Source organism: Gorilla gorilla, chromosome 15 (assembly GCF_029281585.2).
Source record: "Gorilla gorilla gorilla isolate KB3781 chromosome 15, NHGRI_mGorGor1-v2.1_pri, whole genome shotgun sequence".
Taxonomy (NCBI): domain Eukaryota; kingdom Metazoa; phylum Chordata; class Mammalia; order Primates; family Hominidae; genus Gorilla; species Gorilla gorilla.
The window spans coordinates 90,430,940-90,552,835 of NC_073239.2; the positions used below are offsets into that span (position 1 = coordinate 90,430,940).

The 121,896-nt window shown below is 44.1% G+C and overlaps 4 protein-coding genes and 2 pseudogenes across 6 annotated transcripts in view; 5 read left to right on the top strand and 1 right to left on the bottom strand.

Moving 5' to 3' along the window:
* ACOT2 (acyl-CoA thioesterase 2) overlaps nt 1-4,551 on the top strand; it is a 6,764-nt gene extending 2,213 nt beyond the window's left edge. The window contains exons 2-3 of the mRNA XM_004055418.5: nt 2,264-2,466; nt 3,800-4,551. Of these exons, the coding sequence (XP_004055466.3) occupies nt 2,264-2,466; nt 3,800-4,405 (809 nt within the window). The 3' untranslated portion in view covers nt 4,406-4,551. The remainder of the gene's footprint in view (nt 1-2,263; nt 2,467-3,799) is intronic.
* Nucleotides 4,552-20,507: 15,956 nt separating this feature from the next.
* On the top strand, nt 20,508-24,596 carry ACOT4 (acyl-CoA thioesterase 4). Its single transcript, XM_004055419.5, has 3 exons — nt 20,508-21,264; nt 22,538-22,740; nt 23,879-24,596. Exons 1-3 carry the CDS (start codon nt 20,808-20,810, stop codon nt 24,482-24,484), a joined length of 1,266 nt encoding a protein of 421 aa, XP_004055467.3. The 5' UTR covers nt 20,508-20,807; the 3' UTR covers nt 24,485-24,596.
* Nucleotides 24,597-39,713: 15,117 nt separating this feature from the next.
* Nucleotides 39,714-46,185, top strand: ACOT6 (acyl-CoA thioesterase 6). 3 transcript variants are annotated; one of them, XM_055360869.2, is made up of 5 exons: nt 39,714-39,848; nt 40,323-40,404; nt 40,877-41,828; nt 43,286-43,488; nt 45,531-46,185. In XM_055360869.2, exons 3-5 carry the CDS (start codon nt 41,387-41,389, stop codon nt 46,134-46,136), a joined length of 1,251 nt encoding a protein of 416 aa, XP_055216844.1. In that variant the 5' UTR covers nt 39,714-39,848; nt 40,323-40,404; nt 40,877-41,386; the 3' UTR covers nt 46,137-46,185. The 3 variants fall into 3 exon arrangements, with proteins under 3 accessions (XP_055216844.1, XP_018895562.2, XP_055216845.1); XM_019040017.3 differs by lacking the exon at nt 40,323-40,404 and having other exon boundaries at nt 39,745-39,848; XM_055360870.2 differs by lacking the exons at nt 39,714-39,848; nt 40,323-40,404 and having other exon boundaries at nt 41,697-41,828; nt 43,404-43,488.
* Nucleotides 46,186-55,731: 9,546 nt separating this feature from the next.
* On the top strand, nt 55,732-58,363 carry LOC101149117 (NADH dehydrogenase [ubiquinone] 1 beta subcomplex subunit 8, mitochondrial-like; annotated as a pseudogene).
* A 13,214-nt stretch (nt 58,364-71,577) lies between these two features.
* Nucleotides 71,578-121,557, top strand: DNAL1 (dynein axonemal light chain 1). The gene is made up of 8 exons (XM_019009859.3): nt 71,578-71,683; nt 80,421-80,459; nt 84,416-84,525; nt 87,555-87,610; nt 97,057-97,112; nt 112,753-112,879; nt 114,867-115,007; nt 121,384-121,557. Exons 1-8 carry the CDS (start codon nt 71,681-71,683, stop codon nt 121,422-121,424), a joined length of 573 nt encoding a protein of 190 aa, XP_018865404.1. The 5' UTR covers nt 71,578-71,680; the 3' UTR covers nt 121,425-121,557.
* LOC115930631 (uncharacterized) lies at nt 85,131-85,224 on the bottom strand (annotated as a pseudogene).
* Nucleotides 121,558-121,896: the final 339 nt, after the last annotated feature.

Below are 121,896 nucleotides of genomic sequence, written 5' to 3' on the forward strand. Positions count from 1 at the left end.
CATTGCTCCAGCTGCAGCTGCTGCCCCCTGCAGGGCCTGTTCGTTCCTGCTGCCTAGCTCCCTGCTGGCTGGCTATGATCTCCCTCCTGTTACCATTCCAGGAGAGCAGCCGCGTCCCTATGCATGGCAGGACCAGGTACTATTGTGGCCTCTCCTCTTGGCCTCGAATGGTATCCTTGTCATCAGTGAGCAAGTCCCCAAAGACCACGGTCTTGTCCATTGTCAGGATAATTCACTCCACAAGCTGGGGCTCCAGGTGCTGCTCTACCCAGCAGTGCTTCTCACCCACACAGTGGTCATACTTTGGCAGGGGCTGGTGCAGTGTGACGACCTCGGTGTTTTGCATGTGCTTCATCTCCTGCAAGGTCCTCCGGGGTTGGGCTTCAAGACTAGGGAAAAGCCTAGGGCTTCACACCCATGGGCCACTTTATCCACCAGGTCCGGCAGCAGGGTGCAGTACTGCTTCCAGACCAGGAAGCTGAGGTGCTGATGCAGTGTCACATGCAGCTCCCTGAGAAGCAGCGGCTGAAGCCCCGCAGGAGGCCGTCTGGAAGCTGCCAGCACGCGGTCCCTGTCCATCAGCACACGCATGGGCTGTGCTCATTGCTGCTGGGGCACTAGGGTTTCTCGGGATCCTAGGGGTATGGGGCCCAGAAATGTTCTTTAAAAGTTTCTCATTTTTGCAACTTTTCTTTGAATTCGCACAGTATGTTAAGATTTATGTAAATTAGCATTTACAACAGGAAAGCCTCTTCCTGTCAAATGGAAATTTGAGGTTACTGGATACTTTTATATTACATAAAGAGCAATCAGCCAGTGTAAAAATGAAACGATGCTTATCCTTAATAATCAAAGAAATGCAAAATAAAACAGTATATTTCACACCCTCAGAAGTGGCCCACTTTTAGAAGCTAGCATTATCAATTGCTGACCAGTATGTGGAGGAAATGAAACTCACTGCTACAAGGAGTCAACATATTCATCTGCTCTGGGCAACAATTTGTCTTAACTTATAAAGTTAAATATGTTATTCTACTTGTACATGTGCACCAGGAGGCATATTCCTTATAAGAGGAAAGCCATTGCAGATGAGCAGTCTGGATTAATTTAAAAAAAGAGCAAAGCCAACTGGAAACAGTCCAAATGTCCATCAATAGAACAGATTAATAAATTGAGGTATATTTCTAGCAGTCAAAGTGATTGAACTACAGCTACAAGAATCAACATCTATCAAGATATACAAAAGAAAAGAAAAAAGAATCAATATGGATGAATCTCCAAACCACTGTTGAGTGAAACAGTCAAACCCTAGGAGAACACATTCAGTATCATTCCATTTAGATACAATTCAAAAACTAGGCAAAATAAAATATTAAGGTACATAATCTAAGTGGTAATACTATGAAGAAAACCAAGAGTGACACACAGAAAGTCCAGGATACTGGAAAGGGCACAGGGGTCTGTGGGACGTTGATGGTTTGCGGGTATCAGCACTGAACTATGTCTTAAAAGTGTTGCCTGTAAGGTGTTTGCATTCTTTTTGAGACAGTGTCTCGCTCTTTCGCCCAGGCTGGAGTAGTGGCACAATCTTGGCTCACTGCAACCTCCACCTCCCGGGTTCAAGCGATTCTCCTCCTTCAGCCTCCCGAGTAGCTGGGATTACAGGTGGTCGCCACCACACCCGGCTAATTTTTGTATTTTTAGTACAGACGGGGTTTCACCATGTTGGCCAGGCTGGTCTCGAACTCCTGACCTCAGGTGATCCACCCGTCTCAGCCTCCCAAAGTGCTGGGATTACAGGCATGAGCCACCGGACCCAGCCTGCGTTATTATTTTTGTGTGAAACACAAAACCTTTAATGTAAATGATAAAAATATTCAGTAAGTGGAGTCATTCAGAATGAGTAGCCTTTTGAGTCTGTCTCCATTGAATAAGTGCATTCTGTTGAGTGCACTGGAGAGGAATTTGTGCTCTTCTAAGTAGCAGTCTTTCTTTTTGTTTCTTGGTGGTGCACCATTAAATGGATTCATTCACCAGTTAAAGGACATTTGGGTTGTTTCCAGTCTTTGGCTACAATGAGTAAAGTCACTATAAACACTTGCCAGAAGTTTCTGGATGAACACAGGTTTTCATTTCTCGTGGGTAGATACCTAGGAGTGGGATTGCTGGGTCACATGTGTGGTAAGTATATGTTTAACTTGATAAACCATCCAACTGTTTCAGGAATAGCTTAGTTTTGCATTTTGTTTTGTTTCTTCCCAAGAACCTGGGCCGTTTCCTGGGATTGTGGACATGTTCGGAACTGGAGGTGGCCTGCTGGAGTATCGGGCTAGTCTGCTGGCTGGGAAGGGTTTTGCTGTGATGGCTCTGGCTTATTATAACTATGAAGACCTCCCCAAGACCATGGAGATGCTCCATCTGGAGTACTTTGAAGAAGCCGTGAACTACTTGCTCAGTCATCCCGAGGTTAGTTCTTCTCTCAGATTTATGGGCTATGATGTATTAGGTCTCTTCTTAAATGGTCTTGGTTTTCACAGAAGTTAGCTCATTCATGTCAGCCATTCCCTACCCCAACACACACTACCTTTTTTAGTCACTTCTTACAGACAGTTTCTTTCTTTTTTTGAGATGGAGTCCCACTCTGTTGCCAGGCTGGAGTCCAGTGGTGCGATCTTGGCTCATCGCAACCTCCACCTCCCAAGTTCAAGTGATTATTGTGCCTCAGCCTCCCGAGTAGCTGGGATTACAGGCACCTGCCACCATGCTTGGCTAATTTTTGTATTTTTAGTAGAGGCGGGGTTTCACAATATTGGTCAGGCTGGTCTTGAACTCCTGACCTCAAATGATCCACCTGCTTTGACCTCCCCAAGTGCTGGATTACAGGCATGAGCCACTATGCCCAGCCTAATATTTGTATTTTTTTTTTTTTTAGTAGCGACCGGGTTTCGCCATGTTGGCCAGGCTGGTCTCAAACTCCTGACCTCAAGTGATCTGCCCACCTTGGCCTCCCAGAGCGCTGGAATTATAGGCATGAGCCACCACACCTGGCCTCTTATAGACAGTTTCTATTCAATTCTATATTACTATATTTCCTGCTAGTAAAGAGATTCATAGTTGTTGTTATGCAATTTTAAATTCCAGTATGTTCTGTTTTTTTTTTTTTTTTTTTTTTTGAGATGGAGTCTTGCCGTGTCAATGAGGCTGGAGTGCAGTGGCATGATCTCGGCTCACTGCAAACTCCACCTCCCAGGTTCAATTGATTCTTCTGCCTCAGCCTCCCACGTAGCTGGGACTACAGGCGCGTGCCACTACTGCCTGGCTAATTCTTGTATTTTTAGTAGAGATGATGTTTCACCATGTTGGGCAGACTGATCTCAAACTCCTGACCTCAAATGATCCACCCGCGTCAGCCTCCCAAACTGTTGGGATTACAAGCGTCAGCTACCACGCCCGGCCATGAGATGATGTACTTGCTGATGATGACTCAGTTTAGTTATGACAATGGGAATGGGTGGCTCAGGTGGGAGACAGGAAAAGATCATGGGAGATGCGAGACTAAGGAACTGAGAAACCAGAGTAATTGATAGATCTTCCACATGGTTATCACCAAGAGTGGTGATGGACAAATTGTGGAAAGGAAGAGATAGAGGGGAGGTAAATTCCCAAAGTTGCAAATCTGGGTAAATGGTAGAACCTAGATTCAGACTCACGTTCAACTAACTTCCAGGGTGGACACAACTCACCATATTCCACTGTTTGTGGAATCATTTTTCTTCTTTTTCCTTTGTCCCTTTCTCAGGTAAAAGGTCCAGGAGTTGGGCTGCTTGGAATTTCCAAAGGGGGTGAGCTCTGCCTTTCCATGGCCTCTTTCCTGAAGGGCATCATGGCTGCTGTCGTCATCAACGGCTCTGTGGCCAATGTTGGGGGAACCTTACGCTACAAGGGCGAGACCCTGCCCCCTGTGGGCGTCAACAGAAATCGCATCAAGGTGACCAAAGATGGCTATGCAGACATTGTGGATGTCCTGAACAGCCCTTTGGAAGGACCTGACCAGAAGAGCTTCATTCCTGTGGAAAGGGCAGAGAGCACCTTCCTGTTCCTGGTAGGTCAGGATGACCACAACTGGAAGAGTGAGTTCTATGCTAATGAGGCCTGTAAACGCTTGCAGGCCCATGGGAGGAGAAAGCCCCAGATCATCTGTTACCCAGAGACAGGGCACTATATTGAGCCTCCTTACTTCCCCCTGTGTCGGGCTTCCCTGCATGCCTTGGTGGGCAGTCCTATTATCTGGGGAGGGGAGCCCAGGGCTCATGCCATGGCTCAGGTGGATGCTTGGAAACAACTCCAGACTTTCTTCCACAAACACTTGGGTGGCCACGAGGGGACAATCCCAGCAAAACTGTAATTTTTATTTGATCCTGTGGCCTCTCTGTTGCTAATCTCTCCTGGAAACATCTCCCACATTTAGTGTGTGTATGTGTATTCATTCTTTTGTTTTTAATAACTACTTAAAGTTTTTTCCCCTCATTATTAAAATGAATTTACCAGTAAGAATGAGTTTTTAAGATTTTTATAAACTGTATACTTTATCAGTTTGGGAAGGGAGTAACTGTAGAAAACACAAGAAGTGGAAAAAGTCTCCTCTTCCTATCTCAACACACAACTGATAAGGCTTGAGTTCTGAAAGGAAAAGTGAGTAACATCAATTAACAGTGTCTGGTACGTAAATGGAGTTCAATAATTATTTGCTGAATGAGTATAAGTGAGCCAGGCGTGGTGGCTCACACCTGTAATGCCAGCACTTTGGGAAGCTGAAGTGGGCGGATCACTTGAGGTCAGGAGTTTGAGACCAGTCTGGCCAACGTGGTGAAACCCCGTCTCTCCTAAAAACACAAAAAATTAGCCAGGCGTGGTGGCGGGCACCTGTAGTCACAGCTACTTGGGAGGCTGAGGCAGGAGAATTGCTTGAACCTGGGAGGCGGAGGTTGCAGTGAGAAGAGGTTGCAGTGAGAAAAGATTGTGCTACTACCCTCCAGCCTGGGCAACAGAGCAAGACTCTGCCTCAAAAAATTAATTAATTAATTAAATGATTACCTACTGTGGAAGAAAAGCACATAATATAAAAAGTGTATCAGATTTGAGTTCCTCCTTTAAGAATGGAAGTTAACATCTTGCCTATAAACTGATTACTAGTTAGATATAAAACTACTAAAAATTTTCAAAACCAATACATATTTAGTTCTTTGATATCTTCTCCTTGGATTAATAAGGATTCTCCTAGTGCAAATAAATTTTACATTCCTGTTTATACATATGGACTTTTAGGATTTGTTTCAAAAGCTGATAAAACATTATTGAGATGAATTACATAAGTCATTTTAACAATGACAAATGTGAAGTTAAATAACAATTTAGGCTTGGCGTTGGTGGCTCACGCTTGTAATGCCAGCACTTTGGGAGACCGAGGCCAGTGGATTGCTTGAGCTCAGGAGTTCAAGACAAGCCTGGGCAACATGGCAAAACCCCGTCTCTACAAACAAATAGCCAGACATTGGTGGTGCATGCCTGTAGTCCCAGCTACTGGGGAGGCTGAGGTGGGAGAACCACTTGAGCCCTGGAGGCAGAGGTTGCAGTGAGCTGAGATCGTGCTACTGTGCTCCAGCCTGGGCAACAGCAAGACACAGTCTCAAAAAAAAAAAAAAAAAAAAAAAGAAGACAATATTTATATCACTTGATATAAATAGTTCCACAATAAACTTGTTTTTTTTAAACCTTAGTTGTATTTAAAGGAAAAAAAGCCTTAATTTATTCTTTTTTTTTTTTTTGAGAGAGGGTCTCATTCTGTTGCCCAGGCTGGAGTGCAGTGGCACAGTCACAGCTCACTGCAGTCTGAAACTCATAGGTTTAAGCTATTCTCCCACCTCGGCCTCCCTAGCAGCTGAGACCACACAGGCACACACCACCATGCCTGGCTAATTTTTAATTTTTTGTACAGATGGGGTCTCCCAGTGTTGCCCAGACTAGCCTTGAATTACCGAGCTCAAACAATCCTCCTGCCTCAGCCTCCCAAAGTGCTGAAATTACAGGTGTGAGCCACCGCTGCCAGCTTCCGGCACCTTTTTTCTAAAGGAATTCATGGTCTTGTAGCAGTAGCATATAACCAGATCTACAGTAGAGAGATGATATCCTGAGATGAAGCTACCTCCTGTGTTACTCTACAACCCAGGAATGCAGCTGGTGCCATGTCTCCAAACTTCCGCAAGAATGCCAGTGCTGGGCACGGAGCCCCATTTAGAGTACACATGACCTGAGGCTCTGAAAACTCTTAGAGATGATGCAATCTGGGACAGTTGCTCATAGCTGGCCTGGCCAAGTCCCACCCCAAGATGCCAGGCCACAACACAAAATTTCAAGTCATATTGTTTTATCTTTTCTCGTGCAATTATATAGTATATGACTCTCTTAGAAAAGTGCAATAGGTAAAACTTGTTTTAGTAGATGCTAGATCCCAAACTTGAGTCTGCTGAAGCCCTTTTGAGACCTTAGGGACCCTATTCCCCATTCTTAGAAATTTGGGCTGGTGAATATTAAAAGCACTACAGATGAGCTGGTGGGTGTAGAAGCACATGCCTGTAATCCCAGCTACTTGGGAGGCTGAGGCAGTAGGATTGCTTGAGCCCAGGAGTTCAAGTCAGCCTGGGTAACATAGTGGGACATGATCTTATAAAAACAATTTTTTTTTTGAGACAGAGTCTCACTCTGTTGCCCAGGCTGGAGTACAATGGCTTGATCTTGGCTCACTGCAACCTCCGCCTCCTGGGTTCACATGATTCTCCTGCCTCAGCCTCCCAAGTAGCTGGGAATACAGGCACCCGCCACCATGCCCAGCTAAATTTTGTATTTTTAGTAGAGATGGGGTTTTGCCATGTTGGTCAGACTGGCCTCGAACTCCTGACCTCAGGTGATCCACCCGGCTTGGCCTCCCAAAGTGCCAGGATTATAGGCGTGAGCTACCGCACCTGGCAAAAAAATGTTTTAATAACATGAAAAATTTTAAAAAGCATCACAGGGGTTCAGATTACCTATCAGCCTCTTGACATTTCATCTTTTTTTTTTTTTTTTGAGACAGGATCTCTCACCCAGGCTAGAGTGCAGTGGCAGTAACATGATCTCGGCTCACTACAGTCTTGATCTCCAAGACTCAAGTGATCCTCCCACCTCAGCCCCCTGGGTAGCTGGGACTGCAGACACATGCCACCATGCCCAGCTAATTTTTGTATTTTTGCAGAGACAAGGTTTCAGCATGTTGCCCAGGCTGGTCTCAAACTCCTGGTCTCAAGCAGTCTGTCCATCTTGGCCTACCAAACTGCTTGGATTATAGGCATGAGCAACTGGGCCCAGCCTAGTGAGTCTTTATTAGTTATTTGACAGGCATTTTTCTTTTTATTTTCAACCCATGCAAGCTGTGAATGTGGTGAAAAAAACCGAAAAGTTCATTAAACTAACATGCTCCATAATGATTGATTGACTGATTGATTTTAAAATAGAGGCCGGGTGCGGTGGCTTATGCCTCTGTAATCCCAGCACTTTGGGAGGCCAAGGCGGGCAGATCACCTGAGGTCAGGGGTTCGAGACCAGCCTGACCAATGTGATGAAACCCTGTCTCTACTAAATACAAAAATTGGCCAGGCGCGGTGGCTCACGCCTGTAATCCCAGCACTTTGGGAGGTTGAGGTGGGCGGTCATGAGGTCGGGAGATCAAGACCATCCTGGCTAACATGGTGAAACCCCGTCTCTACTAAAAATACAAAAAATTAGCAGGGCGTGATGGCGGGTGGCTGTAGTCCCAGCTACTCGGGAGGCTGAGGCAGGAGAATGGCGTGAACCCGGGATGTGGAGCTTGCAGTGAGCTGAAATCACGTCACTGCACTCTAGCCTGGGCGACAGCCAGCCTCTGTCTCAAAAAAAAAAAAAAAAAAAAAAAACCAGCCAGATATGGTGGCATGCGCCTGTAATCCCAGCTACTTGGGAGGCTGAGGCAGGACAATCGCTTTAACCCAGGAGGCAGAGGTTGCAGTGAGCCGAGATCACGCCATTGCACTCCAGCCTAGGCAACAAGAACGAAATTCCGTCTCAAAAAAATTAAAAAAAAAAAAAAAAAGGCTGGGTGTGGTGGCTCATGCCTGTAATCCCAGCTCTTTGAGAGGCCAAGGCGAGCAGATCATGAGGCGGGAGTCTGAGACCAGCCGGGTCAACATGGTGAAACCCCACCTCTACTGAAAACACAAACATTAGCCGAGCGTGGTGCTGGGCGCCTGTAATCCCAGCTACTCGGGAGGCTGTGGCAGGAGAATCACTTGAAACCGGAAGGCAGAGGTTGCGGTGAGCCGAGATCGTGCCACTGCACTCCAGCCTGGGCAAAAGGGCAAAAGCCGTCTCAAAAAAAAAAAAGTAGAGATGGGGTCTCCCTATGTTGCCCATGCTGGTCTTAAACGCCTGGGCTCAGGCAATCTTCCCACCTTGGCCTCTCCCAAAGTGCTGGGATTACAGGCATACACCACTGCACCTGGCCATCATGAATAATTTTAAAGGGAACCACTACGTAAACAATACCCATGTCCAATGGGCATGGTTTTTAAAAGCATATTTAAAGTGTATAACATGGACCAGGCACAGTAGCTCACGCCTGTAATTCCGTCACTTTGGGAGGCCAAGGTAGGTGGATCATTTGAAGTCAGAGGTTCGAGAGCAGCCTGGCCAACATGGTAAAACTCCATCTCTACCAAAAAATACAAAAATTTGCCAGGCCCACATGGTGGTGTGCACCTGTAGTCCCAGCTACTTGGGAGGCTGAGGTGGGTGAATCGCTTTAACCTGGGAGTCGGAGGTTGCAGTGAGCCAAGATTGTGTTACTGCACTCCAGCCTGGACAACAGAGTGAGACCCTGTCTCAAAAAATAAAAAGTATACAAAGTGATGGGTGGGGCAGGGGGTTGTTTTTGTTTTAAGAGACAGGCTCTGGCCAGGCTGGAGTGCAGTGGCGCCATCATAGCTCATTGCAGCCTCAAACTCCTGGGGGCTCAACCCATCCTCCCACTTCAGCCTCCTGAGTAGCTGAGACTATAGGTATTTGCCACCATGCCCAGCTAATTTTTAATTTTTTGTAGAAACAGCGTCTTATGTTGCCCAGGCTGGTCTCGAACTCCTGGTCTCAAGTGATCCTCCTGTAATCAGTAGAAGGGTGCAGCTGCTTGCCACTTGTAAAAAGAAGCCAATATAATAAGAGTGAAGTGTGATAAAGAGAGTGAGTTTTATTATCCATGCTAGCAAGGGGAGGAGTGAGTGTAGTTATTTGCAAATATTTCCACTTTTCAATTTGTGGAGGGAATCCAGGAGCTTTTGAAGAGAGACTCTGGAGTGCAGAATAGGCAGCGGAACTAGGAGTTGTCGGGTGGCGTGACCTGCTCCAGTGGCTTGTTTTGAAGTATTGTTTCATCTGGTGAAGGAGCCAGTGCCATCATGGTGGCTAGAGGTGTCTGGTCCATATCCAGATCCAGTCCCTGAAGCTGAAGGAAATATATGACCAGGTAATGGTGTGTACTTAAGAAGCATCTAGGTAAATACATGTGCATAAGGCACGGAAGCATAGAATGGGAAAAGAAAGGGCGTGGAGGTTCAGCACATTCTGAGGGTGTATTTCAAGATGAAAGGAAACTCATATGCAGATGGTCTCAGAGTTCTATCTTGAGACTCGTTGGGGGAGGAGAAAGGGGAAAGGAAAAAAAGTCTTAAGGTTTGAGGCTAAGCTGCTAACCTGCTTAGTTACACTCCCACCTTGGCCTCTCAAAGTGCTGGGATTATAGGCGTGAACCACTGTGCCAACCCAACATAGTGTTTTGATATGTGTATATTAACACACTGTGAAAGGATTCACAGGTAATTAACCAGGTAATTCCAGGTAATTAACCTATCCATCACCTCACACTTTTTTTTTTTTTTTTCTCTTTTCTGGTGGTGAGGACACTTGTCTTAGTCTCTTCAACTGCTGTAACAAGATGTGTTAGACTGGGTAATTTATAAACAACAGAAATGTACTGCTCACAGTTTTGGAAGCTAGGAAATCCAAGATCAAGGCACCCACAGATCTGGTGTTTGGTGAGGGCCTGTTCCTCATAGATGGCACCATCTTGTGTCCTACCTAGTGGAAGGAGCAAGGCAGCTCTCTTCAACCTGTTTTATAAGGGCACCAATCCCATTAATGAGGGTTCCACCCTCATGACAGTCACTTCCCAAATGCCTCATGATGTGTGTGTGTGTGTATCTCAGGGGCTCCAGGCCTCAATACAATGGGTATAACAACAATCCCATCTTGTTGATTAACGATCATGCATCAAGCCCTGGGCATCAGGCTTCAATGTGTTAGCTATTAGAGCTAATTATTATTTAATGTTTTAAACACCCCCAGGAAGTAGAGAACATTCCTGTCACATTCTGCAGAAAAAATTGAGGCAAGGGGTAAAGCCATTTGCCAAGGTCATAGATCCTGCAAGCCAATGGCAAGGCAGGATCTGAACCTGGGGCTTCAGATCCTGGGGCTTTATCTGATTAAATACCAAGAGAGAGTGCTGAGATTTTTTTGGTGGTGGACAGTCCCTGAGGCAAGCCATTTTTAGAGCATCTGGGCCACTTGGGGAATTGAATCTTTACCAGGGCTTCCCACCTCCTGTTGCCCCTTCTCTGAAGGTGACCCCCCTCCCACAGTAGCACCCCAACCACTCAGAACCCCCAAGCCGCCTTCTTTGCACATGCTGAAGCTAATATTGCCCTCCACTCCACCCCAACATCAGGGACCCTGGCCCAAGCCCTTCCCTGGGAGCCCTTCCTCCTCTCATGAGGCCTCCTTCCCAGCCCCTCAGAACAGCCTCCTTTATGAGAGTGGCCAAGATCCCACTGAAACCTTCCCTATCAACTTTATAAAATTAATCAGGGGAGAATGGAGGGGCGAAATGGAAATCAGCCCAGCTTGCAGCACGCACAGCATTGGTCATGAGGTCAGCTGCTCTCTGACCCACTTGCTCAGAGTTGTTTGCTGCCTGTTGCTCCAGAGTCACATAGATCCTGTCACAAGGTCATAGTTCCCCTTCACTGCTCATAGATAACAACTGGAACATTATAAAACGTTAACTTTTCCATTTGAGATATTCTTTCAGGTCCTGCGTAGCAATGAAACTGAGGCAGGATAGGTAGTTAAGGGAGTGACCGTGTTCTCGGGATGCAGCGACCATGGCACCCATAGAGTCAACACAGTGAGCCTCAGCATTCGCATTGTCATTGCGCTCACTCAAGCAAAGCTGTCTTCATTAGGGAATTTCCCCTATAGACAGCATGAACATTTTAATTTTACCTGTCCTCAAACTGACATTTTTCTCATTATAATAGTAGAAGATAGCCCTACATGGAGATGTAATATGCTAGTGAGACATGTGACATATGAACCAGCATGTACAGCTACTGTGCATGTGCACCCAGAAGACCACCCGGAACATGCTTACTAGCAACACCTCTTCCCACCACCTTATGAATAATCATGGAAGACTCCCATAAAGGGAGTCTCCCTACTGCCAGTCTCTGCTGTCTCACCCTTATGAGCAGCCTGCCTTGAACCCTCTCTCACGGTATACTGTCCATTCTGCATGTAACTTCCAAAATATTCTTCTTCCTTTGCAATAAATTACTCTATGCTGCACTTCTTTCGCTGTGTGTCTCGTTTAAATTCTTTTAAACCAAGACGACAAAAACCGAGGTGTCATATCAGCCGCCAATGAAACTGCTGATTCCAGCTTCTCTGAAGGACCCCACAGGAACTCACTCACTAAAGAATGCAGTTTTGGCTGCGCGTGGTGGCTCACACCTATAATCCCAGCACTTTGGGAGGCCGAGGCGGGCGGATCATGAGGTCAGGAGTTCAAGACCAGCCTGGCCAACATAGTGAAACACCGTCTGTACTAAAAATACAAAAATTAGCCGAGTGTGGTGGCATGTGCCTGTAGTCCCACCTACTTGGAGGTTGAGAGGCTGAGGCAGGAGAATCACTTGAACCCGGGAGGCAGAGGTTACAGTGAGCCGAGATCGTGCCATTGCACTCCAGCCTGGGTGACAGAGTGAGACTCCGTCTCAAAAAAGAAAAAAAAAAGAATGCAGTTTCCACCTCCTGAAAATGTAATCCCCTTTACCCCAACCAATCAATAAGCCCAATTTTCTAGCCCTTTACCCTCCATGATCCCTTTAAAAACCCTGTTATAGGTAGTTACATAGAGCTGAGCAGGGAAGGAGAGGGCTTTTCTCCCTCACCCACTAGGAATGTCAGGTGATGGTTTGACAGTTATCACATTGCCTCTCTAAACTGAAAATTGGCGGTTGGTGCCAGAGGGCCAGAGTGAGACAAGCTCCTGATGTTCCACAGCTGTTAACATTAAAGTGTTAATTGAATGCAGGCGCCAGGGAGAAGCAACTTCCTGGGCACGTGCATTAAGAGACAAAATGGCAGGCCAGGCGCGGTGGCTCACGCCTGTAATCCCAGCACTTTGGGAGGCTGAGGTGGATGGGTCACCTGAGGTCAGGAGTTCGAGACCAGCCTGACCAACATGGTGAAACCCCGTCTCTACTAAAAATACACAAATTAGCCGGGTGTGGTGGTGCGCACCTGTAGTCCCAGCTACTCAGGAGGCTGAGGCAGGAGAATCACTTGAACCACGGGAGGCTGAGGTTGCAGTGAGCTGAGACCATGCCATTGCACTCCAGCCTGGGCAACAAGAGCAAATCTCTGTCTAAAAAAAAAAAAAAACGGACAAAATGGAAATGTATGACCTCTCCAGGACACTCCACTGGAAAGGGGAAGAAAGCCTCAGATGGGCATGTATACAACTTCCTACACACACTGTGCATGCTCACTTCCGAAAGGTAAAGAGAGCACAGAGCATGAGGGCAGCTCACCCTCAGAGAAGAATCATGAGAAAGAGGCAAGCCTATAAAGTCCTAGGATCACAGTTAAACGGGGCTCTTGACCTTCAGGTGCCCGGTCAGGTCTCTTCCAAGTGAACTTTCCTTTCTTTCATGTCCTAAAGACTTTTTAAATAAACTTCCACTCTGCTCTGAAACTCACCTCCATCTCTTTTTCTGCCTTATGCCCCTCAGTCAAATTCTTTCTTCTGAGGAGGCAATAACTGAAGTTGCTGCAGACCTGTACAGATTCGCCACCAGTAACTCAGACACTTTCCACTGGTAACAACCCCAGCCCAGAATTCTTCAAGGAGATGGATTTGAGGGTCTCCTCCCATCTCCTTGCTAGGTGCCCTGTGATCATGAAGCTCTTTCTGTGCTGCAAACCCTGCTGTCTCAGTGTAATTGGTCTGTAACAGCAGAGTGGGCATTCTGCAGCCTCTCCCTTGCCCGGGGCCTGTTGGGAGCCCCCAGCACTGCCTGTACCATCATAAACCCACCCTGGCCCCTTTCCCAGGCTCCAAGCTCAGAGGAGGCAGAGCCTTCATTCTAAACTACAGCATCCCCTCCCTAATCCTCATTTGCCTTCTCCTTCTGAGCTTGGGCCCCATTTTTTGAGACCCTACCAGCCCCCATTCCCACAATCCCCTGTGCCGACACAAATCAACCTCCCCATGTCCCAACCACTGTCAACCCCAACTTAGACCAGTGCATCCCACAGCTATTCTAGCACCCCATAAACACTCCAGTGTCCCCCACTTCCTGATCCCGTAACACCTTGGGCCCTCCAGATAACCCGCTGCTCCAGCCTGGCAGTTTGTCAACCCCTCACCCAGACCCCCAACACCTCATGCCTGTCTTATGCCATGAGTCTGGGGCCCCTGACCCCCACACCTCTTGGGTGCCACCCAGGCCTGTCTGTGTGGGCAGCTTCCCCACCAGCTCCCTTCCATCCCCCATGGGCCCTATCCCGGGTTTCCCCGACCCACACACTATTCGGCATTCCTGACTCCCACTGTTCCTGGCTCACGGCCTGGCCACCTTGTCTCGCTCATCTGCCATAGCCCCTGCCTGGCCCAGCAGGACAGGCCTAGGTCAGGGCAAGGTCACAGGTCAGCACCAGGGCTGGTGCTCCACCCCCTAGGACACAAGCCTCCTGCTCAGGACACTTTCTGGGGTCCTGTGCCTCCCCTTCTTCTCCCCCAGGTGCCAAGTCCCCACCTTTTAATACTATCGCATTGAGGCTGGGCATGGTGGCTCACACCTGTAATCCCAGCACTTTGGGAGGCTGAGGTGGGCGGATTACCTGGGCTCAGGAGTTCAAGACCAGCCTGGGCAACATGGTGAGACCCCGTCTCTACTAAAAATCCAAAAAATAATTAGCCGGGCTTGGTAGCACTCGCCTGTAATCCCAGCTACGGGGGAGGCTGAGGCAGGAGAGTCACTTGAAACCCAGGAGGTGGAGGTCCAATGAGCCGGGATAGCACCACTGCATTCCAGCCTGAGCAACTGAGCGGGACTAGAACCCCAAAAAAATTAAAATAAAAAAGTACTATCACATTGGGTATTAGGTTTGTTAAATAAAAATTATTGCTGTGGAGGATACACTGGGAAGGGAATGAAAAAAAAAAAAGTATAGGAGACCACTGTTTTGTCTTTTTTTTTTTTTTTTTTTTTTTGAGATAGAGTCTTGCTCTGTCCCCCAGGCTGGAGTGCAGCAGCGCAATCTCGGCTACTTGGGAGGCTGAGGCAGGAGAACTGCTTGAACCTGGGAGGCGGAGGCTGCAGTGAGCCAAGATGGCACAACTGCACTCCAGTCTGGGCGACAGAGTGAGACTCTGTCGCAAAAAAAAAAAAAAAAAAAAAAGTAAACTGCCAAACCAGTATGATTTCTTTTCTCATGGAAAACATTTATTTTTTATTTTTACTTAAAAATTTTTTAGGCTGGGCACGGTGGCTCACACCTGTAATCCCAGCACTTTGGGAGGCCGAGGCGAGTGGATCACCTGAGGTCGGGAGTTCAAGACCAGCCTGACCAACATGAAGAAACCCTGTCTCTACTAAACATAGAAAATTAGCTGGGCATGGTGGCGCATGCCTGTAATCCCAGCTACTCAGGAAGGCTGAGGCAGGAGAATCACTTGAACCCAGGAGGCAGAGTTTGCCGTGGGCCGAGATCACGCCATTGCATTCCAGCCTGGGCAACAAGAGCAAAACTCCGTCTCAAAAAGAAAAAAAAATTTTTTTTAGAGGCCAAGCTCAGTGGTTCATGCCTGTAATCCCAGCACTTTGGGAGTCCAACGCAGGCAGATCACCTGAGGTCGGGAGTTGGAGACCAGCCTGGCTAACATGGTAAAACCCCACCTCTACTAAAAATACAAAAAATTAGCCTGGCGTGGTGGCATGCACCTGTAGTTCCAGCTACTTGGGAGGCTGAGACACGAGAATTGCTTGAACCCAGGAGGTGGAGGTTGCAGTGACCCAAGTTGCACCACTGCACTGCAGCCTGGGAGACACAGTGACTGTCTGGAAAAAAAAAAAAAAATGTTTTAGGGACAGTCTTGCTCTGATGCCCAGAGCTGGAGTGCATTGGTGTGATCATAGCTCAACTGCAGCCTCAAACTTCAGGCTCAAGCCATCTTCCCGTCCCAGCCTCCCTGAGTAGCTGAGACTGCAGGTATGCACTACCACACCTGGCTAATTTTTTGTAGAGATGGAGTCTTGCTCTGTGGCCCAGGCTGGTTTCAAACTTCTGGCCTCAAGCTGTCTTCCCACTTGGGTCTCCCAAAGTGCTGGCAAAACATTTTATGTTTTAGTTCCATACTGAAGTCCACGAGTGTTCAATTATTTGTTTGTATTTTTCTCTTAGTTTTATGGTGATATTACCACAGAATATTGAGTTTACTCAATTTCCTCCCTAATATAGAAAAATTAAATGATTCCCTGCCTGGTGTAAAAACAAAACAAAACAAAAAAAAAGATGATTTCTTCAGCCCCATGAACAGCTGCCAGTCATTCTTGGGCATTTTTTCTCTGCGTTAGCTTCAGGGTGTCAAGATAGACCGTTGATTGAGCCTACTGACAGGAGTATTTGCATACTTGTTTGGAGATTTATCAAAAATAGGATATATTTTGACACAGACTTCTTGCTCCCCCCGCTCCCCTTTTGGCAACATCCACTTTTTTTTTTTTTTTTTTTTTGAGACAGAGTCTTGCTCTGTCACCCTAGCTGGAGTGTAGTGATGCCATCTTGGTTCACTGCCACGTCTGCCTTCTGGGTTCAAGCAATCCTGTTGCCTTAGCCTCCCGGCACATTGCTGGGACTACAGACTTGGGCCACCGCACCCAGCTAATTTTTGCATTTTTAGTAAAGATGGGGTTTTGCCACATTGGCCAGGCTGGTCTCAAACTCCTGGCCTCAAGTGATCTGCCCGCCTTGGCCTCCCAAAGTGCTAGGATTACAGGAATGAGCCACTGCACCTGGCCCATCCACTTGTTTTTGCTTTATTTCAATACTTATTACTATCCTGATTATCAGTAAAATTTCTGCTAGGAACACAAGTGGATTTAATTTATCTCCCCTGACTTGTTTCCACGGGACCTCCCATTCCCATTTGATTTTGAGGATTGAAGACAAACTGGGAGAGAATTATCTATATATAGCAAAATACTGCTAATGTGCTTAATTATTTTGTTTTCCAACACATATTTTATGTCAAATTGTGTTCAAATCTAAATACAACATAGTCTTCTCAAAGTCAGTCTCCAACTTCCAAATTCCTTAATTTGCCCCATTAATAATCATAACTCCTATTAGACCCACATTTTATTTCTCTAATTTTTTTTTTTTTTTTTTTTTGAGACGGAGTTTCGTTCCTGTTGCCCAGGCTGGAGTGCAATGGCACAATCTCGGCTCACCGCAACCTCCACCTCCTGGGTTCAAGCGATTCTCCTGCCTCAGCCTCTCCAGTAGCTGGGATTACAGGGCCGTACCACCAGGCCAGCTAATTTTTGTATTTTTAGTACAGACAGGGTTTCACCATCTTGGCCAGGCTATTCTCAAACTCCTGACCTCAAGTGATCCGCCAGCTTCAGCCTCCCAAGGTGCTGGGATTACAGGCGTGAGCCACCGCCTGGCCTATCTCTCTAAATTTTAAAAGCGTCCTTTCCTGCCCTAGATTTCAAAAAGCCATCAGTACCGTCATGAGAAGTTCCTCCATTACACTCATTGTCAGGTACCTGCTCAGCATATATTACACTTCTTTTAGGAGAATTCCTGATTTCACTGCCTCTCCCCCTGCAGCTATGGGTTCTAGGGAATGCTAACTCCACCCTGATCCCAGGGGCAATGGTGGCAATCTCCATTTGGTTTAAGCCAACTTCAACATTCAATGACAGGAAAAAATATGTGACTTGGACCTTTCTTAGAAATCTGAATCTTCTCCCTTCTACTCAACATAAGCAAAAAAGGATGAGGCCCCAATTACGCTGACAGCCACCTTATCATGTTATTAATGGCAGAGAAGACAGAAAGAAGAGGTTCCTGGTGTCATCATTTAGCCATTGGATCAATCAAACGTTAAGCCAGACCCACTCCTGATTTTCCATCCAATACATTTACTTTTCTTTTTTGTGTTTAATTTAATTAAAAAGTTAAAAAAAATTAACGAACAGGGACATGAACCCTGGACCCTCAGATTAAAAGTCTGATGCTCTACCAACTGAGCTATCTGGGTTGTTTACTTTTTTTTTTACGTTTTATATTTTAAAGCAGTTTCAGGTTCATAGCAAACTTGAGCAGAAGGTAGTGATTACCCATATACTCCCTGTGCCCCCCAAAACTTGCATAGTTCCCTTATCTCCACTATCAACATCCCCCACCAGAATGGTACATCTGTTACAATTGATTAACCTTCACTGACATACCGTTATCACCCCAAATCTCTAGTTTGCTTTAGGGTTCGTTTGTTCTACATCTACAGTTTTGGACAAATGTTTAATGACATGTATCCAACATTACAGTATCATACAGAATAGCTTCACTGCCCTAAAAATTGTTCCAACTATTCATCCCTCCCTCCCCACAATCCCTGGCAACTACTGATCTTTTTACTATCTCCAATAGTTTTGCTTTCTCTCTTCCTTCCCTTTTTTCTTTTCTCCTTTTTCCCTTTCCTTTTTTTGAAAGTTTCGCTCTGTCACTGATGCTGTAGTGCAGTGGTATGATCTCAGCTTACTGCAACCTCTCTCTGCCTGCCAGGTTCAAGCAATTCTCCTGCCTCAGCCTCCCAGGTAGCTGAGACTACAGGTGCGCATCACCATGCCCCACTAATTTTTGTATTGTTAGTGGAGGCGGGTTTCACCATGTTGGACAGGCTTGTCTAGATCTCCCAACCTCAAGCGATCCACCCAACTCAGCCTCCCACAGCGCTGAGATTACAAGTGTGTGCCCCTGTGCCTAGACTACTTTATATTTCATCAAAAAGCTTTTTTTAAATAAACTGACATGTACGGCCAGGCACGGCAGGTAGCTCCCACCTATAATCCTAGTGTTTCCAGACTGGTCTTGGTCTCACTGACTTCAAGAACGAAGCCACAGACCCTCGCGGTGAGTGTTACAGTTCTTAAAGGCGGCGTGTCTGGAGATTGTACCTTCTGATGTTCCCATGCGCTCAGAGTTTGTTCCTTCTGGTGGGTTCGTGGTCTCGCTGGCTCAGGAATGAAGCTGCAAACCTTTGCGGTGAGTGTTACAGCTCTTAAGGCAGCATGTCTGGAGTTATTCGTTCCTCCCGGTGAGTTCGTGGTCTGGTAGGCTTCAGAAGTGAAGCTGCAGACCTTCGCAATGAGTGTTACAGCTCACAAGAGCACTGCGGGCCCAAAAACTGAGCTACCTTTATTACAAAACGAAATAGAACAAACCTCCCTACCACATGAAAAACAACCCCAACGGGTGGCTACTCTTGGCGCTGGCAGCCTGCTTTTATTCCCTTATCTGGCCCCACCCACATCCTGCTGATTGGCCCATTTTACAGAGAGCCGATTGGTCCGTTTTGACAGGGTGCTGATTGGTTCGTTTACAATCCCTGAGCTAGACACAAAAGTTCTCCACCTCCCCACTGGATTAGCTAGATACAGAGTGCCGATTGGTGCATTCACAAACCCTGAGCTAGACACAGGGTGCTGATTGGTGTGTTTACAATCCCTTAGATAGACATAAAGATTCTCCAAGTCCCCACCAGACTCAGGAGTCCAGCTGGCTTTCACCCAGTGGATCCCGCACGGGGTTCGCAGGTGGAGCTGCCTGCCAGTCCCGCGCCGTGCGCCCGCACTTCTCAGCCCTTGGGTGGTCGATGGGACTGGGCGTTAGTGGAGCAGGGAGCGGAGCTCGTTGAGGAGGCTCGGAGCGCGCAGAAGCTCACGGCGGGGGCGGGGGCTCAGGCATGGCGGGCTGCAGGTCCCGAGCCCTGCGCCGCGGGGAGGCAGCTAAGGCCCGGCGAGAAATCGAGCACAGCAGCTGCTGCCCCAGGTGCTAAGCCCTTCACTGCCTGGGGATTGCGGGCCGGCCGGCCGCTCCAAGTGCGGAGCCGCCGAGCCCACGCCCACCCGGAACTCGCGCTGGCCCGCAAGCCCCGCGGACAGCTCCGGTGCCCGCCCGCGCCTCTCCCTCCACACCTCCCAGTAAGCTGAGGGAGCCGACTCCGGCCTTGGCCAGCCCAGAAAGGGGCTCCCACAGTGCAGCGGCAGGCTGAAGGGCTCCTCAAGCGCGGCCAGAGTGGGCGCCAAGGCCGAGGAGGCGCCGACAGCGAGCGAGGGCAGCCAGCATGCTGTCACCTATCACTAGCACTTTGGGACTACAGAGGCAGGAGGATAGTTTGTGCTCAGGAGTTCGAGACCAGCCTGGGAAACAGGGTGACACCTCCTCTCTAAAAATAAACATTTAAAAATTAACGTGGCATGGTGGTGCGCTGTCTGTAGTCACAGCTACTCCGAAGGCTGAGACAGGAGGATCACTTGAGCCTGGGAGGTGGAGGCTGCAGTGACCTGTGATCGAGCCACCGCCTTGCAGCCTGGATGACAGAGAGAGACCCTGTCTCAAATACAACAAAAAAGCAGGCCGGGCGCAGCGGCTCACGCCTGTAATCCCTAGCACTTTGGGAGGCCAAGGCGAGAAGATTACTTGAAGTCAGGAGTTCAACACCAGCCTGGCCAACATGGTGTAACTCCCTCTTTACTAAAAATACAAAAATTAGCGGCATGGTGCCGCGCGCCTGTAATCCCAGGTACTCGGGAGGCTGAGGCAGGAGAATCGCTTGAACCCAGGAGGCGGAGATTGCAGTGAGCCGAAGCGCCACTGCACTCCAGCCTGGGCGACAGGAGACTCCGTTTCAAAAAAAAAAAAAAAAAGTTAAAAACAAAACCTTCCATGGAGCCCATGAAAGGCTGGAATTTGGCTTGATCTCATTGGCTTCTGGTTTCACCACAAATTGATCATCCAACAACTTTCATTCCAACAACCGAGGGTGGTGTGAGGCAGAGAGGCTTTCTACGGGGTGGGTTGGGCGCCACACCTTGCGCGCCCCGGGGCCCAAGGAGACGACCCTGAAGAGGAGCCTGGCTACTTTTGCCTCAGACGAGTCCGGAGCGCCGGGTTAACCGGTCTGAAGTCCCAGGGGCTTTCTGGGACTGCTCAGCCACCGGCAGCTTCCGGCACCAGGGGACGCCGGACGCCGTCCGGACATTCGGCGCGCTTGCCACGATCTTGGACGGGTCTCGGGCCTCGACCTTTGAATTCCCCGCTCCGGCTCCGAGATGTCAGCAACGCTGATCCTGGAGCCCCCAGGCCGCTGCTGCTGGAACGAGCCGGTGCGCATTGCCGTGCGCGGCCTGGCCCCGGAGCAGCGGGTCACGCTGCGCGCGTCCCTGCGCGACGAGAAGGGCGCGCTCTTCCGGGCCCACGCGCGCTACTGCGCCGACGCCCGCGGGGAGCTGGACCTGGAGCGCGCACCCGCGCTGGGCGGCAGCTTCGCGGGACTCGAGCCCATGGGGCTGCTCTGGGCCCTGGAACCCGAGAAGCCTTTTTGGCGCTTCCTGAAGCGGGACGTACAGATTCCTTTTGTCGTGGAGTTGGAGGTGCTGGACGGCCACGACCCCGAGCCTGGACGGCTGCTGTGCCAGGCGCAGCACGAGCGCCACTTCCTCCCGCCAGGGGTGCGGCGCCAGTCCGTGCGAGCGGGCCGGGTGCGCGCCACGCTCTTCCTGCCGCCAGGTGAGCCGGGCTGCTGGCGGGAGGTGTGAGCGTCAGTGGCCTGAGTCTCCGTTTGTTTCCAGTGCTGATTTAGCACTGGTTTGGTTTCGGAGCAAGATCAGAGAAGCTAACATTGACTATGTCAGTGGCCACTCTACCAAAATAGAGGGTTTGGTACCGGGCGTGGTGACTAACACCTGTAATCCCAGCACTTTGGGAGGCCGAGATGGGCGGATCACTTGAGATCAGGAGTTTGAGACCAGCCTGGCCAACATGGTGAAACCCTGACTCTACTGAAAATACAAAAATTAGTCCAGCCTGGTGGCACACGCCTGTAGTCCCAGCCACTCGGGAGGCTGAGGCACGAGAATCGCTTGAACCTGGGAGATGGAGGTTGCAGTGAGCCGAGATCGCACCACTGCACTCCAGCCTGGGCGACAGAGTGAGACTCCGTCTCAAAAAAAGAAAAAAGAAAAAAAAGGATTTTTTGTTAGGCTGTGTACTACGGTTTTTACTTGCATTCTATCAGTTAGTCTCTATAATATCCCAATGAAGTTGGTATTGTTATTCTGCAGATGAAAAAACAGGTTCAGGTCGTCAGGTACATTATCCACTTTGCTATTAATCACTACCCTACAGATTTCTACAGGCATCAGCCTGACTTGTCTAAGGCAGAATGATGACAGTGAATGAAGCTATTACCATGTCGTCTTCTCTAGTGTTCTAGGCACACTGTCTCTTCTCCACTTATTCATGTGCTGCTTTATCACAGGTCACACTTCAGACTCCACTGCCTTTCTCACCTAAAACCATCTCTGGGTATTTCTTTTTCTTTCCTCCCTTTCTACATAGACACCTGAAATATCAGTACACTAAAAACCAGAGGGCTGATGCAACAGAACATAAAGTTTTGTTTCAATTTTTTTCTTTTCTTTTTTTTTTTTTTTGAGACAGTGTCTGTCTCTGTTGCCCACGCTGGAGTGCAGTGGTGTGGTCACACCTCACTGCAACCTCGACCTCCGGGGCTCAAGTGATCCTCCCTCCATTGCCTCCCAAGTAGCTAGGACTACAGGCATGCAACACTACACTGACTAATTTAAAAAAAAAAAAAAGATTGTAGAGATGGGGTCTCACTACATTGTCCAGGCTGGTCTTGAACTCCTGGCCTCAAGCAATCCTCCTGCCTTGGCCTCCTAAAGTGCTGAGATTACAAGCATGAACCACTGTGTCCAGCCAGGAAAGCAAATTCTTTAAATTGTATAATGGCTTACATTTATAATATTTTGTTCTCTAGGACCTGGACCCTTCCCAGGGATCATTGACATCTTTGGTATTGGAGGGGGCCTCTTGGAATATCGAGCCAGCCTCCTTGCTGGCCATGGCTTTGCCACGTTGGCTCTAGCTTATTATAACTTTGAAGATCTCCCCAATAACATGGACAACATATTCCTGGAGTACTTCGAAGAAGCCGTATGCTACATGCTTCAACATCCCCAGGTTCTCCTCATGTCCTTTATTTAATCAGTCTCTCTAGAAATATCTCCATAGAGAGTGTAACCTTTACCACGTGCAGAAATGCTGCTTTGTTCCTCTTTCACAAAGATTTCTTCTGGAGACTTCCTTGGCTTAAGGTGCTATTTCCACTTTTTCTGTCAGATGAATTTTTTATATAGAATTAATTGTAAAATCCACATGAGATTTTATTTAGTAATATTAAATATTATCTGTATATTGCAAATTGAATTTCTAATCTACTGTCTTTGCATGCTTGTTTTTAAATTTTAATTTCCTGGTGTCAGAGTATGTTCTCAGATTTTGGTCAGAACTTGTCCACCCCTTTCAGAAGCCAAGAGCAAACTTACTTACTCTGAAGTCTTGCTTTGTAATCATTTGCCAATACATATGGCAAATGATCTGATGAATGATTCACATCTTGAAACAGAACTTGGTTCCACACTATTGGATGCATTGCCACATGAAGACTTCAGTCAGACCTACCTGAATGTGGCCCTGAACTTGATGGGCTCTGTGGCTCAGCATTCTCTAGTGGATAATTCTCTGAAATGCTTATAATCAGTTTCCAAGTTTTTCAGTGATTTTAAGATTTGTTTGCCATGTGTTCAGCCAGATATTCTGCACATGGGAAGAAACTCCCCTGTCAGCTGAGGTTGATTTTCTTGTGGATGATTCCCAGATTAAAGCTAGCAGCATCTCTGTTTGCCTTTTAGAAAAGTGTTTTTGAATTGGATAAGTTATTTATTTATTTATTTATTTATTTATTTATTTATTTATTTATTTATCTTTTGAGACGGAGTCTCGCTTTGTCACCCAAGCTGGAGCGCAGTGGCGCAATCTCGGCTCACTGCAACCTCCGCCTCCTGGGCTCAAGCAATTCTCCTGCATCAGCCTCCCAGGTAACTGGGATTAGAGGCGTGCGCCACCACACTCGGCTAATTTTTTTGTGTGTTTTTAATAGAGACAGGGTTCTGCCATGTTGACCAGGCTGGTCTCAAACTCCTGACCTCAAGTGATCCGCCCGCCTCCGCCTCGCAGAGTGTTGGGATTACAGGCATGAGCCACCGCACCCAGTCTGGATAAGTTATTGACTCAACTCTCCTCTCTTCTTTTCTTCCAGGTAAAAGGCCCAGGCATTGGGCTTTTGGGCATTTCTCTAGGAGCTGATATTTGTCTCTCAATGGCCTCATTCTTGAAGAATGTCTCAGCCACAGTTTCCATCAATGGATCTGGGATCAGTGGGAACACAGCCATCAACTATAAGCACAGTAGCATTCCACCATTGGGCTATGACCTGAGGAGAATCAAGGTAGCTTTCTCAGGCCTCGTGGACATCGTGGATATAAGGAATGCTCTTGTAGGAGGGTACAAGAACCCCAGCATGATTCCAATAGAGAAGGCCCAGGGGCCCATCCTGCTCATTGTTGGTCAGGATGACCATAACTGGAGAAGTGAGTTGTATGCCCAAACAGTCTCTGAACGGTTACAGGCCCATGGAAAGGAAAAACCCCAGATCATCTGTTACCCTGGGACTGGGCATTACATCGAGCCTCCTTACTTCCCCCTGTGCCCAGCTTCCCTTCACAGATTACTGAACAAACATGTTATATGGGGTGGGGAGCCCAGGGCTCATTCTAAGGCCCAGGAAGATGCCTGGAAGCAAATTCTAGCCTTCTTCTGCAAACACCTGGGAGGTACCCAGAAAACAGCTGTCCCTAAATTGTAATGCATTTGTCTGTTGTTGACATGAGAGATTCAAGATCAGATTCTAGTGTTCAATAACCCTATGTGAATCAGATGTCTCCTGGATAACATTAAAGCCATGTCTTTGTCATTAATGGTGTATTTTACGTAACTTTGTTGAATAAGCTTTGTCGTTAGTTTTACTAATGTAACTTGCTTGTTGTAGAAGATTAAGAGGCATATGACACATATAAGTGAAAAACATTCCCACCAGTTAACATTTGTGTTTCCTTCTAGATTTTTTTAGTTAATGTTTTGAGTCATAGGTGAGCTTTAAAGCTGGTGACTTTTTCCATCACTATGAAAGAATGGTCACTTAATGTTTGCTGTTCAACCATCAGTAGCAGGGTAGAATTTTCTTTGGCCAGAAACATACAGAGGGGTGTTAATATGAGGAAAGGCAGCTGACCTTTTCATTATAAACGTCAGAGAAGAATCTTTTGACAGGAGGACATGAGATCTGTCTCTAGAATAGTTAAGTCTATACTCTCTTCCAAGGGTGAATTACTACGATCTATTTTCCCTCTCACTTCCTGTCTCTAAGAGCAGACCCTGGGGCCGAGTACAGTGGCTCACACCTATAATCCCAGTACTTTGGGAAGTCAAGGGAGGCAGATTGCTTGAGCTCAGGATTTCATGACCAGCTTAGGCAACATGGCAAAACCCAATCCCTACAAAAATTAGCCAAACATGGTACACACCTGTAGTCCCAGCTACTCGAGAGACTCAGGTGGGACGATTGCTTGAGCCCGGGAGGTCAAGATTGGTGCAGTGAGCCGTGATTGCACCACTGCACTCCAGCCCAGGCAACACAGCGAGACCCTGTTTCAAACGAAAAAGAATAGAACTTGGAAAATCATACTGTGGTAATCCTAGAGGAATCACTCCTTTGTCTCCTTGACATTGACACTACATAGCATTTATTATTATTATTTTTTTTTTTTTTTGAGACAGAGTCACTCTGTTGCCCAGGCTGGAGTGCAGTGGCATGATCTCAGCTCACTGCAACCTCTGCCTTCTGGGTTCAAGCGATTCTCCTGCCTCAGCCTCCCGAGTAGCTGGGATTACAGGCATGTGCCACCATGCCCGGCTAATTTTTGTATTTTTAGTAGAGACAGGGTTTCACTATGTTGGCCAGGCTGGTCTCGAACTCCTGATGTCAAGTGATCCACCTGCCTCGGTCTCCCAAATTGCTGGGATTACAGGCATGAGCCACCGCGCCCAGCTTACATAGCATTTATTAATATAAGTGTATTTGAAAAGATAATGGCTGAGAAATTTCCAAAACTGATGTCAAAGACATCAAGCCACATATTCAAGAAGAATTGTAAATGCCAGGCAGAATAAATACAAAGAAAAACTATGCTTATCACAGTAAAACTTTATGGTAATTTTATTTTATTTATTTATTAATTTTTTATTTTTTTATTTTTTTGAGATAGAGTCTTGCTCTGTCACCCAGGCTGGAGTGCAGTGGCGCAATCTCAGCTCACTGCAAGCTCCGCCTACCAGGTTCATGCCATTCTCCCTGCCTCTGCCTCCCAAGTAGCTGGGACTACAGAGCCCGCCACCACACCTGGCTAATTTTTTGTATTTTTAGTAGAGACAGGGTTTCGCCATGTTAGCCAGGATGGTCTCGATCTCCTGACCTCATGATCCACCTGCCTCGGCCTCCCAAAGTGCTGGGATTACAGGGGTGAGCCACCATGCCCAGCCATTATTTATTTATTTATTTGAGACAGAGTCTTGCTGTGTTGGCCAGGCTGGGGTGCAGTGGCACCATCTCAGCTCACTGTAACCTCTGTCTCCCGGGTTCAAGTGATCCTCCTGCCTCAGCCTCCCAAGTAGCTCAGACTATAGGCATGTGCCAGCACGCCCAGCTAATTTTTGTATTTCTTTTTCTTTTTTTTTTCTTTTTTCTTTTCTTTTCTTTTTCTTTTTTTTTTTTTTTTTTTGAGAAGGAGTCTTGCTCTGTAGCCCAGGCTGGAGTGCAATGGCACAATCTCGGCTCACCACAACCTCTGCCTCCCAGGTTCAAGCAATTCTCCTGCCTCAGCCTCTTGAGTAGCTGGGACTACAGGTGCCTGCCACCATGCCTGGCTAATTTTTGTATTTTTAGTAGAGACAGGGTTTTACCATATTGGCCAGGCTGGTCTCAAATCCCTGACCTTGTGATCCATCTGCCTCGGCTTCCCAAAGTGCTGGGATTACAGGCATTAGCCACCGTGCCTGGCCTTTTATTTCTTTTGTAGAGATGGGGTTTTGCCATATTGGCCAGGCTGGTCTTTAACTCCTGACCTCAAGTGATCCACCTGCCTCAGCCTCCCAAAGTACTGGGATTACAGGTGTGAGCCACTGCACCAGGCCTGTTTATGGTAATTTTAAAACATAGCTGTAAATTCATTGGCATTTCCCTCATCAAAAGATGGGAGACCTGCCGGGTGCAGTGGCTCATGCCTGTAATCCCAGCACTTTGGGAGGCCAAGGTGGGTGGATCACGAGGTCCGGAGATCAAGACCATCCTGGTTAACATGGTGAAACCCCGTCTCTACTAAAAATACAAAAAAAAAAAAAAAAAAAAATATAGCCAGGTGTGGTGGCAGGCGCCTGTAGTCCCAGCTACTTGGGAGGCTGAGGCAGGAGAATGGTGTGAACCCGGGAGGCAGAACTTGCAGTGAGCCGAGATCATGCCACTGCACTCCAGCCTGGGCGACAGAGCAAGACCCCGTTTCAAAAAAAAAGAGAGATGGGAGACCTATGTCCCCTTCCTTCAAATCTGGATGAACTTGTGACTGTTTCAGTCACTAGAGTAGAGCGGCAGTGACTTTGCAGGCGAGGTCATAGAACGCCATGAGGATTCTACCGTGTTTGCCAGGAATACCTGCCTTTGGAGCTTGAGCCACTATGTAAGAAGTTTGGGACAGGCGCTGTGGCTCATGCCTATAATCCCAGCACTTTGAGAGGCCGAGGCAGGCAGATCACCTGAGGTCTAGAGTTTGAGACCAGCCTGACCAACATGGTGAAACCCCATCTCTACTAAAAATACAAAAATTAGGCCAGGCATTGTGGCTTACACCTGTAATCCCAGCACTTCGAGAGGCCAAAGCAGGAGGATCACCTGAGGTCGGGAGTTCGAGACCAGCCTAACCAACATGGTGAAACCCCATCTCTACTAAAAATACAAAAAAGTAGCCAGGTGTGGTGTTGGGTGCCTGTAATCTCAGCTACTTAGGAGGCTGAGGCAGGAGAATCTCCCAAACCTGAGAGGCAGAGGTTGCAATGAGTCAAGATCACACCACTGCACTCCAGCCTGGGCAACACAGCGAGACTCTGTCTCAAAAAAAAAAAAAACAAAAAGAAGTTTGACTACCTTGAGGATGTGATGCTGTGATGCTGTGAGGAAGCTTAAAATACATGTATAAGCCAACCACAGGCACTCCTGTGACAGTCCCAATTGTGGTCAGCGTCTCAGTTATCTCAGCCCAAGTGCCAGACATGTGAGTGAAAAACACCTCCAGATCATTCTAGCCCCCAGCCATTTAAATCTCGGTGGAGACTTCACATAACCTCCACTGAGCAGTGATGTCCCTCTCAAGCCCTGTCCAAACTGCAGATTTGTGAGCAAAATAGATTGTTTTTGTTTTATGTGACTATGTTTTCAGGTGTGTTTCAGTTATCTATTGTTGTGTAGCAAACCACCCTAAAACAGCAGCTTAAAACACTAACCATGTATTTTTCTCAAGAGTCTGCAAATGGGACAGGACTGGGTAGGAATGGATCACCACCGTTCGAAGTGACACGGGCTGCGGTAATTTGACTGAGGGGTTGAAACTCAGCCCAAGTAATTAGCAAGAAGGCCCAGATGGAGAGAAATTGAGAACCCCCTAAATCATATCCCTTCCTGAGTTCCCAATTGACAGCCAGCACCAACCTCCCTGCCATAAAAGTAGAGTCTCCAAGAGAGCCTAGCAAGCCTAGCAAGCAATTCTGCATGATCTTTGTTCAGCTTTGTCTTGGAAGCTATTATACATACTATCACTCTCCCATGCTCTATTGAACAAGGCAGTCAAAGGCTAACCAAAGTTCAAGGAGAGCATAGTCTGCCTCTTGAAAGGAGAGTGGCAAGGTTCTGGAGAAGAGCATGTGGAATGGGAAATAATTGTAACCATCTTTGGAAAATACAGTCTGCCTTCTGGCCATATATTCCTCCACATGTAAAATAACACCCATTCCTCTTCTATACCCTCTCCCCCAAAAATCTCATTTCATTATAGCATCGCACTCAGGCTGAAGGTCCAATATTTCATCATCTATATCAGATCCAGGTATAGATGAGGCTCAGAACAGTCCCTTGGGTATAGCTCCTTGAATATCCTTCTTCTCAATCTGAACGGCTTTGAAAAAAACAAGTTAGCTATCCTCACAGATGCATGTCCATAATACAATGGTGGGAGAAGTATAAGATAACTCCTATAGACAGTCCTGTTCAAAAATGGGGAAAATGTGGCACACAGCTGTCACTAGCCTGTAGCAACTCTGAAACACACCTGAGAACACGCTGCCAATTCCTTCATTAATGTTCAATTTACTCTCTGTGAGTTGTTCTCTGTAGCTTTTGGTTCTACCTCCTGAGTTGAAACCTTTATTTTCCATAAGAAAATGAGTTAGCAATTAAATTTAACCTGCCTCCTAGATGGAAAAGGGGAGTTCAAAGTTCTCTTTTAATTTTGTATTCTCTGCCTTTTAAGTTCCAGCTCATTGTGGAACTGGAATTATTCTTCAGCCAGAACAATTTTCTTTTTTTTCCAAGATGGAGTTTTGCTCTTGTTTCCCAGACTGGAGTGCAATGGCGTGATCTCAGCTCACTGCAACTTCTGCCTCTTGGGTTCAAGCGATTCTCCTGCCTCAGCCTCCCAAGTAGCTGGGATTACAGGCACCCACCAACACACCCGGCTAATTTGTTATGTTTAGTAGAGACAGGGTTTCACCATGTTGGCCAGTCTGGTCTCAAACTCCTGACCTCAGGTGATCCACCTGCCTAGGCCTCCTAAAATGCTGGGATTACAGGCATGAGCCACCACGCCCAGCCAGCCAGAACAATTTTCTTAAAAACTTTGTGGGGTTTTCTAAAAATCTCAGTGGGTTTCACTCCACTAGACAAAATACACCTATAGAAATCTGTTTAAGAACTTCTCAGCCAGGCGTGCTGGCTCACACCTGTAGTCCCAGCACTTTGAGAGGCCAAGGTGGGCGGATCACCTGAGAGGTCAGGAGTCCGAGACCAGCCCGGCCAACATGGCGAAACCCCATCTCTACTAAAAATACAAAAATTAGCCAGGTGTGGTGGTGCGTGCCTGTAATCCCAGCTACTTAGGAGGCTGAGGCAGGAGAATTGCTTGAACCCAGGAGATGGAAATTGCAGTAAGCCGAGATTGTACCACTGCACTCCAGCCTGGATGACAGAGTGAGACTCTGTCTCCAAAAAAAGAAAATGACAATTAAATGAAATATTTTTGTAAGTGTTTAAATGACCCATCAGGTAAATGTACCTGAAGCTTTGACTGTCTTCCCAAAAATATGGATTTGACAAACCAAACATTGGTTATAAACTACTTTAGCAGGTCAGTGTGGTGGCTCATGCCTGTAATCCCAGCACTTTGGGAGGCTGAGGCGGACAGATCACTTGAGGTCAGGAGTTCGAGACCAGCTTGGCCAACGTGGTGAAACCCTATCTCTACTAAAAATACAAAAATTAGCTGGGCATGGTGGCGCATGCCTGTAATCCCCGCAACTTGGGAGGCTAAAACAGGAGAATTGCTGGAACCTGGGAGGCAGAGATTGCAGTGAGCTGAGATCGCGCCACTGCATTCCAGCCTGGGCAACAGAGCGAGACTCTGTCTCAAAAAAGAACTACTTTAGCAATTTATAAGTCAGCAAACCAATACATATTTAAATTGGATCATTTTGTCTTTTCCATGATGAGTCATAGAAAGCATAACCTTTAATAACAAAACCTTTAGGGACTCAGGAAGGACAAGGCAGCCATCCTGGTTCTCCATGAGTCCGTGCTTAACATTGGACTTACGTCCTCTTGAATACCAGTTGTGTCTCTAATTTAGGTGCATAGCACTGATAACCAATGGGTTTTTACAGATAATTTATCTTAGACCATGGAATTCAAATGATTTTAAATAGTAATAGTTAAAACACTTCTGACAAGGAGAGCTGGTTATTTCTGTGGTCTACAATAACAACATAATTATGCTTTTTTTTTTTATCTTATTTCATTTTTTTGAGACGGAGTCTAAATCTGTTGCCCAGGCTGGAGTGCAGTGGTGCAATCTCGGCTCACCACAACCTCCACCTCTTGAGTTCAAGCGATTCTCCTGCCTCAGCCTCCTAAGTAGCTGGGACTACAGGCACGCGCCACCACGCCTGGCTAATTTTCGTATTTTCAGTAGAGACGGGGTTTCACTATGTTGGCCAGGTTGGTCTTGAACTCCTGACCTTGTGATCCGCCCGCCTCGGCCTCCCAAAGTGCTGGGATTACAGGCATGAGCCACTGCACCTGGCCTAACAACATAATTATGTGTTGGGAGCCAAAAAGGTCAAAGGGATCATGACCAACCTAGCATTCCACTGGAGGCTATATGATTTATCATGAATGCAGGAGGTGGGCAAACTCGCTTCTGTGCCTGCCCCAGAAGATTTGCTGAAGGCAATCGCTTCCTGGTGCCGAGCTCCTTGAAGTTATTTACTGGGACATCTAGAGAATGCAGTCTTGCAAGACTACTGTAGACCAAGCAGCTGGTCCCTTCTTCCACCCCGCTTCTCACTGTCTTTTTTGCCTAATAAATACAGAGGGCTGTGTAAAGCTCAGGGCCCTTGTCCACTAGAGGCAACATGCCTCCTGACTCCTTCTTCCAAACATATTCTTTTGTCTCTTTATTCCCGCGTTCTCCCCGCTTTGTTCAGTCCCCCAGGAATCCTGGCAGGCTACAATTATGATTGATACCATATACTCAGATGTATTAGAACGTAGAAATTCCATACAATTTTGGAACATATATTAATATCATTCACTAAAATATAACTTGAATAAGAGTAAATCTTTTTTTTATTTTGACAATGCTTCCCGTGTAACTAACCACGTCAAATAATCCTGTTTACCTCTCTTTTAAATGCTTCAGGGGCCCTCTGTAGCATCTCAAATTTAGAGATGAGAAAAGACAATTCTGAGGCTGAAATTTGATTTTGGGAAGCCTGTTAAATATGTTAAAGGTTTACAAAAATGTACATTCCTATGCCTTCTTACAATCTTTTACCAAAAACACATTTTACTCTCCTCACACACCATGCATGTAAAACTATTTTTAGTAGTCTTAATTATATGTTACAATGATGACTTAGCAATTTTTAATTTTAATGTAAAACCTGGTAAGTTATTTTAATTATGTACTAGGTGCAAATATGGTCTGACTCTTTCCAGCACAGCTGGGGGCGTGGTTAATTCCATATGTCCCCAGGCCTTACCAAGCTGTAAAGCAGGCAAGTTGAACAATTTTCAAAAGCCAAAGAAGCAGTTTATGACCTTAAATAACTTGGCAAACCTAATATTTGAATGTAATTTAGAACACATGTTTACATTTTGAAGACATTTGCATTTTACCAATAATCTGGTTTTTTTGTTTTTTTTTTTTTTTTAGATGGAGTCTCGCTCTGTCGCCAGGCTGGAATGCAGTGGCACATTCTCGGCTCACTGTAACCTCTGCCTTCTGGGTTCAAGTGATTCTCCAGCCTCAGCCTCCTGAGTAGCTGGGACCACAGGCACACGCTACCATGCCCTGCTAATTTTTCTATTTTTAGTATAGACAGGGTTTCACCATGTTAGCCAGGATGGTCTCGATCTCCTGACCTCATGATCCACCCACCTCAGCCTCCCATATTTTACTAATAATCTTTAAAACTGCTTTTATTTCCCAAAGACTACTAAAGTCACGTGAACTAAAAGGCATTATAGTTTTTTTCTTTCAAAACATTTGATCGAAGTGCTTATTTTTCTTTTCTTTTCTTTTTTTTTTTTCAGACGGAGTCTTGCTTTGTTGCCAGGTTGGAGTGCAGTGGTGCAATCTTGGCTCACTGCAGCCTCTTCCTCCCAGGTTCAAGCGATTCTTCTGCCTCAGCCTCCTGTGTAGCTGGGACTACAGGTGCGCAGCACCACACCCAGCTAATTTTTGTATTTTTAGTAGAACAGGGTTTCACCATTTTGGCCAGGATGGTCTAGATATCTTGACCTCATGATGTGCCTGCCTTGGCCTCCCAAAGTGCTGGGATTACAGGCATGAGCCACCATGCCCGGCAGGTGCTTATTTTTCTTTAAGCCAATTAATCAGAGTCCTTTTATGCAAACATCACACACATAACACATATATACAACTACACAAACAGACAGAAGAAAATCCAGTAGGTGTAAGATTTTTCATTTGCTAGTTTCTTTTTTTTTTTTTTGAGATGGAGTCTCGCTCTATAACCCAGGCTGGACTGCAGTGGCTCAATCTCAGCTCACTGCCACCTCCACTTTCTGGGTTCAAGCAATTCTCCTTCCTCAGCCTCCCAAGTAGCTGGGACTACAGGCGCCTGCCACCATGCCTGGCTAATTTTTGTAATTTTAGTAGAGATAGGGCTTCACCATGTTGGCCAGGCTGGTCTGAAACTCCTGACCTCAAGTCATCCACCCGCCTCGGCCTCTGAAAATGCTGGGATTACAGGCATGAGCCACCGCACCTGGCCCAGTTTCTTGTTTTTTTGTTTTGTTTTGTTTTCTGAGCCGGAGTCTTGCTCTGTTGCCCAGGCTGGAGTGCAATGGTGTGATCTCAGCTCACTTCAACCTGCACTTCCCAGATTCAAGTGATTCTGCTGTCTCAACCTCCCAAGTAGCTGGGACTACAGGCATGCGCCACCACACCTGGCTAATTTTTTTGTATTTTTAGTAGAGAAGGGGTTTCAACATGTTGGTCAGGTTGGTCTCGAACTCCTGACCTCAAATGATCCACCAGCCCTGGCCTCCCAAGTGCTGGGATTACAGGCGAGAGCCACCATGCCCAGCTAGCCAGTTTCTTAATTGGATTACTGGCCTCAGGGTGGAGCCCTTCAAGAAACAGGGGCAAGGAAAACATGCAGTTTCTAAGGTCTAATAAGCAGGCACAGCTGGAAGACAAAAACAGATTTTGAGAGGGATCTATCCACTTTTAATTCTTGGGGTTTCATGAGGAAAACAGAGGGTTTCCTAAAACAGGGTCTTGTGGCACCTCCTGTTTTTCCCAATGAGTCCCAGGCTACCAGAAGTTATCTTAGTGCTTCTCATGTGTGCATAAGAGTGGCAAGACAAAACGGAGAAAAATAATTCAGTTAACTGAGAAGAAAAAAAAAAAAAACTTTTTTCCAGCAAAACAAGATCCAAGAAGAGAAAAAAACATAAGGGCCCTTTAGATATACCTATAGTTTGGATATCCACTTTCAATTAAGCTGACTTTTAACCATAGTGCTCTTTTAAAAAAAGTCCTTTTAAATGTCTTATTACCTGACTCTAGCCATGCAAGATTGAAACTGCCTTTGCAAAATTATGACTGAGACAGTGAAAGAGATCTAACTTAACCGACTCCACCTTGCTTCTAACCTCCAAGCTGTCCTTGTTCATTCCTTGGTGTAGGCTGAACTAACTTTGGGAGGAACTTAGTTTATAGGTTATAGTTTAAAACAAAGGTGATAACAGCCCTTTCCCAAAAGCAAACCTCCTCGCCTGGGAACTAGACTACTAACATCAACCACAAGATTAAAAATTATGGTTTAGGAATCATGCAGCTGGAGGCTGTAAGATTCTTTTTTTTTTTTTTTTTTTTGAGATGTAGTCTCACTCTGTTGCCCAGGCTAGAGTGCAGTGGTGCAGTCTTGGCTCACTGCAACCTCCATCTCCTGGGCTCAAGCAATTCTCCTACCTCAGCCTCCCAAGTAGCTGGGATTACAGGCGCCTGCCACCATGCCCAGCTAATTTTTGCATTTTTAGTAGAGACAGGGTTTCACCACATTGGCCAGGCTGGTCTTGAATTCCTGACCTCAGGTGATCCACCGGCCTTGGCCTCCCAAAGTACTGGGATTACAGGCATGAGCCACAGTGCCTGGCTGGGGGCTACAAGATTCTAACCCTCCCTAAACTGTTCCTAAGATCAGTGCTTGAGATACTTTGCAGACCCTACACTTCAGGGATCAGCTGGCACCACCCAGATCGATTAACCGGCTCATCTGATCTTGTGGCCCCCACCTAGGAATTGACTTGGCACAAAAGAACAGCTTCAATTCCCTGTGATTTCATCTCCTACCTAACCAATCAGCACTCCTGGCTCACTGGCTTCCCACCACCCACCAAGTTGTCCATAAAAACTGTAATCCTCCCTGAGGTCGGGAGTTCAAGACCAGCCTGACCAACATGGAGAAAACCCGTCTCTACTAAAAATACAAAATTATCCAGGCATGATGGTGCATGCCTGTAATCCCAGCTACTTGGGAGGCTGAGGCAGGAGAATCACTTGAACTCAGGAGGTGGAGGTTGCGGTAAGCCGAGATCCTGCCATTGCACTCCAGCCTGGGCAACAAGAATGAAACTCTGTCTCAAAAACAACAACAACAACAACAAAAAAACTGTGATCCTCAAACACTCGGGGAGACTGATTTGAGTAATAATAAAACTCCAGTCTCCCACACAGCTGGCTCTGTGTGAATTACTCTTTCTCTATTGCAAATCTTGAGAAATAGGGTCTATCTAGCAGTGGCCAAGGTGAACCCATTTGGTGGTTACAAAATCAGCTCTCTCTAGGAAGCAGGCAAGGTGAACCCATTGGGTGGTTACAAAACTGCCAATATGTCTGGCTTTTGAGCCTTACCAAAGGTAACCTCCCAGGTGCACAGAGAAAGGAAAATTCAAAATGGTTCATGGAGGGGAAGAGAATCAACAAATGGTAAACATCACTCAGATATCAAACCAATCAGGACTCCTTCCCTGAGCCCGGAATTGAACCTAGGCCACTGTGTGAGAGATCAAAACCTTAGCTACTGAGCTACAGCACTGGGCAGTCTTCATTCACCTTCCCAGAAGGAGTCTAGAGTAGTTGATTCTGAGCTTGCAAAGGCTTTTAACTACTCAATAATTTTTAGAGCTAACTATAACATGATCCCCCAAATTCCTGTTCACTGGAAGGTGGAGACCAAGAGGAAGTACCACCTTGTGGTTACAAGGTCAAGCTCTCAAGGACATAAAACAAGATGGAGACCAGGCACTGTGGCTCACGCCTGTAATCCCAGCACTTTGGGAGGCCAAGGTGGGTGGATCACGAAGCCAGGAATTTGAGACCAGCCTGGCCAACATGGTGAAACCCTGTCTCTACTAAAAATACAAAAATTAGCTGGGTGTCGCGGCACGTGCCTATAATCCCAGCTACTCGGGAGGCTGACGCAGGAGAATTGCTTGAACCTGGGAAGCAGAGGTTGCAGTGAGCCAAGATTGCACCACTGCACTCCAATCTGGGTGAGAGAGAGAGACTCAGTCTCAAAAAACTAAAAAAAGAAAGAAATGTCCTGAACTGTACCTTGGCCCCTTTTAGCCAGGGCTGGAGTGGCTGGGACACAGGGCACCAAGTCACAAGGCTGCACACAGCAGGGGGGCTCTGGACCCAGACCAAGAAATCATTTTTCCCTTCTAGGCCTCCAGGCCTGTGATGGGAGGGGCTGCCATGAAGGTCTGTGACATGCCCTGGAGACATTTCCCCATTGTCTTGGTGATTATCATTAGGCTCCTTGTTACTTATGCAAGTTTCTGCAGCCGGCTTGATTTTCTCCCCAGAAAATAGGGTTTTCTTTTCTTTTCTTTCTTTTTATTTTGGAGGAAGAGTTTCGCTCTTGTCACCCAGGCTGGAGTGCAATGGAGCGATCTGGGCTCACTGCAACCTCTGCCTCCTGGGTTCAAGCAATTCTCCTGCCTCAGCCTCCCAAGTAGCTGGGATTACAGGCATGCACCACCACGCCTGGCTAATTTTTGTATTATTAGTAGAGATGGGGTTTCACCATATTTGCCAGGCTGGTCTCGAACTCCTGAACTCAGGTGATCCACCCACCTCGGCCTCCCAAAGTGCTGGGATTATAGGCATGAGCCACCATGCCCAGCGGGGTTTTCTTTTTTCTTTTTCTTTTTTCTTTTGAGATGGAGTCTTGCTCTGTTGCCCAGGCTGAAGTACAGTGGTGCAATCTCGGCTCACTGCAAGCTCCACCTCCTGGGTTCAAGCGATTCGCCTGCCTCAGCCTCCCGAGTAGCTGGGATTATAGGCGCCTGCCACTGTGCCTGGCTAATTTTTGTATTTTTAGTAGAGATAGGGCTTCACCATTTTGGCCAGGCTGATCTTAACCTCCTGACCTTGTGACCCACCTGCCTTGGCCTCCCAAAGTGCTGGGATTACAGGCATGAGCCACTGTGCCCCGCCAGGGTTTTTCTTTTCTATAGCATAGTCAGTCTGCAAATTTTCCAAACTTTTATGCTCTGCTTCCTCTTGAACGCTTTGCTGCTTACATATTTCTTCTGCCAGTTACCCTAAATCATCTCTTTCAAGTTCAAAGTTCCACAGATCTCTGGGGCAGGGGCAAAATGCCACCAGCCTCTTTGCATAGCAAGAGTGACCTTTACTTCTGTTCCCAACAAGTTCCCCATCTCCATCTGAGACCACCTCAGCCTGGACTTCATTGTTCATATCACTATCAGCATTTTGGTGAAAGCCATTTAATGAGTCTCTAGGAAGTTCCAAACTTTCTCACATCTTTCTGTCTTCTGAGCCCTCCAAGTCTCTAGGCAGTTCTAAACTTTCCCGCGCTTTCCTGTCTTCTTCTGAGCCCTCTAAATGGTGCCAACTGCTGCCTGTTACCCAGTTCCAAAGTCGCTTCCACATTTTTGGGTATCTTTACAGCAGTGCCCCACTCTCTGTGATACTAACTTACTGTATTAGTCTGTTCTCACACTGCTAATAAAGACCTACCTGAGATGGGATAATTTACGAAGGAAAGAGATTTAATTGACTCACAGTTCAGCATGGCTGAGGAGGCCTCAGGAAACTTACAATCATGGCAGAAGGGGAAGCAAACATGTCCTTCTTCACATGGCGGCAACAAAAAGTGCTGAGCAAAAGGGGGAAAGCCTTTATAAAACCATCAGATCGCATGAGAACTCACTCACTATCACCAGAACAGCATGAGACTAACCACCCCCATGATTCAATTTCCTCCCACCAGGTCCCTCCCAGGACATATGGGGATTATGGGAACTATAATTCAAGATGAGATTTGGGTGGGGACACAACCAAACCATATCAGGTGTAATGCTAACCCTCTGTGTACAGGTTTCGTGAACGATATTGATTGTATGGGGGAGACTGAGCTCATGTCACTATGCCATCAATGAGAATTGGCTGGTGAATACCAATCCTCCATAGCCATGACTGGGTCGCTGAATAAAATGATGCAGTGTGCATCCAAAAGCTGCCTCTTCCTCTGTGGGTGACCTGGGAGTGAGCCAAACATGGGATGGACAATGTCATACCTGGAAAGCTGGCAGATGATGGGATCCTGGACATTGGGCATGCTGGGGGTGCTCCTGCATATCACCCCTGGGTATAAGAAACATTATTGGGCCAGTAGCCTAAAAGTATGCACCATGCTTATTAGGAACCTGCCAGGTCATGGCTGATTCTAGGTTTAGGTCCTCTCTGAAATTTTTGGTACCATACAGAGGAGTCAGTGCTCATGAAAAAAATGATAAGAAAACTGTGCCTGATATTGCTGCTTCCAGTGCCACTGCCTTGGCAGCACAGGGACATCCTTCAACTCCCTTGGGAAGGTTGTTCTATTATTTATTTTATTTTTATTTTTTTTGAGACAGAATCTCGCTCTGTTACCCAGGCTGGAATGCAGTGGTGCGATCTCGGCTCACCACAACCTCTGCCTCCCGGGTTCAAGCAATTCTCCTGCCTCAGCCTCCCGAGTAGCTGGGACTACAGGCACGCACCACCATGCCTGGCTAATTTTTGTATTTTTAGTAGAGACGGGGTTTCACCATGTTGGCCAGACTGGTCTCAAACTCCTGACCTCGTGATCCACCCGCCTCGGCCTCCCAAAGTGCTGAGATTACAGGCATGAGCCACCGCGCCTGGCCGGGTTGTTTTAAACAACAGAATTCCTCTAGTCTTTTTTTTTTTAGACTAATTGGGAGGAGTGTGTGCCACTGCCAACACCTCCTGGTGAACCTGGATAAACACCTCAGGCATGGTGGAGACATAGGTAGAGGATCTGGAAGCAGGCCTACTGGTTGCAGTCAGAGTGGCTACCTAAAGAATCTTTCTTGGACCTCAAAACTTCTTACCTGGATCACTAGGACTTGGGGGTAGGCCACAGCTCCAAGCAAGCCTGATCATCCTGCTTATTATAGTAGTCTCCTGGGCCTAATGCAATATATTCTGGCCATGGCTTAACAATGTTGCACCGAGATCGTGTCAGTCAAGTGTTGCTTTTTTTTTTTTTCTTTTAGAGGGAGTCTTGCTCTGTCGCTCAGGCTGGAGAGCAGTGGCGAGATCTCGGCTCACTGCAATCACCACCTCCCGGGTTCAAGCAATTCTCCTGCCGCGGCCTTCTGAATAGCTGGGATTACAGGCGCGTGCCGCCACGTTCAGCTAATTTTTGTATTTTTAGTAGAGACAGGGTTTCACCATGTTGGCCAGGCTGGTCTCAAACTCCTGACCCCAAGTCATCCGCCCCCCTCGGCCTCCCAAAGTGTTGGGATTACAGGCATTAGCCACCGTGCCCGACCAAGGTGACATATTAATATGATCAGACAAACCTCTGCCTCCAGATCCTGGGGGTCTGGAGGGCATATGAAATGTACTAGGTTTACTAAAAGAGGTATCTGGGTTGGGGATGGACTGCAGGGCAGTTCTCTGGTTGGCCTTGGACTGACTCAGTTCTCCCCTCTTCCTCACTAGTAGTTCTCAAGCATAGAACGTGCTGGGAATGTAACATCCTGAGATAGGGACGGACTGGCTGGAATAGCCCTGGCTCTATTCCAGCCCCTCCCTACAAACAGGATGTCTTTCAATGCTTTAACCCAGCAGTCACATGACCCCAGAGTACAAAACTCAGGGCAGCTGCAGTGCAAGTGGGGCACACACACATGAGATTCCATCACCCAGGCAGCATTCCTGAGCCTTGGGGGACTGGTTTCCAACGATTCTTAGGCTTCTGTCATTCTTTGCTGCCTATCTGTAAGTAATAAATCCAGTTCATGTAAATTGTTGTATTAAATATATGAATGTGTTTTCTCACTGGACTCAGACAAGTTGGTAACCAGCATACAGTGAACTTGCTTCATAGAGTCTAATACCTTTTTGTTCAGTTTATACTTGTTTACTGAGCTGGGCATCACTATATGCTCTTCTCCCTTCTCCACCCTGCTATGTTCCCAGCTAGGTTGAGCTGTGTGGTTGGGTTTGGCCAAAGAGAGGCATTAGCAAGATACTGAAAAACAAGAGGAGAGTCAAGGGACTTATAGTCTCCTCCTTCCTGCCACAAACCATAGATTCCTTCTAGAAAAGGTGCAACTCCTATCAGACTGCCCCCTTCCCTTGAATCTTCAGATTCAGGGTTCTACACCGAATCTTGTTTCATTGTTTTTGTTTTTAAATCTTGCCCATGCCTTTGTAGATAGTACCTTTATAAAACTCTCCTTAATTACACAGGCTGAGAGTGCCACTTGCTTACTGCCAGAACTCTGTATGCATACAACCCAAAACGGACTCTGCCAGTGATTAGATTTGTGAGGTAAGAAACAAAACAAAACTTTCACTGGGTACTAACCTACAGGTGTGTCAGTGTAGTGTTTTTACATGTTAGCCCATTTAATGGTCACAATAAGCCTTTTCAGATAAGAAAACTGAATTTAGAGGGTTATGTTTCTTGCTAAAGATCACCAGGTATTAATATTAAGGATCAGGGTCAGACCAGAACTCGGCTAGGTCTGCCTCCCTAAACATCTGCTTTGCTCCAGGTACCATTAGCCCTGGAAAAAAGGCTTGGTAAGGGACTGAGGGGTAAAGGACGGATTACGACCATGTTTCTCCAAGGGGTCACCTGAGTACAATCACCTGGGATGCTTTTTCAAAATCTAGATTCTTGGACTGTATCTCTCTCAATCCTTTAGCTCTCAGTGGTTTTTGTGCCTCTATTTCGACACTCACCACACTGGATTGCAGGAATAGTCATTAACTCTTTTTTTTTTTTTTTTTTTTTTTAGACGGAGTTTTGCCCTTGTTGCCTAGGCTGGAGTACAATGGTGCAATCTGGGCTCAATGCAACCTCTGCCTCCTGGGTTCAAGCAATTCTTCTGCCTCAGCCTCCCAAGTAGCCGGGATTACAGGCATGCGCCACCACACCTGGCTATTTTGTATTTTTAGTAGAGATGAGGTTTCACTGTGTTGGTCAGGCTGGTCTTGAACTCCTAACCTCAGGTGTGATCCACCCACCTCGGCCTCCCAAAGTTCTAGGATCACAGGCGTGATCCACCGCCCCCGGCCGGATTGGTCATTAACTCTTATTTCAGCAGATACTCTTTCATTTGGGACACTGGTGTATTTGCACAAATTCTAGGCGCCCCACGCAGCGGCCTGGAGCCTGTCCCCAAGTCCAACCAACGGGAGTAGTGTTAAGGGCTCCGCCCTCGACTACTTTCCAGCGCTGGGCAAAGGCGCCGGGCCCGCCCACTGACTCTGCGGAGCTGGGTCGCCCCTGTTCTACCCAGATCGGGATGGCAGCGACGCTGATCCTGGAGCCCGCGGGCCGCTGCTGCTGGGACGAGCCGCTGCGCATCGCAGTGCGCGGCCTGGCCCCGGAGCAGCCGGTCACGCTGCGCACGTCCCTGCGCGACGAAGAGGGCGCGCTCTTCCGGGCCCACGCGCGCTACCGCGCCGACGCCCGCGGCGAGCTGGACCTGGAGCGCGCGCCCGCGCTGGGAGGCAGCTTCGCGGAGCTCCAGCCCATGGGGCTGCTGTGGGCGTTGGAGCCCGAGAAAGCCTTGGTGCGGCTGGTGAAGCGCGACGTGCGAACGCCCTTCGCCGTGGAGCTGGAAGTGCTGGACGGTCACGACCCCGAGCCCGGGCGGCTGCTGTGCCGGGCGCAGAACAAGCGCGACTTCCTCCGGCCGGGGGTGCGGCGCGAGCCGGTGCGCGCCGCGCTCTTCCTGCCGCCGGGTGAGTAGTCTGCCCAGAATTTGGTCGAGCTCTGCGACCCCCACCGGCCCCTTTCCTGTCCTGGGAATCGCGTGATTGTGGAACATCCCTGAACTTGTTCCTTCGCTCCAGAGTCTGACATGGATTCTGAGTCTGGGCGTCCGCTGTTGCCCAGGCTGGAGTGCCGTGGCTGGATCGTAGCTCACACTGCAGCCTCGAACTCCTGGGCTCAAGTCCTCTCGCCTCAGCCTCCTGAGTAGCTACTCCAGTCTTTCCTTTTTAAGTTTCACGTCCCTCCCTGGAGGCACCACCACTTTAGCTATGTGCTGAATAGTGCATTCAACTTATTATATATTTATTGAGAGCCACTATGTGCCAGCCATGTGGTTTTGTTTGAATACGATATGGGCAAAACCTTAAGCTGATGTGCAAGAAGGATGTTTGCATCCTTTCACATCAAACTTCCAAAGAAGCTAAAATCCACAGTATTGGCAATGCCCTTTAATTGTTTAAAAACACACACAAAACTGCCTGACAGTCCTCTCCCTTCTATCATAAACATGCTGTACGTGGTTCTCAGCCTGCAGTGATTAGCCGCCCTCCCTGGGGGAAATTTGGCAATATCTGGAGACATTTGTGGTTGTCATATCTGAAGGGAGAGGTGCTATTGGCATCTAGCAGGCAGAGGCCAGAGATGCTGCTAAACATTCCACAATGCACAGGACAACCACCAGAACAAAGAATTATCTTGCTCAAAATGTCTGTACTACTGAGGTTGAGGAACCCTAGTCTAAGTAAACACAGGATGTTTGCTAGGTAAAGGTAGCCCAGAAAGAAGACTCCTGATTAATCCCTTCTAACTAAATTCCTGACTTAAACCTCTACCACATAAAAATGATGAGCCGGGCACAGTGGCTCAGGCCTGTAATCCCAGCACTTTGGGAGGCTGAGGTGGGCAGATCACTTGAGCCCAGGAGTTCAAGACCAGCCTGGGCAACATGGCAAAACCCAGTCTCTACTAAAAATACAAAAAAATTAGCCAGGTGTCTGTTGCATGTCTGTAATTCCAGATACTTGGGGGGCTGAGGCAGGAGAATTGCTTGAACCCAGGAGGCAGAGGTTGCAGTGAGCTGAGATTGCACCACTGCACTTCAGCCTGGGCGACAGAGTGAGACTGTCAAAAAAAAATTTTTTTTTTAATTTCAATACCTTTTGGTGTACAGGTGGTTTGGGGTTACACGGATGAACTGTACAGTGATGAACGCTGAGATTTTAGTGCACCTGTCGCCTGAGTAGTATACATTGTACCCAATATGTAGTTTTTTATCCCTCTATATTATCATTATTGTTTGAGAAAATAAGACATTTTGTTCTTTCTCTGCCAATTTCTCTACCCCCAATCTCCTTGGCTTCAAAAACTTGTTTGCTTACTGTCTTTTGAGAAACTAAAGCTCCGTGTGATTTGTGATGTTCTCCAGGCAGGGGGCCCTTTCCTGGGATCATTGATCTGTTTGGGAGCGGCGGGGGCCTTTGTGAATACAGGGCCAGCCTCCTGGCCGGACATGGTTTTGCTGTGCTTGCCCTGGCTTATTTCAGATTTGAAGACCTCCCCGAAGATCTGAATGATGTACATCTGGAGTACTTTGAAGAAGCCGTGGACTTTATGCTGCAGCATCCAAAGGTGGGTTCTGGTGATCACCTGAGTGCAGAAGAGAGGGGATAGAGCTGATGCAGAGCTGAATCCAAAAGCCCTGCCAGAACACTGGGAACTAGAAACATGCCAGGAGATACCAAGTCTCCTTCAAAGGTTACTAGGGTGGAAGCTGGGCATGGTGATGTGCACCTGTAGTCCCAGCTACCTGGGAGGCTGAGGCCGGGGGATTGCTTGACCCCAGGAGTTCAAGACCAGCCTGGGCAACATTTAATGAGACCCCTGTCTCAAAAAAAGTTTTTATACTAGTATTATTATTTCCATTTTCTCCCATCTCCCTCTAATCCCTTAAGACTTGACTATTTAGTTGTCTTTGTAATTGTGGACCAAAATTCAAAGAGCACAGGACTAAAAAAAGTTCCAGCTCTGCATCTACCACAGAGTGGCCTTATGATTCTGAATAAGGCAGTTACTCTCTCTGGAGTTCAATTTTCCTCCTTAATAAGATTAACGTAAATGTATATAGAGAAAATGACTATAAAGAGATATTTTTTGAGACAACTGGAGACATTTGAATGAGAATGGTGTATTCGATTATATGAAGTAATCATTAATTTTGTTGGGTATGATAATGGTATTATGGTTTTGTGAAGAAAGTCCTTATCTGATAACAGAAATAATTAATTAATTAAAACATTTTGGCCAGGTGCGGTGGCTCACGTCTGTAATCCCAGTACCTTGGGAGGCCGAGGTGGGCAGATCACCTGAGGTCAGGAGTTTGAGACCAGCCTGGCCAACATGGTGAAACCCCATCTCTACTAAAGATACAAAAATTAGCTGGGCATGGTGGTGCACACCTGTAATCCCAGCTACTGGGGAGGCTGAGGCAGGAGAATTGCTCGAACTCAGGAGGCAGAGGTTGCAGTGAGTCGAGATTACACCATTGCACTCTAGACTGGGCAACAAGAGTGAAACCCCATCTCAAAAAAAAACCCAACAACAACAACGACAACAAATTTTGGTATAATTAAAAATGGAATGATATATACTCTTTGTTATCATCCAGGTTTAAAGAGATCCAGACATTCTAATGTTAAGATATAAGATGTTCTGCAGGGTTCTCTCCCCCACAACCCCTAGTGCTCTTGGGATCCGGCACCCCAGAATTCTCTGCCAAACAGCTCTGATCCTGCTTCCAGGCCCTAAGCCTCTTTTCTGGGTTCGTCAGTGTATATATACCTAGGCCTTAAACATGCAGGCTGGGGTGTCCACACATATGTGTGAGAGGCCCCTTAAGGTCCATGAAGGAGCCAGTGATGGAAGAGAAGGAGTGTGGTGCAGGGCCCACGGGCTGACCTCTCCCCTATGTCACTTTCCAGTACAGAACTCCAGTGGATTCCAAGATTTTAAATTTGAGCCTGACCTTATGAATTGTTATGGTGGTATATTTATCAAGGCAGGAGAAAATAATATACTATATTTAACAGTTTGTTCATTTGATTTATAATTTTGAAATATTTAGGTATAGGGTGTCTGGGCCTCTGTGTATACTCCTGACCCGTCCTCATAAATATTAGGGGATGACCCATTACTAGGAAATCAGTTGATTTGCTTATTAGAAGACATATTTGAACTTTGCAGGTTGTTGGATAAGGAAGGAAAGCAAATGATAGTTAAGAAAGCTACTGGCGGGGCACGGTGGCTCATGCCTATAATCCCAGCACTTTGGGAGGCCAAGGCAGGTGGATCACTTGAGGTCAGAAGTTTGAGACCAGCTGGCCAACATGGTGAAACCCTGTCTCTACTAAAAATACAAAAATTAGCCGGGCGTGGTGGTGGGCGCCTGTAATCCCAGCTACTCAGGAGGCTGAGGCATGAGAATTGCTTGAACCCGGGAGGTGGAGGTTGCAGTGAGCCAAGATTGCACCACTGCACTCCAGCCTGGGTGACAGAGCGAGACTCCATCTCAAAAAAGAAAAAAAAAAGAAAGCTACTTGGAGAATGTAAAATCACTGTCTGTGTCCTCCATTTATGAATTCTAAGCTTGTTTTCCTTCTCTTTTTCCTCAACAGGTGAGAGGTCCTAGTATTGGGCTTCTTGGATTTTCCAAAGGAGGTGACCTGTGTCTCTCAATGGCTTCTTTCTTGAAGGGCATCACAGCCACTGTACTTATCAATGCCTGTGTAGCCAACACAGTAGCTCCTCTACATTACAAGGATATGATTATTCCTAAACTTGTCGATGATCTAGGAAAAGTAAAAATCACTAAGTCAGGATTTCTAACTTTTATGGATACTTGGAGCAATCCACTGGAGGAACACAATCACCAAAGTCTTATTCCATTGGAAAAGGCCCAGGGGCCCTTCTTGTTTATTGTTGGCATGGATGATCAAAGCTGGAAAAGTGAATTCTACGCTCAGATAGCCTCTGAAAGGCTACAAGCTCATGGGAAAGAAAGACCCCAGATAATCTGTTACCCAGAAACTGGTCACTGTATTGACCCACCTTATTTTCCTCCTTCTAGAGCCTCTGTGCACGCTGTTTTGGGTGAGGCAATATTCTATGGAGGTGAGCCAAAGGCTCACTCAAAGGCACAGGTAGATGCCTGGCAGCAAATTCAAACTTTCTTCCATAAACATCTCAATGGTAAAAAATCTATTAAGCACAGCAAAATATAACATTGTGGCCACAGACCAGATACCATTAATAAAAATCCTATTCATACAACTTGTGTTGGGTTTTCTTTCTTTCTTTTCTCTTTTTTTTTTTTTTCTGTATCACTCTGTCACATAGGCTGGAGAGCAGTGGCGTAATCTTGGCTCACTGTAACCTCTGCCTCCCAGGTCCAAGCTGTTCTCCGACCTCAGCCTCCCGAGTATCTGGGATTACAGGTGCACACCACGGCACCCAGCTAATTTTTGTATTTTTAGTAGAGACAAGGTTTCGCCATGTTGGTCAGGCTGGTCTTGAACTCCTGGCCTCAGGTGATCTGCCTACCTCAGCCTCCCAAAGTGCTGGGATTACAGGTGTGAGCAACCACACCCAGCCTGTGTTGGGTTTCCCAGAGCCCGTAGCAACCTTTTTTGTGACAAAGCAACCAGCTCAGCTTCTTTGTCAGGTCCTCCCTGATTCTCAACCTTTGCAACCTGCCTTCCATCACTGCTAGGTCCACATAGGCTTAACCTTGATCTTATATGTAGGACCGGTCTTCACCTTAAGCAAGAGAAATGTAAGAAGTGCTTTCCCAACTCAGTTGCTGGCCCAGCTTTGGCCTCATGTCCCCTTTCTGAGGACTGACCTTTGGTATTGCTCTGGAGTCTCATATCCCCTTTGGCCCTAACTGACCATGTCTGAGTCTTGGGAACCTGCCCACTCGATTGCCTTAAGGAATGGACTCTGCCTCATTCTTTTTTTTTTTTTTTTTTTTTTTTTTGAGATGGAGTCTCGCTTTTGTTGCCCAGGCTGGAGTGCAATGGTACGAGCTCGGCTCACTGCAACCTCCGCCTCCCACGTTCAAGCGATTCTCCTGTCCCAGCCTTCCGAGTATCTGGGACTACAGGCTCGCGCCACCATGCCCAGCTAATTTGTGTATTTTTAGTAGAGACGGGATTTCACCATGTTGGCCAGGCTAGTCTCGAACTCCTGATGGCAGGTGATCCACCCACCTCAGCCTCCCAAAGTGCTGGGATTACAGGCCTGAGCCACCATGCCTGGCTCTACCTTATTCTTGCCCATACACATTGCTGAACATTTACTCAAGACTTCTCCCTGGGCCAGGCACGGTGGCTCACGCCTGTAGTCCCAGCACTTGGGAGGCTAAGGCGTGTGGATCACCTGAGGTCAGGAGTTTGAGACCAGCCTGGCCAACATGATGAAATGATGAAACCTAGTGTCTACTAAAAATACAAAAAATTAGCCAGGCAAGGTGGCAGGCACCTGTAATCCCAGCTACTTGGGAGGCTGAGGCAGGAGAATTGCTTGAACTCAGGAGGTGGAGGTTGCAGTGAGCCGAGATCGCGCCACTGCCCTCCAGCCTGGGCAACAAGAGCAAAACTCTGTCTCAAAAAACACTTGTCTCTGAACCCCAATCTGAAGACCAGGAGCATTATACCTGTGGATATACTTCCTTTACGTTTGCCAGGGGATTCCCAGTCACTATATGGTCATTGCCTGCCTGGAGGAATGCCTTGATGCCAAGATTTTCAGGACAATACCTTGCACGCCATGGCCTTCATCTTTGATGTCATGTTATACCTACCAAATCGGACTTCCTCTCACAACCATCTAGTCCAATTACCCTCCTACTGAGAAGGACTGGGACCTGTCTGCCTCAACCTACTGCAGTATACTGGGCACTATCTAGAGTCATAACAGACCAGAGCAGAGAGTCTTCCTTGAGCATAAGAAAGTTTTTCTGTGATTTCACGGCACATCCCATGATTTTCTGAGTACGTACAAAATCCTTCACCAATTTCAATCTATCCAAGCAGGTGCCCATTAGATCTTAACAATGAAAAGTTCCTTAGAGGTAACTTAATTTTGATCAGTTGTTAAACTCTGTGTTGAGTATAGTCATTCACCTTGTAGTATAATTTTCCTTTCTTTCTTTCTTTTTTTTTTTTTTTGAGACAATCTCACTCTGTCATCCTGGCTGGAGTATAGTGGCATGATCATGGCTTACTGCAGCCTCAACCTCCTGGGCTCAAGTGATCCTCTCACCTCAACTTCCCAAGTGACTGGGACTACAGGCATGCACCACCACACCTGGCTAACTTTTTATTTTTTGTAGAGATGAGGTCTCATTACGTTGCCCGGGCTGGTCTCCAACTCCTGGGCTCAAGCGAACTGCCCCCCTAGGCCTCCCAAAGTGCTGGGATTACAGGCATGAATCACTGCGCCTGGCCTGTGTAGTATAATTTTCTATGATGTGAATTCTGGGAGCCTGTGCTTTAACTCACTCCCAAGTGGACCTGCTACTGTGGAGATGCTCTTGGGGTGGGAGATCACAGGAGGAAGATATGAGGAAAGTGGCAGGGAGGATGAGAAAGCAAAGGCCAAAAAGGTAGTCCCAGAAGTCATGCAGGAGAATGATGACTCCACATCTATATGTATTGAAGCACTAGGGCAAGACAGCCCTAGACCTCGATTTCTTCCTTACAGATAAAGCAACCTAGAAATGGCATACACTGACTGAAGATATTTGCTTGCTTTTCCCTGAGAGGTGACTGTATGTGGCCACCTGTCTCATATATATATATATTTTGACACAGAGTTTTGCTCTTGTTGCCCAGCCTGGAGTTCGGTGGTGCGATCTCGGCTCACCGCAACCTCTGCCTCCCGGGTTCAAGTGATTCTCCTGCCTCAGCTCCCCTAGTAGCTGGGATTATAGGCGCGCCACCACACCCAGCTAATTTTGTACTTTTAGTAGAGAAAGGGTTTCTCCATGTTGGTCAGGCTGGTCTCGAACTCCTGACTTCAGGTGATCGCCTGCCTTGGTCTCCCAAAGTGCTGGGATTACAGCCATGAGCCACCGCGCCTGGCTTGAGATTTTTATTTCAAAAAGAATCTCAGGTTGTTATCAAGCCATTTGAAATGGAGTAAAGCAATATGAAGTAGAAGGGAGAAAGAGAAAAGTTATCCATAAAGTTAAGCCAGAAATGAGGCTAATATAATAGTGCTTATTATGGAATCCTATGCCCTTGCCTGGATTGACCACTCATTCAGTCATGTATTTTATAGTGGTTTTTTTGTTTAGTTTTTGTGTTTTTTGAGACAGAGTTTTGCTCTTGTTGCCTGGGCTGGAGTGCAATGGTGCAACTTCGGCTCACTGCAACCTCCGCCTCCCGGGTTCAAGCGATTCTCCTGCCTCAGCCTCCCTGTAGCTGGGAATACAGGCATGCACCACCATGCCCGGCTAATTTTGTATTTTTTTAGTAGAGATGGGGCTTCATCATGTTGGTCAGGCTGATCTTGAACTCCTGAGTTCAGGTGATCCGCCCACCTCAGCCTCCCAAAGTGCTGGGATTACAGGCATGAGCCACCACGCCTGGCCTTATAGTGGTTTACGCAAAGAAGGAAACCTAATTAGTTACACAAAATTTACAACTTTCATAAAATAAAAGCCAAACTTAGAAATCAGTTTCTTCCAAAGACAGTCATACTAAGAAACATTAAGTGATATAAAGGGTAGTGCTATAGTTTAGATGTTGTCCTCTCCAAATCCCATGTTGAAACTTGATCCCCAGGTGGGCATGGTGGCTCATGCCTGTAAGCCCAACACTTTGAGAGGCCCAGGTAGGAGGATTGCTGAAGGCCAGGAGTTTGAGACCAGCTTGAGCAAAGTAGCAAGACCCTGTTTCTACTAAAAATGTTTTTAAAATTAACCAGGCATGGTAACGAGCACCTGTAGTCCCAGCTACTTGGGAGGCTGAGGCAGGAGGATTGGTTGAGCCCAGGAATTCTCGCTATGATGATGGCACTGCATTCCAGCCTAGGTGACAGAGCAAGATCCTGTCTCTAAAAAGTAAAGAGAAATTTGCATCCCAATGTTGGAGGTGGGGCCTAATTGGTGGTGTTTGGGTCATGAGGGCCAACCCCTCAGGAATGTCTTGGTGCAGTCCTCTCTGTGAGTTCCCACAAGAGTTCCCCTGAGAGCTGGTTGTGAAAAAGAGCCTGGCACTTCCTTCCCCTCTTTCCTGCTTCTCTCTCGCCATGTGATCTGCACACGCTAGGCCTCTGTCCCTTCTGCAGTGAGTGGAAGCAGTCTCAGGCCCCCACCACAAGCAGATGCTGGCACTGTGCTTCTTGTACAGCCTGCAGAACTGTGAGCCAAATAAACCTCTTTTTGGCCAGGGCCAGTGGCTCATGCCTGTAATCCCAACATTTTGGGAGGCTGAGGTGGGAGGATTGCTTGGGACCTGGAGTTTAAGACCAGCCTAGACAACATAGTGAAACCCCATTTCTACAAATTTTTTTTTTTTTTGATATGGCATCTTGCTCTGTTGCCCAGGCTGGAGTGCAGTGGTGCAATCTCGGCTCACTGCAACCTCCACCTCCCAGATTCAAGTGATTCTCCTGCCTCAGCATCCCGAGTAGCTGAGATTACAGGCACACACCACCACACCCAGCTAATCTTTTTGTATTTTTTTTAAGTAGGGATGGGGTTTCGCCATGTTGCCCAGGCTGGTCTCAAACTCCTAACCTCAGGTGATCCACCTGCCTCGGGCTTCCAAATTGCTGGGACTACAGGCATGAGCCAACGCGCCCCGCCCAAAAAAATTTTTTTAAATAAAAATTAGCCGGGTGCAGTGGTACCCACTTGTAGTCCCATCTACTCAGGATGCTGAGGTGGGAGGATAACTTTAGTGTAGGAGGACAAGGCTACAGTGAACCATGATCACACCACTGCACTCCATCCAGCCTGGGTGACAGAGCAAGACTGCTCCCCTCTACCCCAACAAAAAAAAACCTCTCTTTAGTAACTCTTCTTTATAGCAACACAAATGCACTAAGACAGGTAATATTTTCAAGGATGCTTCTACAGCAGACGTAAATCCCAGCCTAATCCAGACTCACACAGTTTAGTAAGTAGTGCAGCCTGGGGTTTCTGTCTATATGCCTCATCTATGAAATGGGCGTAATAATAGTAACTACTTCATGGGGCTATTGTGATTAAATTAGATAATCTGTGTAAAGTACTTAACATATTTTCATTTTCAAATACAGGTACACTTTGTTTTATTGGGCTTTGCTTTATTAAATTTTCCACAAGTTAAAGGTCTGTGACAACCCTGTGTCAAGAGAGTCTATCAGCACCATTTTCAACAGCATGTGCTCACTTTGTGTCTCTGTGTCACATTTGGTAATTCTCACAATATTTCGGTCTTTTCATTATTTTATTTATTTATTTATTTATTTATTTATGAGATGGAGTCTTGCTCTGTTGCCCAGGCTGGAGTGCAGTGGTGTGATCTCGGCTCACTGCAACCTCCGCCTCCTGGATTCAAGCGATTCTCCTGCCTCAGCCTCCTGAATAGCTGGGACTTACAGGTGCGCACCACCGCACCCAGCTAATTTTTGTATTTTTAGTAGAGACGGAGTTTCACCATGTTGGCCAGGATGGTCTCGATCTCTTGACCTCATGATCCACCCGCCTTGGCCTCTCAAAGTGCTGGGATTACAGGTGTGAGCCACCGCGCCCAGCGTATTTTATTTATTTTATTTTTTAGACGGAGTTTCACTCTTGTTGCCCAGGCTGGAGCGCAGTGGCACGATCTCGACTCACAGCAACCTCCGCCTCCCAGGTTCAAGCAATTCTACTGCCTCAGCCTCCCAAGTAGCTGGGATTACAGGTGCACACCACCATGCTCAGCTAATTTTTGTATTTTTAGTAGAGACGAGGTTTCACCATTTGACCAGGCTGGTCTCGAACTCCTGACCTTAGGTGATCCACCAGCCTCGGCATCCCAAAGTGCTGGGATTACAGGCGTGAGCCACCACATCTAGCCTTTTTCATTATTATTATATCTGTTACGGTGATCTTTGATGTTACTACTGTAATTGTTTTGGGGCTCCCAGAACTGCACCCACATAAGATGGTGAACTTAATAAATGTTGTGTGTGTTCTGACTGCTCCACCAACTGGCCTTTCCCATCTGTTTCCCTCTCCTCAGGCCTCCCTATTCCCTGAGACAAAACAATATTGGAATTATGCCAGTTAATAACCTTACAATGGCCTCTAAGTGTTCAAGTGAAAGGAAGAGTCTCGGGTCTCTCACTTTAAATCAAAAGCTAGAAATGATGAAGCATAGAGAAAGCCAAGATAGGCTGAAAGCCAGGCCTCTTCCCCTAAGCAGTTAGCCAAGTTGTGAGTGCAAAGGAAAAGTTCTTGAAGGCAATTAAAAGTCCTACTTAAGTGAACACAGTAAAACATCCTTATGGCTGATTTGGAGAAAGTTTTAGTGGTCTGGATAGAAGATCAAACTAGCCACAACATTCCCTTAAGCTAAACAGCAGGGGTGTCCAATCTTTTGGCTTTCCTAGGCCACATTGGAAGAAGAAGAATTGTCTTGGGTCACACATAATATACAACAACGCTAATAATAGCTGATGAGCTTTAAGAAAATCACAAAAAAAAATCTCATAATGTTTTAAGAAAGTTTACAATTTTGTGTTGGGCCACATTCAAAGCCATCCTGGGCTGCATGGAGCTCACAAGCTGTAGGGTGGACAAGCTTAAGCTAAAGCCCAATCCAGAGCAAGGCCCTAATTCTCTTCAATTCTATGAAGGCTGGGAGAAGTTAGGAAGCTGCAGTAGAAAAGTTTAAAGCTAGCATATGTTGGCTTATTAAATTTAAGGAAAGAAGCCATCTCCATAATGTTAAAGTGCAAGTTTGCCAGGTGTGATGGTGCATGCCTGTAGTCACAGCTACTCTGGAGGCTGAGGAAGAAGGATCACTTGAGCCCAGATGTTCAAAACCAGCCTGGGCAACATAGTGAGACCCTGTCTTAAAAAAAAAGTTCAAGGTGAAGCAGCAAACGCTGATGTAGAAGCTGCAGCAAGTTATCCAGAAGACCTAGCTGAGATAACTGATGAAGGTGGCTACACTTAACTACTAAACAACAGACAAACAGCCTTTTTTTTTTTTTTTTTTTTTTGAGACAGAGTTTTGCTATTGTTGCCCAGGCTAGAGTGCAATGGTGCGATCTCAGCTCACGGCAACCTCTGCCTCCAAGTGATTCTCCTGCCTTAGCCCCCCAAGTAGCTGGGATTACAGGCATGTGCCACCACACGCCGCTAATTTTTGTATTTTTAGTAGAGACAGGGTTTAGCCAAGTTGGTCAGGCTGGTCTCGAACTCCTGACCTCAGGTGATCCACCTGCCTCGGCCTACCGAAGTGCTGGGATTACAGGTGTGAGCCACCATGCCCGGCCAAAACAGCCTTTTATTGGGAGAACTGCACCAGGCATAGACTTCTCCTCACTAGCTATGAAAGTCCCAGTCATCTAGGACTTTCATAGTTAGTAAGGAAAAGTCTATCCCTGGTGCAATTCTCTCACTCAACACAACAATCAACACAGAATACTTCTGTGACCAAATGTGGGAGGTTTCTCCCCACACACCAGGCAAGCAAACAGTTCTGCAGCAGACACCAGCTGGGTGTCCTCCAATTCAACTCTGACACAGTCTACCTGGAAATAACATCAGATCCCACAGGTTGAGGAGTAGGTCCCACAAGACCAGTCTCTTCCCACCAGTCTTAAGTCTAGGTTTTCGGAACTTCTGACTAACTGGCTTCACGTTGGGGTTCCAATGACCTCCTTGTTGGGTTTGATTTGCTGGAGTGACTCACAGAACTTGGGAAACACTTACTTCCACTTACTGGTTTACTATAAAGGATATTACAAGTGATACCGATAAGGAGATGTATAGGGAGAAAAGACACAGAGCTTCCATGTCCTCCCGGGCATGTCACTCTCCAGGAATCTCCATGTGTTCAGCTATCCAGAAGATCTCTGAACCCATTTCTGGGTTTTTATGGAAGCCTCATCATCTAGGCACGATTGATTAAATCATTGGCCATTGGTGATCAGCTTAACCTTAACGCTTTCCCTCCTCCCCAAGGTTTGGTAGGGTTACAGTGGGGCTGAAAGTCCCAACAATTTTTTTTTTTTTTTGAGACGGAATCTTACTCTCTGTTGCCTAGGCTGGAGGGCAGTGTTGTTCACTGCAACTTCCGTCTCCTGGGTTCAAGCGATTCTCCTGCCTCAGCCTCCTGAGTAGCTGGGATTACAGGTGGGTGCCACCAAGCCTGGCTAATTTTTATATTTTTAGTAGAGACGGAGTCTTGCTATGTTAGCCAGGCTAGTCTCGAACTCCTGACCTCAAGTGATCTGCCCGCCTTGGCCTCCCAAAGTGCTGGGATTACAGGCGTGAGCCACTGTGTCTGACTTTCAACTGTTTAATCCTGCCTTGGTGTTTCTGGTGACCAGCCCCCATACTGAAGCTACGTAGGCGCTGCCAGCCATTAATCAACTCATTAGCACACAAAAGACAACACGTTGGAGATTCTAAATCTTTTAGGAGTTGTATGTCACAAAACAAGATTATGACCAAATATATATTTCATAATATCAGATAGTCATTTTTTTTAATTTAAAGAAAATTGATAGAGATGGGATCTTGCTAGGTTGGCCAGGTTGGTCTTGAACTCAGCCTCAAGCAATCCTCCCACCTCAGCCTCCCAAAATACTAGGATTACAGGCATGAGCCACTGTGCCCAGCCCATAGTCTTAGTTTTAAAAATTGCCACAGCCTCTGGGTGTGGTGGCTCACACCTGTAATCCCAGCACTTTGGGAAGCCGAGGTGGGCGGATCATCTGAGGTCAGGAGTTTGAGACCAGCCTGACCAACATGGAGAAACTCTGTCTACTAAAAATACAAAATTAGCCAGGCGTGGTGGCGCATGCCTGTAATCCCACCTACTTGGGAGGCTGAGGTAGGAGAATCACTTGAACCCAGGAGGTGGAGGTTTCAGTGAGCTGAGATCGGGCCATTGCACTGCAGCCTGGGCAACAAGAGTGAAACTCCATCTCAAAAAAAAAAAAAAATTTGCCACAGCGGTGGCTCATGCCTGTAATCCTAGCACTTTGGGAAGCCGAGGCTGGTGGATGACCAGAGGTCAGGAGTTTGAGACCAGTCTGGTCAACATGGTGAAACCCCCGTCTCTACTAAAAATACAAAAAAGTTACCTGGGCATAGTGGTGGGCGCCTGTAATCCCAGCTACTTGGGAGGCTGAGGCAGGAGAATTCTTTGTACCCGGGAGGTGGAGGTTGCAGTGAGCCGAGATCATGCCACTGCACTTCAGCCTGAGCAACAAGAGCGAGAGTACGTTTCCAAAAAAAAAAAAAAAGAAAGAAAAAAAAAATTGCCACAGCCACACCAACCTTCTGCAACCACCACCCTAGTGAGTCTGTGGCCTTCAAATGGAGGCAACACTATCAGCAAAAAGATTACGACCCACTGAAGTCTCAGATAATCATTAGCATTATTAAGCAGAGGTATGTTTTTTCATTAAGGTATGTACTTTTTTTAAACATAATGCTATCGCAACTTACTACAGTATACTGTACACCTTTTATATGCACCGGGAAACCAAACATTCATGTGACTCACTTTATTGCGATATGTGCTTTATTGCAGTGGTCTGGAAGCAAATCTGCAATATCTCCCAGGTATCCCTGTATTAACAATTATTATTTCAGATGAGGAAATGGAGATCCAAGAGAAGAAACATGGCTGGTTAGTGGGAGAGCTAAGTCAGTCCAAGGCCGAAGCCCATGCCTTCACTGACCACTTGGCTCTAGTGCCTTCCAGCTTGAGGAGAGACTGGAAGAGTGCAGAGCTGCATGAAGGGGACTATAAGAAAGTTAATGGTATGTTAGGGTCACATGATGCAGGCTTCATAACCCACGGTGGAAAGTTTAGATTTTTTTTTTTTTTTTTTTGAGACGGAGTCTCGCTCTGTTGCCCAGGCTGGAATGCAGTGGTGCAATCTCAGCTCACTGCAAGCTCTGCCTCCCGGGTTCACGCCATTCTCCTGCCTCAGCCTCCCAAGTAGCTGGGACTACAGGCACCCGCCACCAAGCCCAGCTAATTTTTTTGTATTTTTTAGTAGAGACGGGGTTTCACCGTGTTAGCCAGGATGGTTTGGATCTCCTGACTTTGTGATCCACCCGCCTCGGCCTCCCAGAGTGCTGGGATTACAGACGTTTGCCACGGCACCCGGCCCCAGATTACTTATTTCTTATCATTTTAAATTGGCTCCACTGCATTCCAGCTTGGGCGACAGAGCAAGACACCATCTCAAAAAAAATAAAAAATAAAAAATAAAAAAATTTAAAAAAAAAGAAATATGATTGGACAAAAAATGTACGTGGAGTCCTAATTAGACAAAGGGAGTCAGGCTGGTGAGAGCAGGGGAAAGCAAAAAGAAGACGCAGATAAGCTACCAGTCTGCCTTTCTTCATGGTCCAGGACACAGCCCTCCTGCACAAATAACTGATAATCTTCCTCCGCCCAACTATCACCAGACCCCTCCAAGTTAGCTCACTGCAACCTTGGTGTTATCACTACTGCACAAATCCCTCTTCAACAGACAGCATAAACATTATTCTATAAAGTCCCCAGCAAGCCTTTGTTTCTTTACAGTAAACTTCTCTTCTGCTGGCCTGCCTGTTGCAACGTTCTCGCAACGTATTTTCCTACTTTCTCTAATAAATCTGCCTTTCTTTACCTACAACCGTCTTGGTAAATTCTTTTACCCCATGCCACCATAGTGTTCGCTCCCCCAGTAAAATGCTACTAAGCTGAGTGGGGAAACCCAGCAAGGCCTGTCTGTCTAGATTCTTCTTGGCTTCTCTGAGCTTCACTCCTTCCTTCTGGGTGTGGGGCAGGTCCCTCTTTAGAATGGGAATCACGACTTACAGTCAAATAAGGTAGATCAGATCATTTGTTTATGGCCAATTTTTACACAGAAAGGCAGAGGGAAAATTACAGTAATATTTTGAGGTTTTATCACTGGCTTTAGGGAAAAGGAGTTCTGGTTTCTATGATCTGCCTGGAAGAAAAGGGATTCTAGTTTTTATGGCTAGCCTCAGGGAAGAATAGGACTCAGAGCAGCGTGGCAGGAGAAGGGCAAAGAAAAACTTTCGCTTCTGAGGCCTTCATTTTGGGGTATTGTTCTCTGAGCTCCAACAATATTTATGGCGAAAGGACCAAAGACAGGACTTTAACAAGTCCTTGCTTTTCAGAGAAAAGTACCTTGCAGGTACTTACTTTTCAAAGAAAACAGGGTTGTTGGATGGCTCTAAACCAGAAACTCTTGGTCCAATGGCCATGTGTTTTCAGTGGCAAATACATTCTATCCAGAAATATGACACATGACAATTATTTATAGATAAGTGGGATAAGATTTGAAAATGGGATTGTTTCTCCCCAAATTTAGGATTTACATACATACCCCTCTTCCTTGACAAGCAGTTTAATAAAATATGTTCACCTGGGTTAATTCACCTCATTTTACACATGCGTTTTAATTAAGATAGAATAGTAGAAAACAATTTTTTTTTTTTAATTTTTAGAGACCAGGTCTTGCTCTGTCACCCAGGCTGGGGTGCAGTGGTGCAATCCATAGCTCACTGCAACCTCTAACTCCTGGGCTCAAGTGGTCCTCCCACTTCAGCCTCCTGAGTAGCTAGGACAACAGGCATGAGCCACCATGGCCAGCTATTTGAAAAAATTTTGAAGTAGGTGAAGATAGTGGCGGCCAGGGCTGGGGTCCTGGGAGTCCAGTGGCCGCAAAGGGCATCCCAGAATGTGATGCCACTGGGTGCACAGACAGCCTCCCACATTACCAAGGGCATGCTCCCGGGGCCCTAACCTAAGACCCCAGAAGAACGGGTCACTGCCACCAAGAAGTATAAATATGTGTGTGGAAGACTACGAGCCTTATTCGAATGACAGCATGGGGTATGGGGACTACCTGAAGCTCCCTGACCACTTATAGCAGAAGAGGGATCTGTGGTATAACTGAGACCACCTGGCCTGAGGTTGAACTGGGGATACACTGGCACCTAGACATGCATATCAGGAACCATGTAGCTATGTCCCCCACACCTGTTTCTTGGAATATCATGTGTATACAGCTCTTCGGCTCTGTGGCTTTCATGATGTTCATGTTCTGGGTGGGGGTGATTTACCCTGTCTACCAGCCTGTGGGACCAAAACAGTGTCCTTGCGATAATCTGTACCTGGAACAAGGTGGCGATCCCTCCAAAGAACCTGAGCCAGTTGTTGACTATGGATACCAGGAGGCTTTGTGGGCTTTTGTGCCCTCTAACTAAGACTCCCTCATTCCTATAAATTTAACCTTAATGAAATCCCTAATAAAACTTAGTGCTGTGGTGGTTTAAAAAAAAAAAAAAGAAAAGAAAATTTGTAGAGATGGGGGTCTCGTTATGTTGCCCAGGGTGGTCTTGAACTCCTGGCCTCAAAGTGATCCTTCTGCCTCTGTCTCCCAAAATGCTGGGATTACAGGCATGAGCCACCATGCCTAGCCAGAAAACAAATTTTAAATTACATATATCAATACTTTCTTCACTGTGAAAGATTCAAGTAATACAGATAAAATAAAAGGTCCTCTTAACTCATTACCCAATCTCAGTCTTCTCCCAAGGGTAGTTACTATTACCAGTTTGAAGTGTTTCCTTCCAGAACCATTCCAGAACCATTTTGTATATATATACAAAATACAACATTCATATGTATGAATGAAAAACTATGGTTTTATTTTGTGGGTTCAAGGCCTTTTCTCTCTCTTAAAAAAACAGAAATGTAATATACTTGGCTGGGGGCAGTGGCTCATGCCTGTAATCCCAGCACTTTGGGAGGCCAAGGCAGGTGGATCACCTGAGGTAAGGAGTTCAAGACCAGCCTGGCCAACATGGTGAAACCCCATCTCTACTAAAAATACAAAAATTAGCCAGATGCAGTGGTTTGCGCCTATAATCCCAGCTACTAGGGAGGCTGAGGCAGGAGAATCACTTGAACCCGCGAAGTGGAGGTTGCAGTGAGCCGAGATCACGCCATTGCACTCCAGCCTGGGTGACAGAGTGAGACTCCGTGTCAAAAAAAAAAAAAAAAAAAAAAGAAGAAATGTAATATACTTGTAAGCGTTTTTTCTGCATACAAAAAATATACATTGTTAACACTTGTTCCAGTCCACAGGACAATAGAACTTATTTCCTTAGGGTATATATCTGTAATTCAGCTTTCTCTCTCTCTCTCTCTTTTTTTTTTTTTTTTTTGAGATGGGGTCTCATTCTGTCCCCCAAGCTGGAGTGCAATGGCACAATATCGGCTCACTGCAGCCTCCGCCTCCCGGTTTCATGCGATTCTCTCGCCTCAGTCTCCCGAGTAGCTGGGATTACAGGTGCCTGCCACCACGCCTGGCTAATTTTTGTATTTTTAGTAGAGATTTGGTTTCACCATTCTGGCCAGGCTGGTCTCGAACTCCTGACCTCACGTGATCCACCCGCTTCGGCCTCCTAAAGTGCTGGGATTACAGGCGTGAGCCACTGCGGGCTGTCCTGTAGTTCCACTTTCTGAATGAAAAAGCAAAATTTATGCTCCCTCCTGCGCTCATCCCCTATGTCCCCGCTGGGCTCGTTTTAGGTCTTTGCTGGCATTCAAGTTGGGGAAGTGTCTCTCCACCAGTTTCTATTATCAATCTCTACTATTTTATAGTTCAATTCACTATCTCATCGGAAACGTTTAAACTTTAACTTTGATAGTCTTTCTTAATCCAGGACAAAGATTACTTAAAACGGAGGAAAGGAATTTGTTAGGACCCTAGCACACTTGGCCTCCTTCAATCAGGCTTAGGGAATAGTGACCCCTGGTGGCCAGTGAGGAAATTCAGAGGCGGCCAGAGGCCGGCACTTACTGTTAAAAATGCTTAACTTTATTCGACACACGTCCGGGGTAAACTCGCGAGGGGATCCTACCTCTTCCAGATGGTTCCACACGGGACCTCTAGGAGCTCAAAGGACCCTGGGCCCTCCGAAGTCGTCTCTTCTTGCAGCCCGTTGCTAAGTGGCGCCGCAGGGACCAGCCCAGGTCCCATCACGTGGCCCTGCAGGGTTTTGCCCCACAGGGCCACGACCTGCCAGGCCGGGGCCCCCCTCCTCCCTCCTCTTCAGCGCGGAACCTCGGCCGCCAGTGCCAGGCCGCCTCGACCTTGGCGGAGGTCAAAGCCGCGACAGTCCCGGACCATGTGGCCGGCGGTCCGGGCAGCGCTCCGAGCCTCTGGGGTCCCCCTCCAGGCCTGGAGGCCGATATTCACATCGTCCTTTTTCTCCCAAAAGGCCGCGACCCTGACCGTCACGCCCAAGACTGGGCTGGCCGACAAGTGCCTGGATATGAAAGCAGAAGGCTTGGGCTCGGGGGAGCGGGTGACCCTGCAGGTGTCGGGCGTCAGCCACCGAGGCCGCCTCTTCCACTCCCTTGCCCACTACGAGGTGGACAGCGGCGGGGGGCTGGACCTGGCCAGGGACCTGGCTCTAGGAGGCGACTTCACGGGCGTGGGGCCCATGGGGCTCCTGTGGAGCCTCATGCCGGCCGCTTCGAAGGATCCACGCCTCAGTCGAATGCCGAGGGCCGCCTTGAAAAACCCCCTCATAGTGGAGGTGACCATCCACCTAACGCCGCTGCAGCAGGCGGCGCCGCTGAGTCCGGCGCTGGCCTCGGCCCAGGTGCAGCGCTGGTTCTCCATCCCCCAGCTGCGCCGCGCGCCTGCGAGCCGGCCGCCTGCGGGGGGTCTTCCTGCTGCCATCAGGTGCGGGGCCCTTTTCCGCAGAGTGCCTGACAGCAGAGTGAGGGAATCGACTGGCCTGCTTTGCTAGCTGGTTTGTCATCTGAAAACAAAGCGAGCTCCTTAATCCCTTTATTTTGTCTCCTAGACTTGAAGTGGAACATTCATTCCGCTAGATGGTGGCTAGGATCTAAATTTCATCTGCTTATGCACCTTTCTTCTACCAGCTGCTCACCCGCCAGTCCTAGTGCTGCATACGCTATTCCTTAGGAGCATAGACCCTGCGTGTTTGCTATATTAAGCATAAGATTGCTGCAAAGTTTCTAGCATTAAATGCTTTTGTTTGCTTACAGCAGTCTCAACCTCCTGAGCCCAAGCGATCCTCCTACCTCAGCCTTCAGAGTAGAGTAGCTGGGACAGCAGCCATGTGCCACCCAGGTAAATTTTTTTTTTATTTTTTGTGGAGGCAGGGTTTCCCTACGTTGCCCAGCCTGGTCTTGAACTCGTGGGCTCCAGCGATCCTCCCACCTTGGCCGCCCCAAGTGTTGGGATTACAGGTGTGAACCACCACACCCAGCCATCTTTCTTTTTTAAATTCTTATTTTTTTAGAGACTAGGTCTTGCTCTGTCACCCAGGCTGGAGTGCAATGGCATCATGATAGCTTATTGCAGCCTCGACCTTCTGGGCTCAAGTGATCCTTCCACCTCATCTTCTCAAAGTGCTGGGATTACAGGCGTACATGGCCTCATTTTAACCTTTTTGTTTTTTTAGAGATAGGGTCTTGCTATGCTGCCCAGACTGGTCTTGAACTCCTGGCCTTAAGCAGTCCTCCCACCTCAACTTCTCAAAGTACTGGGATTACAGACACACACAACTGAGCCTGGCTTTATTATTATTATTATTATTATTATTATTATTTGAGACAGGGTCTCACTCTGTCACCCTGGCTGGAGTGCAGTGGCACTGTCACGGCTCACTGCAACCTCCCTTCCAGGGCTGAAGCGATTCTCCCACCTCAGCCTCCCAAGTAGCTGGGACTACAGGATCTCACCACTCTGCCCAGCCACTTTTACTTTAATTGGAATAACAAAGGAATATATCTGAAAAATACCAGGAAACAATTGGCCGATAAATTCTTCTCTTGGAATAGTGAAGGAATAAAACATCCCCAACAGGAATGTTGAAAGAGAAATAATAGACCAACGTTGGGAGGATATTAGTTTGACATTTTACTATTTCTTCACACATGTAGTTCATTTTATAGTACACCTTCATTAGACCTTTAAAACAGTTTAATCCCTGTCGAATTATGGATTCTGGTGACTCTGACTATATCTTAAATTTATTGAAAAAATCAAAGGGCCCTTTAAATTTGGATGTCTGGGTTTGTTTTTGTTTTTTGATTCTTTGTTTGTTTTTTGAGACGTAGTCTCACTGTGTTGCCCAGGCTAGAGTGCAGTGGTGCGATCTCAGCTCACTGCAACCTCCGTCACCCAGGTTGAAGCGGTTCTCCCACCTCAGCCTCCCGACTAGCTGGGATCACAGGCATGCACCACCACAACCAGCTAGTTTTTTGTATTTTCAGTACAGACGGGTTTTTGGGGTTTCACCATGATGATCAGGCTGGTCTCGAACTCCCGACCTCAAATGATCCGCTCACCTCGGCCTCCCAAAGTGCTGGGATTACAGGCATGAGCCACTGTACCTGGCTTTAAAAATCTCATGCTAAAAACCAGACATCCTGCCAGATGCAGTGGCTCACGCCTGTAATCTCAGCACTTTGAGAGGCCGAGGCGGGCAGATCACCTGAGGTCAGCAGTTTGAGACCAGCCTGGCCAACACGTAGTGAAACCCCGTCTCTACTAAAAAATACAAAAATTAGCTGGGCATGGTGGCACACACCTGTAGTCCCAGCTACTTGGGAAGCTGAGGCAGGAGAATCGCTTGAACCTGGCAGGCGGAGGTTGTAGTGAGCTGAGATCGCACCACTGTACCTTAGCCTGGGCAACAGAGCAAGACTCAGTCTCTCAAACAAACAAACGAACAAACAAAAGCAGACATCCGGCCAGCACGGTGGCTTACCCCTGTAATCCCAGCACTTTCGGAGGCTGAGGTGGGTGGATCGCCTGAGGTCAGGAGTTCAAGACCAGCCTGGCCAACATGGCAGAAACCTTGTCTCTACAAAAATTAGCAGGGTGCAGTGGGGCACAAGAATTGCTTGAGCCCGGGAGGTGTGGAGGTTGCAGTGAGTCCAGACTATGCCACTGCATTCCAGCCTGGGCTATGGGAGTGAAACCCTGTCTAGAAAAAGAAAAAAAAAAAAGGAGATTTTTATTCTTACATAACTCAAAGCTTGCAGAACTATTTGCTTAGACTTATCAGGACTTGTACTTCAAACCAAAACACTTTCCATATATTTGGTGTGATTTTTCTTTTTCTTTTTTTCCATTTACCAGTGATTAACTCACAGGGAAAAAAATATAAAAATATTTTTACATTTATAGAATCAAAATAGCTCAAATAAATGTCTATTTCAACCACAATAATAAATCCATTTCCACAAAACAGATGTTTTCTTTTCAAAGCAAGTAGGTAGTTTTTTTAAAAAAAGATAAATTATACAATCTAATTTTCATTTAGAAAATGTTGGCTAGGTAAATGTTCTGTCATCTAACCCAAGATTCATTCCCTTTCCTGGGTTATAGGTGATGGTCCTTTTGCTGGTCTCATTGATATATTTGGTGATGGAGGATTAAGTGAATCTCGAGCAAGTCTCCTGGCTTGTTGAGGTTTTGCTACTCTGCTTTGCCATTTTTTGGCTATGAAGATCTACCTCCAGCCATGAAAGACTTAAACTTAGATTACTTTGAAGAGGCAGTTAAATTTGTGCAAAGTCACCCAAAGGTGAGTGGTATGAGAGAAATGAACGAATTACTCCAGAAGAGAGTGAATAAAGGAAGTGTTACTAATGGGTTGGAAAATACCTGCAACAAATACCTGTTGAATTAATAAATAAATACTAGAGCTGTCTGATAACTCTAAAAAACTCATAAAAGACTTTCTGGCCAGGCACAGTGGCTCCCGCCTGTAATCCCAGCACTTTGGGAGGCTGAGGTGGGCGGATCATCTGAAGTCGGAAGTTCAAGATCAGCCTGATTAACATGGAGAAACCCCATCTCTACTGAAAATACAAAATTAGCCGGCTTGGTGGAGCATGCCTGTAATCCCAGCTATTTGGGAGGCTGAGGCAGGAAAATGGCTTGAACCTGGGAGGCAGACGTTGCAGTGAGCCCAGATTGCGCCATTGCACTCCAGCCTGGGCAACAAGAGCGAAACTCTGTCTCAAAAAAAAAAAAAAAAAAAAAAAAAAAAAAGGACTTTCCTTTATTGAGGACTTTGGTGATCCCATTAACAATTATGCTTCATTTTTCCTTTGTCTCTTTCCGTGTTTGCCTTCTTTTTCTTCAATCTGCAGGTCAAAGGTCCAAACATTGCAGTGATTGGCTCAGGCAAAGGGTCAGAGTTGGCATTTTCCATGGCTAGCTTTCTCCCAAATATAGCTGTGGTCGTGACCATCAGTGGCTGCATCTCAAACACAACTACGCCCTACCTGTGGTAGCTTGATCCTGCTAGGACTGCCTTTTAACCTAGACAGAATCTCTGCCACTGATTGAGGAGTATACGGTTAAAGAAGCACTGGAAGACCCCTTGGACAAGCCTATCAAAAAAGCTGTATCCCTCTTAAAAAAGCCAGTGCCGGCTGGGCGCAGTGGCTCACATCTGTAATCCCAGCACTTTGGGAGGCCGAGGCGGGTGGATTACCTGAGGTCAGGAGTTCGAGACCAACCTGGCCAGCATGGTGAAACCCTGTCTCTATTAAAAATACAAAAATTAGCCGGGCATGGTGGCACATACCTGTAATCCCAGCTACTCGGGAGGCTAAGGCAGGAGAATTGCTTGAGCCCGGGAGGCGGAGGTTGCAGTGAGCTGAGATCGTGCCACTGCACTCCAGCCTGGCCTACAGTGCGAGACTCTGTCTCAAAAAAAAAGAAAAAGAAAGAAAGAAAAGAAAAAGAAAAAAGAAAAAAAGAAAAAGCCAATGCCCATTTCCTTTTTATTGTTGGAGAGGATAACAGGCGTTGGAAGAGCTCTGTTTATACTGACATAGCTGTGAAGTGTCTCAAAGAACATGGGAAGACAAATTTTACTCTTTTAAGCTATTCCAATGCTGGCCACAGAATAGATTCCCCCTTACAGTCCTTTTTTCTCTGTAGCCCTGGATCCTGTATTGAGGGTGCCTATTTTGGGAGTGGGGGCAGCTCAAAGCTCATGCTATTGCTCAGATTGAGTCTTGGAAGATCTTGGAGTTTTTGCAGTTGCACTTAGGGTAAAGGCTAACTAGACAATTAAATTTATTATTCATTTATTTAAGAGGCAGGGGGAGTTTTGCTCTGTTGCCCAGGCTGGTCTTGAACTCCTGGCCTCAAGCAGTCCTCCCGCCTCACCCTTCCAAAGTGCTAGGATTACAGGAATGTGCAGCCTCACTGGGCTAGACACTTAAATTTAGTTATGCTTCAGAGCAAATCCAGAGACAGACTGAGTATTTTTATCAAAAAATGACTGAGATCTGAACTCTTCATGGTCATCTGCAAGCTTTTAAAAGAAATAAAAATGCTAAATTCAAGTTCATCACAGCCTGCAGCTTTGGAACTATCCATATTTCTCTATGTTTGGTTTGTTTGAGCTTTAACTCAAGGTAATTGCTAACCGAAAGCCAGCTTTCAAGCTGCCACTTACCCACCTTTCCCACCTACTCTTCCTGCCACCTTCTGTACCTTCAAAGATCTAAAAAACCGGTGTATGACTATTTGTTTGCTGTATCTGTTCCAGAAGTTTTAGATATGTGTTTCTTTCTTTCTTTCTTTTGAGATAGAGTCTTGCTCTGTTGCCCAGGCTGGAGTGCAGTGGCTTGATCTTGGCTTACTGAAACCTCCACCTCCCGAGTTCAAGTGATTCTCCTGCCTCAGCCTCCCAAGTAGCTGGGATTACAGGTGCCTCCCATCACGCCCAGCTAATTTTTGTATTTTAGTAGAGATGGGGTTTCACCATGTTGGCCAGGCTGGTCTCAAACTCCTGACCTCAAATGATCCACTCACTTCAGCCTCCCAAAGTGTTGGGATTACAGGCGTGAGCCATCGCGCCCAGCCGCTTTAGATATGTTTTGACCAGGGGTGAATACATGCATATAGGCCCCTGGTTTTGTGATGAGGAACAACTGGGTTATGATAATTTTCTCATAATAGTCAGAGGCTAGAGTGAATTCTAGTAGGATGACTCAGAGGCTAGTTGGTGGTGGACTGAAGTCACAGAATATTTTCTGCTGTTAATCAGATTTTGATATGTGTCTAGCTGCAACTTGTTCCAGGATCTTTAGAGAAAGCTAGGAACTCTAAGATATTTGTCTTTAGAATGGCAACTAATTACTGAGAAACACTTGCTTTGATTCTCCAAAGTTCCCTTATCTTGGTGTAATTTTAAAAACTTTCCTTCACACTTTTGTTTAAAATTATATTTTAAAACAGGCAGGTCCTAGGTTCTAGTTGCAAATTGATAATTACACATGTAGACAATGTAATTATCTCAGGGAAAGACAGAGTTTATCCCTTCCACCTTCCACCTTCTCCACCAAAAACTTAATTACAGTTTGTGGGTGAACTTTAACTTGTTAGAATAATCTTAGATGAAGTTATGAGTTTTTATTCTAAACACTTAAAATGTATAGAATTGAAACATGTTAAAAGTTCTGGTCCTCATTATAATTTAGTTTTAGTTTTGCAGTTGCCATTTGTCTTTACGTATTTGAAGGGAAAGGTAACAATATTAATTACTAGACTTTGATTTTGGTTGATCAGTAATCTTGTGCTTACGACTGGTTTGCGGCTGGGCACGGTGGCTCACACCTGTAATCCCAGCACTTTGGGAGGCCGAGGTGGGCAGATCGCTTGAGCTCAGCAGTTCAAAACCAGCCTGGGGATCATGGCAAAACCTCGTCTCTACCAAAAATACAAAAAATTATCCAGGTGTGGTGGCACACTTTTATGGTTCCAGATAATTGAGAGGCTGAGGTGGGAGGATCACTTGAACCTGGAAGGCCAAGGTTGCAGTGAGCCGCGATTGGTCTACTGCATTCCAGCCTGGGTGATAGAGTGAGACTCTTAACTAAAAAAAAAAAAGTGGTTTGCGAGGCGTCTTGTTGGCAGAGGTTGAAGAGTTGTTGCCCTAATTTATAGTATTATTAAATAGTTTTCCCCAAATTAACATTATTTTTAAAATTGAATACAAGTTTCAAATTATTAACATCAAGAAAAAATACAGGCTTTGGTGAGGTGGTTTAGGCCTGTAATCCCAGCACTTTGGGAGGCCAAGGTGGGAGGATTGCTTGAGCTCAGGTGTTCAAGACCAGCCTGGACAACATAGCAAGACCCCAGTCTCTACAAAAAAATTTAAAATTTAGCTGGGGGTGGTAACACATGCCTACAGTCCTAGCTATTTGGCAGGCTGAGGCAGGAGGATCGTCTGAGCCTGTGGGGTTGAGGCTACAGTGAGCTGTGATCACACCACTACATGCCAGCCTATCTAGCCTGGGCAACCAAGTGAGACATTGTCTCCAAAAACTGAAAAAAAAGGTGTGTGTGTGTGTGTGTGTGTGTGTGTAAACACCACTTTGATTTCAGGGGTTTTTGTGTAAGATTTTGTTTTTTTTTTTTTGAGTCTGAGTCTCGCTTTTGTCACCCAGGGTGGAGTGCAGTGGCGCGATCTCGGCTCACTGCAACCTCCACCTCCCGGGTTCAAGCGATTATCTTGCCTCAGCCTCCTGGGTAGGTGGAACTACAGGTGTGCACCACCATGCCCGGCTAATTTTTGTATTTTTAGTAGAGATGGGGTTTCACCACGTTGGCCAGGCTGGTCTCAAACTCCTGACCTCCAGTGATCCACCTGCCTTGGTCTCCCAAAGTGCTGGGATTACAGGCGTGCGCCACCATGCCTGGCCCTTGTGTAAGATTTAAAAAAGAGGTTTATTGTTGCCCAGGCTGCAATGCAGTGCATGAGCCATCATGCCTGGTCAAGGTTTATTTTATTTTATTTTTATTTTTTATTTATTTATTTTTTTGAGACAGAGTCTCGCTCTGTTGCCCAGGCTGGAATGCACTGGCATGATCATGGCTCACTGCAGCCTTGACCTCCTGGGCTCAAGTGATTCTTCCACTTCAGCCTCCTGAGTAGCTGGTACTACAGGCTCATGCTGCCATGCCCGGCTAATTTTTCTTTTCTTTTCTTTTTTTTTTTTTTTTTGTGTTAAAGATGGGGTCTCGCTATGTTACCCTGCCTGGTCTTGAACTCCCAGCCTCAAGCCATCCTCCTGCCTTGGCCTCCCAAAATGCTGGGATTATAGGTATGAGCCACTGCACCCAGTCAGCTAATTCTATTTTTTTTTTTTTTTTTTTTTTTTTTTGAGACGGAGTCTCGCTCTGTCGCCCAGGCTGGAGTGCAGTGGCACGATCTCGGCTCACTGCAAGCTCCGCCTCCCGGGTTCACGCCATTCTCCTGCCTCAGCCTCCCGCGTAGCTGGGACTACAGGCGCCCGCCACCACGCCCGGCTAATTTTTTGTATTTTTTTAGTAGAGACGGGGTTTCACTGTGTTAGCCAGGATGGTCTCGATCTCCTGACCTCGTGATCCGCCCGCCTCGGCCTCCCAAAGTGCTGGGATTACAGGCGTGAGCCACCGCGCCCGGCCCCAGTCAGCTAATTCTAATTTGAATTGATAAACTTCTCTATTATATAAACAACCTTAAGAATTAGTGCCTATCCTAGGGTTTAAGTTCTTTTTTTAAAATTTTAAGGTATGTAACTTTTAACTATTTTGCTTAATCTCTAACTCATTTCTTAAATGTGACAATTTTTTCTTCTCTTTTGTTTGGTCCACATTTTTGCTTAAAAATTAAAGATTTCTTTGTTTTGTTTTGAGACAGGTTCTCGTTCTGTTGCCCATGCTAGAGTACAGTGGCGCGATCTTGGCTCACTGCAACCTCTGCCTCCTGGGTTCAGGCAATTCTCCTGCCTCAGCCACTCGAGTAGCTGGGAATATAGGCATGAGCCATCGTGCCCAGCTAATTTTTGTGTTTTTAGTGGAGACGGGGTTTTGCCATGTTGGACAGGCTAGTCTCGAACTCCTGACCTCAAGTGATCTGCCCGCCTCGGCCTCCCAAAGTGCTGGAATTACAGGTGTGAGCCACTGTGCCAGGCCCTAAAAGTTAAAGATTTCTTAACATATTCTATTTGGTTCTGTTTTGTATCATTTAACACTATTTTACTTATACTTTTCAAAGGGTCTGCTAGATATTCTGAATTAGGGAACACTGTTTCAATACTATTTATTTATTTATTTATTTTTGAGACAGAGTTTCACTCTTGTTGCCCAGGCTGGAGTGCAATGGTGCGATCTTGGCTCACTGTAACCTCCACCTCCAGGGTTCAAGCGATTCTCCTGCCTCAGCCTCCAGAGTAACTGGGATTACAGGTATGCGCCACCACGCCCAACTAATTTTGTATTTTTAGTAGAGACGGGGTTTCTCCATGTTGGTCAAGCTGGTCTGGAACTCCCGACCTCAGGTGATCTGCCTGCCTCGGCTTCCCAAAGTGCTGGGATTACAGGCGTGAGCCACCACGCTCGGCCTTCAATACTATTTTTAAACTTTCTTTCAACTTATTTTATCCAGGCCTGAAATAAGAGCAAGCAGACCCACACATTCTCTGGTGAACAGGTTTTGGAATCTATTTTGTCATTTTGTAGGATATGAAAGAACAAAAGAAGGGTCCAAGTTATATAATTCTTTTATTTTCTGTGTGAATGTTTTTAACCTTTGAGAATCTGGAACTCAAAATGTTCTTTATGTGAAGTGTACCAAGATTTTGAAACCTATCCAATAGTCCCATAGACAGTTTTTTAAAAAATTAACATAGAAATTGACCCTTCCGGTTTTAAAGCTTAAAATTTAGGTATCCCCCAGACATCTCAGAAAGTATCAAAGAACTTAAACTCACCAGATCACTACATATGAATTTGGTGTACCACCACTCAGTCCACAGCAAACATTAAACCCTCATAATATCCTTTTAGATATATGTTTATATACGTGTGTGTACTATGTATAACTTCTCCATTTTTTTGTTTTGTTTTTTGTTTTAGAGACAGGGTCTGGCTCTGTTGCCCAGGGTGGAGTGCAATGGCACAATTAGAGCTCACTTAAGCCTCAAACTCCTCAAATGATCCTCCTGCTTCAGCCTCCCCAGTAGCTGGGACTATGGGTGTGTACCACCATGCCTCGCTAATTTTTATTTTTTACAGAGCCAGGGTCTTGTTACGTTGCCCAGGCTGGTCTTGAACTCCTGGGTTCAAGGGATCCTCTTACTTTGGCCTCCCAAATTTCTGGGATTACAGGCATGAACAAACTGCACCAGGCCACTATGTATAATTTTAGAGGAAAATCGTACCAACTATTTTGTTTGGTAACTTCTATTTTTACTTGAAATATGACTATCTTTGGATGTGAATAGATGGCTTTCAGCAAGTCAATTGTACTTTTTTAGTGGAAGTACATTATTGCATTGGATGTTCAATACTACTAACCAATTTTCTCTCTCTTTTTGTTTGTTTGTTTGTTTGTTTTGAGACGGAGTGTCACTCTTGTTGCCCAGACTGGAGTGCAATGGCGCGATCTCGGCTCACTGCAACCTCCGCCTCCCGGGTTCAAGCAATTCTCGTGCCTCAGGCTCCGGAATTGCTGGGACTACAGGCGCGTGCCACCACACCCGGCTAATTTTTGTATTTTTAGTAGAGACGGGGTTTCACCATGTTGGCCAGGCTGGGCTCAAGTGGTCAAGTGGTCCGCCCTCCTCAGCCTCCTAAAGTGCTAGGATTACAGGCGTGAGCCACCAGTCCCGGCCACCAATTCTCTTTTGTTGATAATTGAGTTGATTTTTTTTTTTCTATTAAAGCTTTGAACATACATCTCTGTGCTCAGGATAAAGTCCTGGAAGTGGAACTGCTGGATCACAAAGGGTGCAAAAGTTTTTGAACAGCCAACAGCCTTCCAGAAAGGCTGTATCAATTATAAACAGCAGCGTATTTGTGTGTCCCTACTTCACCATACCCCTAGCAACTCTATGAATTATTATTATTGTTAATAACTTTTAGCTCATTTGGTAGGTGGGGAAAAAAAGACACCCTGGTGATTAAAACCAACAATTTGTGATATTTAAAATGTGGAACCGCGCTTTCAGCTGCCTCTGGCTCCCTGGAGGATCCGGGGTAAAGAAACATAAAATCGGTGGAGTTTGGCTCTGGTATTCTCAGTGGGATGGGATGGAGAGATAAATTACAGCAAGCCGCTTATTCTCCCCTCATCCGGAAAAGGGTGGGAAAGGCCATCGGTAGGGCAAAGGAATTAAGAACATTATTTTATGAAAAGGGCAGTTGTTAGGGGGACGTTTTAAGGTTTTTAACTTTAGGCGGACAAGTCACTACAGATCAGCTGAAATTGCTTTCGGTCCTGACTACTCCTGTGCGGGGTTAAGACCTAAGGAAGCAAAAGGGCAGCCAGCAACAGCCGGACGGGAGGACCCCGGCGGCCGCCACGCAGTCCCACAATGCCCCGCTCGCACCACCCTGAGGGCGGAGAGAAAGGACCGCTGCCGGGGATGGGGCTTCCGCCGAGAGCGCCGAGAAGTGCGCACGCGCACTGACCCCGCGGGCCCTAGCAACCAGAGTGACAGTAGCAACCACCGGAATGGTGAGTACCTTTCGGGCCGCGTAGCCAAAGCTGAGGGAAGATTGGGAGTGGAAAAGGGTGACTGTGGAGTGTTGAGGGTCTGGGGGTCCTTGAACAGCGGAAGGGAGCCGGTAGCTGACGCTAGCTCTGTGGAGTCAGGGGCCCGAGGCGAAAGAGAAGCCCTGGCCGGGGGTGGTCTGTGGTGAGGGCGGCCTGGGGTGGATCGGAGGTTGGGTTAAGGTGGAGGGACTCAGACAGGAGAAAAGGGAGGGCGAAGAGCAGGAAATTCTCTAAAAAGAGCGTATTGGAGTGGGAAGGGTGATGGGAAGGAGAGTGTAGATAAAGATATCTCTTTACATAGAAGTAATTTTAGTGACCCCCCCACGTCGAGATGCAGGGAGGGGCTGGTTACTAGAGGGTTCTGTATAACACGGATTGCAGCAGTTTTCATAACCTGTGATGTACCCAGGTTGCCTTCTGAATGACTACGAGTGCAGTTATTAGGTGACACTGTAAAGCACACTCTGATGGATATATTAGAGTAGTGATTCTCAAATTTCAGTATGCATAGGTATGGGCTTGTTGGAATGCAGATTATGAATTTTTAATATGATTGGGGGTTTCAGGAATGTGCATTTCGACAACACACCTCAAGTGATTATAAAATTGGAGGGCATCCCACCACACTGAGAAATGCTGTTGCCTTAGGTTTGAAATCTACCAGCTGTCTATCCAATGAGAGCTCTTTATGAAGTAATGGTTTTACCTAGAGATGCTCTTCAACTCTTACCTGAGCATAATTACTTGTCTTCTTTTTGTGATTCCAGTGCTATATAAGTGGGCAGAAATATATCTTTCAGTGTCTTTTTTTCCCCCTTATGACCTGCCACTTCAGGACAATGTCTTCAAATGATGATATTTCACATTAAAACCAAGATTTCCAATTTCTCTTGAAAAATAAATATTGGGGCAGGGCACGGTGGCTCACACCTGTAATTCCAGCACTTTGGTAGGCCGAGGTGGGCGGATCATGAGGTCAGAAGATCGAGACCATCCTGGCTATCATGGTGAAACCCCATCACTACTAAAAATAGAAAAAAAAAAGAAATTAGCCGGGCGTGGTGGTAGGCGCCTGTAGTCCTAGCTACTCGGGAGGCTGAGGCAGGAGAATGGCGTGAACCCGGGAGGCGGAGCTTGCAGTGAGCTGAGATTGAGCCACTGCACTCCAGCCTGAGCGACAGAGCAAGACTCTGTCTCAAAAAAAAAAAAAAAAAAAAAAGAAAAAGAAAAAGAAAAAGAAATATCATGTTTCACCATTGGACACTTTTTTTTCACATTTTCGTATTACTGAGATATAGTGTGTTATAACTGGCAGCATCTTTTCTTACTTAATGATACATAAAATAAAGGTGTTACTCAATGGAGTTTTTAAATTTGAAGAAGTATGGTGTATTAGGGTAGCTCTTTTCCCCAAGTCCCACCTGCTAACAGTTGTCTGGAGCTGAGTAGAGGTTATCTTCTTTACACTAGTCCTGTCCTTAGTTGGCCAGTTTTACCTATTAGTTATGTCCATGAGGACCTTCAGGCATTTGAGTTTTTGACTCCTTCTATCCATAGGGAAACCAGTTAAACCTTATACAAATTTATATTGCCCCAATAAACAGCTAGATGGCTTCAACTCTTTTTCTACAAACAGTGTTGTGAAAATACTTTTTTATGGACCCGTGCAAAAGATTTCTCTTGGAAACACACCCAGGAGTGGGATTGTACCGTCATAGGGTCTATGTATACTTAATTTGCCTAGGGACTTTTCAGGCTGCTTTCCAGAATGGCTTGACCAGTGTTTACTTCCTCCGGCAGTGCAGGAGAGTTCCATTTCTTCTTCTTTGTTCGTTTTGATACAGAGTCTCGTTCTGTCGCCCAAGCTGGAGTGCAGTGGCACAATCTCAGCTCACTGCAGCCTCTGCCCCCAGGGCTCAAGTGATTCTTCTGCTTCAGCCTCCCGAGTAGCTGGGATTACAGGCACTCACCACCACGCCCGGCTAATTTTTGTATTTTCAGTAGAGATGGAGTTTCCCTATGTTGGCCAGGCTGGTCTCAAACTCTTGACCTCAAGTGATCTGCCCACCCAGGCCTCCCAAAATGGTGGGATTGCAGGCGTGAGCCACCGCGCCTGGCCAAGAGTTCCCCTTTCTTTATGTGCTCACCGATTTTCTAACTTTTGCCAATCCGAGGGTGTGTTTTAGTATTCCATTGTTTTACTTTGCATTTTTCTGATTCTCGGTGTGTTATAACACCTCATTTCATATATATATATATATTTGTTGTTTGTTTGTTTGTTTTTGTTTTTTGGGGGGACAAGATCTTGCTCTGTTGCCTGGTCTGGAGTGCAGTGGCCCCATCAGGGCTCCTCCACCTCCCGGGATCCTCCCACCTCAGCCCCTGCGAGTAGCTGGGACTACAGGCCTGCACCACCACTCCTGGCTAATTTTTTTGTGTTTTTAGTAGAGAGAGGGTTCTCCATGTTGCCCAAGCTGGTCTTGAATTCCTGGACTCAGGCGATATGGCCGCCTCGGCCTCCCAAAATGCTGGGATTACAAGCGTGAGCCACCATGCCCAGCCTTCTTGATATTCTTATTAGTCATCTGGGTTTCAGTTTCTGTGAATTTTCTGTTCATATTTTTACCAATTTTTCCATTTTTCTTTTTGTTTTCGAATTTTAGGCATTCCTTGTGTATTCTAAATATTGGTCCTCATTGGTTTCATGTTGAAAATATCTTCTCTCGGCCAGGAGAAGAATAATAAATATATATATATTAATTATTATAAATAATAATTATTATTCATAGTGGTGATTAGAAGTGATCCTTGATGTGCTTGAGATTTGTTTTTGTTTTTGTGTTTTTGAGACAGAGTCTCACTCTGTTGCCCAGGCTGGAGTGCAGTGGTGAAGTCTGGGCTCACTGCATCCTCCACCACCTGGGTTCAAGCAGTTCTCCTCGTCAGCCTCCCGAGTAGCTGGAATTACAGGCACCCGCCACCACGCCTGGCTAATTTTCATATTTTTAGTAGAGACGGGGGTCTCCCCATGTTGACCAGGCTGGTCTCGAACTCTTGACCTCATGATCTACCCAGCTCAGCCTCCCAAAGTGCTGGGATTACAGGCATGAGCCACCGTGCCCGGCTGATGTGTTTGACTTTTTTTTTTTTTTTTTGAGACGGAGTCTCGCTCTGTCGCCAGGGCTGGAGTGCAGTGGCGCGATCTCGGCTCACTGCAAGCTCCGCCTCCCGGGTTCACGCCATTCTCCTGCCTCAGCCTCCCGAGTAGCTGGGACTACAGGCGCCTGCCACCACGCCCGGCAAATTTTTTGTATTTTTAGTAGAGATGGGGTCTCACTGTGTTAGCCAGGATGGTCTCGATCTCCTGACCTCGTGATCCGCCCACCTCAGCCTCCCAAAGTGCTGGGATTACAGGCGTGAGCCACCGCGCCCGGGCTGTTTGAGATTTCTAAAGGGAATATATTTAATGTTACCTTCCTAGTTAGGCCCACTTTGACCATTTTATTTGAAACTAACATCCTCCACACACATTTACATACGTTCTGATACCCTTTACTCACCTCCAGTGTTTTCTTTTTCCTTAGTAATTGTTACCTTCTAATATACTATATAATTTTCTTATTGTATGCAGTTCTTCCTTGGTATTCATGTGGGATTGGTTCCAGGACTCCCTAGGATACTGAAATCTATGGACATTCAAGTCCCTTACATATAATGGTGTGGTATTTGCATATAACTTACACACATCCTCCTGTATACTTTAAATCATCTCTAGGTTACTTATACTATGCAATACATAGTATTTAATATGTATTTAAATAGTTGTTATACTGTATTTTTGTTTTGTTTTGTTTTGTTTTGAGATAGGGTCTAACTCTGTAGCCCAGGCTGGAGTATAGTAGCATAATCATGGCTTACTGCAACCTTGAACTCCTGGGCTCAAATAGTCCCCCTGCCTCAGCCTCCTGAGTACCTAGGACTACAGGTACATGCCACCTTGCCTGGCTAATTTTTTTATCTTTATTTTTTGTAGAGATGGGGTGTCACTATATTGTCTAGGCTAGTTTCAACTCTTGGCCTCAAGTGATCCTCTGACCTCAGCCTCCCAAAGTACTGGGATTATAGGCATGAGCCACTGCACCTGGCCATTGTTTTTACGATTTGTATTATTTTTTATTGTTGTTATTGTTACTTTTTAGTGGATTTTTTTCACGTTTTCTATCCTTGGTGGGTTGAATCTGCAGATGTGGAACCTGAGGATATGGAGGGCCAACTGTATATATTTTTATCATCTGCTCCTTCTAATAGATGTAAGCTCCATGAAGGCAGGAATCTCTGTTTTGTTCATTGATATACCTAAACACATAGAGGAATGCTTGGTAGATAATAGACAATTAATATTTGCTGAAATAAATGCATTTCTCCATCAAGTATGGTGTTTGTTATAGAGTTTTGTTATATAGCTTTTATCAAGGAATTTCCCTTTCTTTTTATTTATTTTTTATTTTATTTTTGGAGACGGGAGTCTTGCTATGGTGCCCAGGCTGTTCTCAAACTCCTGACCTCAAGAAATCCTCCCACCTCAGCCTCCAAAAGTCCTGGGATTACAGGTGTGAGCCACTGTGCCTGGCCAGGCAATTTCCCTTTAATTTTTAGCTGAGAGCTTTTATTTTATTTTTTAAAGAGCTGGGATCTTACTATGTTGCCTAGACTGGCCTTCAATTATGGGCTCCAGCAGTCCTTCTGCCTCAGCCTCCTGAGTAGCTGGGACTACAGGCATGTGTCACCAAACCCAGCTGCTGAGAGCTTTTAACATCAAATGTAGAACTTTATCAAGTACTTTTTCCATGCTTATTGAAATAAATGTGACTTTCCCCTCTAATCCATTAATTAGTTATATTTATAGATTCTTTTGTTGTGTTCCTTGTACTCTTGGGATAATCTATTCTTGATCATGGTTCAATAAACACCATTGGCTTTGACAATCTAATATTTTTTTTTCTGTTTCTTTTTCTTTTTGTAGAGATGGGGTCTTGCTGTGTTGTCCAGGCTGTTCTCAAACTCCTGGCCTCAAGTGATCCTCCAGCCTTGGCTTCCCATAGTGCTGGGATTGCAGGCATGAGCCACCATGTCCAGCTTGAAGATATAATATTGTATCTAGGATTTTCAAATCCATGTTGAAAAGTAAATTGGGCTCCTTATGTGGTTATGGCATCAAGGTTATACTAGCCTCTTAAAATAAGTTGGCAACTTTCCCTCTTTTTCTGGTTTCTGAAACAACTTGTTACAGGGAATACCCTTGAAAGCTTAGTAGAACTCAATTGTAAAAGTGTCTAGGCTTGGAGTATTGGGGGAGGAGGATAAGGGTAAATCTATCATTTTAATATTTTAAATAGTATTGGTCTATTCAAATTTTCTTGATTCTTATGACAGTTTTGACACTTTTATGTTTTTTATAGAAATGTATGCCTTGTCTAGGTTTTAAACCTTATTGCCATATGTTTGCTTACGATATTTATTTTTTATTTTGGAGACAGAGTCTTGCTCTGCTGCCCAGGCTGCAGTGCAATGGCGCAATCTCGGCTCATTGTAACCTCCACCTCCTGGATTTAAACAATTCTTCTGCCTCAGCCACCCAAGTAGCTGGAACTACAGGTGCACATCACCATGCCCAGCTAAGTTTTGTATTTTTAGTAGAGACGGGGTTTCACCATGTTGGCCAGCCTGGTCTCAAACTCCTGACCTCAAGTGATCTACCCGCCTCAGCCTCCCAAAATGCTAGGATTACAGGCGTGAGCCACTGTGCCCAGCCATATTTTATTTTTAAAATCTCTGTGTCTATAGTTATTTCTCTGTATTCTCTCTCTTTTTCTGTATATGTGTATGTGTGGTTTTTGTTTGTTTGTTTTTTGAGACAAGATCTTGCTTTGTCACCCAGGCTGAGTGCAGTGGCACCATTTAGGCTCATGCAGTCCTGACCTCCCGGGCTCTAGTGGTCCTCCCGCCTCAGCCCCTGCCCAGTTCCCCAGCCCCCCAGTAGCTGGAACTACAGGTGCCTTCCACTATGCCTGGCTAATATTTGTATTTTTTTGTAGAGACGGGGTCTTGCTTTGTTGTTCAGGTTATATACATTTTTTGAGACAGGGTCTTGCTCTGTTGCCCAGGATGGAGTGTAGTGGTGCAGTCTTGGCTCACTGCACCCTCTCTCCCTGGGTCAAATGATCTTCCCACCTCAGCCTCCAGAGTAGCTGGCACCAGAGTCATGTGCCACCACACCCAGTGCCACCATGGTCTAATTTTTTTTAATTTTTTGTAGAGACAAAGTCTCACTGCCTTGCCCAGCTGGTCTCGAACTCCTGGGCTCAAGCAGTCCTCCTACTTCAGCCTCCCAAAGCGCTGGGATTACAGGCATGAACCACCATGCCTGGCTCATTTTATATTTTCAATTTGTATTGCCTTCTTTTTTGCTCAATCAGGCTTGCCAGGGATTTAAGAACCAACTTTTAGTTTTGTTAATTATTTTATCCCCTCATTCTGTTTTTCATTGACTTTTTCCTTTGTATTTCCTTCTACCTTCTTTGGGTTTGTAATGATGTACTTTGCCAAATGTGTGAACACCTGTCTCATTTGTTTTCTATCTCTTATTTTTTGACAAATATATTTGAATCTGTAAGTTTCCTTCTTAGTATTATATTCCCCAAATTTTGACTTTTTTCTTTCATTATTTTATAATTTTCTTTTTAACCCAAGGGTTGCTTATTAGTATGTCTTTACTTTCTAGACATAATGGTATATATTTGTGAACAAAAATTCTCTCAAAAGGAAAATGGAGGGAAGAGACTTTATTTCAATGAACAGTTTGCATATGGCTAGATGCATCCTTAGGTATAGAAGGAAGGTGTGTTCCAGAGAACAAAGGGAGGGCTTGAGTTTTATAGCAAAAGTTCCTGCCCACCTTCTCAGTCAGGTCTGTTCATGCAAATAAAGGATTCAAACTCATTCAGTTCTGGTTTGTTGATACAGCTGGGCCTTGATTGGTTGAGTCAAGTGAGCTGATTGGTTGATTCAGGTGAGTTCTGATTGGTTGGTTCATATGAACTCTGGAAGTCCCAAAGTTGAACAGAGGTGTGTTTTGGGGGGGAACTCAGAGTATGCGTGTGACCTTTAGTAAGCAGATGGCTGTTTGGCTCTAATTAATTTGATTTAATCTAATTTAATTTTTTTAGAGACAGACTTGCCCTGTTGCCCAGGCTGGAACGTGGTGGTGCGATCATCCCTCACTGTAACCTCGAACTCTTGGGTCCAATCGATCATCCCACCTCAGCCTCCCAGATAGCTAGGACTATAGGCATGCACCACCATGCCAGGCTAATTTTTTTTTAGTTTTGTTTTGTAGAGATGGAGTCTCTCTATGTTGCCCAGGCTGGTATTGAACTCCTGACCTCAAGTGATCCTCCCACCTTGGCCTCCCAAAGTGCTGGGATTACAGATGTGAGACACTGTGCCTAGCTTAGGCCCTGTTTTAAATTTAGGCCCAGTTAACTACTCAGGATTCGTCTTGAAGAATTGATTCTTTCAGGTTCACATTTGTTCACATAGTTTAAAAACTTTTCTTTTGTTATTCTTTGGGGTTCTTTTTTAAAAAAAGAGCACCAGCAATAATTCATTAAGGATATCTTCCGTTGGGTACCTTTAGAGTTTTAAATATATTAAATTGAATCTAAGCTGCCATTAATTATAAGATGCAACATTATTTTATGTTTTACTAAGAAAAAAATGGTTTGAACTATGACAAATACTTTATTATCATTTAAAATTTTTATTTTGTACTTATTGATAGAGTTCTTTTAAATGTATGTAGACATACAGATTTTTATCCTATCCTTTATCCTCATCCTTTGCAAACATAAAAAGAAATATATGATATGAAATAAAGTGGTTAATATTTTTCTAAAATTTCACCACTGCCACCTACCCACAGCAATTGTAAATTGTTCCTGATTATAAGATGTATCCAAATTTCAATATTAAAATGTAAGAAAGATGTAGATCCTTAGAATCAATGAAATAAGATGTATTTTAATATCAAGTATTGAAAGCTGCATATTTTTTGTAAACCAAGTGGGAGGGAAGTGTATGGGTGTTACATAATGATTTCCTTATTTTTTCTCAGAGATATTTAAATCATTTTGATTTCAGGAAATTAAAATGTCCTCTTTGCATATAAAGTCTCAAAGAAAGAAATCATTTTAATGGTAGAAGCCAAGGCTAACAGTTATTGCTTGAAAAGTTAATCAACAAATTATACCAATAAAGACAAATTGGGGCTGGGCACGGTGGCTCACGCCTGTAATCCCAGCACTTTAGGAGGCCAAGGGAGGCAGATCATGAGGTCAAGGAGTTCGAGACCACCCTGGCCAACACAGTGAAACCCCATCTCTACTAAAAATACAAAAAATTAGCTGGGAGTGGTGGCACACACCTGTAGTCCCAGCTACTTGGGAGACTGAGGCAGGAGAATCGCTTGAACCCAGGAGGCAGAGGTTGTGGTGAGCGGAGATCATGCCATTGCACTCCAGCCTGGGTGACAGAGCAAGATTCTGTCTCAAAATAAATACATACATACATACATACATACATACATACATACATACATACAACTTTGTTTTTTCTTTTCTTTCTTTCTTTTTTTTTAAAGGCGAAAGCAACAACAATCAAAGAAGCCTTAGCGAGATGGGTGAGTACATGAGTTTTTCCTTCTTTTAGAAACTGTACAAGGAAAAATTTTGGATAGTTATTCAAATCTAGCTATTTAATACAAAGGATCCTTTTGGTATTGGAACTATTCAGCTATCTTGTCTATGGTGGTGGATGCATGAACTTACACAGATGATAAAATTGTGTAAAACTTAATACACACATACACACAGTCATACATGCACATGAGCACAAGCAAACTTGGGAAAATCTGAATAAAATCAGTGGATTGTATCAATAGCAATACCATAGTTATATTATACTGTAGTCATAAAATGTTACCCTTGGGGGAACTGGACAAACTTTAAATATCATAATAAAAATTTCAATTTAAAAAATCTGACCACTGGAAGATTTAAATATGGAAAGGCCAATTTTACCTATTGCTATAAAATTGCTGGAATTTCTGTGTTAGTACATTTTCTTTTTCTTTTCTTTTTTTTTTTTTTGAGACGGAGTTTCGCTCTTGTCGCCCAGGCTGGAGTGCAGTGGTGTGACCTCGGCTCACTGCAACCTCCACCTCCCGGGTTCAAGTGATTCTCCTGCCTCAGCCTCCCGAGTAGCTGGATTACAGGCACGCGCCACAACGCCCGGCTAATTTTTTTTGTATTTTTAGTAGAGATGGGGTTTCATCGTGTTGGTCAGGCTGGTCTCCAACTCCTGACCTCATGTGATCCGCCTGCCTCAGCCTCCCAAAGTGCTGGGATTACAGGAGTGAACCACCGCGCCCGGCCTACATTTTCTTTTTCAACTGTTATCATCACTAAGCTACATACCATTTTCATATGCTGGAGTCATATGAGTTGTGGATTATCTAGGCTTTAGAAGGTGGTTTTAGCCTCGTGGAGGTTAGTACAGAGGCAATCATTGTGGACAATGTAAATCATGCATAGACAACTGAAAAAAACCCTGAATACTCAAGCAGCAATACTAGAAAGGAAACTACATTGTAAAAGACATGCATTATATATAAATTATATTTTCAGTATTATATAACATTCTATAAAGTTTGAACAGTTATAATTCAGCATTATAGACAGAATTTCTATAGAGTACAAAGATGGTTCCTGAATTTCTGTGCCCATAAACTTATTTGTCTATGTTGTCAGTAGTTTTTTTGCATCACTTCTCGGCCTTTTGGCTAAGATCTAGTGTAGTTTTTTTGCATAATAATGTACCTTTTGCTTCTGTAAGTAGACTTTGAATAAAAAGGCTTTCAGAAGCTTTGGTGTCTGAGGAAAATAGACAAAAGTCGATAAAATAATGAAATGCTTGAATTCTTGTTTTAGTGCTTATAAATTTCTCATTTACTTTAAATGTATTTTATAATTTATTTCTGTTTTGTTAAATATTTAATGAAAAATCTTAAGGAAAAAAAGCATATGAAGTAGACTTAGTACCAGATTTCATTTTCCTTGAATTGGATTTTGAGATTTTATTTTACTTACAATAACTAGTGTTTTTTTTGTTTTGGCTGGTAGAGTCTATTTCTAGATTACAATATGGCCATACATTTTTGACTTTTTTTTTTTTTTTTTTTGAGACAGTGTCTCGCTCTGTTACCCAGGCTGGAGTGCAGTGGCACAATCATAGCTCACTGCAGCCTCAGTGTCCTAGGCTCAAACACCTGAGTAGCTGGGACTACAGGTGTGCATCATCACCACACCTGGCTAATTTGTTGTTGTTGCTGTTGTTGTAGAGACAGAGTCTCATTATGTTGCCCAGGTTGGTCTTGAACTCCTGAGCTCAAGTGACCCTCTTGCCTCAGCCTCCCATGGTGCTGGGATTACAGGCATGAGCCACTGTGCCTGGCCCATGCATTTTTGACTTTAAGATTATTCAAAGACATCAATCTCACTTTTTCATTGATTTACCCAACATTTATTGAGGATCTACTAGATGTCAATTTCTCCTCCTCTAACCTACAAATATATGTCATAAAAATAAGCACTGAGTGAATGTGTATTAGATCTTTTTACAACTGATTGTATATTTTCTATCATTATTATTATTTTAATATATTTTATTTTTCTTTTAATTTAATTCTGTGAAAGTATAGACGGGGTCTCACTATATTGCCCAGGCTGGTCTCAAACTCCTGAGCTCAAGTGATCCTCCCTGCTCAGCCTCCCAAAGTGCTAGGATTATAGGCATGAGCCATTGTGCCCGGCCTATTTTCTATTATTGACATGTGGTGATTTAAGTTTTTTAAAGGAGTTTTGTGTGTCTTACACTGCAGTAGGTTATACAAAACATAGGAAAACAAAGGAAATGGCTCCTGAGCTTCTAGTTTTGTTTCGTTAATTCGTTTGTTTTTCTGGGGACAGGGTCTCTGTTCCTCCAGGCTGAAGTGCAGTGAGCTCAAGTGATCCTCCCACCTCAGCCTCCACCTCCCAAGTAGGTGGACCACAGTCATGTGCCACCACATCTAGCTGATTTTTAAATTATTTATAGAAATGAGGTCTTGCTATGTTGCTCAGGCTGGTTTCCAACTCTTGGGCTCAAGCAGTCCTCCTGCTTTGGCCTCCCAGATTGCTGGTATTACAGGCATGAGCCACTGTGCCTGTTTGTCATTTTACCATTGTGTTGAGTTCCTGCGCCAGATGAATAGTTTGCAAATATTTTCTCCCATTCAACAGGTTTTCTCCTCACTCTGTTTATTGTTTCCTCTGCTGTGCAGAAGTTTTATTTTTACATTTTGAGATGGAGTCTCGTTCTGTTGCCCAGGCTGGAGTACAATGGCACGATCTCAGCTCACTGCAACCTCTGCCTCCCGGGTTCAAGCAATTCTCCTGCCTCAGCCTCCCACGTAGCTGGGATTACAGGCACGTGCCACCACACCAGGCTACTTTTTTTGTATTTTTAGTAGAGGCAGTGTTTCACCATGTCAGCCAGGCTGGTCTTAAACTCCTGACCTCAGGTGATCCACCCGCCTCGGCCTCCCGAAGTGCTGGGATTACAGGCGTGCACCACTACGCCTGCCCAGAAGCTTTTTAGTTTTAGTTCCATTGTTTATTTTTGTTTTTGTTGCCTGTGCTTTTGAGGTCTTAGCCGTAAAATCTTCTCCTAGACCAATGTCCTGAAGTGTTTTCCCTGTATTTTCTTCCAGTGGCTTTATAGTTTTGAGTCTTACCTTTAAGTCTTTAATTCATCATGGTTGATTTTTGCATATGGTGAGAGAAAGGGGTCCAGTTTCATTCGTCTGCATTTGGATATCCAATTTTTCCAGCACCATTTATTGAAGAGGGTATCCTTTTCCCAATGTATTTTCTTGGTGCCTTTGTCAAAAATCAGTTGGCTGTAAATACATGGACTTATTTCTGGATTCTCCATTCCATTCTATTGGTCTGTGTATCTGCTTTTATACCAATACCGTGCTGTTTGGGTTGTGTTCGCCTTATAATATATCTTGAAATCAGGTAGTGTGATAACATCCAATTTTGTTCTTTTTGCTCAGGATTGTTTTGGCTATTTGTGTTCTTTTTTGGTTCCATATAAATTTTAGGATTTTTTTCTATTTTGTGAAAAATGACATTGGTATTTTGATAGGAATTACATTGAATCTGTAGCCTGCATTGGGAAGTATGGTCATTTTAATTATATTAATTGTTCTGATCCATGAATATGAGATATCTTTGCATTTGTTTGTGTCATTTTCAAATTTTAAATACCACAAAAATAAAAGTTTTTTTATTTTCTCCTCATTTTCATTTGGTAGGGACCTAATAGTTATCTGATTCAGCCGCATATAAATCTGATTATCAGGGTGAGTAGGTAAATGTTTTCAATAAGTTAATGGTAAAGAATTATTAAACAGTTTGCTAAATTCTAGCAATTGTCTTGAAATAAACATGGAAAAGCCTTAGGAAATTCTGGCCTCTTTTGGTTCCACATTGCAATCATGGGTTATTTCTTCCAAATGTATTTTTCTCATAGGAAGAGAAAACTGGCCAGAGGCCATCTGAAGCCAAAGAGATAAAACTTTATGCCCAGATTCCCCCTATAGAGAAGATGGATGCATCCTTGTCCATGCTTGCTAATTGCGAGTAAGTTCTCTTTTCATCCTTCCAGTATTGCTGTTAGGTTTCCCTTTCTTTTCTTAAACACACAAAGTAGGAAAATATGTTTGTTTTCTGTGGTCTTCATTTATTTTTTGTTTGCTTAGTGTAATTCTCTCTTTGGCAAGGTCAAACATGAAAAATGACTGCTTTATAGGATTATTAATAGAAAATATTGAACAGTATAGTACAATTTTTTTTTTTTTTTTGAGATGGGGTCTGGCTCTGTCACCCAGGCTGGAGTGCAATGGCACGATCTCGGCTCACTGCAACCTACGCCTCCCGGGTTCGAGCAATTCTCCTGCCTCAGCCTCCCGGGTAGCTGAGACTACAAGGCACATGCCACCACGCCCAGCAATTTTTTTGTATTTTTAGTAGAGATAGGGTTTCACCATGTTAGCCAGGATGATCTTGATCTCCTGACATTGTGATCCGCCCACCTCGGCCTCCCAAAGTGCTGAGATTACCAGCATGAGCCACCACGCCCAGCCAAACAGTACAATATTTTTAGTACAGTTTTTATAATGAGTTTGAAAATATACATCTCCTAGTCTTTTGGGAGAAGCTAAATAACACAATAAACTATATATTTTTTAAATATGGAATGCGTCATGATTGTATGTCATCCTTGTGCAGGGGCCATGCTAATCTATCGTTCCAGTTTAGTACATGGCTGCTGAAGTGAGCACCACAATAAACTATGACACTTATGAAATCTACTACTTTCTCTTGTAAAATTATCCACAAAGTCAAAACTGTATTTTCTTACTACATGCCTAAGAGATACCCCTTAAAAAAAAAAGTTTAAAATTATAAAAAACACATTGTAAAACATCTGGAAAATATAAGCAGCACAAAGAAAAGGAATTAACATCAACCAAAATCACAGCACCGTGTGAGAACCAGTGCTAGCATTTTTGTAGAGCCTTCTAACTTTTAAAAACAAATTCTAATTGGGATCAAATTATACTTTATTTTTTTGAGAAACTCTTTGTCACCCAGGCTGCAGTGCAGTGCTGTGATCTTGGCTCATTGGAACCTCTGCCTCCTGGGTTCAAGCAATTCTCCTGCCTCAGCCTCCCAAGTAGCTGGGACTACAGGCACTTGCCACCACACCCATCTAATTTTTTTTGTATTTTTAGTAGAGATGGGGTTTCACCATGTTGGCCAGGCTGGTCTCGAACTCCTGACCTCAAGTGATCCACCCACCTTGGCCTCCCAAAGTGCTGGGACTACAGGCATGAGCCATTGTGCCTGGCCTACTTATTTTGTAATCCTATATCCTGTGACTTTAAATATCAGATCTATAGTAGTTTCTTTTAATTTATTTTCTCAACACATGTATTTTAGCAGGATTCTGTGGCTAATTTGAGGCAATTATACCACGTTGCCTTGAAACCATGTTTTTAGGCTACAAGTGTGTCTCATCAGGGCTATAGTATACCATAGAATCACTGGGTTTTTTTCTGATTTCTTCACCCTGTGTTTGTCTAAGTGTGATCCCTTGATCATCTGCACTTTATACAGGAGATCAGCCCCATCCCAAATTTATAGAAACAGAATATTTGCTGATGAAACCTAGGAATCTGCATTTACAGTAAGCAACTTGGGTAATTCTAGGACACATATTTGTGAACCCATGCATTAGACTAATATCCATCTGTGGGATCAAAGGGGAGAGCAAACATATTTAGCTTTTGTACACAGCTTGTTCTTTGTGATGAGAACACAGTGTGTCACATAAAAATCCACCACCACATGCTTTTTTGGCATCAGGCATGATTTCAAAGTGGTCACATATCTTTTTATCATAAAGCCGTCTCAAAGGCAAACAAATTTGAGAAGGTTTTAAACCTCATACTAAAGCACCTTGTATATCACCTCGAGTCAACCTGTTCATATTTTGCTGACAATTTATTTGTGGTAGCTGCCTTAACAAGAATTAAAGAATTATTTCCCAACCATATTCCTAGATTTAAAGGCACTCCATTATTCACTGGGAGTTCTCAGGAGTGGGGGATGACTAGAAAATATACAGATTTGCCCAGTCATTTACCTGACTCGCACACTCATAATCCCAGCTACTTGGGTGGCGGAGGCATGAAAATCGCTGGAACCTGGGAGGCGGAGGTCGCAGTGAACTGAGATCATGCCACTGCACTCCAGCCTGGGCCACAGAGCGAGACTCTGTCTAAAAAAAAAAAAAAAATATTGTTCTGCTAGATGGTTTTTAAACTATGTATCATAGACATCTTCCCAAGTCGGTATCTATAGCCCAATCTCCTTTGTTTTAGTGGCAGCTTAGTATTTCACTATCTGTTCCTAAGTTAACAGGTGTTTATAGATTTTTTCAATTTTTCTGCTATTCCAGTAATACATATAATCTAGTTCATATATCTTTTGGCATTTATATTAATATTTCAGTAGGATGTATTTCTAGAAGTGAAAAACTTGGTCAAGAAATGTATGCATTAAAAAATTTCATAATACCAGGGCCAGGTGTGGTGGCTCACACCTCTAATCCTAGCACTTTGGGAGGCCGAAGCAAGTGGATCACTTGAGGTCAGGAGTTCAAGACCAGCTTGGCCAACATGGTGAAACCCTGTCTCCACTGAAAATACAAAAATTAGCCAGGCATGGTAGCAGGCACCTGTAATCCCAGCTACTTGGGTCGCTGAGGCAGGAGAATTGCTTGAACCGGGGAGGTGGAAGTTGCAGTGAACTGAAATGGTGCCACTGCACTCCAGCTTGGGTGACAGAGTGAGACTCTGTCTTAAGAAGAAAAAAAAATTGTTAATACCATATTGCCCTCAAGAAGATTTTTTCAAATTTTTAATGAGTGTTAAACTTAGGTAATCAGAGAAAAACAATGATTTCAAAATGAAGTAATAAATGCTATGATTGAGTGGGGAAAATATTACTTAAATATTATCTTTTATGGGCACTAGTGTTAAGGAATAATTTCCGATTTACCATTTACATTTCTCACATTAAATTTTTTCTTTGTTCTTTTAAAGGAAGCTTTCACTGTCTACAAACTGCATTGAAAAAATTGCCAACCTGAATGGCTTAAGTAAGTGATTCACAGTAACAGATGGTTCATGGATTTCCTAGTTATTTTAATAAACATTCCGGAGACAATATGTAATTCCAGAAGCTGGCACCTGTTTTAGCCATACTTGTTGTCAGATAATAGAATACATAAACTATGTCTTAAGTTTGATTATCCAAAGAAAAGTAGAGATAGCATGAGCTCTGAACGTTTTAAAGACGTTTAAAAGCTTTTATAGAGTTAGAATTGAGATGTCTTAAATAGAATATCAGATTTTTAATTGTGTATTTCTTTGTTCAGATTTGTATTGTCTGTATTTCAAACTTGTTATATTTAAATTTTAATTCATCATCCCTGTTTTTCCTGTGCTCCTTATCCTCGTTAATGACATTGCCTCCCTCCCAGTTGCCAAGGCCTCTGACTCTGTATTAGTTTCCTACGGCTGCTGTAACTTGATGGCTTAAAATGATGGATATATATTCTCTTATGGTTTTGGAGACCAGAAGTCTGAAATCAGTTTCATCTGGTGAAAATCAAGCCATGCTCCCTCTGGAGGCTGGAGGAGAATCTTTTTCTAGCCTCTTCCAGCTTCTGGTGGCTGCTGCATTCCTTGGCTTGTGACTCATCACTCCGGTCTCTGCCAGTAGTCACACTGGCTTCTCCTTCTGTGTCAAATCTCTGTCTGCCTCCCTCTTATGAGGATACATGTGATTGCATTAGGGCACACCCTGATCTTGAGGATAATCTCCCTATCTCTCAAGATCCTTAATCGTATCTGCAAAGTACTTTTTTTTTTTTTTTTTTGCCGTATAAGGTAACATTCACAGGTTCCAGGCATTAGAATGTAGGTATCTTTGGGGGAGCCATTGTTTAGCCTACCACAGTCTCTCTTCAAGCCCTATATGCAAATTTATCACTAAATCCTGTTAACTCTACTCTTTGAAGGAGCTCTCAAATAAAGTGTTGCTTTTCCATTTCCAGGAGTTACAACTTTTTAGACCCTCATCATCTTCCCCTTAGGTCATGTTCTTCAAACATTTTGACCACTTTCCATTGTAAGAAATACATCTGAATGTATTATACATTCATATGAATATGCATATCAAATATATACATACATATAAACTTGAATAAAGTTTGCAAGACAGTATTTACCCTTATATAGCATAGGTCCCAGTAATTTTTTTTTTTTTTTTTTTTTTGAGATGGAGTCTCACTCTGTTGCCCAGGCTGGATTTCAGTGGTGCAATCTCAGCTCACTACAACCTCCGCCTCCTAGGTTCAAGCAATTCTCTTGCCTCAGTCTCCTGAGTAGCTGGGATTACAGGTGCCCACCGCCACGCCTGGCTAATTTTTGTATTTTTAGTGGAGACAGGGTTTCACCATGTTGGCCAGGCTGGTCTCAAACTTCTGACCTAAAGTGATCCACCCACCTCAGCCTCCCAAAGTGCTGGGATTATAGGCGTGAGCCACCACACCTGGCCAGTTCCAGTATGTATTTTTAAATTTTTATTTCTTTTTTTTAAAATGCTGATCACAACACACTAAATTGATTTCACAACCTATTAATTTAGGCTCATGACCCATAGTTTGAAAAACACTATCTTACAACTTTTGTGATAGTCAAACAGGTCAGGGTCACTGGTCTCATTATCTAAGGTGTTATCCTAGTTCATTGCCTCATGACTGAGAAAGTTAAGGAATGTGGATGCAAAGGGTGAGGTTGCAGTGAAAGTTTAATGAGTGAAAAAAGAAAGCTCTCTGCAGTGGAGAGGGAACCCCAAGTGAGTTGCTGTTTTTACAGCTGAATTCAAAAACTTTTATAAGAAACTCCTCTCACCTCTGTAGCTGTTTGAGTAACTTCTCTTATTTGAAAAGCTGTCTGCACAACTCCCCCTTATCTAATGTAGTTGTGGGTGTATCTCTAGGCAAGCATCAAAGCACTGCTTCTCTTCTTTGTATAATTGTGGATTTGTTTTAGGTAAGTCCCTCTCCTCCCTGTACAGGTTCCCAGGGAGCCTACTGTGTACATATCTGAAAAGGGGAAGAAACTTTCCTGGGAGCCCGCCAGTTACACAAAGAAGAATCTGTGCTGGACCCTACATACTTATCCGTGCAGGTGCAGCCTGAGTTTTCCACAGACTGTTATATTTTTGCCTGTAGCTGTGATTTTTCAGGCAGGCTGCTTTTCCAAGGACCAGCCTTAACTGTTTACTTAACTGATTTCTCCTTTTCTTCTCCCTCAATAGCCTCCTAATTGATCTCCTTTCCTCCTGTCTTTCTGCCCTTCAGGTGACCTTCATCACTGATAACAGAGTTTTCTTTCTAAAAAATATCATTTGAATATCATTATATCAGAGACCTTTTAATGGTACCTCTTTGCCTAGTAAAGACCAAATGCCTTGATGTCGCATTAAAAGTTATCTAAAAGCTTTTAATATCCAATTTACACTCAAATACACTATTTTAAAAATGACTTTGTAGCATTTATTAATGCAATAATTTTCACTGAGAACAGCTTTTTCCTGTAACAGGAAAATCCTATAACAAATTAAGATTAAGAATGCAGCCAGGTACCATGGCTCATGCCTATAATCCCAGCACTTTGGGAGGCTGAGGCAGGTGGATCACTTAAGCTTAGGAGTTCGAGACCAGCCTGGGCAACATAGCGAGACCCCCATCTCTACTAAAAATTTTAAAAATTATCTGGGCATGGTGGTGTTTGCCTGTAGTCCCAGCTACTTAGGAGGAGGATTGCTTGAGCTCAGGAGAGTGAGTCTGCAGCAAGCTATGATGGTGCTACTGCACTCCAGCCTGTGCAACAGAGCAAGACCTTGTCTGAAAAAAAAAAAAAAAAAAAATTACGAATGCCACGTGTGAATGTCACCCCCTCCTTGAAGACTTCCCTCATCTCCATCGTCAAAATTAATTACTCCTTTGGAAATATTCATAACAGTCTACTTGGATTATAATAATAATTACCTATCTCATATAATTATTGTGAAGATTGAGTTAGTATATATAGAGTACTTAGAATTGTGCCTGGTGCATATAAAATGCTCAATAAATATTAACCATTATTATAGTTACTTGGGAATATGTTCTGCTCTTTAGATAGTGAATTTCTTGAGGAAAAGCATCATCTTATTAATCTTTTAATCTTCTATTTCAGTTCCCCCACCCCTCATACCTTACTCAAAGTTGGCATTCAGTACTTATACAGTGCTGGAAAGTTGGCCTTCGGTATTTACATAGTGTTAACTAGTAGAGTTGTGTGTGAGATGCCTGTCTATTCTAATTTTTTGCTGACTCACTCAAACAATTTAAGCTATTACATTTTATTCTCTGCCTCAGTTTTTTTCTCTGTAATTGAAGTAACTTGCTTAAATGTGACTAAGCAAGTTGATAACATTATTTATCATGACAGATTACATGATTTTCTTTATATAAAAACATGACTATGGGCTGGGCACGGTGGCTCACACCTGTAATCCCAGCACTTTGGGAGGCCGAGGTGGGTGGATCACCTGAGGTCAGGAGTTTGAGATCAGCCTGGCCAATGTGGTGAAACCCTGTCTCTACTAAAAATACAAAAATTAGCCAGGTGTGGTGGCGTGCGCCTGTAATCCCAGCTACGTGGGAGGCTGAGGCAGGAGAATAGCTGGAACCTGGGAGGCGGAGGTTGCAGTGAGCCGAGATCACGCTACTGTACTCCAGCCTGGGTGACAGAGTGAGACTCATCTCAAAAAAAAAAAAAAAATGACTATGATAATAGTGAAAATGGATGACCTATGTAGGGCTGGCAGTGGGTTTTAAATCACTTTCTAACTTGGGTCAGTTGGTAGAGACTCTCAGGAAAATTGTAATAATAAGAGTTCTAAAAACTTAGTGGAACGAATACCTTGATCAATTATTCATGTCTGCTGTAGACACAAAATCAGAGAGTATAGGTATTTGCTATATTTGGCTCATTTCATTTTAGTTCTGCTAGTTACAAATACAATTTATGTAGTCTGTGGCTAGCGAATACATTTTATCTGTGACTATGAAGCAAAAAGAAGCTAATTGATCCATATGAGGATTGAAGTTATGCTTTAGCTTGCCTCCTACCCATCTCCTTTCATGACACTATAGTCTTACCTATTATGCCATCATAAGAAGATCTGGAATAAATAGGTATTCCTATTTAACAGGTGATTTATCAGTCAGAACAACCCTAATAGCAGTTTATATTTATTGTACCAGAATTGTGACTAGAAAATTGCTTGATATGACTATGTTCAAACCATGACTAAAAAGCTGTATAATATGAATAATAATCTTAAAGATTAGAAAATAAATTTTGTTGCCATTTATCTTTGGTGAAAAACTATACTTTACTCCTTCAGGTTACAGGTTACAAATAAGCATAAAACTTGAAAGCACAGTTTTGATTTTCATCAGGATACTGTATGAAGAAAACAATAGTACTTTTCTTCTAGTGGTACCCTACTTATGCAGCACATAAAATATGGAAAATATATATTATGTTATGTTAGAACACTTAATCTATTAACTTTGGATATCATAATTTATTTCCTTATACAGTAATAAATATGGTCTTTTTAGCCATTCGTTACCATTTTCATGTGCAGTTTTTCAAAAAGGGGTTAGAGATTATCTTAGAAAAAGTTGCGTATATTTGTTATCTCCAATTGCTGAGGTCATTTCTCAGTCCTCATCTTAGTTGATGAATCAGCGTATTTTTTGATACGGATGATTTCTCTTCCCTCTTTAAAGCATTTTCAGTATTTGGCTTTAGGATACTGTCCCCCTTGATTTCCTCCTGTCTTTTTGGCCACTTTTTCCCAGTTTCACGTCCATAACCTTTAAATATTGCAAGTCCCCACGACTCAGTTCTTGTATCCCTTCTCTTTTTTTTCTTCATTTACTCCCTAGATTATCTCATCTAGAGTCATGGCCTCACCATCAGTATGCTGATGGCTCCCACATTTAGATCTCTAGCCCAACTGTGTCCTCTGAATTGCAGATTCATACATTCCATTGGGTGATATTTCCACGGGATATCTAACAGACATCTCATACTTTTTTTAAATTGATTTTTTCTTTTTTTTTTTTAATTTAATTTTATGGCTGGGGACGGTGGCTCACACCTGTAATCCCAGCACTTTAGGATGCCCAGACAGGTGGATCACTTGAGGCTAGGACTTCAAGACCAGCCTGGCCGACATGGTGAAACCTCGTCTCTACTAAAAATACAAAAAAAAATTAGCCAGGCGTGGTGGCATGCGCCTATAATCCCAGCTACTTGGGAGGCTGAGGTGGGAGGATCTCTTGAATCAAAGTGCTGGGATTACAGGCATGAGCCACAGTGACTGGCCAACATCTCACACTTAACATGTCCAAAACTGAGTCTTGATATATTCCCCTAGCCCCAGATAAACCAACTCCTTGTGTGTTTCTTTTCTTTTTACAGGATCTTGCTCTGTCACCCAGGCTGGAGTGCAATGATGCCATCTCGGCTCACTGCAACCTCTACCTCCTGGGCTCAAGCGATCCTCCCACCTCAGCCTCCTGAGTAGCTGGGACTACAGGTGTGCACCACAAGCCAGACTAATTTTTTTTTTGTATTTTTATAGAGTTGGGGTCTCCCCATGTTGCCCAGGCTGGTCTCGAATTGCTGGGCTCAAGCAATCTGCCTGCCTTGGCCTCCCAAAGTTCTGGGATTATAGGCGTGAGTGAGCCACTGCTGAGCCATATTTATCTCAGATAGTGACAAGTCCATTTTTCCAGTTGTTCAGGCCAAACCTCTTGGCAATTTCTTGACTCCTCTCTCTCACATCCTCTCTAAAGCCTATTATTTCCTCTAATTTCTTTCATATTATACATATGGACTTACAACCAAGAATATTTCTTCTAATTTCATGTCCTATTACTCTTCCTTCATTCTCTCAGCTTATGCGGTCCTGCCTCAAAGCCTTTGTACTTGAAGTTCTCTTGCGTGTAAATGTTCTTCCTCCAGATATCTGCATGGTGAACTCCCTTACTAACTTCCTTTGGGTCTTTCCCTAACATCATCTCCTATCAAAAAATCAACTGTTCCCAACCTCCTGTTATTTCATTCCTTTTACCTGCTTATTTCTTTTCTCCTTCACATTTTTCACTATCTAATATACTTACTTATTTTGTTTATCTGCCAAATGTTAGCTCCTGATAGCAGGAATTTTTGTCTGTATTATTTGCTGTAATATTGCAAGTGCTTATTGCTGTTCCTGGTGTATAGTAGATGGTCAGTAACTTATGTGTTGAGTGAATAAGTTATCGAATAAGCATTTAATTCTTCATGAAATAGAAAAAAGAAAATGGTGTTTTTTCATATCAAGAAGCTTTAAAGAATAATTATGTGATTTTCTTAAATATTTAATTTTCATAAATTTGTAGTTATATGGGATATATTAGTTTGCTAGGTTGCTGTAACAAAGTCCCACAGATTGGGTGGCTTAAACAATAGAAATTTTCTCACAGTTCTGGAGGGTAAAAGTCCTGTAGTTGTGATCAAGATGTCAGTGTGGTTGATCTCTTCTGAGGCCGCTCTGCTTGGCTTGTAGATGGCCGTCTTCTCCCTCTGTCTCTTTTATTTTTTTTGAGACAGAGCCTTGCTCTATCACCCAGGCTAGGGTGCAATGGCACGATCTTGGCTCACTGCAACCTCCGCCTCCCAGGTTCAAGCAATTCTCCTGCCTCAGCTTTCCGAGTAGCTGGGATTACAGGGACACACCACCATGCCCAGCTAATTTTTTTATTTTTAGTAGAGACAGGGTTTCGCCATGTTGGCCAGGCTGGTCTCGAACTCCTGGCCTCAAGTGATCCACCCGCCTCGGCCTCCCAAAGTGGTGGGATTACAGGCGTGAGCCTCTACACCTGGCCCCTCCCTCTCTCTGTACATGTTCTTTTCTCTGTGTCTATGTCCAAATTGCCTCTTGTTACAAGGATACCGATCATGTTGGATTAGGGCCCATCCAAATGACCTCATTTTACCTTAATTACCCCTTTATTTTTTTTTAAGTGTCCAAATGGCCCAATTAATTACCTTTTTCTTTTTTTCTTTTAGACAGGGTCTCACTCTGTTACCCAGGCTAGAGTGTAGTGGTGCAAACTCCTGTGCTGAAACCATCCTCCTGCCTCAGCCTCCCTGAGTAGCTAGGTTTACAGGCATGTGCCACCATGCCCAGCTAAACTTTTTTTTGAGAGGGAATCTTGCTCTGTCACCAGGCTAGAGTGCAGTGGCGCAATCTTGGCTCACTGTGACCTCTGCCTCCCGGGTTCAAGTGATTCTCCCGCCTCAGCCTCCCAAGTAGCTGGGATTACAGGCATGCGCCACCATGCCCAGCTAATTTTTGTATTTTTAGTAGAGATGGGGTTTCACCATGTTGGCCAGGATGGTCTCGATCTTCTGACCTCGTGATCCACCCGCCTCGGCCTCCCAAAGTGCTGGGATTACAGGCATGAGCCACCACGCCCGGTCTAAATTTTTTATTTTTTATTTTTTATTTTTATTTCTGTAAAGGCAGAGTCTTTCTATGTTGCCCAGGCTGGTCTCGAACTTCTGGCATCAAATGATCCTCCCACTTCACCTTCTCAAAGTGCTGGGATAATTGGCATAAGCTACAATGCCTGGCCCAATTACCTCTTTACAGGCTCTGTCTCCAAATGCAGTCCTATTCTGATACTAGGGATTAGGATTTAAAGATATGAATTTTCCGGGGGACACATAACATGGGGTCTTGCTTCAACAGTTAAATCATTTTGTGTGAATTAGACCACTCTTAAAATACCTTGCTCTAAAAGCTCATTGTTTCTTGTAAGACAAATTAATTTATTAAATAAATTGAAGTTATATATGCCTGATTCTCACACACACACACACACATCTGTATTGTGTACTTACCATGGGTTACACATTTCACTGAATATTTTAGGTAATTATCTCATTTCGTCCTTAAATTCCTATAAGACAGAAATTATATTTCCCCATTTTATATATGGTAAAATAGATTCAAAGAGGTTTGTTTGCTTCCCTAGAGAGTTGGGATTGAAACTCAGTTAATTGGATTTGAGTTCTTACCATTCAATTATGGATGTTATAGAACAATGTCATCCAACAGAACTGTCAGCACTGTCCCAATACAGTTGCTACTAGCTACATATAGTTATTAAGCACTATGAAATGTGGCTAATGTGACTGAGAAACTGAATTTTAAATTGTAATTAATTTTAATTAAAGAGCCACATGTGGCTAGTGACCACCATATTAGACAAAGAAGTTATAGATGTTTAAGTTATGAAAATTAAATATAGTAATAAGCAAAAGTAATCACAGTAGTTTCTTGGAACAGAAATGAGGTTTCCTGGGTGTTTCGAAAAGAAATTTATTTTTAATTTGGAAAAATAATATATGCACCTGGTTTTATTCAAATGGTTCAAAAGAGGTTACAATGGGAAATGTCTACTTCTGTTAGTTCCTCCCCAAAGACAACCACGGTTTCTACTTTCTTTTTTCTCTTCCAGAAATAGCCTATAGATATACAAATAGAAATAACCTTTAAAAAATAAAGATAGGCATTTTATTTTATTTTTTATTTTTTATTTATTTTTATTTTTATTTTTTTTGAGACGGAGTCTCGCTCTGTCGCCCAGGCTGGAGTGCAGTGGCGAGATCTCGGCTCACTGCAAGCTCCGCCTCCTGAATTCACACCATTCTCCTGCCTCAGCCTCCCCAGTAGCTGGGACTACAGGTGCCCACCACCACGCCCAGCTAATTTTTTGTATTTTTAGTAGAGACGGGGTTTCACCATGTTAGCCAGGATGGTCTCGATCTCCTGACCTCGTGATCAGCCCGCCTCAGCCTCCCAAAGTGCTGGGATTACAGGTGTGAGCCACCATGCCCGGCCAGGCATTTTATTTTTTAACCAAATCACAGTCTAATTATTTAAAAACTTGACAGCAAATGATTTTTTAAATACCAAATTTATTTTTTTTACTTCTGATCCTTCATGGAGTGAGGTGGACAATATATAAATGTATGTTCTTATTTTCTAGTATGAGTTCTTATAAGAGATTTGAAATATATATGCTCCCAAACTCAAAATATTCTCTACTGCTATTTTATCCTGTAATATTTTTATTAGCCAGCAGTTTAAGACCATGTGTTCCAGATAGCTAACCATTTTTAAATTTAATATTGACATGTTATGAAATTATACCTGTAGTGTTTACTTTAGATGATAGGTCAATGTTATTTTCTACTTGATTACCCATTTTTGTTAACACAACCTTTCTTACTCATCCTTACTCATTGTATGAGGATATCTATTATATAAAACTTATTAAAGCTTTATTATTCTAGATTTACAACAATTGTGTAATATGATTCTAGTAAACAAAAAAATGTTTTCTTTTCACTACAGAAAACTTGAGGATATTATCTTTAGGAAGAAACAACATAAAGAACTTAAATGGACTGGTAGGTTGTTATTTATTATTATTTTATTTATTTAATTTGCACACATCTATGAATAATTTCTTGGATAAATTCCTTGAAATGGAATTACTAGGTCAAAAGGTATCAGTTTCTTTTAAGGCTTTTGTGACATATTCTCAAGTTGCCCTTCAATAGGTTTGCAACAACCTGTACTCCCACCAGTAACGTGTGAGGTTTCCCAATTTCCCATACCAGCCTTGGGCATTTAAAATTTTTTTGACCTGTCTTATTTCTATATTTATTGGCCATTTGAATTTCCTTCCAAAGAATGTGAGATGGAACAATAACGTAAAACTAGGCAATTTCCGGAAAGATGAAGTGAATATTTCTTGTATCTGTTCCTGAAAAGACAATACTTTTTGATATGTTTATTGTTAAATAATTCATAAACATACTGAAATTTTGTATGGCCCTGGCTGCTTTTCCCCTCCCAATAAATCTAGCTTGTGCTTCGTAAGAGGCAGTGGGGAGCTGAAATTACAGTGGTTTCCAACAGTAACCTCCCAAGACAAAACAGGCTAACATGACCATCCTCCCCAGTACAGAAACAGTGGTAACCCTGAATAGGAGTCATGTTCAGAGGTGCAATTTTGGAATTATCTCAAATTTGTTAGCCAAACTCTGAATTATATTTCCACCTCTGTGATTCTATTTACCCGCATAAAGAGGTACTGATGAGTTTATAAAATGCTTGGAAATTCTTAAGGGTCAGGCTGGGAGCAGTGGCTCACGCCTGTAATCCCAGCACTTTGGGAGGCCGAGGCAGGCAGATCACAAGGTCAGGAGATGGAGACCATCCTGGCTACCATGGTGAAACCCCATCTCTATTAAAAAAATACAAAAAAATTAGCCGGGTGTGGTGGCGGGTGCCTGTAGTCCCAGCTACTTTGGAGGCTGAGGCAGGAGAATGGCATGAACCCAGGAGGCGGAGGTTGCAGTGAGCTGAGATTGCACCGCTGCACTCCAGCCTGGGTGACAGAGCGAGACTCTGTCTCAAAAAAAAAAAAAAGAAATTCTTAAGGGTCAGATTCTGGGATTAAATAAAGGAAGTTTCCTAACCCAAAATAATAACCATCAGATGAATTATTTGTTTTCTAATTGGATATGGTGAGTAAAATTCTTAATGATCTATAAAAATTTGATTTTTTTTTTTTTTTTGAGACGGAGTCTTGCCCTGTCACCCAGGCTACGGTGCAGTGACATAATATCAGCTCACTGCAACCTCCGCCTCCCGGGTTCATGCCATTCTCCTGCCTCAGCCTCCCGAGTAGCTGGGACTACAGGAGCCCGCCACCACACCTGGCTAATTTTTTTGTATTTTTTTAATAGAGATGGGGTTTCACCGTAGTAGCCAGGATGGTCTCGATCTCCTGACCTCATGATCTGCCTGCCTCGGCCTCCCAAAGTGCTGGGATTACAGGCGTGAGCCACCACACCTGGGCAAAATTTGATATTTGTGATGTTCTAAATAAATTGGTAAGTTTAAGGATATTTAGCCTTCTGTCCAGTTTCTGAGCCTTAGATGGTAAAAATTTCAAATATAGAGACATTGTGCATAAAGCGTAAAATATTAAATTGTAATACAGAAATTCAGAATTATTATATTTCAGGCTAAATGTAACTTTGAGTTATCTATAAAGAAATAGTTTGCAGATAAATGTACTCCAGAACTTTTAGTGTCAATATACTTGATGTTCCCCCAGGTATTTATAGAATCCCTTATAGAATCCCAAATTCTCAAGTATTACTATAGCATGTAATTTATTCCATAAAATGTAATAAATACCCAGAGACCACAAATAAATTATAAATATAGGATTAAAGGTATGTATTGTGTATTAAGATGCTATCTGGCTGAACTATCACTTGTTTTAGATATCGTCACTTTCTATACACTCCTATCAATGATAGCCAATAGTTGTTTTTCTTTCCAGGGTGTAATGTGGGGTTTTGTCCAAAAGCTTTATTGCTTATGTGCAGAATAAAGAAAAACAAAGCTATGGCTGGGCACAGTGGTTCATGCCGGTAATCCGGCACTTAGAAGGCCAAGGTGGGAGGATCCCTTGAGGCCAGGAGTTTACCTGGGCAACATAGCAAGACTTCATCTCTACTGAAAATTTAAAAAGAAATTAGCCAGGCATGGTGGTACATGCCTATAGTCCCAGCTACTCGGGGAGGCTGAGGTGGAAGGATTGATTGCTTGAGCCTAGGAGTTTGAGTTTACAGTGAACTATGATTGTGCCATAGCACTGCAGTCTGGGTGACAGAGGGGAAAAAAAAGAAAAGAAAAGAAAAAGAAAGCTGCATTGGGATGCAGATACTGGGCTTCAAATATGTTCACATACTAGATGACTTATTCATCTAGACACATCTGCCTCATAGCATGATTTAAATAGCTGTCTCAGTAAATTACAAATGATTACTGTAATGTGTGAAACATGGAATGTTAAGTTGAAGGAAAGGGGTTTATTTATAACTATTCAGGAAAACTATTGAGGTACATTATAAGCCCATTTGTATATATGATCTGGCCTTTGCCTTCCTTTCTGATCTCATTTCATGTTTCTCTTCTCCTAGTTGATAATCTCTAGTGACTGGCCTTCTTTCTGTTCCTTGACCATGCACAATTCATTCCCACCTGAGAATCTTTATACTTGGCTGTTCCCTCTGTCTTAAAATCTCTACTGCCATGGATTTCCACAATGCGGGCCCCTTCTTAACCCTCACACTTCAGCTCAGATGTCACCTCCTCAAAGGTGACCCAATCACGATGTGGGCTCCTTCTTGATCTTTACACCTCAGCTCAGATGTCGCCTCCTCAAAGGTGACCCAATCACCGTATATCTAAAGCAGCTCTCTAAGCAGTAATTCTTTTTGTTTTAGACGAGGTCTCACTCTGTCACCCAGGCTAGAGTGCAGTAGTACAATCATAGCTCATTGCAACCTTGACCTCCTGGGCTCAGGCCATCCTCCCACCTCAGCCTCCTGAGTAGCTGGGGCCACAGGTGTGTGCCATCATACCGAGCTAATATTTTAATTTTTTGTAGAGACAGGGTCCCACTATGTTGGCTGATCTCAAACTCCTGGGCTTAAGCAATACTCTGGCCTCAGCCTGAGCTGAGTAATTCCAAAGTGCTGGAATTACAGGCGTGAGCCACCATGCCCGGTGGAGTAACTATTTTTTTGAGCCAGGGTCTCACTGTGTCGCCCAGGCTGGAGTGTCTCCTGGGCTCAAGCAATCCTCCCGCTTCAGCGTCCCAAGTAGCTGTGACTAAAGACACACCTCATCACACTCAGCTAATTTTTTTGTATTTTTAGTAGGGGTCTCGCCATGTTGCCCAGGCTGGTCTTGAACTCCTGGGCTCAAGCAATCCACCTGCCTCAACCTCCCAAAGTGCTAGGATTACAAGCCTGAGCCACCACACCTGGCTGAGTAACTCCTACTAGTTGTAATTTTATTTTTTCATGTTACTCATTATTACCTGAAATTCTTGTTCTTGTTCTCTCTCTCTCTCTCACACACACAAACACACACACACACACACACAAATCCTAATGACCATTCAGTTTTGATTTTTGTTTGCTTAGAGACAGGGTCTCACTCTGTCACCCAGGCTGGAGTGCAGTGGCATGATTACAGCTCACTGTAATCTCGGACTAGTATAGTTTACTGTAATCTTGAACTCCTGGGCTCCAGCAATCCTTGCTCCTCAGCCTCCTAAGAAGCTGGCACTACAGGTGGATAGCTGGGATTACAGGTGTGCACCACCTTGCCCAGCTAATTAAAAAAAAAAAATTTTTTTTTTTGTAGTGATGGAGTCTTACTATGTTGTACAGGCTGGTCTTGAACTCCTGGCCTCAAGTGATCCTCTTGCCTCATCCTCCCAAAGTGCCAGAATTACAGGCGTGAGCCACTGTGAGGGCCTGGCCATTTCAGTTTTGTTAATTAGCATCTACAATAGTGCTTGATATATATAGTAGACACTCTGTAAGTGTTTATTCAGTGACTCAACATGTTTTATTACAGTTACACAACTATTAAGTTAAAATTGTAGGCTGGGCGCAGCGGCTCACGCCTGTAATCCCAGCACTTTGGGAGGCCGAGGCAGGTGAATCACGAGGTCAGGAGTTCGAGACCAGCCTGACCAACATGGTGAAACCCCGTCTCTAATAAAAATATAAAAATTAGCCAGGCCTGGTGGCGCGCGCCTGTAATCCCAGCTACTTGGGAGGCTGAGACAGGAGAATCGCTTGAATCCAGGAGGCAGAGGTTGCAGGAGCCGAGATCGCGCCATTGCACTCCAGCCTGGGCAACAGAGTGAGACTTTGTCTCGATAAATAAATAAATAAGTAAATAATAAAATAAAATATGTTTTTTTGAGACGGAGTCAAAATTTTAATTCTAGGCCAGGCGTGGTGGCACGTACCTGTAATCCCAGCTACTAGGGAGGCTGAGGCACAAGAATCACTTGAACCTGGGAGGCCGAGTTTGCAGTGAGTCGAGATCATGCCACTGCACTCCAGCCTGGGTGACAGAGCAAGAGACTGTCTCAAAAAAAAAAAAAATTTTTTTTTTTAATTCTATAAGTACCATATGTTCATTGCGAAAACAAATCAAGCAATTTACAAATATGCGAAATATGCTGTGAAAATCTTTGGTCTTTCTACCTCCTATTCCCTACCAGCTCCATGAAGTAACAAAAATTTTATTGTTTTGTGCACTTTAAAATATTTTCTGTGGATATACAAATAAATAGCTCTGTGCATATGTGTGTGTGTGTCATATTGTTTGTTCTGATAGTGTACAAGCCATTTTTTCCTGTAATTTAGCTTTTTCTCTCAACAATATATCAATAATATCCTTCAATGTCAATACATGCAGATTTAATACATTAAAAATAGCTGTGTAGTTTTCTACAGTATCAGTATACAATCATGTATTTAACTATTCCTATACTGCTGGGCATTTTGATTATTTCCAGGTTTTTTTTTCTTGGGTGAGGAGTGTGGGTTTTCTCTCTCTCTCTCTCTCAATTTCTTCCTCTTTCCACAAATCATGTTGCAGTGAACATCTTTGCACACATGTCCCTCAGCAGTTATTTGTGTATTTACATGTGATGGGATAGATTTATGAAAGTAGAAAAGCTGAGGATATTTTTGTGCCTTTAAATTTTTGATAGGTACCTCAAATTGTTCCCACAATGCTAATGCTAGTTTCTATTTCCATCACTGGCACATGGATGAAGATTATCCCCTCCACCCTCAACATCAGTGAGTAGTATTCTTTTTTTTTTTTTTTTTTTTTTAATTGAGATGCAGTCTTGCTCTGTCGCCCAGACTAGAGTGCAGTGGCGCGATCTCGGCTCACTACAAGCTCCACCTCCTGCGTTCACGCCATTCTCCTGCCTCAGCCTCCCAAGTAGCTGGGACTACAGGCGCCGGCCCCCCACACCTGGCTAATTTTTTGTATTTTTAGTAGAGACGTGATTTCACCTTGCTAGCCAGGATGGTCTCGATCTCCTGACCTCGTGATCTGCCCGCCTCGGCCTCCCGAAGTGCTGGGATTACAGGCATGAGCCACCGTGCCCAGCCAGTAGTATTCATATTTTTAACATTTGCCAGTATGATAGGCAAAATGGAGTCTGGTGGTGGTGTTGATTTTTTTTTTTTTTTTTTTAGAGGCAGGGTCTCGCTATGTTGTCCAGGCTGAACTCAAACTCCTGGGCTCAAGTGACCCTCTTGCCTCAAGTCTCCTGAGTAGCTGGGACTACAGGCCACTGTTCGCGGCAAGTACTGTGTTGTTTTAATTTCCATTATCTAGTCAGTTCTGACTTTGAATGTCTTTTCTTTATAAACATATATATAAATATATTTATTTATTTATTTATTTATTTATTTTGAGACGGAGTCTGGCTCTGTCGCCCAGGCTGGAGTGCAGTGGCGTGATCTTGGCTCACTGCAAGCTCCGCCTCCCGGGTTCCCGCCATTCTCCTGCCTCAGCCTCCTGAGTAGCTGGGACTACAGGCGCCCGCCACCACGCCCGGCTAATTTTTTGTATTTTTTAGTAGAGACGGGGTTTCACCGTGTTAGCCAGGATGGTCTCGATCTCCTGACCTCGTGATCCGCCCACCTTGGCCTCCCAAAGTGCTGGGATTACAGGTGTGAGCCACCATGCCCGGCCCATACATTTATATATATATATATATTTGTGTGTGTGTGTGTGTATGTGTGATGGCAGTCTGACTTTGTCACCCAGGCTGGAGTGCAGTGACACAATCTCAGCTCACTGCAACCTCGACCTCCTGGGCTTAAGTGATCCTCCCACCTCAGCCTCCCAAGTACTTGGGACTACAGGCACGCACCACCACACCCAGCTAATATTTTTTATTTTTTGTAGAGATACGGTTTCACCATGTTGCCCAGGCTGGTCTTGAACTCCTGAGCTCGAGCAATCTGCCCATGTCGGCCTCCCAAAGTGCTTAGGACTACAGGCATGAGCCACTGGGCCCAGCTGAACATCTTTTTATATGCTAGTCATTTAGGTTTCATCTTTTGGAAATTGACCAAACACATTTTTAACCTATTTTTCTACTAGACTTATCTTTTTCTTACTGAATTATAGGTACTTTTTAATATTCCTAATAATTATCAATATTGAAAATGCTATTATATTGTTGTTGTAATTATCATTTATTAACCACATAGTAGGCTCTTTACATGCATTATCTCATTTCCAGCTCACAAGTAGATAGTGTTATTATCCTTATTTTAAGATAAAGAAACTGAGGCTCAGTTATGTAAAGTATTCAAATATAGTGAGCAGGTATTTTTTTTTTTTTTTTTTTTTTTAGCAGTGCTACCCCATAGGCAGTGTGCCTGGAGTAGCAGTTGTGAACAGGCATCCTTAAACACTGTTGCTGAGACAGGCAGTTTGTCAATAGCTATCACAATATTCAATGTGTATTTCTTTGTCCCACCTATTCTATATTTAGGAGTTTTTCATACATGGACAAAGATGGTGGAGCAAGTATTTCACTGCAACATAGCTTATACAAAAGACTGCAACAATCTGAGTGTCTATCAGCAGTGGACTAGCTAAATATATTAATAAATACTATGCATTGAGGAAAAACAATGAAGTGGAACTTCCCTCTGTGTGTTGAAATGGAATAATTTGCAAGATATATGAAGTGTAGAAAAAGCAAAGTGAATATTTATATGTACATATATGCATAGAGTATTTCTGGTGATAGCTGTTACTTCTGGGCAAGGGAGCTGGGGTATAGGGTGAGAAAGACTTTTCTATTTTTATTTATTTTTTTATTTTTTTGAGACGGAGTCTCGCTGCATCCCCCAGGCTGGAGTGCAGTGATTGGATCTCGGCTTACTGCAACCTCCACCTCCCGGGTTCAAGCGATTCTCCTGCCTCAGCCTCCCAAGAAGCTAGGACTACAGGCACATGCCACCACACCCGGCTAATTTTTTTATTTTTAGTAGAGTCAGGGTTTCACCATATTGGCCGTGCTGGTCTGGACTCCTGACCTTGTGATCCGCCTGCCTCGCCCTCCCAAAGTGCTGGGATTACAGGCGTGAGCCACCGTGCCGGGCCAAGACTTTTGTTTTTATACTTGTTGATTTTTTTAAATCTTGTGTACATTTTTAATACTCTTTCTGTTAAAATACTGATTATTTTCTCCTTAAAAAATGCAAACAGAAAAATGTACTCATGTTTGTAGTAGCATTATTTATAATAGCCAAAAGGTGGAAGCAACCTAAGTGTTCACTGAGAGATAATTGGATAAACAAACAAAAAAGAAGCTAATGAAGTAGAGGGGAAGGGCAGAAGGAAAGGGGAGGCAGAGAAGAGGAAGAAGCAGAAGACTTAAGTCATGTTAGTCAGACCCTGGCAATCTGATCACAGTTTCCATATTGAAATTTAATGCAGTTTTCAAAACTGATATATTTTCTCTTAGTTTGTTTCTTGTCTTTTTACCTTATTCGTGGTTACCAAATGGTATTTAAAAATTTTTGTTAGTCAAATCTTTATGGTTTCAGTGTTTTGTATTTTACATAGAAGGTCGTAGGTACTAGATTGTAAAAATAGTCTTATCTTCTCTTTTTTAATTAAAAATTTTAAGTCTATACTCTTAATTCATCTGGAGTTTATTTTTACATGTGTCATGAGGCGCAGGTGTCATGTCTTTTTTTTTTTTTTCTTTAATTGGTTAGCCATTTATTGAAAAGTCTCTTTTTCCTACTGTTTGTAAATGCCACCTGCTAAACTCCTGGATATGCATGGGTAGGTTCCTGGATGGTCAGTTTCTTTCTGTTTGTTGTTCTTTCTATAAATTTCAGCTTCAATATCATGCTGCTTTAATTTTCTTTAACTTTAGAATTTATTTTGATATCAAGAAAAATCCTCTCTCCTTTTTCAAAATATTTATGGGCATTTACTCTTCAGAGAAACTTGAGAATCATTTTATCAAATTATCTTAATATATCTTGCAAATTATTCCACTTCAGCACATACAGGTAAGTTCCACCTTGTTTTCCTCAATGCATAGTATTAATATATTTAGCTAGGCCACGGCTGACAGACACTTGGGTTGTTGCAATCTTTTGTACAAGCTGTGTTGCTCCACCATCTTTGTCCATGTATGAAAAAACTCCTAAATATTACATTTGTGAATTGATTTGGAGAGAAGTTATAGCTTTATAATAATGAATCTTATGAGAAGATGTATTCATATTTTTTATGTCCTTCAGTAGAATTCCATAGTTTTAATTCCTATAAGACCTTGTATATTTCATGTATAAAGATTTATTTCTGTGTAATTCTTAAATTGACACATTATAATTGTACTTATTCATGGGGTACAGTACGATGTTTTGATACATATATATACGTTGTGTAATGATCAAACCAAGGTGATTAGCATATCAATCACTCAAACACTTATTATTTATTTATAGTGAGAACATTAAAAATCTTCTCTTCTAGCTATTTTGAAATACAGTCATGCATCACATAATGACTGGGATATATTCTGAGAAATGCAACATTAGGCAATCTTGTTGTTGTGTGAACATCATAGAGTGTGCTTACACAAACCTAGATGGTATAGCCTACTACATACATAGGCTATATGGTTTAGCCTATTGCTCCTAGGCCACAAACCTGCTCAGCATATCACTGTACTGAGTGCTGCAGGCAGTTGGAACACAATGGTAAGTATTTGTATATCTAAACATAGAAAAAGTACAGTAAAAATACAGTGTAAAATATAAGAAATGATACAGGTGTATAGAGCATTTATCATAAATAGAGCTTGCAGGACTGCAAGTTTTTCTGGATGAGTCAGTGAGTGAGTGATGAGTGAATGTGAAGGCCTAGGACATTACCGTACACAACTGTAGATTTGTTGTTGTTGTTGTTATTTGTTGTTGTTGGGTTTGTTGTTTTTTTGCTTTTTTTTTTTTTTGAGATGGAGTCTCACTCTGTCACTGAGGCTGGAGTGCAGTGGCACCCTGTCGGCTCACTGCAACCTCCGTCTCCTGGGTTCAAGCAATTCTCTTGCCTCAGCCTCCTGAATAGCTGGGATTACAGGAGCCTACCACCATGCCCGGCTAGTTTTTATATTTTTTACTAGAGATGGGGTTTCACCATGTTGGCCAGGCTGGTCTCAAACTCCTGACCTCAGGTAATCCGCCCGCCTCGGCCTCCCAAAGTGCTGGGATTACAGGCATGAGCCACCGCACCTGGTCCGCAACTGTAGATTTTATAAAACACTGTACACAGGCTACACTTAATTTATAAACAATGTTTTAGCTGGGCACAGTGGCTCACATCTGTAATGCCAGCACTTGAGGAGGCTGAGGCGGTGGGATCACTTAAGGCCAGTAGTTGGAATCAAGCATGGACAACATAGCGAGACCCCATCTCTACCAAAAAAAAAAAAAAAAAAAAAATATATATATATATATATATATATATATATATTAGTTGGGTGTGGTGATACACACTGTAGTCCTAGGTATCAGGAAACTGAGGATTGCTTGAGCCCAGGAGTTAGAGTTTGCAGTGAGCTCTGATCACACCACTGCACTCCAGCCTGGACAACAGAGCAAGACGCTGCCTCTAAATAAATGAATAAATAAATAAAAATAATATGTTTAGCTGGGCATGGTGGCTCACGCCTGTAATCCCAGCACTTTGGGAGACTGACGCAGGTGGATCACCTCAGGTTGGGAGTTCGAGATCAGCCTGACCAACATGGAGAAACCCCATCTCTACTGAAAATACAAAATTAGCCAGGCGTGGTGGTGCATGCCTATAATTCCAGTTACTTGGAAGGCTGAGGCAGGAGAATCACTTGAACCTGGGAGGCAGAGGTTGCAGTGAGCCGAGATCGCACCTTTGTACTCCAGCCTGGGCAACAAGAGCAAAACTCTGTCTCAAAAATAATAATATTAATATGTTTTTATTTCTTCAATAAGAAATTAACCTTAGCTTACTGTAACTTTTTTTTTTTTTTTTTGAGATGGAGTCTCGCTCTGTTGCCCAGGCTAGAGTGCAGTGGCTCAATCTCAGTTCACTGCAACCTCTGCCTCCCAGGTTCAAGTGATTCTCCTGCCTCAGCCTCCCGAGTAGCTGGGATCACAGGTGCTCACCACCATGCCTGACTAATTTTTTTTTTTTTTTTGTATTTTTAGTACAGATAGGGTTTCACTGTGTTGGCTAGGCTAATCTCGAACTCCTGGCCTCAAGTGATCTGCCTGCCTTGGCCTCCCAAAGTGCTGGGATTACAGGCATGAGCCACTGCGCCCGGCCAACTTTTTTAATTTTAAAAACTTTTCAATATTTTTTTTAACTTTTTGACTTTTTTGTAATAACAGCTGGAAACACATTGTATAGCAGTATAAAAATATTTTCTTTATTTCATTATTCTATAAGCTTTCTATAAGCTTTTTTCTATCTTTAAATTTTTAAATCTTTTTTACACATTTTTGTTAAAAATGAAGACACAAACACATACATTAGCCTAGGCCTACCCAGAGTCAATATCACTGTCTTCCACCTCCACATCTTGTCCCACTGGAAAGTCTTCAGGGGCAGTAACACACATGGAGCCACCATTTCGTATGACAACAGTGCCTTCTTTCTAGAATACCTCCTTAAGGACCTGCCTGAGGCTGTTTTACAGTTAGCTTTTTTTTTTTTTTTTTTTTAGTTGGAGTTTCGCTCTTGTTGCCCAGGCCAGAGTGCAATGGCACAATCTCGGCTCACCGCAACCTCCACCTCCTGGGTTCAAGCGATTCTTCTGCCTCAGCCTTCCGAGTAGCTGGGATTACAGGCGTGCACCACCACGCCCAGCTAATGTATTTTTAGTAGAGACAGGGTTTCTCCATGTTGGTCAGGCTGGTCTCAAACTCCCTACCTTAGGTGATCCGCCTGCCTCGGCCTCCCAAAGTGCTGGGATTACAGGCGTGAGCCACCGCGCCCAGCCTACAGTTAGCTTTTTTTAATAAGTAGAAGGGGTATATCTTAAATAACTATAAAAAGTATAGTAAACACATAAACCAGTAATATTGTCATTTACTATCATTATTATGTATTATACATAAGTGTATGTGTTATGCGTGTGTATGGCTGGTGGCTCAGTAGGTTTGTTTACACTAGTATCACCACAAACTTGAATGCCTTGTGCTACCACATTATGACTGCTGGGATATCACTAGGCAATAGGAAGTTTTCAGCCCTATTATAATCTTATGGGACCACCATTGTATATAGAGTCAATCATTGATTGAAATGTTATGCATTGCATGACTGTATACATTATTGTTAACTATAGTTAACCTGCTGTGCAATAGAACACCAGAGCTTATTCTCCTACATAATTGTAACTTGGTACTCATTTACCAACTTATTCCCATCCTCCCCTCAGCCCCCCACCCCCCTCTCCAGTCTCTGGTAACTACTGTTCTGCTCTCTACTTCCATGAGATCAGCTTTATTTATTTATTTATTTATTTATTTATTTATTATTATTATTATTATTATTATTATTCTTTTGAGAATAACAAGTTCACTCTTGTTACCCAGGCTGGAGTGCCATGGTGTGATCTCGGCTCACTGCAACCTCCACCTTCCAGGTTCAAGCGATTCTCTTGCCTCTTCCTCCCAGGTAGCTGGGATTACAGGTGCCCACCACCACACCTGGCTAATTTTATATGTTTAGTAGAGACGGGGTTTCACCATGTTGGTCAGGCTGGTCTCAAACTCCTGGCCTCAAGTGATCCACCTACCTCGGCCTCCCAAAGTGCTGGGATTACAGGCGTGAGCCACCGCACCTGGCCGAGATCAACTTTTTTAGATTCCACATATGAGTGAGATCATGCAGTGTCATTCTGTGTCTGATGTGTCACTTAACATAATGTTCTCCAGGTTCATTCACATTGTAACAAATGACAGGATTTCATGCTTTTTTATGGCTGAATAGTATTCCATTGTGTGATATACCATATTTTCTTTATACATTCATTTATTATTGGACACTTAGGTTGATTCCATATTTTGGCTATTGTGAATAGTGCTGCAGTAAACATGGGAGTGCTGATAGCTATCTCTTCGACATACTGTTTTCATTTCTTTTGGCTATATACCCTGTAGTGAGATTGCTGAATCATATGGTAGTTCTATTTTTAATTTCCTGGGTAATTTATAGTTTTTGTTGCTATGATGCATTTCTCTTTAACACCCTTCTTGTTTATATTAAATAATATAAAAGCCATTTATTTTTGTATACTTAACATGTAATCAACTACCCACCAACAATTCTTAACTGTTTATAAATCACATCCCCACAACAATTTTCAAGCAACATTGTGTTACCTGGATTCATTACTTTATACAGAGCAATAATAATCATCATCATCCTCATTACATATAGTCTAAAATAGAGGTCAGCTGGGCATGGTGGCTCACGCCTATAGTCCTAGCACTTTGGGAGGTCGAGGCAGGATTGCTTGAGGCCAGGAGTTTGAGACCAGCCTAGACAACATAGTGAGACTCTTGTCTCTACAAAAAAAATTTTTTTTTAATTAGCCAAGCATGGTGGCACGTGCCTGTTCTAACTACTCAGGGGGCTGAGGCAGGAGGATGACTTGAGCCCAGGAGTTCAAGGCTGCAGTGACCTGATTGTGCCCTGTACTGCAGCCTGGGTAGCAGATCGAGACTCTGTCTCTAAACTAAAAAACAAATTAAAAAAATAGATTTTATGGCATTTCATAAAGCTCTCCCACTTCTGTAACCTCCAACATGATATTATTTACAGAGTAGACATTTACGTTTTTGTTTTCAATACTTACAATGGTTTGTTGACCTTAAAAAATCATAAATTTTAATAGCTGAGAGGAACCTTAAAGAACTTGTCCAACTTCCTCATTTTTTCCAATGTTTTTTATGGTGGTGAAATATACATAACATAAAGTTTACCATCTAAAGCATTTTTAAGTGTATAGTTCAGTGGTAGTAAGTAGACTTGCACAACCATCACCATCCATCTCCAGAACTCTCTTCATCTTGTGCGTCTGAACCTCTGTAAGCATACAGTAGCTTCCTACTGCCTCTTCCCTGATCCCTGGCACCCACCATTCCACTTTCTGTCTTTACGAATTTAACTACTCTAGGTATTTCATATAAGTAGTATCATACAGCATTTATCTTTTTGTGACTGGCTTATTTAACTTAGCGTAATATCCTCAAGTTTCATCCATGTTGTAGCGTGTGTCAGAATTTCCTTTCTGCTTAATTTTTTTTTTTTTTTTTTTTTTTTGAGACTGAGTCTCACTGCATCGCTGAGGCTGGAGTGCAGTTGCGCAATTTTGGCTCGTTCCAACCTCTACCTCCCAGGTTCAAGTGATTCTTCTGCCTCAGCCGCCAAAGTAGCTGGGACTACAGGCATGTGCCACCATGCCCGGCTAATTTTTTTATATTTTTATTAGAGATGGGATTTCACCATGTTGGCCAGGCTGGTCTCAAACTCCTGACCTAAGGTGAGCCGCCCGCCTTGGCTTCCCAAAGTATTGGGATTACAGATGTGAGCCACTGCACCCAGCCCGTTCCTGCTTAATGTTAAATGATATTCTATTACGGTATGTATATACCATATTTTGTTTATCCGTTTGTCTATCCGTGGACACTTGGGTCACGTCCATCTTTTGGCTATTGTGAATTTGCTACTGTGAACATGGGTGTACCAATATCTCGAGATCCCACTTTCATTTCTTCTGAATATGTGCCCCGAAGTGGAATGGCTGGATCCCCTGTTAAGTGATATCAATTATCATGTGATAACTAATTTTTTAAGGAACGGCCAAATTGTTTTCCATAGCAGCTGCACCATTTTACTTCCCTGCCAACCGTGTACAAGGTTCCAATTTCTCCACATCCTCACTAATACTTACTATTTTCTGTGATTTTGATAGTAGCTATCCTAATGGGTATGAGATGGTATTTCATTGCGCCAGTCTCCTCATTTTACAGAGTAAGAAACTGAGGGGAGAAATGGCTTGTTTACATGCAGAAGCTGACCAGTTTGCTAAATGACTGTTCAGTTATTGTCCAATTCTCGAAAGAGTCAGCTTATTTAATGACAGATTTCACTGAATTGATTCACTCAAACTTTGCCAGGTTTTCCTCATTGATATTCACTAGACTGCTTCACAAAAATCTTGTCTTTATTATCTACTTAACAAATACTTACGGGAAATTGTATTATTGGCTGGGCACAGTGGCTCATGCCTTAATCCCAGCACTTTGGGAGGCCGAGGCGGGCAGATCCCTTGAGTCCAGGAGTTCAAGACCAGCCTGGACAACATCCCTACAAAACCCATCTCTACCAAAAAGACAAAAATTAGCCAGATGTGGTAGTGTGCACCTGTAGTCCCAGCTACTAGGGAGGCTGAGGTGAGAGGATTGCTTGAGCCCGGGGGAGGTTTTGGCTGCAGTTAGCTGTGAGTGTGACACTGCACCCCAGTCTGGGTGACAGAGTGAGACCCTGTCTCCAAACAAAACAAAAAACAACTTTTTTATGTTTGAAAATTATCATAATAAATGTTGGAGAAGACCCTGAATTTTAGACCTAGCTCTATTATTTAATAGTGTGTTCTTAGAAAAAGCCCTTAATCCCTCTGTAATAGAAATCAAATAACCTGCCTTATCAGCTTTAAAGCAGATGTTCTAAGGACCAAATAATATACTCTATAGGAATGTAATTTGAAAACCATACCGTTAATGAACGTGATAAGATAGTGCCATTATTTCCCCTCTTGGTGATTTCAGTAGCTATTCTTAGTAACGTATTATGTTTTGTGATTTTTTTTTTTTAATGGAGCAGTCAGAGAAGGAAGAGTTCAGATTAGTTTGAAGAAGGGAATGGAATGTTCTACTTAGCTCCCTCAATGAGAAAAAAAAAACTCCCACACAACTACTAGCTCTTCTACAAGTAGACAGGCAGGGTCTAAGTTCACTTTGGAAGCCATTATGTATATCTTTATAAAGAAGAAGACAGAAAGAAAAGCTTAAACATAAACATAAATCAAATTTTGTTCTTTTTCAGGAGGCAGTAGGGGACACATTAGAAGAACTGTGGATCTCCTACAATTTTATTGAGAAGTTGAAAGGGATCCACGTAATGAAGAAATTGAAGATTCTCTACATGTCTAATAACCTGGTAAAAGACTGGGGTAAGCTGAGAGTGGCCCTTTGCTAACCTTCTACCGCCTGTTTATAGAAAATAGTCCGAGAGGGAAAAGATGCAAAACGAGAACGTTTATTTCTAAGCACAGAGAGAAAGTGGGAACATTTATGGCTAAGCTCAGAGAGAAACAGCAATAGGAGTTTCTAAATTTTAAATGCTTAACATTTATATTTAAATATTTACTTAGGATGGGCCGGGCGCGGTGGCTCACGCCTGTAATCCCAGAACTTTGGGAGGCTGAGGCGGGTGGATCACGAGGTCAGGAGATCGAGACCATCCTGGCTAACACGGTGAAACCCCGTCTCTACTAAAAATACAAAAAAATTAGCCGGGCGTTGTGGCGGGCGCCTGTAGTCCCAGCTACTCGGGAGGCTGAGGCAGGAAAATGGCGTGAACCCGGGAGGCGGAGCTTGCAGTGAGCCAAGATCGCGCCGCTGCACTCCAGCCAGGGCAGCACAGCAAGACTCCGTCTCAAATACCTAACGTTAAATGACGACTTAATGGGTACAGCATACCAACATGGCACATGTATACATACGTAACAAACCTGCACGTTGTACACATGTGCCCTGAAACTTAAAGTATAATAAAAATAAAAAAGAAAAAAGTGAAAGAACTTGAAAAAAAAAATTAGGATGAATATAATCTGATAGGTCCTGGTCCTATTAATCATGAAAAAAATTTAAGCTATTATCCAAAGGCTGAAGTAATCAGTTTAAATTTAATACTTCATAGGTAGAAGGCTTATTTGATATCTATGTTACTTTGCTTTTTTATTGTATATAATTCATTCAGTTATATGTGATGAACTATACCAGTCTCTTTGGATACATAGTTGAATAGGACATTATCCCTGCCCTCAAGAAGTTCACAGCTTAGTGGGGAAAATTAGTTTGTAAGCTGATAATTATAAAACTGTGTGATAAGAGGCCAGGCGCAGTGGCTCTTGCTTGTAATCCCAACAATTAGGGAGGCCAAGGCGGGCAGATCACCTGAGGTCAGGAGTTTGAGACTAGCCTGGCCAACATAGCAAAACCCAAAATTTTTTTTGTAAAAATACAAAAATACAAAAACATAGCCAGGTGTGGTGGTACATGCCTGTAGTCCAAGCTACTTGGGAGGCTGAGGCATGAGAGTTGCTTTAACCCAGGAGACAGAGGTTGCAGCGAGTGGAGATGAAGCCATTGCACTCCAGCCTGGGTGACAGAAGGAGACTCTTTCTCAAAACAAAAAAAAAAGCAAAACTGTGTGATAAATTCTGCAATACAGATTTGAATGAGTTGTTTTAAGAATTCAAAGATGAGGGAATGGGTACAGACAAAGGCAGGTTAGCTTAACCTACACTGATGCAGCACAGCATGAAGAAGACCTGTCACTGGAGAGTGATTTGTTCTTTTTGACTTTGAATCTCATCTCGTCTTATTTCATCCTTATGCTAGCATTTAAAGTAGAGAGGTATGTCTTCTTTTTCCCTCCCATCCTGTACTGTCTTCTGAGAATGACTTTATATGGTATAACTTTCCTAGCTTCCTTCAAAATCTTAAACAACTGATTGTCATGAATAGTCACAAACTGAGGGTTAATGATATTGGAATTTAATCCCCAAAATTGTAACAGTAAAACTTGCTGTTTTTTTTGTTTTTTTTTTTTGAGACAGAGTCTTGCTCTGTCGCTCAATCTGGAGTGCATTGGTGCAATCTCGGCTCACTGCAACCTCCGTCTCCCAGGTTCAAGCAGTTCTCCTGCCTCAGCCTCCTGAGTAGCTGGGACTACAGGTGCCCACCACCATGCCTGGCTTATTTTTGTATTTTTAGTAGAGATGGGGTTTCACTGTGTTAGCCAGGATGGTCTCGATCTCCTGACCTCGTGATCCGCCTGCCTTGTCCTCCCAAAGTTCTGGGATTACAGGCGTGAACCACCACACCCGGCCAAAACTTGCTGTTTTAATATGGAAAATATTCTTTTACTTGTAGCTGAGTTTGTGAAGCTGGCAGAACTGCCATGCCTCGAAGACCTGGTGTTTGTAGGCAATCCCTTGGAAGAGAAACATTCTGCTGAGAATAACTGGATTGAAGAAGCAACCAAGAGAGTGCCCAAACTGAAAAAGCTGGATGGTGAGTGATTCTGAGCTGGCTTAGACATATCTTCTAGGCATAAAAATGGAATTTGTGGCATGGAATCATGAAGAGGAGAAAAACTAAAGAAAAAATACCTCTGATCTTCCAGGTCATTTCTATCTATGTAAAATTGAATGGTCTAGGTTTGAGCCAAGGTGAGATGAAAAACTGCTAGGATATTTAGACTGGTACAAGATTCTCCCTAGACCAAAAGCTTATAAGAATTCTAGCTAGGGCTGGCCGGGCATGGGTGGCTCACGCCTGTAATCCTAGCACTTTGGGAGGCTGAGGTGGGTGGATCACCGAAGGTCAGGAGTCTGAGACCAGCCTGGCCAACATGGTGAAACCCCATCTCTACTAAAAATATAAAAATTAGCCAGACGTGGTGGCGGGCACCTGTAATCCCAGCTACTCAGGAGGCTGAGGCAGGAGAATCACTTGAACTCGGCAGGCGGAGGTTGCGGTGAGCTGAGATTGTGCCATTGCACTCCAGCCTGGGCAAAAAAGAGTGAAATTCTGTCTCAAAAAAAAAAGAAAAGAAAGCTAGGCCTTATAAATCTACATGGAGCCAGTCACAGTGGCACGTTTCTGTAGTCCCAAGCTATTCAATGAGGCAAGAAGATTGCTTGAGGTCAGGAGTTTGAGACCAGCCTTCGCAATATAGCGAGAAAAACCCTGTATTTATTTTTTAAAAATTGTATATTTATTTTTTCCTGATATAAATTTCCTTCTGCTATGTTGGATTAAAGCTGGAATTATTCAGGGTTTGGTGCTGAGCCTCCTCCTTTTCTCACTCTTCCCTGTATCACAAAGAGGTCACCCATGCAAGCAGTAAGAGAGAAGGATCCTGGCCAGGTGCGGTGGCTCACGCCTGTAATCCTAGCACTTTGGGAGGCCAAGGCGGGCAGATCACCTGAGGTTGGGAGTTCGAGACCAGCCTGACCAACATGGAGAAACCCCATCTCTACTAAAAATACAAAATTAGCCGGATGTGGTGGTGCATGCCTGTAACCCCATCTACTCGGGAGGCTGAGGCAGGAGAATCGCTTGAATCCGGGAGGCGGAGGTTGTGGTGAGCCATGATTGTGCCACTACACTCCAGCCTAGGCAACAAGAGCGAAACTCCATCTCAAAAAAAAAAAAAAAGAGAGAAGGATCCTGACTTCCAGACAACATAAAGTTCCATGTCTGTCTACTATCTACTTGTACTTTTATGTAAAAGAAAAATAAACTTCTAGCTCATTTAAGCAAGTTAAAAAAAGAAAGAAAGTTAGGCTTATTCTCAAGTCAGAAAGGTAACACAAAGGTCACAAATTTTGATCAGAATCAAAAATTATTCTGATTCTGCAGAATAATCAGAAATACATGGTAAGCAGTTGCTTTTTTACAATTGGATCAAAATTGTGGTATTCTCTCTGTTTCTCCCCTCATCCCCAGTCTTAGTTTCCCAATATCTTAAGATCAGTGTCAGCATCAGTAGATAACCCTAATTAACTGAGTCAAGTCCCAGCTCCTCCACTTAATAGTTTGTGAAATTGTGCTAATTAATTAATCTCACCAAACCTTGTTCATTTGTAATCTAAAAACTGGAGATGATAATAGTATCATTAGTAATCATTTCAGAACATATATCAGAGTATTATTATGAGGATTAAATGAAATAATCTATGTGAAACACTGAACACATAGAGATAATCTACGCTAAACGTTGTGCTTAACATAAAGTAAGTATTCAAAATATATGTTATTAGCTGGGTGTGGTGGCTCACACCTGTAATCCTAGCACTTTGGGAGGCCGAGGTGGGAGGATCACTTGAGGTCAGGAGTTCGAGACCAGCCTGGCCAACATGGTGAAATCCCGTCTCTAGTAAAAATACAAAATTAGCTGGACCTGGTGGTGGGTGCCTGTAATCTCAGTTACTCAGGAGGCTAAGGCAGGAGAATTGCTTGAACCTGGGAGGCGGTGGTTGCAGTGAGCCAAGATGATGCCACTGCACTCCAGCCTGGGCAACAGAGCGAGACTCTGTCTCAGAAACAAAATAAAGAGTTACAATTATTTTAGATTTTAACTCAATCCCAAAATGCAAGTGTATAAGAAATATTTCAATATAAATCGACCTCATTTTGACTTTGAACACTACCTCCCCAATTCAATTCAGCTGGGCTGTTAAGAAATTCAGTCTGTCATTCTTTGTTTTAGAGTCTGGCTCTGTTGCCCAGGCTGGAATACAATGGCGCAATCTTGGCTCACTGCAACCTCCGCCTCCTGGGTTCAAGCGATTCTCCTGCCTCAGCCTCCCAAGTAGCTGGAACTACAGGCGCACGCCACCACCCCCAGCTAATTTTTGTATTTTTAGTAGAGATGGGGTTTCACCATGTTGGCCAGGATGGTTTTGATCTCTTGACCTCGTGATCCGCCCGCCTCGGCCTCCTAAAGTGCTGGGATTATAGGCGTGAGCCACTGTGCCCAGACTTTTTTTTTTTTTTGAGACAGAGCCTTGCTCTGTCACCCAGGCTAGAGTGCAGTGGCACCATCTCAACTCACTGCAAGCTCCGCCTCCCAAGTTCAAGTGGTTCTTCTGCCTCAGCCTCCTGATTTCAAATCATTTGTCTTTACTTCCTTCAGGGTTGTACGTAGAAAGCGAACCTCTTCCCTTAAGAATAAAATAGAGGCCGGGTGTAGTGGCTCATGCGTGTAATCCCAGCACTTTGGGAGGCCGAGGTGGGTGGATCACCTGAGGTGAGGAGTTTGAGACCAGCCTGGCCCACCTGGTGAAACCCTGTCTCTACTAAAAATACAAAAATTAGCTGCGTGTGGTGGCAGGCGCCTATAATCCCAGCTACTTGGGAGACTGAGGCAGGAGAATCACTTGAACCCAGGAGGCAGAGGTTGCAGTGAGCTGAGATTGTGCCACTGCACAGGCGGTTCGAGACCAGCCTGACCAACATGGAGAAACCCCATCTCTACTAAAAATATAAAATTAGCCAGGCATGGTGGCACATGCCTGTAATCCCAGCTATTCGGGAGGCTGGGGCAGGAGAATCGCTTGAACCCAGGAGGTGGAGGTTGCAGTGAGCCGAAGGAAAAAAAAAAAAAAAAGAATAAAATAGAACCACCAATGTAGAACTTGAATAGACAAAGCTACATTATGGCCTTTTGTACCATGTATTGACTTCATGTCAATCTGAACAGCCCCTAGAAGAACACCTTAGTCTATTCTAAACCAGTGGGATAGACCAGAACAGAGATGGCCACAGCTGCAAACTTGCCCGTTTTTGTTTCTCTTCTGTTGCTCATAAGCAAAACTGAGGGATTTTTTTTTTTTTTTTTTTGAATCGGAGTCTCACGCTGTCACCCAGGCTGGAGTGCAGTGGCGCGATCTCAGCTCGCTGCAGCCTCCACCTCCCAGATTCGAGCAGTTCTCTGCCTCAGCCTCCTGAAGAGCTGGGATTACAGGCGTCCGCCACCACGCCCGGCTAATTTTTGTATTTTTAGTAGAGATGGGGTCTTATCATCTTGGCCAGGCTGGTCTTCAACTCCTGACCTCGTGATCCACCCACCTCAGCCTCCCTAAGTGCTGGAATTACAAGTGTGAGCCACCGCGCCCAGCCTAAAGCTGAGGGATGTTAAAAATCTAAAATTAAAAAACGGACAATACCAAATGCTAGTGAGGATGTGAAGCAACTCTTATACCCTGTAGGATGGTAATGTAACTTGGTATAACCACTTTGGGAAATTGGCGTTATCTACAAAAGCTCTACACATACATTCCTTGTGACCCAGCAATTTCCCTCCTAACTACATACCCCAAAGAAAAGGGTGTGAATGTTTACCAAAAGACACGTATGAGGATGTTCATAGTAGCAGTATATTAATAGCTAAAAATTATAAACTACTTAAATGTTCACGAACAATAGAATACATAGATAAAATATGGCATAGTCATACAATGGAATATTAAACAGCAGTAAAAATGAATGAATTACAATTTTACACAACATGGATGAATCATACAAACATAATGTTGAATAAAAGAAGCCAGACACAGGGTACATACTATATCATTCCTGTGGTCCTATTTGGGAGGCTGAGGCAGGAAGATTGCTTGAGTCTGGGAGTTTGAGGCTGTAATGAGCTGTGATCACACCCCTGCACTCCAGCCTGGGTAACAGAGCAAGACCTTGTCTTTAAAAAGACAAACAAAAAACAAGGAAAATAAGCTATGGTGTTAGATATTAGGATAGAATATATCTTTTGTGGGTATAGTGACTGGCAGGTGGCCTGAGGCAGTTTTGGGGGTTCTGATAATCTTTTCTTTCTTAAATCTGGGTGCCGGTAACTAGTTTGTGTTCACTTTATGAACATTTATCAATCTGTACGTTATAATTTGTACACTTTGTATGTTGCGCGTCAACAAAAAGTTCACTTGTCCCACAAACAAATGCTCAGGGGTGTACAGAGAGGTCAAACTATGCTCACTGCCGTAAAGAGCATGTCCCTCTTGGAAGGCATCACTGAGGAAGAGAGGTACTGGGGTTTGTTCTTCATGAAGGGTAGGGTTTAGATGGGAGGAGAGTTGAGGACATTACAAAATGAAGGAACTTTAAGCTGGGCACGGTGGCATGCACCTGTAGATCCAGCTACTTGGGAGGCTGAGGCATGAAGATCCTTTGAGCCCAGGAGTTCAAGTCCAGCCTGGGCAACATAGCAAGCCCTGTCTATAAATAAATAAATAAATAAATAAATAAATAAATAAATAAATAAATAAATAGTCTTCAGAGAAGAGAAGAGAAAAGGGAAAGAAAAATGAAGGAACTTTGTTAACCAGTAGGCCAGAGGTAAAAGTGTGCAAGATGAGTTTGGGAGACAATGAACTGATCAGGTTAGCTGGAGTGCAGGGTAAATGGCTGAAGAGTTAAGACTGAATACTCAGCTGGGGTCAGACTGGCTTCAAATGCTAAAGCTCAGATGGGTGGCCGTTGGCCCAGTGAGAGCCAGAGATGTGCTTTGTTTCCTCTACAGTGATTTTTTTTTCAGTGTATCCCCAGTGTTCAGCAATTGGGGGAGGTCATATAAAATGACAATTAGAGGAGTTCAGATTCTTGGCAGTACTGTGATTACACATTTTATTGTGGGAAATGAGGAATATTTCTTTATGCTTAACATAGAAAGCTTTTTTTTTTTTTTTGAGATGGAGTCTTGCTCTGTCGCCCAGGCTGGAGTGCAATGGCATGATCTTGGTTCACTGCAACCTCCACCTCCCGGGTTCAAGCGATTCTCCTGCCTCAGCCTTCTGAGTAGATGGGATTACAGGCATGCGCCACAACAGCCAGCCAATTTTGTATTTTTAGTAGAGATGGGGTTTCACCATGTTCGCCAGGCTGGTCTTGAACCCCTGACTTCAAGCGATCCACCCGCCTCGGCCTCCCAAAGTGGTGGGATTACAGGCGTGAGCCACCGCGCCTGGCCCATAGAAAGCTTTTAACATGTACAGAACTTACTTTATTTTTCTACTTGGTACTTGTTGGCTTTTTTTTTTTTTTTTGAGACAGGGTCTTACTCTGCCACCCAGGCTGGAGTGCAGTGGCATAATTACAGCTCACCATAGCCTGGACATCCCAGGCTCAAGTGATCCTCCCACCTCAGCCTCCAAAGTAGCTGAAGACTACAGGCTCACACCACCATGCCTGGCTAGTTTTTTTTATTTTTTGTAGAGATGGGGTCTTGCTATGTTGCCCAGGCTGGTCTCCAATTCCTAGGCTTAAGCGCTTCTCTTATCTGGCCTCCCAAAGTGCTGGAATTAGAGGCAGTGAGTCACCATGCCTGGCCATAGGCATTTTTATTTGCGATTTGTCAGTTAGGGGGCTTAATATTCGTAAGTATGTATACTAAACCATTTGAGAATTCTCCTGAGAAGCTTTTCAGATAATTTGAAATTAAAGAGATTATTTTGTGAAATTATTTTTATTACGGCACACTTAATAGTATCTCAGAGCTTCTCAGGTTTTTCTTTTTTCTGAGATGGAGTTTTGCTCTTGTCACCCAGGCTGGAGTGCAATGGTATAATCTTGGCTCACTGCAACCTCTGCCTCCTGGGTTCAAGCGATTCTCCTGCCTCAGCCTCCCAAGTAACTGGGATTACAACCGCCCGCCACCATGCCCAGCTAATTTTTGTATTTTTATAGAGACGGGGTTTCACCATGTTGGCCAGGATGGTCTTGAACTCCTGACCTCAGGTGATCCACCCGCCTCAGCCTCCCAAAGTGCTGGGATTACAGGCGTGAGCCACCGTGCCCGGCCAGAAAATATTTTCATCTAGAATTTTAGCAATTTTTTGAGAATAACCAGTAATAATTTTCTTTTTCATTTTAGGTACTCCAGTAATTAAAGGGGATGAGGAAGAAGACAACTAATGCCACGCTTTCCACTGTGTGTTAACTTATTTAAATGTCATAAGAACAATAGATAAATTTTATATAATTGTCTATTTTAAAGATTCTGTATGGGACAAAAGTTTCTTAAGATAAAACAGATCACTCATTCTCATCTTTTTTTTTTCCTTTAACTTATTCAGTGTTTCTCCCCAAAACTGGTAATGCCAACCTTATATATCCTATTCCTCTTTTTAGAAACCACAAATTTTCAATTTTTGTCTTCAGTCTCAGTTACCTACTGTGTAGCCCCATCTACTAAAACAAAACCTTTGTAGACCAGTCATTTTTAATAACAAAGGAACAAATGTTTTTTTCAGTTTGTTCATTTTTTTTAGGTTAGACATTTTAAAAGATGTACATTTGAAAATTTAGAACATTTTTCCTGAAGGTCTGTCTCTGTACAATTCAGAAGCACAGGTATGTCATGCCTTTAGCTCAGAAGGCAGCATGG

What these genes read in the sequence shown, in the direction of transcription:
- ACOT6 (XM_055360869.2), top strand. Translation starts at nt 41,387, where the DNA reads ATGGCAGCGACGCTGATCCTGGAGCCCGCGGGCCGCTGCTGCTGGGAC. An exon ending in CGCGCTCTTCCTGCCGCCGG is followed by an intron (nt 41,829 to 43,285) that starts GTGAGTAGTCTG and finishes GATGTTCTCCAG; the next exon opens with GCAGGGGGCCCTTTCCTGGG. An exon ending in TTATGCTGCAGCATCCAAAG is followed by an intron (nt 43,489 to 45,530) that starts GTGGGTTCTGGT and finishes TTTCCTCAACAG; the next exon opens with GTGAGAGGTCCTAGTATTGG.
- ACOT4 (XM_004055419.5), top strand. Translation starts at nt 20,808, where the DNA reads ATGTCAGCAACGCTGATCCTGGAGCCCCCAGGCCGCTGCTGCTGGAAC. An exon ending in CACGCTCTTCCTGCCGCCAG is followed by an intron (nt 21,265 to 22,537) that starts GTGAGCCGGGCT and finishes TTTGTTCTCTAG; the next exon opens with GACCTGGACCCTTCCCAGGG. An exon ending in ACATGCTTCAACATCCCCAG is followed by an intron (nt 22,741 to 23,878) that starts GTTCTCCTCATG and finishes CTTTTCTTCCAG; the next exon opens with GTAAAAGGCCCAGGCATTGG.
- DNAL1 (XM_019009859.3), top strand. An exon ending in TAAAGAACTTAAATGGACTG is followed by an intron (nt 97,113 to 112,752) that starts GTAGGTTGTTAT and finishes GTTCTTTTTCAG; the next exon opens with GAGGCAGTAGGGGACACATT. An exon ending in CAAACTGAAAAAGCTGGATG is followed by an intron (nt 115,008 to 121,383) that starts GTGAGTGATTCT and finishes TTTTCATTTTAG; the next exon opens with GTACTCCAGTAATTAAAGGG.